Source organism: Leuresthes tenuis, unplaced genomic scaffold (assembly GCF_036924035.1).
Source record: "Leuresthes tenuis unplaced genomic scaffold, fLeuTen1.0.hap1 SCAF_17, whole genome shotgun sequence".
NCBI classification, from domain to species: Eukaryota; Metazoa; Chordata; class Actinopteri; order Atheriniformes; family Atherinopsidae; genus Leuresthes; species Leuresthes tenuis.
In genome coordinates this window covers 9254438-9398616 of record NW_027325371.1, presented here as the reverse complement: position 1 = coordinate 9398616, position 144179 = coordinate 9254438, and the positions used below count along the sequence as shown (strand labels likewise).

The following is a 144179-nucleotide window of genomic DNA, read 5'->3' as shown; positions in this document are numbered from 1 at the left end:
GAAATTCCCCAGTTTCAGTGTTCTGATAAAACAAGAAACAAAATTATTTGATTAAGAGTCGTGAAAAAATACTGGATAAGAAAAAATATTCACTTTTGATGTATCGACATCTTCACAGCAGTAGAGCGATGGTGGGAGACATGATACGAAGTCACTGCATTGTCTTTTGACACGCCCATTAATCATTAAGAAATCACCTGAATACTAAATCCTATCAAATGGTGTCATGGTGCCATTTGTCCACAGTGTGCAGCAAAGTGTTCTGACTGATACATAAGACACGATGAATAGCTTTTCATTTCCATATTATCTCCAGAGATTACGCTATGCCTCATTTGTGTCATCGTATCAAATTTCAGGTAGTTCACTCTCTGATTATGCAGCATTGAAGTTTGTTTTACGTGACTCTTATCAACCGAAGCAGCCATCCCCTCTGTGTGATGTTTCCCAATTATCTCTTTCTGTTTACCCAATTATATTAATTAGAATGCATAGTATTTACATAACCCAGCACAAATCAGCTATTGAGCTAAACCTATTAAGCTCATGTGAAAATAATTAACCCACAAACTAGTGCCATTGTTGCCTTCCTGTAGCGAGTGTGACAGGCTTATTAACATAAAGAACTTTTTTTTTTCAGCGTTATAAATGTGTTCACTGAGGTAAAAGGACCAATACAGTGATGCGACGGCACATAAAGGCATAAGTTGCAAAATGCTTCATCTTTCTGGTCAAGATGGTAAAAGCTGTAACTGTTTTCCAAGCTTCTTCTTCATCTATCTCTCTTTTTCATATTTTCTTATTAATGGAGGAAGGTGTGACCTACTCATTAATATATGAACTGCGACAAAGAATCCTAACCCAATGGTGCTGCTGTAAGGTGCCACAAAGCTCCTCCAGCCCACTTCCACTCACTAGACCCACTTTCAGAATCTCCTCTGCTGTACATCACATTCAGTTTTAATTCGTTATGGGAAGGCAAAGCCAAACCTGCCTTCCTCTACCCCTGACAAGCAAGTTGTAGCTGATTACATTGAATGGCTGGTTATGTTGATTTTATTCTGATCAGTACACCCTAATGTGAAACAGCTGAAGATATGCAACAATTTGAAAGTGCTACTGGCATGTTTTGGGGTTTTTGAGGGCTCTTACACATTCCCTTTTCTAACTAGTGTGTTTATCCAGTGATTGGCAGAGTGGTTAAACAGAAATAATGAAATAAATTAGAGTAGAACTTAGGAGTACACCCACTTTTCTGGGCAGGTCTGCACCACTGCCAATAACAATGTAAACAAAGAAAGCAAAGGCTCCACAGTGGGCTTCACTGTATATTTTCATATATACCCTTTAACAAGGTATCACATTCAACACTAACCTGCCTGAATAACAGTGATTAAACTGGGCAAATGGCTTGCTAATCATTACGGCACATAGAAAGGGCAGTAAGACAGTACTTGAAGGTGCTTAACAGTCCCAGTATGCAATATTTTTTCTCTGCTCATTAGCTTACACAGTGCAGAAGAGAACAGGCAACATTTTCTTTTAGACGACGGACGCAACATTTTGAAATGGGACAGAGCTGTGCTGACTCTACAAATGTTGAGGTTAGCATTGTAACTCAATGTTTTTAGGACCATTTCCCCTGTTGCCTATTCCACCTGAAAGGAAAACATGTTATCCTTGAGGATTATGCAGAATAAAGGACCTTGGCAAATACACCAAGGCAATTCTCAGAATGCTAAGTTGCAAAAATAAAAAAGTTTCACCAGCACGTTTGTGCTTCAGAGGATCATTCTTTTCACATCTCAGTGTCATGTCTGTGTGATTCACCTGGTAGTCCACCTTAAATGGAAATGACAGGCCTGCAAACAGTATGTCCTGAATGTATAATAGATTCATCTGGAGAGTGTGTAGCTTCATGAAATGTTGCTGTTTAGCTGGAAAAAGTGTCAATTATAATATTAAAGCTGTCTCTACCTCTGACCTTTTTACACTTTCTCTGTATTATTGCGCTCAATCAGGAAAGGTCAGTGGCGGATGTGGGTTCCATGCAAAACTGTTTGTTTTTTTCAAATTGTGTGAGATGTTTGCAGTTTGATTTCATCACTGCAGCACAGCAATGCAGTAATGTTTTGATCTGAATTTGCATTATACTTGGATTTTGCATGTATAAGATATGTATTACAAAGTGTTCACACTAGAGTACAGTGTCAGAAATAGATGGTTGGCAGATAACAGTGTTCTTTTTCATGTTACTTGTATTTATTCAAACGGAACATACATTTTTGGCAACAGAAGTTTTATAATAAATGCACATTGTCTGTTTGATTGGGTCAGAAATTTTTAAATATGCCTTTTATGTACTCCTAGTTGTGATATCATTTTAGAAATCAAAATATAAATGACTTATTTCTATTAATTTATCTCTATTCTATTTAATGCTCATTTTATAGACCAAGCACTGCTTTGACATGACTTCCAATCATTTAGCTAATTTCTTCTAGGATTAAGATACAACACACTGTTGCATAAGAAACCCAGAGTCACTGAACCTTCTCTACAAATGCATTTCATTGTGTGATGAGGGAGCCACTTGGTGGTGAAACTATGAATTTCTGAAGTCTTCCTTTCATGTAAAAAAAACATCAACATCAATGTTTTGTTCTTTTCCATATTAAAAAGCTCTTAATGATGAAAATATTTTATTCAGCAGCATCAATTATTTTGACATTTGCTCAACAGATAAAGCAATTGTTTCTATTTTCAAACTGCCCCAATCAAATATTCTTGAGACCATCCAGGGTTCATTTCCTGTCAATTTAAAAGTGTCAAAAAGGTAATTTTTTCACATATTTTTATTATAAAAACACTGCAACCCTATAAACATTGCACTGAATGATAGATTAGAATGCTCTCACATTATTTGTGTAACCTGTGCATTCATAGGCACAAAAAACACCTGAAATTTGTAGCTAATTTTTAAATTGGTCGACATACAATATAAACATTTTTGTTTGGCCCAAATATGCTGATACATTTGTATCATATAGAGTCAAATAACTATCTATATTTATATTTCACATAAATATGCACTGATACCTTAAAATGATTTAAAATAGCTACAGCATGCTAAAGAGACAGATCTAAAATGATCTGTTTCACTGTCTGCATGAACATACTGATTATGATGTCTTAATATCCTCCAAGACATATTATTAGTATACATGGAAATGCGAGTCATATTTCATTCAGTAATATAAAAATGTAAAAATGTACATCAATTTTGAATGTTTTACCATGTTCTCTTATCTAAATAACCATTTTTATCATTCTTGTCACTGGTTGAAGATCATTATGATGCTGTTACTATATGATTAATATGTTCTCCTCTTGAGTTTAAATCTGACTTCTGACCATGGCAGCATACTTACTTTGCATTCAGTTCAATGATATCAGAAAGTTGGCAGTCTGCGCTGCAAGTGCAGAGTAAATGAATCTTTCACCACTACTGAGAAACTTTCATCTGTGAGCATTTGGGCCTGGCTGATCACTTCTCTTTGGAGAATAAATGTTGTTAGTGAGTGGAACTCTCAGCGAGTGGAGAACTCTGCGTAGAAGGAGACTGTTAGATTTTGATTCAGCTTTCCTGTGGGTGGAGAACTGTCTACTGCCAAACACAAAGCCTCATTTTAAGAAAATGGGTGAATCTATTGGTCTCTGTGGGAAGGAGCCATCTGCAGTAAAGTGCTTTTGCAGAACTGAAGGCAAAATCACAAGTACACATGAGCAAAATTTCACGATGCCTTTTTAACATAGTTATGTTGGATTATAAAACGGGAACACCACTGAATGAATATTTTTCATGTAGCATACAATGTCATTAAATGGATAAAAAAGCTTATTTCCTCAGGACTCAAGGCATGGTTTATTTCATTAAATCAATTCCTTTTTTATTAAATGTTTGATTATTTTTTTTAAAATTTTGGTTAATATTTTTCTGACTCAAGATTTAAAAACACTGTCACACTCAACTGAGATTTCACATTTGTTATGTGAAGAAGTTTTTTTCACTCACAATAAGTTTCAAATGGGCTTTGCAGAGTAAAAAGTTTTCCTTGATTAGCTGAATGACACATAAAATGTGTCCTTAAAGTGACTTTGGGATACTGAATGCTGATCAGTGTTTCTGCAATTTAGAGTTCATGAATGTTCAAGTCAAATATGTACAAGCAAAAATTGAGAGCTTAGTGTAGAGCAAATTAAGATAACTCAAACAAACAGACGTAACATCGGCAAATAAGAAGACATCAAACTGAACTGTGGTAAGACAAACACAGAGATAAGATGCAAAAATAGTTTTTTTTTGTGGGAAGAGCAATATACTTAGTGATAAATTGATAAATCTCTGGATGACTATCAGGGAATGTTTTACTATAAAGTAATTACGAATGCCGTATACGAACACATTAATAAGTCATCATCATATGAGATTTTACTTCCTTAAATCTACTTACAGTCATGCTGTTGTGTTGTAATGGTGTACTGTGAGAAGCAGTGGTGACAGTAATGGCTTTTAAGTAAAAGCCCAGCTGTCTGTGTTGTCCTTCTGTTGTATTCAATGACCTCAGAGGGGATTCATTCACAACTAATTGATTTACCGATCAGAGCAAGTTGAGCTCAAAATAACCCCTGTAACCACATCCTAGGCCCATACATCCCCTTATGCAGATGCCGATGGAAATAAATGCTCACAGAATCCTCTCCACACATCAGTGTATTAAACTGTTGCTTTCTTATTGACCTCGGGTATTTCCTGCCACAGTAATGCGAAGCAGGTAACATGACAAGAAGATATAGTTAATAAAAGCTTGAACATATTGGGAATGAATGTGTGATTAGATATAGGAACATGCTCACAGCACTGTTAAAATTGTTAATTTTAAGACAAACTGTGATTAAAGACTCTATCAGTCTGTCTTTTGACCCTGAGCTAAATTTCCACTCGTAATTCCATTGCAACACAGCATGTGAAGCTCTTCTCCTGGCAAATTCTTAATTGCTTAGCCATGACTATAAATATGGGGCAATTAGGTTACAATAACAAGGCAGTTTTCCTTTTTTATCAGCCTGTTTCTCTCCAGGGAAAGGTAGAATACAAGCAAAAGCTGGTCTACATTCAGGGTCTTGTTAAAAAGTACAGCGTGGGGGACATGTCATCGCTGCCTAAAAGACTTAAATCCTTATGGAAAAAATACAGTAGACAAGCTATTAACCATGCTCTGAGCCATTAGACATGTTAAATGATTAGATGCAAAGTGGCTTAATGGAGTGCTTGATTGATTTTTTATGAGCTACTACACAATGTTGCACACTTATTGTCAAACAAATAAATATGATCGTCATAGTTTGAAGCTATTCCTCTCCTTTTGATGTTGATGCAGTGCCACCCATTGACAGGTCAATATATTACATCTTCACATTACTCAAATACCAGGCTGAGGAACTGACAGCACCATGACATTTGTAAGCTTTTTCCACAGTGAATGTAATGTAAGAGTCAGCATCCTATTACTTTGCAGTGGACTTGCATCAGAATTACATATGCAAAGCCTTGCACTGATGTCTTTTTTTTGTTATTATCATAGAAGCCTATATCAGGGCCTTTGTGTGTGGTTGATTAATTAAGATGATTAATTGATTCAGAATTATAACCAGTCATATGTTTGTAAAAAGAAAAACAGGTGGTAAATATGTTGATTTGAAAATCAGAATGTGTTCAAAGAAAAAAAGGCAGTATCTAAATTTTTTATTTTAAAAAGTAAGTTACTTAATTTACTTTGGGAAATTGCTGAGTATTTGATCTCCCCTGCAAGATGGCGGGAGAAGAAAAAGAATAGGAGAGAATATGGAGTGATGCATTGTATCTATAAAAAAAACAACTCTTTTTTAGTAAAACATATCAGTTGTCATCCCTCTTAAGTAAGTTGCTAGCACCACATAGTGCCCATTATTTTTAGTTCTGGTATTGAGTTACTCCAATTTCTCCTGCAAAATATGAGAAGCTGCAAGCTCTGCTATTTTGTGTTAAAAATATTTATTTTAAATGTTTTTGTGTTCCTCTTGCAGCCTTGAAGAAAATAAAGTCTATTTAGAAAGTAATTGAAAGAATAGATGGATGGATGAATGGGTGGGTGGATGGATGGATGGATGGATGGATTGACAGACAGACAGGGCTGCTTGGAGGTGTGATGGTTAGCACCACTGCCTCACAGCAAGAGAGTTCCTTGTTTGAATTCATGTGGAGTTTGCATGTTTTCCCCGTATAGCCGAAGTGGACCCTTACGCCATAGCCTGATGTGCACCTCCAAAAAATCCTAACTACGCGTCAAGTTGACGTGGACCGCAAGGGTTGGAATTGGTCCGCTCAGAACATAATTTCCGGCAGTTACTTTTTCCGGTTTTAAGGGTTGTACACGGCAAAGTAGCTCGTCATATCGGCCCGTTGACATTTGAAAGTATCGAAAGTGTATTTGTTCATCCAGGTCCCTCAGTGGGTGAACCAGTGTCTACAGACCACCTCCGCAAACATCTTCTCTGTCGCCTGCACTTCAACATTTGCAATATAAGCATTTGTTCTTCAATACTGATGAGCTCCAACTGCAAATACAGCTGCTCCTCCTCGGCTGCGATTGTTTACTGTTGTTAACTGTGATCGGAAAAAAAGCAAGAATTCGGCTATAACCCCTGAAACCACACAAACACACAGCCACACACCCCTGGCATGTTGAATTGCAGAGCAACGCGTTCCCTTGATGCAGAACTTCAAATGCTCAATGGCGGTGTCACGTCCTACGCCGTCAACGTGACGCAGAAGCATAAACTAGGCTGAATGGGTTGATTGGTGTTTCAATGGTAGGCCTAATAATATTTTATCTTATGCCTTGGAATTAACTTTAACTGTACATCAAATATTAGGTTTTTACTTTCATAGACAAACTCACTGATTAGTTGAGTCATTATTTAATCAAAGGGAGCTCAATATCCTATCTCATTATTTAGAAGATTGTGATTACCTAAATTTCTTCATTTACCTGTACACCACTTCCCTACCAATTTCTTTTTTCTTGTTTTTTTTGTTTTAATATAATCTTTCTTTTACTGTAACAGACAAAGAATTACAGAACAGCATTAAAAATATACCATTCAGTAGCATAGTTCTAAAATTCTAAAAATATATTGTTGCTCTTCTGAATAAAATAAAGAAACTGATTTAGTCATTTATGACAAATGGCAGACAAGCAAAGCTCCTTTAATTATACTATCTTGAACATATTTCAGCTCAGGATTGAGCTGTAACAGTATGCGTTCCTGCCTACCTGTGGTTTGGTAGAAAATGGTTCCAGATTGCTTCCCTCAATTTCTTCTACATGTGCTATTTAGTAGGACAAAACAGTTTGAAGACTATATGTTGTATTGGAGAAAATACCTCAACAAATGTCCACCGTACAGCAAAGATTCTTAAAAACGTTTACTTATTGTTAACTGTCTGCACCCCTCCGTTATGGGTGTGGATTGATCCGCTCCTGCAGTAATGGGGGAGCATTCACTGTCAGCTTCCAGACTGTATGTGGGTTCCACTGCATTGGTTTTGCTTGATGGCTGGTGTCAGCTAGAGCATAGAACAAAATGGTTTTTGAATGAATACTGGCAAATTGAATTCCTTCGCCATTTGTTGGATGCCACTGTAAATGGATGCTTATTGACATCCATACTTTGCAGGCCAAGAGGCCAAGAGGACTGACATCGTAGATCAATACCATTAACCGATATAGCAAGTCTATACAAATAAACAAGGGAAAACAGCAAATACAGAGAGAAAATTTAGAGGAATATTAGATTTGAGTTCAGATGGCTAACCTCTTACATGGACTTGAAGTATGATTCAGTCTCCCTGTTGATGAAGTTCTCTTATATCGCTTATCCATCTATCTATATCATTAACAACGCCCATCAATCAATAATCATGAAACAAGTAGTGAACATGAATAATTAATAATTAATAATCTAATCTTATTAATGATAAATTTGCTCCATGCCTTTGAACTCTCTCACATCACTTAACATGCTTAAAAGTCCTTTTGTTGTAACAGAGAAACCAAAATCACTGGTCAACCTCCACAGAGCTCCATATATTTGTGAGTGTTGAACATCGTGTGCAAATCCTCACAGTCAGTGGGTTTACATGATGAGATTAACTCGATTATGGCTATAGTTGGGTTATGCTCCTTATCTGAGTATGGGTAATTATCCTTTGTTACATGGTGGTGAATGAATCGAATCACTGGCACAAAGCATGCAATACCACAGTAGATAAGTGGCGCTGTACCCATTTCAACTATCGCTAATAGAGCCACTTCCGGTTGACGTCTTCACCACCAACAACAACAAAACTAAGGCATTCGAGAAAGATGGCCAACGAAGAGCAAGATGAAGCTGCGTCCCTCTACATTTGTGATGAGCTGGTTATGGCACAAACGCCATGCACAACGGCGCATTCTCCATCGCGTTGTTTTTTTCTTTCTGACGGCAGCGACAACAACAGTAATATCGACTTCCGGTTGACGGTCGCGGAAACAAATCTCGAGCATGCGCAGAACGCTCGATCCGATCCGGTCGTCTCCGGCACGTTCAGTGGGCAATTGGATCGAGTTATCTCAGGGTCTTAATTCGATCGCAAGTAACCCGATCTGGTTCGATTTCTTGTCAAATTAAGCTGTCTGCATGAGCTGAATAACTCAATCTCATTGTAATTTAGCCATTAATCCGATCCGATTGCCTGCATGTAACCGCACTGAGAGAGGCATCCTTAAGCATTGCCCTTTAAAAACTGGGAAGGAGAGTAAAACATACAAAGCCTCTGTGATAATCTTCACCCTTTACCCTGCTGGTGAATGTGATACAGCATGCCAAAGAGACAGGCACGATGAGCCCAGAATATTATGGAGGAAACTGGCTTTGCAGCAATCAAGGCATGAAGCTCTGGTGAAATGTAGCCAGAAACATGCAGTCAGAAATTATGTCTCTGTCTCCCAGAGTAAACAAGCCAACACACATTCATTAAACAGCTCTTGACTGAACCTCAAATGTGTATTGAGCAGCTGGGGACAAATGTGAACCATTTCCCTGTATGAATTGAAGCCATTTGTTACAGTTTAGGATTGATTCATTGTCATGGCAACCACCAGTGTGTGGTCATGAAATAAGAAATTGCATTATCTCAGCAGAAATTGATTTAAGAGTGAATGTTCCTATCAAGATGTGACTGAGTACTCGTGGACTCTTGAGTTCTTTGTCAGTTGTTTTACTTCTTTTACCACATATTGTACTTATATCACTACTATAGATTTCATTATGGCTGTGAATTGCAAGTTTGTATAGCATATCTTCATCAGTTATAGGTTAATTGGGTGGTTCTCTTCACTATTCCGTTTTTTCTTTTCAATTCTTTTTTGCGTTTTGAAAACAATTCTATCAGTGATTCTATTGCTGTTGCCTAGTGACAGGAATATAATATTGTATGTCAGTGCAAACCCTCCATTCATTCACTGGTCACACTCCCTTATACTTGAGGATTGTAAGGCACTGGAGCCTCTCCCACTTGACAAGGGCTAAGGCTTAGGTTTAAGCTTAGGCTTAGGCTTAGGTTAAGGCAAACTACACCCTCAACAGGTCACCGGTAAGTCAAAGGCTGACATAAAAATAGTAATTCATTCACACCTATACGCAACTTAAAGTCACCGGTTAATTTAAACTTAATTGTGCTGTGGGAAGAGAACTAGGAATCAGGGGAGAACCAAGACAACATGCTAATCTACACGCAAGTGACAAACTGTGGGCTTTTATTGGTGATTCGCCAAAGATATGTTGAAAGAACAAAAAGTGAGATGATAACATAGTGTGACTGATATGCACACTATGTTATCCTTTTTTCAAAAAATCCTTGAAAAAAAAAAAGATGTTCCCAATTTAACAGCCACCTTAATGGAGAAAGGCAAAGAAGAATACATTCAAAGCTTCTGATACCTGGGAAATGCTGATTTAAGTCTGACAAGCAGCATTAAATCACTTTCACACTTCACACTTGAATTTATATTTGATCATAAGTTTTAACACCTCTAATTTGTAAATAATTACAAATATTATGTGAGCAGCAGGATCCATCCAAAGGGCACAGTTAATGTGTTTGTCTTTGAGCCTATGCTCTGAAGCTTATGCAGATTGTAATTTTTTATTTTTTTCTTACTTACTTTAAAGTTTCCCCATGTTTGAAACTAAGGGAGGATTTTTGGGGCCCCTTTGGACCCAAAATTGAGTCGATCTCAGCCAGAACTCTAAATGTAATGAGCACAGTTCTCTCTTCCTTCAACACACCAGGAAAAGTTATCCAACAAAGCAACACTGACACAGAATCAGTATTTTATTTAACACTGGTTTGAGAAGGCATTACCTTGGCACAGACTAGACAGCGTTATTTAATCTACAAGCTGCCTGCTCTGTCCCCTTCCCAGACTGGCACAGCAGGTGCTTGCTCATTCAATCTACAGGGGTTGGCACAAGTTAAAGAATTTGATTATATCTGGAAGCCTGAAACCGGTAAGGAGCAAAGTTTAAACTGTATGGTATGATCAGGTTTACTGTTGTACAACATAAGCAGCATACAATTTGGACAGAAAAAGACATGATTCTTTGTTTAATTTATGTTTTTCTTTTTCTCCCTATCTTCCTCTGCACCTTCTCTCTCTATCAAGTCGTGCAGATCCTAGAAATACGATGGTTGCTTCGGTGTTGACAGGCCTCTGCACCCAATGAATAACATAGATGTTATCTTCACAATCCACCAGTCACATCTAACCGCTCACCTCTAGGATTCAAGTGGCATTTTTCTTTTCGGATTTTAACAGCTGTAAAATGTGAAGATGTCAGAAAACAGATGTTGAGTGTGTATGGCAGGTCAGAGGTCAATGCGCAGTTTGCGACTCAGGGGATGAGGGAACACATCCAGGCTACTGGGTTTAAATCCCAACAAAAAGAGGTGCCAGAAATGTGGCATCTCTACAGCAGATTGCTCCACAGATTTATCAGACTTAGATGGGATTTTTGCTGTGTTGACTTACTCTTTTAACCCAAACGTATACACATGCAGAGATTAAACCCTCACAGGATTATATACTACTCTGTAGTTGGAGTTATTTCACTGATGTCAAGAGTTGCTCATGAATACATCGCTATTAAACCTTTTAATGATGCTTAATCCTCCTAAACAACTGCTGTTATCTTTTTTTTTCATTACATAATACATATTCTAAGAGCATCAAGGTTAAGGATTTTACTATGTATCAACAATATCAAGCAGCTTTATGAAGGTTATTAAGGAGTTAGTATAAGTGGGACATTTGGCAAGAAGCAGTGGATTTGTGCTGAAGGTAGAGAGAGACAGACAAATGCAATGAATATTTTCATGCAGACAGATATTCTGATTCATGTGTCTTCACAGCATTGCCTCCGTGGTCCTATTTATATGATAGACAGAATATAAATTGAAAATTTATATTGTCTTCTCCTTTAGATTTTGATTGGTGAAAGGAGACATTCATTTTGACTCTGGGTGGGGTGGGAGGGGTGAGGGGTTCATTTGTTGTATGAGTTTTTGAATTACCCCCCCTTAATAAACACCCCAGTCCCCACTGCTTAACATTTTTTCCAGGATTTTAGCAAACGGCAAGACTGATGTTCAGTGCATTGCCCTTCTTATACCATAACAGGTCATGTCTCTTCTTATCCTGTTCATGCTAACAAATTACACTAGGCTGGCGCAATAAACTGAAAAATGTTTCAGTGTCCTCTTCTAGACAAAGTTAAGTCTAAATGTTTGTTGAAGCTTTAAGGTATTTCTCTGCAAACTATGCCTGAGGTCTGCTGGCTTTGTGCTGCAATTATTTTGTTCCGTATTTCATGCTTGTTGGTTCTGCATACAATACACAGTGATCACAGAGCCACAACACATTTCACGAAGCTGTAATTGAATAGAGAAAGGAACAGGCACACAGGCAGCTGTGACTGCAGTGTGCTGCAGATGGCAGTAGTTAAACAGGCACAAGCAGGTGAGTGCGACTCTGTTTTTTTTCTTCTTTTTTTGTCTCTAATGTTAACTCTTCCAGCAGTGACAGATGAGAGCACAGAGCTTCCCCAACAGTGTAGTAGTACTTTTAATCTAGTTCAGATTTATGATGTCAACAGAGGAAAATTCTCCCTTGCTTCTTGTCAGGGATGAAATGGAGAGCGTGCAAAGACATTAAATAGAGAAGAGAGCATTTTGGGTTTGCCCAGTATTCACTAAAGTCAGTGTCCCATGTGATTCATCCCAAAACCTTTTAGAGACCTGACTGAGAGAAGGCACGAGGTGAACTGATAACCAAGCTCCACATCAGACAGGAATGAATTGAAAGACAAAGTGTAAATTGCTGCGACTCCAGGAGAGATGAAAGGGAGACCTGAAGAAAGTTCAAATTGGAACCTAAAACAGGGCAGAAAAAAAAGATGATGAACAGCCAATAAACATTGACTCTATCTAGTGCCTCATTCAACATGTACACCCTGTGGCTGAGTTCCTCATTTCCATAAAAGTCTAGGCCTTCATCTGACAAGAGAGAGGGAGAAAAAAAAAGGCTGTTGCCGCTGCTTGAAGATACACAAAGCATGACGGATATTGCATCATGGTTGTATTCTTGAGAAACTCCAATGTGGTTATACTTGACATTTCCATTCACACATTAATGTTCTGTATATGGGCGGTCACGTTAAAAACTGAACCACATGCAAACACCCCGTCTACTATTGCAGTGCATAGCAAACCCATTTAAGTGCATGGTTCCAACCAAAAACAAAAAGCCAATTAACATTGGACAAAATCAGTGTTGGCCAGAGTTGGGAGATTAGACTAAATAAATAATATGTTCTCGAAAAGTGTCAGTGAAGCCAGCACATGAAAGATTTACATAGTGGACAGCACCAAAGATTTACATTCCTGTCAAGGCTCAAAGTTTGTCTGTCCTGTCAAATTCTGAACTACTAAATCTGTCACAATAAGTGACGGCTGCATCACACTGCCAAGACCAATAGATTGTTGCATCTCAAGATCTGAGCATGACCTCAGTGATCTCTACAACACTGGGTGTTGGATTACTAAGCTACTTGAGCCAGCCACTGAAAGGCATGCTGCATGTTATATTTTGATTGTGTGGGCAGGAGCCGATACCCCCTCTGCCCTCCTCATATGGAATCTGACGCCTGCAGCAGGACACTCCAGGGAGGCTTCAGCAGGACAGGGCATTCAGCCAAATGGAAGCACCACACAGCTCTGCAATTTGTCTTCTTCTTCCTCTGGACACACCTCATGAAAACAAATGAACTCTCACCTTTACTGCCACAGCCAGGAGGCGTGCAACATCGTTAGAGGCAACAGTTTATTATGTGATACCAGAGTTGTTATGGGTTCTTGAGCACCACTCCCCTCGGGTTGGATCCAAACATCTCTACACTTGTGATTGGATTCCACAAAAACTGTTCAAGATGAAATAAATAAATAAATAAATACAAGTGAATGATACTTCCTGACCCCCAATATCAAGTGATCTTAGCCATCAGGGCTTTTGGACAAGATAAAAGGCAGCAAGAGAAAGCAAGTGTTAGAAATTCACTTCAGGGTTAGAGGCCAGCTGCTGCATAAGCACTCATGCTGCAGAGAGATCATAAAGCAACGGGTTGCCTATTGATTTCAGGGTCTTTATCAGTGTTTCTATGTCACCAGTAGTTGAAACACTGTGGGGAGGACATGTCTGTCAACTTTTTTTGAGCATTTGCAGTGTATAAGAAAAATAAAATGTCAGAGCCACATCTATGGCTCTCTATCAACTGATATCCATGTGCCTGTATTTTCCTCATCAAGCGTGATTCAAAGGAGCTTTTCTTTTGTGTCCACTTAATTGTAATGGATTGTTATAAATGCACTGTAATAAATAAAGTGCTTGGATTTTGGCATTTTATTTTCCAGCATATTGAATTTGAAAACAAAGTCACAGAAGCTTTGTTGCTTTTGAAATAATTTCAGTTTTACAGCAGTATTTTGAAAAATGATAACATGTCTGCAACAAAGTATGACAAGGAAAGTAACATGAGCAGTCAAACAAGCCCAGTGATTATCCAAAACATGATAAAAGTCAGTCAATAAAAGTAAAACTGAAAGTGAGAGCAGTTGTGATAATTTTTTATAGCATGGCAAAGCTCCAAATGTTGCAATGAAAGTTTAGACTATAATTTTGATTTAAATTTCAAAGAATTTTGTCTAACCTTTGAGTCTTTTGAAAACTGACTGTCTGAGCACAAGTGATTTTTATCATGGTAGAAAATTTCAGTCTCACTCAAGTATAAAGGAATTAACTTACCCATCGCTTTCAAACAAAGTCTTTCTTAATTCCATCGCCAAATCAGTTCTAGCAGGAACAACCAACAATGATGAGAGAAAAAAAGTGTTCACAAGTGGCCATTCCAGGATAATGGGATAATGGTAAGTGCTGAAACATTAGTCTGACAGCAGAACAAGTACTGTAGTGATGAGTCTAAAATTGACTGAGTAATGTTCATGATACTAAAAGAAAAATATCTCTCAAAAAATTAGTTAATATTAGATGGTATGGCTAAATACCAAGTGTATTCAAATGAGTATGAATGTGTTTTGTTTATTAATTTCTCTTCCCAAAAGATACACAGTCCCAGTATAATAACTATAACTATAATATAACTATAATAACTAACATGACTACTGGATAACTGTAACAAAGAAAAAAACAGAAGCTTAACCACAATTTTATGAGTAAATTGTAATAAACTAGAATAGTTAAAAAAGAAGCAGGGCGCAGCCAGCAACCACATTTGTTTATCTAACATGCCAAGTCTGATTCAGTAGTTTATCATAAAGTTAATAGTAAAATGTAATGACTTTGGTGGTAATATTTCTGTGTTTTTAGATCAAATTTTAGTGATAAAGTGGAAGGCAAAGGGGCTAAACAGCCTCAGTTCATATTCAGGTTAATTATGTCTTCGTCAGTAAATAAATGCAGTTTGTCGCCTCTGTGACCTGCAGAGGCTTCTCCCATACTCATTGTGATTGACTTTCTCTGAGGTGTTGGGGATTAGTTTGACCCAGCAGATGAGAAGATCAGCTCTCTCTGTGTACTTCAGTTGTGTAATTATGGAGGAACATCAGAGATCAATCTATTGAATACCTCTGTGTCGTTATTATTTTAAGCAGTGATTGGACTTATTTTCTCTACAAGAGCCCTAACAATCAAGTGTTGCGTTGAACTCCCTTATTATAGTGGAATTTTCCACCCAACAAGCCAAAGCTTCATCATATAATTTGTGTTCATTATAGGCATTCAAAGGATGTGTCAACACAGCATTATAAACATGTCATTATGGAGATAACGTTTAGGGGACCTCATTAAATAATGTCACTCTAAACAGTCTGTGATGAAACAAGCTCCCTCAACCTTATCTATTAAGGTTTTTAAACAAAGAATACAGATATTTGTCGGTACATCTGATATAATGCCGGAATACATGTATAAAGCCTAAGTAGACTACATTGTATACCAGATACAGTCTTTCCTGACCCATTATTTGATTTTATAATGCTCCAGATGTTTTTAATGGGTGACAGTTCTGGGCTGCAAACAGCATAATATGTGGTTTGGGTGGTTTTCTTGCTGGGATCATCTTGCTGATAAGAGCAAAGTCTTCCCAAAAAAGACATTGAAGAGATGGCAGCATACATCCAAAACCTGTATTTTTTTTTTAATGAAAATTTATGTACACACACACATACATGTATTTATTAAATACATACATACATACAACTGTCCCAACTTTTTTGAAAGACATTTTTTACTACAAATCTAAAATGAGTAGATATTCTTTAAAAAAGGGTAAATGCTTCAGATTTTGTCATTGCAGTATCTGCAACCAGATGTAAAGTTGAAATTATTTGTAAGCTATTTCTTTTTTCTTTTTTCCCCCTCCCAACTTTTCCTGGAACAGGTTTCCTTTGATTCATAGTGCACAGTAAATCTTAATGATAGCTGTCTCCTTGACTCTTTAGCACTTTTATATGAGTAATGGATATGCTTGTCATCCCATTAAGATGCTAGATAAGGTACTTAAAGGCCACTGAGTGTAGACTGCTATCAGATTATAATCCTCTCCACTTATTGTAAGGTAGCTGGCTTTCTAGCAGAAGAGAAAAGATTAAATGACTCAGACAGACAGTAATTACTACAAATATCTATTTTTGTTTTTAAATAAATATGAACATTTTAGCTCAAGCACTAACATTTCATACAAGGTCTTTGAATGCCAACAAGGAAGATCCTTTTCATAGAAATAAGAAAATACACTAATGACCAACATCTTCAACATTACTATATACTTTTTAAAATTCTTTTAGCATGTAATTTCTGAATGTTTAATGGATATTGTTTAATTTCCTTTTGTTACAATCTGTATCCACGAGACTCAGTACTCCTTTGTCTAAGTTTGGTATTGTATTTGCTGATGAGGATGTTGATGCTACAATGATTTCAAGTTTTCTTCACACCAAAAGTTTCAAGAACAGAAAACAAGATGGAAGAAAAACAATGTCTGACCCCCTGAGTGTATAGTATATCCTTGATTGTTGAAAAAGATGTCGTGCAGTGTTCAGATAATTCAAAGCTTTACCCCTGCAGTTTAATTGGTGTGTTGACTGAAATAATGTGTTGACTTCAACTTTCTATAATTTACACAGTCATCGCTTTGCAGAGAAAGTGTACTCTAAACAGCTTTGAGAAAAACAACTGTATCATTTTGCTTGAGGGAAAAATCTGCACTTGTGACTCACATCAGTGTCAAAGGAGGACGGTTGGTAAATACATTCAAATATTTGTCTTCACTCAGTCTCTTTCACTTGCCTTGGGAGTCAGAATGAATGGGATTGAATACAGAGGAGTGGAAGGTCAGTGGTACTGAGTGTGCAGGTGTGCATGTGTCAGAACTTAATAGAGGCAACGGTGGCTGTGTAACAGATTACAGCAACTCTGTCAAAGGAAGAAGGGAGGCAAGGCCTGCAGCCCATTCATCACCAGCCCTGTCTTCGTCTCAGCCTCAGTCTCCTTAAACCAAGTGATAAAGGTGCGTGTCAGCTCCTCTCTGCTGCTCAACTGCATCTACTCCCTGCTGAATCCATACACAGAGGTTTGGATGTCTTCGCAGCTTGACTCTGCAGCCAGAACAAAACCAACACGACTCCCTGTCTGCCACCTGTACATGCCAACTGTGACTGTTTAGTATAAGTGTTTTTTTTTTTTATCTCTTTGAACAACCTACTAAAATATTTTTCAGTTCAAGGCAAATTTGTGCAGACTTATTCACATAGTGCCTACTGTGTAACTGAGCAGTCTTTATTTGCACTATAAGACACCATGTGTCCCTTAGCTTAAAGTCTAGAAAATCCTCAACCAGCTTGACTGCTGAGGGACTTTGGTGTTAATCTTGACTGAAATAGACCCATACTGTCCTAATGCATGCCGTTCTTCTAGCATTAAAATCAGAATGATAACTTCATTCAGCTTATGAGGCACTTGGAAGTAATTTCTGCTTGACCTAGATTACAACATCAGGGGATATTTTACCCCATTAGTGACACAGGCTTATGTTTGCTCTCAACTGCATGTGTAGGTGGCAGTTGGTTGAGTCATTTTATGAGGGATAAGCCATTAAATCACACCATGTTCCAGTTTAAGAGTTGCAATTTCACAAATTAAGGGAACCAACGGTTATGTTTTCAGTTACATTTTAGAAAATTCTTTGTAGAGGCATGGCAAAATTTTAAAAGACTGACTCAACAGTTCTATAACCTTAATTCTGTTTGTCCTACTGCAGATCTTTTCTTATCTTACAAAGAGAAATATGATTTCACCACATCAAACATGCGCAATACAAACTCTCTTTTGTGATCTACACTAAAGAAAAGCAAATTTGCTTTTTGCATTTCAAGCTGCCTTGTTCTATTTAATAGTAAAGTTTCAAGAAACAACAAAAAACTGTTAAATTTCTCACCTTATAATCATATAAAATGCTGAATAATAGTGAGGAGGCAGATGGCTAGTTAGTTGGTCACGCAAAGTTCACGATATTCACTGATACGTGTTTAAGGCTTTGTGCATTTAATATGCTACGAACTCTTCCATTTCATTACATTCTCATTTGTAAAAATTGACTCGAACAAAAGTATTGAGTGTTTCTATTGCCTTGAGGCTTTATTACTAAAGCCAAGTACACAAGAACATAGATGTTTTTAAAAATTGTGTTTTCCCCTCATCTGTTACCAAAAAAATTGAATAAATAAATGAAAAATATCTTGTCCTCAAGGCACCATTTGCAAAAAGTCTCAATCCACATGAAGACACACGGACACAACTGAAGCTTGAAACTTTTTTGACAGCAGTGACATATGTTCTCATAACAGTTTCCTGCCTTTCAGTTTCAGTCAAATGCAACAAAAAACTACCTCATTCTCAAAGTTGGCCCACTGAGTCCGACTGGGTTTGATGCCAAACTGGCAATGTTAGCGTTCTATTTCGTGAGAATTTTGTTTTCTGTTGCAGTACACTCCACAACACATTCTGATGCCTCAAAATGCCTCATCAAAGGAGTTGATGAAATACTGAAGATTTCTGTGTCAACAAGTCAAAAGTTTGTCATGTAAACAAAGGGGAGATCAGTACATATTCTGATGTTAAACCAAAGAGATTCTGATGTCACAAGATAAAAAATGTGGTATTTGAAGTTGAATTTTATTTTCTAAACTTAAGCAAGTAGTTTTAGTTCAAATGCAAAATCACAAAATGATTCAGAAAAGGAGGCGGAAATGTAGTAACATGATATGAGACTGAAACAATGGTGTGGAGGGTAAGAGAAAAGGAGATAAAAACATGATAGCCTTTATAAATTCAGTATCTTCACTTCCACGCTGTTTTGTTAACCATCGATTATAAAACTGATTGGTATTCAGATTAGATTCAGATATTTTACAACAAAGGTTGAAAATAAAACAATTAATGTCAGACATTTTTATTAGACATCAGGTATTTGAATGGTGGATCTGTAACAGTTTTTTTTCCACACTTTTTTTACAGCAGTGATAAAAGATTTGTAGAAGTGAAAGGGACCTGTACGGATGATGATAAACAATCTGATTAAATTTTTTAAGCTTGCCTAAACCCATAAAAGTAAAGATATATTGGAACATAAAACATACAGTCACAAGAATATTAAAAGCCATTGATTAGCGCTTACAGTTGCTGGTTCTCCCTAAACACTCACACATTGGACCACTATTACACACACTGGCAGATAATTTAAATTCCTCTGTGCTTTGATTAAATGCATGCAACAGCAATCAATACTGTCACGCTTTGCTGTTTAAAAATTGAGATCACCCAGTCTGACACGTAATTTCCTCTGTTGTTTATGGAGCTGGGTCTGAAATTATTGCCAGGTGACCAATGTGCTGCAGACTGTATTTGGACTGCGTTACAAATACATCTATTTGTTTTAATCCTCCGCTGCCACCTTTGTGTTATGTCTTTCCATTAAGAGAGAAAGGCATGCATTAAGATTTCTGCATTTCAATAACAAGAGCTGACATGTGTCATAACTTCAGTGCATAGGGGTCATAAATAAAAAGCTCTGAAATAATACATATACATATAACAGTGAAGCTTTCTAAGAGGATGAAGACTGATTCCTTCACTATTACGCTGAGACAGGAACAGAACTGTAATCTATCATTTGGATGGAATAACAGTTTTTGGCATAAAGATGGGCAGCAGTGTGATGCTCACCTCATAATGAAACTTTACCTTTCATTCTACTGTCCATTTCGTTTATACCTCTCCACCATGTCCTGGGTCCTTGTTGTAGACAATAAGAAATGCTGCCACAAAGTGAATAAATGTCGTGCAGAAACCTGGTTAGGCTTGCGTTCATTTTGCAGTCAGCTCCCCTCTACGCCTCTGACACAAGAAGGGTACTTCTGTTAACAACTCTGCCAGTTGAAATCTAATCCAGCTACTTGAAGTCTGCTCTGAAATGATATTCCCTCCTCCACCTGACTTAGACTTAGACTTAGACTTAGACTTAGACTTCCTTTATTGTCATTGCACAAAAAACACAAGGTGAATCTTGACAACGAAATGTCGTTACTTGGCTACCAGTGTAACAGAGCTAGACCTTATTCCTATACAATAAATATGTTTTCTATAACTAAGAGCTAAGAGCTAACTATATGCAGGGTAAATAAGTATATATATATTCATGTATATTGCACTAAGTTATTGATATATTGCACTAATTGTCAAAAGAAACATTAAATATTGCACTGAGTTATTGCAAAGAGAAACATTAAATATTGCACTATAACAATTGCACTTAAGAGAACTAGAAAAGAATTTCACAGTCAGAGTAAAGTAAGTGCCAAGGAGTCCCCAGGTTCATGTTGAAGACAAAACTAGACTAACTAAGGTGCGTGTATTGTCCATGTCCATGGGGGGTGGTTTTTGTAGTGTCTGTGTGTGTGTTTAGGGGTGGAGGAGTGTTATGTGGCGTTAAGCAGTCTGATGGCCAGGGGGAAGAAACTGTTCAGTAGTCTGGTCGTTCTGCAGGAGATGCTGCGGAACCTTCTGCCGGACGCCAGGGGGGAAAACAGTCCATGGTTGGGGTGGGTGGGGTCGGAGAGGATCTGGTGAGCCCGGGATAGGCAGCGTCTGTCCGCGATGTTCTTGATGCAGGGGAGCGGAGCCCCCGTGATCTTCTCCCCTGTCCTCACCACCCTCTGTAGAGACTTCCAGTCAGAGGCCCTGCAGCTCCCAGACCAGATGGAGATGTAGCTGGTCAGCAGGCTCTCGATGGTCCCTCTGTAGAAGGTCTGAAGGATGGGGGGCGGGAGGGATGCTCTCTTCATCCGACGCAGGAAGTGCAGGCGCTGCTGGCCCTTCTTCACCAGTGAGGAGATGTGGGGTGACCAGCTGAGGTTGTCAGTGATGTGCACCCCCAGGAACTTGGTGCTGCTGACGACCTCCACAGCTGAGTCGTTGATAAGGAGGGGTGTGTGGGTGGGTCTAGATTTCCTGAAGTCAACGATAATTTCCTTGGTCTTGTTGACATTCAGGATCAGGTTGTTCCCTCTGCACCAGTCCACCAGATGCCGCACCTCCTCCCTGTATGCCGCCTCGTTGTTGTCCCGGATGAGGCCCACTACTGTGGTGTCGTCCGCGTACTTCAGGATGTGGTTGGACCTGAGGCGTGGACGGCAGTCGTGGGTCATCAGGGTGAACAGCAGGGGGCTCAGGACACAGCCCTGGGGGGTGCCGGTGTTCAGGGTGATGACGTCGGAGGTGTTGTTCCCCACTCTGACAGCCTGGGTTCTGTCAGTGAGGAAGTCCAGCAGCCAGTTGCAGAGGGGGGTGTTTATTCCTAAGGGGCCCAGTTTGCCTACCAGGTCCTGGGGGATGATCGTGTTGAAAGCTGAGCTGAAGTCCAGGAACAGCATCCGCACGTGGGTGTTCTTCTCTTCCAGGTGCTCCAGGCTCAGGTGAAGAGCAGTGGAGACTGCATCCTCAGCACTGCGCTTGGACTGGTATGCAAACTGGAACGGGTCGTGTGATGGGGGCAGCGTGGAGATAATGTGGTCCTTAACAAGTCTTTCGAAGCACTTCATGATGGAGGATGTGAGTGCGACGGGGCGGAAGTCGTTAAGGCATGTGATGGTGGTTGTCTTCGGGACCGGAACGACAGTGGCAGACTTGAAGCACCGTGGGACGACGGCCTGGTCCAGGGACGTGTTGAAGATGTCCGTGAGCACGTGGGTCAGCTGGTCCGAGCATTCTTTGATCAACCGACCTGGAATGCTGTCGGGACCTGCCGCTTTCCGCGCGTTGACCTTCCTCAGAACTTTCCGCACTGCTGATGCTTCTAGTCTGAGCGCCTGTTCGTCGGGGTGTGGTGTCGCTTTCCTCGCAGGGTTGGAGTTCAGCTCCTCAAATCTTCCGAAGAAGTTGTTGAGCTCATTGAGGAAGCTGGTGTCGTTCTGGCAGGATGAGGATGTGGGTTTGTAGTCTGTGACAGACTGGATGCCCTGCCACAGTTTCCTCGTGTCTTTGGAGTCTTGGAAGAGACCTTGGATTTTCCGGCTGTGGGCTCGCTTGGCGTCTCTGATGGCCCGGTTCAGGTTAGCCCTAGCAGACCTGAGAGCCGCAGAATCACCAGATTTGAACGCAGCATTTCGTTCTCTCAGCTTCGCTCGCACCTCCTTGGTCATCCAGGGTTTCTGGTTTGCCCGAGTGACTATTGTTTTTGTTACTGTCTCTTTTTCCATGCACCAACTGATGTAGTCGGACACCGATGCAGCATACTCCTCCACGTTGGTGCGCTGGTTGTCTGTTGCAGCCTCCTTGAAGATGCTCCATTCAGTGCACTCAAAACAGTCCTGCAGTGCAGACACATGACAACATGACAACACATGGTCTGAGAGATGCAGCGAGAGATGCAGCGAGAGATGCAGCGCATATCAAAGCAGTGAGAAGAGCAGTGAGAAGAACAGAGACATTAGAGGAGAAGCGAGGTGTTCTGTCCTCCAGAGACAGCAATTTTTGGACCGATTGGGATTAAACTGGAGAAAAATATTTTTGTGATGACGGGGATCAAACAGATCACATGGATGTTTAATCATGGGCATTTTGTCCCTGATACCCTGAGGAAAAAGCAGCTCCTTCTAACACAATCCACATCTCATTTGCTTTTAGGAAAGTTATTAAAATATATACTTGAAATTAAACTGTAAGTGGAAGGAGGAAAAAATGAAAATAATGAATATTTGACACATTAGTTCAGAGAATCCAGCCTGAAATAAGAAAACACAGATTTACTGATGAACTAGAGCCAAATTAGCTATTTTCTATGCTGGCTCATCCCAAATTCTAACACTTAATTAAATCCAATCCAATTCTCTCTAAAACAGGCTAATCTAATTATCAGCCAGAAATATTAGTGGAAGTATTGGGACAGATGTATGCTAAACCCTGTTTAGATGCTGATAAATTACTATTTAGATTAACTGTAGGTCCAGTGATTTGGAAAATTGAGGCCTGAAAGCAGTGGACATAAATAATTTTACACATGAACCCGTTGCATATGTTTTTGTGGGAGCTGCCCTTTTACAGAGCACAAGTTGGAGAGCAGAGTATCTAATTCCATAATAAAGATGTGTTATACAAAGGTTTACAGTAGGCAATTCCCTGCTGATTGCACCAATATTTACAGTTGTCTTCTCAGGTTTTATATAGAAATCAAACATGTGATATGAAAACTTTGTCTTACAGCGCTGGTTGCACCAATAAGTCTTCATAGTTGATCTGGATCATTTAATGTACAGGGTACAGCTTTTTTTCTGACTCATGCCATTTTGACTTGGGGGACTTTAGAGAATGACTCCAAATTCAAAAATTTTAAAAAAGCACAGATTTTCAGAAGAAAACAAGTCCTATGACTGGATAGGATCGGACTTGGGGCCTGTGGCTGAGGTAGAGCAAATAGTCCACTAATCACACAGTTTGTGGTTTGTTCCCATGCCTTTACATGTTGGCGAGTCCTTGGGTACGATGTTTTGTTTCCTCCTGTTTGTATCTTGTTAATGTGCAATGACTGCATGAGCAACAACTTGTCAGAGCCAGCTTTTGTTAATATAGGCCACATTAGTGTGAAGTATTTACCTAAATGTTTGTTGTTGTTGTAAACTATACTTTTATCAAGCCTTTATGAAGTAAAGGAATCTTGGCTATGCACATACATATGTAATGGGTTGGAAGAAATTGTTAGAGGGGCAATGTTTGTGCTAATTCATTAAGATACTTCACTTGGTTACTGTAAAACATGTATATAATTTCATAATGTTCATATACATTAAATTGTTCAAATAAAAACAAATTTTGTGGGACATGTAGTGCTGCCTGAGTATAATTTTGACCAGTACAATGAGGTTCTTAAAGTTGCAAACTGATGATGCCGAACGTGTCAGTAAATGGTTGGCCATATAAAACTTTAAAACATAACATTTTCAAAAGACATATTTAACAATGTAAGTTTGTAATTCAAAATCATAAAGCACAGGGTGATTTTATACATGTAATTCTTGATGCTTTCACTTCTAATCATACTCTGGAAAGGTCAGCAATGTCAACAGCATTTCCTCTGAGGAACATAAACATCTATAATGAGTCCACATGGACTGAGTGAGCAAATTAAATTAAACTTTAGGAAAAATATCACATAACCTCATAGTCTCTCACTAAAAAGAGCATTTTGATGATACAAGTACTCAGAAAGTCCCTCTCAAAAACTGAAGCTACATTCAGTATTTGCACTTCTTGCACTTTATCTAGATACACATTTATTTTTGCCTCTTCAAAAAATAACTCAAGGCATGTGTGTAAGGCTTCCTTGCATTGTGGAGTGCTGCAGCACATCTCTGAAAACCATTAAATCAAATGGTTGCTGTCTTGCTGAATTATCGTCAGTCCATGTTATCTGTGTACAACTACATATAGTCTGTTTTGCTTCTATATTCATTAATATAACAGCCTTGAGAAAAATATTAATGTGAAGCAAATTACCAATCATAACAGCCGGGCTTGCTTCTTTTGATAAAAGCCTGTGCTACATTGCAGTGTGATGTAAACTGGCTGCAATCTATTTTTTTTTTTTTTTTTACTTCAGCGCTGTTGGCACTTGTACCTAAATTTTTCCAGTGAAACATTACAACGATTCAAAGCTTTGCACTCTAGAGTGTAAGCAGTTTTAGTAGCCAGAGAGTTTGATGCTGCCTTCCGGTGAAGATATGCCCTCAGCACTTGTCTGTGACGGAGAGAGCTGATGAAGAAATACAGTGCCATGGCCAGTGGTCAGCAGTCTTTATGAGGAGTGTCATCACTGCTGACAGTCTTTCTGCTCTGTGATTTATGCACTTCCAATCACAGCCACCTGCAGAGAAGTAACAACTTGCCTGCAGACGAGCGTAGAATTGTTTTAAGTGAATGGTGTCCTTGATGCCAGCAGATGAAATGACACTGCTTGATATTCAACAGCTGGAATACACTCCTAAAACTTTCAGTGACACGTGACATATCAGCAGCATATAAACACACACACACATCTTTATCTCTGAAAGTCTGAAATGTTCTTTTTACATCTAAGGCTAAAATAACCTAATTATTTGTAAAATGTCACAGCAGGGGTATTTTTCCCTTTTATTTTCAATATTTCATATGTTCATTTTTTACTATTTTTGATCAAATACATAATCTCAATCATTATATTCGTTTTTTACTTACATTTTACACCACTTTCCAAAAAAATATTCCCTTTTACATCATTTTGCTGCCCACGAGGAGGTTGATTCATACTTTCTCCTGCAGTTTGATGCACCATTAAGGATCAAATGACACACCCACTGACTGTTTAGCATTCTGTCTATGAGAGAGACTTACTTAATTTTAATCCTTGAAAGCCATCTTTAATTGAAATCTCATTAATTATTTTGGTAACAATCACTCACGGCACCCTATCAAACAATGTGCCGTGAGTATTCATTAGATAGTTGATATATTCTGTTCTTGATTCTTTGCACAGAGACAGTTGCATATTTCTGTCACATTTTTCCATGAAGTGATAACTTTTTGTTCTTGCAAAGCACAGATAACACTAATTGAACAGTTTAGTCTGATGAATTGATAGTATAGTATGGCTTGCTTTTGATCAAGGTCCAGCTATGGCTTCTCTATTCACTGTGACCCTCATCAGGCTTCAGCATGTTTTCATTTTATTTCTTATAGCATAGCGTTCCATTAGTGAACTGGTTCTAAATTGAGCATTTTGTGTACAATTGAATAAGCAGTGATTTTTACACACACACACACACACACACACACACTGGTATCAGCATGGGTATCAGTAAGAAGATTGAAAACAACAACCTGGCGATGAACAAACTGAAGACTGGAGCTTAAATACAGCAATGCCCAGGATCCAGTGCAGGTGACTGGAGTCACAATTAGAGCCACAGCAGCCAGCCATCCACCATGCCGAGGAGAGCAGGGGCCCACATGAAAAAGAAAAAAACAAAATTACCAGAAAAGTACAGATCCTAACAGCTGTGATAAGGACTTGTATCCTAGAAGAAATGGGAAAAACCAAACCCGAATCTTTATCTCTGACATAGTGGATAAACTTAACCTCTACCTGGGTGTTATCAAACACCTGTGAGCAAGACCGTAATACTTGTCCATGTGAACATTTACCCTCTGGTGTTCCCTGAATGGAAAGGTACTGTGTACCCTGAATCGACTATCTGGACAGATGTTTCCTTACACCCAGAATACCTCGCCAATGATACATTTTTTAAATTTCTCTGTGCATGCTCAAAAGAAGAGGCATGAGATTATTACGCCCACTTCTCTCAACGTGTAGTAGAGGAATATAATTTATGTGGAATGAATTGTGGCGCAAGCATACAGCCGACCAGTTTGTTTAAGAATGCAAAACACATTCACAGAACATTTTCATCAAAGTAGTATAATTAAGATACTCTAATGAGACATTCAGTTTCTAAAAATGTCTGCTTTAAAATCACCACATTGAAGAATGGACACAGGAATTTAAATGCCAACAGCATGATTAAGACACAGGAGTTCAAACTTGTGTGTCTAAAGGCTTAGATGAGGTACATCAGGGAAAAAAGATAATGTAAGACACAGTGAAAACCCAATGAATTGGAGAAGGGTTTAGGAACAGTTTAACTACAAGCTGATCTGATTCTTTGGGGACAGCTTTTCAATTAAACAATTTCAGGGCTGCCAGAGTTGAAGGTTCATCAACCATCAGTCTTTGAGTGTGCTCAAAGAAAGCAGAGCAGGGTTTGGACTTCCAGCCCTAAGACGGTGTGATTTGATGTTCCAGACATGCCTATGTATAGAGGAAGCATGTCTTTAATTTGTATTCGCATTTTATGTTCAGCAACATTGCATTACATGGAAGAACAGCTGTGGGAAAGAGGATGAGGACTTGTTAAGCAAGACAGCATTTATATTTGTAATGAAGCCACCAAAATTGAAACCTGAACAGTTTCTATTTTTTTTTCTTCTACAGCTTGCAATAAACACAAACCCTCACGTTTTTTTGACATGCAATGCTGTGTGTGAAACTAAATCCCAGGCCAGCAGAGCACAGCAACTGTGAAAACCTGCTCTGCGTGTCAGTTATTGGTAAATCATGTAGAGAATCAAAGACAGCTGCCTCCACTATTCTTTCTGTGTATGAAAATATGCAGCACTCTTCACAGCTGATCTGGATCTCTGTCTTTTAGAAAGCACTGTTGTGTTCATTGTAACAGATCACATATATGTATTTTCTGTTTCAGCTGCGTCTAGATTTTTTCTTTAAATTACGTAAATTTAAGTGGATTTCGTTGTATTAGATGCATTTCAGTATGTCTATAATACTGTTTGACACCCTGCCAGCAAAACGTAAAGCACTCCTTACAAAGAAGACCAATTTCCATGATCCAATCGTCATAAAGTGCTTGGTTCTGGGAAAGAAAGTGAGTCAGTTTGTCAGATATCATTTCGGATAATGATGTTTGTATGCAGGTGGCTCTGGGTCATCAAGCAATTGACGAGAAAGAGAAATTCAAACCCGTTCCAAAAATATTAATGATAGGTGAAAGTTCCACTGGAAACACACAGCGCACTTAATGTGCAAACACTTTTAGGGGCTTTTTCTTAACAGGACATTCACATCCCATTTAACAGTTATTTATTAAATTCACATTTCACCTTGATGGTCCTTTACTTTGCCAGAAAATGTGTTTCAAGTTTTCCCTTTTGCAAATAGATTTAGCTTAGATTTTCAAGTACAAAGTACAGAAATATTCCTTGTCTAAGTTCTTCCTCTGCTACCTTTCCTTGATCTGGATTGTCAAGCTCTTTCTCAAGAGTATATGTTGAAAGCCTCCTATTATTGTACATTTGTCAGAGAACAATTTACAAGCTGTACAAATGTTGTTAGATTCCTTGCTGCTTCATCAGGTCTGCTTGTTTGCAACCACATGTTCTTTTAAGCTGCTCTTCGGTTAGGCTGTGACCTAAGTATTGCAGATTTTGTCGCTCTTATTGGCTGGTGGTCTATCCAACTGTGTCCTTACTATTATTTACCCTTGAAAATAGAAGATGAAATAAGATGTAGCTCATCAAATCTGCACCATTGTTTGACAATCCCTCGCTAAAGTTTTGGTGGTCAATGTCGAAATTAGCTGCATATTTTCCTTGTTTATACATCACAGCAGAGTTGTCCACTCCCGTCAAAACATTTTGGTTTTATTGTTGTCTCATGGTAATTTGTCCTGCATATTAAATTTAGTCTTATGACTGTGCTGCTCTGTCTCTGGCTCACAGCACTGATACCATCCATTCCAAACCTCTAAAATTATATCACTGTTTAAAATAAAATTACATAACTGAATCTCTCAAAAAATCTTATTTGCACATTAATAATGGTAAGGGTTATTGACCAAGTTGTTGGGTCCTTCCTAAAAGTCATTACCATGTCAAGGGAGAAAAGTAGATTTACATATGCATGACCAGCAGAATGCAGATGTGTTTCTCTGCCAGCACTATTAAGGGTGTTCTCCATTCACTGCACATGGTTTGGGAGCAGTATGGCATTCTAATTTTTTCATTTCAGAGGTATGGTGCTTTGTCTGTGCAGCTCAAGCCCCGGAGCCACAGTCTACATGTCTCATCTACTACAGGAGTCAAGGCCATGAGAATAATTTGTTTGCAAAACCCATCATAAAATCAACTGGAAGCAGCATCTCACGCTGATTTATGTCTTGGACGCTCAATTTATGTTTCGACTCTAAAGAATGACAGAAAATAGGGTTCCATTCTGTTCTGTCTTTCTCAGAGATAAATTATGGTGATATTCATACATTGTTACTCTACAGCCTAAATGAATCCATGATCATAGTTTACAGATGGTATGAATGAAGAGAGTCAGCCAGCAGGTGGATCAGTGGCACAGTCATGCTGTTGTGTGATGTGAATGGAACATTTTTCACTGATTTGTGCAGCTTTTTAGTAATTCGCCTTTAATAATTTAACAGTAATCTATTTGGTTTTAATGACAAGTTTAACCCTGTTATGTGGCTTTACATAGTTTTATTTTACACAAATTGCAAACAAGAAGAAGCTTTCGTTTCAGCCTACCTACCAATGTGGATAGATTCCACATTTTACTCACCAATGCACCCACACAACCACAAAAAAACAACCCCACATACGAACATGCAAAGTCAATATTTTCTTAACAGTGCTGCCAACTCTGATTCAAGGCTTCTGTGTAATATAGTGCACATCTTTGTAATTATATATAAATATGTATATTTGTCACAAACTCTGCAAATTTTTCATATTGGAAGCTTTCTTAATACTGGAGGAGGGAATTCTGACACAAAGCCAGCTGTATAAAACTGTGGTCTCTTGTTGCTTTTTTTAAAGTCTCTAGTCATTTTTACGGATCATTCAGATATTTTCGAAGTACAAGCTGCAAAATGCCACGTTTTGCAACTATTCATGCTGTGCCAAGTTTTTGATGTGCTCTACTGTGTATTTGTTTATGTCTTGGAGACAGAATATGTGATTTATAGTTAGACTGGTGGGGGTGGCAACAAGGGAAGCTGTTATGTTCTTCCTTTGCTGCTTGTCGTGCACCACTGCTGTTATATCCAGCTTGCTGTATGTTCACCCCGATATTCACCCTCAGGCGGTACGCCTTTCATTATTTCTTTTGAAACTTTCATCTGAAGTCTATGAGGGATTAGCCCTCTTGATTCCTGACACAGTCAATGAAAAACAAGCCTCATATACTGGGAGGCTTACAGCCAGAGAAGCCGCACTCAGCTCTCCTTTCATATCTCTAAGTGAAGCTGTATAATGGTTCACACATGAAGGGGATTCTCTTTTATTTTTAGCCCTATTTGTCACATTCAAATGTGTGTTGAATATTGTCTTTAATGTTCTGACTGTAGAATATGTCATGTTTTGACATTGTTTCATTGTTCTCGAGATGTTAAATGAAATGACGTTCAACATAGAGATGGTGTTACTGATCAAGAAGATGAATACAGTTTGCTGCTGTAAAATGGTTTTGGGTTCCCTGTAAACAGCAAGGTTTTTAATAGCTTTAAATATTATGAAGTGAAAAAGCTGTCTTATAGGAAAATACAATCAACTAAAAATACAAGGATAGTTTAGATATTTTTTCTAACATACAACTTTTAACAATCTCTGGCTGACTGGCTCCAGAGCAGCAAAATCTCAATACAAACAAATTTAAACCAAACTGAAAGTGAAGCCTAACTTGGAGTTCTGACAGATTATAGAGTTTACTATCACAGGGAAACTACCTTCTGTACATTTTTTTCTAAACTACACAACTACTGATACACATGTACATACAGTCTTACACTGCACTGCCACCTGTACATAACTTCTTTATTATATCCCTATCTTTAGATACAGTTTCATATTTCAGTTTTCAGCATATTTTATCTGTCTATGTAGAATCTAGTCTAATCCTCCCCATCCTTTGTGGGAGGCTTTTTGTGTCTCTGAAACACATAGTTTATTCAGTGGAGAAAATCTGGAAGTTCCCTTGTTCACACCAGGGTCTCAAATACACAAACATGCTTGCACAGACAAATCAGCTAACACAACTGACATGAGCAAGAATTATGAAACCCACAGTGGGAGAAAGACTGAAATTTTAAGTAATATTTCTGTGGTTGTTATCATTGCGGCTGAAGGGTCATACAGTGACCTACATAAAATCATTTCTTGGTTTCATGGAACTTTATAGCAAAAATGTTCTAAATGTCCACAGTACGCCATGTGCTCAGTACCAACTGTGAGAGCAGTAAACTGATGGACACACCATAAACAGGTACCAAAAAAAATTGTACAATAATGTTTCTGTAAAATTTGAATTATTGCTAATAATGCTCTATCACAGCAAGATAAATAAATATATCTAAAAGGTTTACTGCCATTACTGATATCAACCTAAAAAAGTGATGACATGTCTCTTGTTTATTATTTTATTTTAATAGCTCTCAAACAATTATTATCATTATTATGACTGATTTTGATTTAGAAAGGTCAGTTTTAGAAATGGAAGTGAAAAAACATATATTTTTGCATAGGGATTTATATGCAAAAGCCTTGCAAAAGCCTTTAATTCTGACATAAAGTATTGTTCTTTTCCATGTTTTTTATGACTATGGAAAGAGAATATCATCATTGTCTATGTTTGTGGAAGCTTTTTTTTTTCAAATTTTTGAAACAACAGTAATAGTGTTTTTACCTCCAGTGACTTTATTTTTAAAATTTGATTAGTATATCCAAAGACTGCTCCTCTCTGATGAAGGGTAATGCTAATTTCAAACTAGGTATCTAGTAGTTGCGGGGGTTGTAATAGTAGTGACACATAATTATCAGCAGCATCAATGTAACCTGCTGAAATGTTGCAATCTTAACTCTGAATGTCGTAAAAATGATGAGTTATTAAAGATAATTCCCCAAGGATTAACATTGTGTGTAACAATGCTCTCCCTTGTTCGAGCATACTTTTGTCAGCAGTTTCATTACTTTGCTCTTTGCTCCTAAACAGGTGGAGCTAATCTATTTAGTTTGCCCTTCAGTTATGGTTTACTGTCCAGGGGACTGGACACAAGTGTCTCCAATAATCCCTTAATTAGGCAATGATGGACTATTCATTTAGTATGCAAAGCTGCAAATCTCCACATCTACTAAGCGGAGTCCTCTGCAGTCATACGGAGGCCAACGCTAATGATCTCAGCAAGTGGCAGCAATCCATTGGAGCACTGCAGCAAGTACACATTAATCTTGAGGGCGATCCAGTTGATGAATGACCCTGGCCCAGAAGCCCCGGCAGATCCCACCTTAATTATGCTGAGGGAGCCACACCTGGCAGGAAGCTGGGGACATTGCTAACTCAGGAGCATCTCGGTAGAAAGCCTATGCTCCACAGGCAGCTTGTTCCTTGCAGATCCAGCCACTGGGGAATAAAAAGAGCCTTTCCAGCATGTCCACTGAGTGCAGTATTGCTGGGACTGGGACAAGTGATGGAAAGTGCAAATGGAAGTTATTAGTTGAGCACTGGATAGTGTAGTGATAAGATTACTGCCTTTCATGTGGGTGATTGGGGTTTGAATCCTGACCCACCTGCATCAAAGGTACTACCTCCACTGGGGGTCCTTAGGCAAGACCCCCTTGCGCTACTTGCCTTCCTGGGATATGAGTTGCTTTGGATAAAAGCGTCTGCCAAATGCAAAAACACAACATTGATTTATGATACACTACTGATAGATCATTTATAGAAAGTAACTTTTTAGATAGATCCAAGAGAAAGTCATTCATAATGTTATTTTTTTTGTTGTTCTTCCCACAGAACATTTTCACCAATGCCCTAATTGTACTCCATCATCTAGCTGTGCTCTGACGTGCTTAAAAAAAAAGTACAACAGGCCAAGTGTTGCATCAGTCTAACGTCAACATCCTGAAGATAGCACACAGCTACAATGGGAGGACGAGTGAAAGAGAACCTGCGATCAAAAAGCATGAGGAAATAATTTGAGGAAAAGGGAAGATAATATTAAATCCTCTTCAAGCTGTGTGATTGTTAATTATAAATAAAAACACTGACGAAATCTTCTAAATTCTACTCTTATGGAATTCCCTGTCTTTTAGGAAATCTTCTTTGTGTGTGTCTTTAAAATTAAGTTGCAGAATTACAGAGTTATTGGGTTGTTTTGGGTTTACCCTCTTCTGCTTTTTCTAAGTATTGAAAGTGTTCACAGAAAGGAGATGAGACCACGAAATTGGACGAGTCTCAAAATGAGTTTTGTTTCAGAACTGTGCACAGTCATTTTGTCTTGTTTGAGAAAGGAAATCTTGCTTTTCTCCATGTTAGAAGAAAAATTATTCTGCTATCCTCTATTCACCCTGCACTGAATATACTTCAGAATTTTCAAATGATCTTGATTCTGTAGAAAGCAGTGATTCAAGAATTTAAGGGGCATTCCCAGCTCCTTTTACTCATCCTCTTCATTTTCCAGGTAGTAATGGACAACTGGTCCTCATGTTCTCATAGGATGCAATTGAGCTGACGACACATTCACAGTTATTGGATTTTCTGATAATACACTCCTGTGGGGAAAATCTGTTTCTTTTTCTGAAGGAAAGCCACTGTAATTTTTCTAAAAGCAAATTTTGGAGAATCTCATTATTTTTGCTGAAAATTAGGATATTTTGCATAGTATATGTATATGAAAGTATCATATTCTATCACACAGGTTAACTGCTGTATCACACACATTGAACAGACTAATATAATTGCATCCATGTACAATAAAGTTGAGATCCAAAAGGTCAGCTGGAAATGGAACAAAACCCACAGGAGTTCTCTTAATGGCCAGTAGAATTTAATACACATCCATCACTTTTTATCATCTAATTAGTCTATGGTGTGGCAGACTGGTCAACATTAGAAGGAGGCACAAATATTGATCAAGTAAAGGGTAGTATCTATCATTTCACCTCAGCATTGACCCTCCAGCCACTTGGACACAGGGAAGACAATGTCATTGTTGCAACAAGGGATGTAAATCATGGACGCTTTACATAGCATTTTGTTTGTACTCTTGGGTTGGGATTATAAACACCATCACTACATTGTATGGTGTAGTCTATGATTTTTTTTTTCATTTATTTATTAAAAGAATAAAAATGTAGGTATGTCCAGACAAATACTATGTCCCCTATTACAGAATGATGAAGGATTTTAGTCCAAAAACTCTAACTCTTTATCACAGGTTGCAACTATTACCTTTAAGAAATCTTTTCAGTATTGCAATAGATAAATTCATATACTGGGAGGCTTACAGCCAGAGAATGCTACAACTATAGATGTACAATATTTTTAAATGGAAGAATTCTTGAATTTAAATTAAAGCTAAACCCATATACGTAATGTAATGCATGTTATTGCTTTGTTGCACACTGATAGGATATATATACATTTATATAAGTATCTTTCTTTTTAAATTCCTTGTGTACTGTGTGATGTGTGATGTGCTGGTGTAGACACTGAGATTAAGTCATGATTTTGTGTTCTGTGTTCCAACAGAGTTGTGACACTGCCAAAGCACAGTTGGTACCAGGTGTTTAAGGTATCAGACCACTGAAAGGAATTCTGGTCTACCTTCATTTTCCCCTCAGTGTATATTGCTATAACGAATCACTCACTACTTTTGTTTTCAGCAATCATATGTTCTCAATTCTTTTATCTCTGTACGTGCAAGTGTAGTGGCCATTAAAACCAACATTTTGTGAAGCAAATACAGGTAACGCAAATCTTTAAAAGTATGCATAAAAATCTCCTGTAAATTTTAGGCATATTTGTGCTGTACATCAAATTTAATGCAACTGCAGAGTGGTTTTGCTTTTATTGGGTATACCCTGTCATCAATGTAATTTAACACACCCGAATACCCATCATAATGTAGAGTACATGGTGTAGAGCTTCAGAGTGTGACTATTTGCACAGTGTGTTTGTGTTTATATATCCCAGACTCTGATTATGTGCAAGCCCCCAGGCTGTAGGTCTCTTGATGGATACAATTCATGTCTTTGCTTGGCCTATTTTGTTGCTTAGCTTGCATTCACATAAGCATTAACCAGATATCTGATTGGTTGGTTTGTATAGGAAAGCCAAATGGTTTTCACGGAGGTTTGCACAACACTGAAGCTTTTGCACAGCATAGGAGGCATCCTGTCTGCGGCACAACGTGAAGGTAATTTGTTGACATAATGTGTCTTTAGTATTTCAATGGAAGTTCCCTCTTTTCTCTCATGTTTGGCATTTTGTGTCACCATGTTGTTCTGCAATAACATTACCTTTAAATTTAAACATTCATTAAACATCTCATCTAGATTTTTTTTTTCCCCAGGCCCAATATAAGAAAAATGTGCTTGTCCAATCTTCCTTCAGACAGATTCTACAAAGAAATTAATGAGGAAAATGCCTTCAAGTATGACTAAGAGGCATTTTCCTCATGAATTTTGTTTTCATCATTAAATGGAGACAACAAGAGAGTCGACACGACCAAAGCTGAAAGAGTACCAAAAAGTTTAGAGTTCTGCAATGGATCCAGATTAGTTTTTTTTTCCTGATACATTTTTCTACAATAATTAAACATTTGCAGGCACCTTTTATTGTGACTGTCAAGTCTTTGTGTAACTGAGAGGTTAAGAGAAAAATACATAAATATATAACAAATTCATATTAACACACTATTTATTTATGTGTATATAGGTTTGTATTGTAGCTAAGAGAGAATTGTTAATCTAATAGTATTTCCTACATTCACATTTGTGATTGTGTGGATTCCATTTACAATTAGAATGAACTAATATACTAGTCACTAGTATATCCTTTTTTTGTCCTCAGGCACCAGCTCTAAGGTTGGTTCCAGTGATGGTGTGGTCACAGTTGTCTTGACTTAAATTATGCTGTCTAAGGTAACAGTCAGCCTGTCTGTACTGGCCAAAATATTCCAACAGTAGTCATTTGTGTCAGCTTCACCAGAAAAGCTTAGACTGTGGTAGAGTTCAGAATCAGGTCATTTCATATTAGAAGACCCAAATCTCAAAGGTGGTGCTGCAGCTCCTGAGCTGTAACTATATTGAGTAAGTGCCACAGGCCTAATGTATTTTACAATGACAGCACAGGAACACCGTGTTTGTTGTACATTACAAATTTAAACAGGAACTGAACTGCAGTATTTGGGGTTTAAGCGCTTTTTTAAAACTATTTGTATTGTACATTCTAATGTTCAGTCACACGTGACAGGGACTTTCCGAGGCCGTATCAATTCACCATTAATTCAATAAGAAATTAGGTACTTGAGAAGCTAACTGCCCTCAGGGTAACCAGGTTTCATCTCCACACCAAAACTACTCACCAATACGTGGTGTATATCTAAAAAATTCTAATGTATGGTCAGCTGTTGTTTCACTAAAATTAAGTAATGTATGTAATAAAAATGTTGATGTAGATGTGTCATGTATTGCACAACTACTCTTCTATTGTCTGGTGTCTAAGCTTCCTCTTCTATTGAAAATTACAACAAATTAGACAGATAATTATGCATTAAGGTGGATATTGTCAGAATTAAAAATCATAATTGCAGTGGAATTGCAGACATGCTGGAGAGCTGAGGCATTTTTTTAAATCCATGTAAAAAGATGTTAACATCATCAACATGATGAGCACTTTCTGTTTGCTGCTACATTGTGAGAGAGGCTAAATTCTGCTAGCATGGATTATTGCTGTAAATCCCAATTTGCTCAGTCTATACATGAAGAGAATTGGAAATTCTTACATGTATAAGTTTTAATTTAGTCTTATGCAGACATATATAAGTTTTGAGTAGACCTCACACAAGTTATTTGTCACTTGATGCTCATCTTTACATTGAAATAGTGTTTTTGTTGTATAAAAGATTGCTTTCACAATGTTTGTTGAATTGAATAGAAGAAAAAATATGTTAGTTAAAATACTTAACATGATTAATTTTGAATGAGCAAGTGTGCCAAAATTTGATACTGACCTTTCAACACATGTAACAAGGTCTCTTTGCAACAAGACAGTTGTCTGGCCTTAAACTTAATTTCTACAAAAAAATTTTCTCCTGAGTGACTGCTTATTTGTAAATGCATATTGACACAATCTCTGTACTGAGCATCTTTGGGACAAACAATGTCTGAGCAATTCATGAGTGACTGAGATAACAGATACAACAAATGGAAGATGAAATAGCTCAATATGTTTTCTCTTGCGCACATATCACAATTTATCATCAGTGCTGAGTAGTAGCAGACATCTTAACACTACTTTACTTACATTGTTAATAGTGAGAGATTGTGCTGTCACTGTTTCACAGCCAGGGCATCTGGGCATGCTCAGAAATCTCTGGGTGACTCCTAGACATGTAGTCTGATAACAGTGGGACTTTACAAACAGGGCAGTTGGTGTTTGAGAGGTCTTTGCCTCTCCAAGTGGCAATTTACGAATACAACTATTTCAACAGACCCATTGAGTTCTCCTACGCTCTCTTGACTGCCAAACACTCAGTAACCATTGTGCTACAAACACTTGCCCATGCTCTCCTCCCACTCACCCAATCACCTGCATCCCGACATATAACTCCCGTTTATTTCAATTTAGCTGAGACAAGAAGCTGGAACAAAAATCGGAACTTAAAAGTTCTGTATCGTTTAGAAGACAGTGTTGCAAACAGTTTTGGATCAAATTTCCACAAATTTTCCAAAATGAACTCACATTTTCCATATAAGTGTAAGTTGTTAATATATGTAGCTTTAGTGGATACTTTAGATAATATCTGCTTAATAACGTATCTGGGCTTTTTTTCCTTAAAGCGATGAAAAAAAGTTCAGTTCAAACACCACCTGCACAGTCTTAGTTACTGAGTTAAAATTTGTTTCCTCGATGTTAGGAAAGTAAGCATTGGTAATGTGTTTTCTCGCCATACTAGAAGCTTGCACAATGACAGATTTTCAGATTCAGTGGGAGTGCACTTGCTGAATGCTAAAGAGCTACTTTGGTATACTGTTGTCCTTTACTAACACTCAATAATAGAATGACTTTATTGTCCCCCTGGTTTGCATGCCCAGCCACCTACAGGCACTTAGAAATGACAAATTTGGTCAAGCAACAGATCCATAGAAATATTTCCCATATTGCAGCACACAGAAAAACAGCAGTGGCTCTCTGTTCTGAGAGCTAGACATTGCAAATTAGTTGTGACCCACGACTTATTGTGACCATGGCTTTCCTGTTGCGTTGGAGGTATGAGATGCATGACACGTTCTTATACAGGGAGATGGTCATATTGTTAGTTACCTACAAGTTAAGATCAACCGAATTTTCTGATGAGCAATTCGTGCCTAAATCCATGTGCATAATGTTCAGTAGATTCGTACTGTATTATATGTAAATAGCAGTATGGTGAAGAACGCATTACTGTTTCTACATCTTATTAATTTGATTTAGAAATATGTCGAGGTAAACTGACATTACAACGTGAGTCGCTTAGAGCTACAACACAGTGCGATCATTATCTACTTCGACTCATATTCGGGGGGGGGGGGGGGGGGGGGGGGGGGACGACGACGAGGGATTGTTTCTGTCTTTTTTGTAAGTTAACCAATGCAATGATCCACAAAAAACCAGCAGGGTGCAGGCATGAGCTTTCTCTGAAAACAATCTCCAGCCAAATCATCTTTCTTTGATTGTTTTTAGTAGTGAACTTGATACCCTACGAGTTAATTCATGTTTTAATAAGCTCTCATATATCCCAGCAGCGTGAGTAGAATCTCTGCAAGCAGTCACAAGGATGATGAGAAGCTTCTGTTCACACGGCTATCTTAGATGAGAAAATCTGTCGTTTATAGTCCTATTTGTGCAGGGACATGAGGAAAAGTGGGTGTACACACTAGTTGTGCTGTGTGGCTCCACAGTGCTTCAGCTCAGATAAGCTCGCGCTGCCGATGCGCACATTGTAGGATCCTACCAATGTGAGAAGGCGCAAGGACATCGAGCGGCAGCCTGATAGTCAGAGGGAAGTGTGGACGTTTTTGTGGAAGGGCGGCCGACTTTGTACAACACAAAGTAAAAAGAAGCACAGTGGGTTGTGTTTTCCATTTGTCTCACGTTGGAAAGATATAGTGGAACTGCAGATTTGCTGGATGCATGGAAATCCACTCTTTTTACCGTGCACGGGACTGGACTTTGGGTTGAGTGTGCATAGAAAGAAGCCTACTTTGAACACTCTGCTGTTCATTTTATATTCTTATTTTTTTGGTTTCCCCCTCTTCATAAAATGACAGGATTTCGTCTATCATACACTGTCCACTTCAAGCCAGGCTGCTCATTTGGAAGGACGCCAGACCTCCAGCCTCTCAAATCTGCAAGTTCAGTCCAATAAATTGTGACATTGTCTGTCAGGCTTGGAATAAGAAATCGATACACATGAAAAGGGACGTGATATTTTTCCGGAATTCTAACGATCTATTTCCCCGCTATCCTTATAAATATGCGATTTGGTTGGATTAGGATGGTTTGGTCCAGCTTGACGCTTTTTTAGCTGGAGCAGCGCTGATGGTGACTGATTATTGCTGTTGATTTTGTCCATGCAAGACTCGGGGTGGAAACATGTCTGGCCACTTCTTTGAGAGGATCACTGCTATCAGAGATGGCATTTTGGTCCAGCACATCGGTTTTCACCTCTAAAGTGCCCCGAAAAATCTTATTCATGTTCACCCTCTCCCTCTCTGTTACCTACTTATTCTATAGCTTAATGAGCTGCTACAACTCGCTGCAGTTCCCCCTGCAAGAAAACTATGTGTATCAAGGGAGACTAGTGACAGAGGAGACAACTTTTGTGACATTGAGGGAGAAACTTTATTCTGCTTCCGAGGGCTTTACCGAGTTCACCGACGCTGAGAGAACAACCTCGATTCCCACCGTAAAAGAGCATGCTGAGGCCGAGCAAAGGACAGTGGAGTGGATTAGGACTCAGGCGTCTCCAACTAAATCGGCGGCGGCATATCACACCACCGCGCTGGAGAGGGAGCACCAGGAATTCAGCACCACGGACAGCGAACTCAGGGTGAACTGCACCCCGGATTATGGAGAGAAGAAACTTCCGCAAGCCATAATCATCGGAGTGAAGAAAGGGGGGACCCGAGCCCTGCTGGAGGCTCTGAGAGTGCACCCGGACGTCAGAGCCGTTGGAAACGAGCCACATTTCTTTGATAGGAACTACGAGAAGGGGTTGGACTGGTACAGGTGAGTTTCAGTCCTGCCATTTGTATAAGCACCGCATTATTTTAGTCAAAGTGACCATACGTCCCGTGTACTTTGTTTTAGTTCAACATGTACTAAAGCACAGTTGCAGCACGTGATTTTAGAGTTTCTTGGGAAAATTCCGTATGACGAGCCTTCAAAAGACACAGCTGACTTGCAGTCAATCGGAATTAACGTTCTGGCGTCATGCAAAGTTTTCATCTTTAGTGTTCACTTTCAGCCATATCCTACACCAGAATTACAAAGCTGACACCCAAAAAAGTATTCAAATGTGACGAATTTCCCTATTTTCACTCTTTATACATCAAAGGCAGTCAGAAAATGTGTAACAAGCATAACTGTAATGCAGACACTATATTTTAAAAAACATGATAAAACCACCTCTGTTCTGTATGTATGTATTCATTATCTATTCTAACTGTGTGGCAAAATAGCAGTTATTACATTGTTTATTTTAAAACCTTCTTTTAATCAAAAATCGGTATATATTTCTTTCTAATGTATAGGAAATTATGCTCCAGTGCACAACAGTTGGATCTTAGAGCTTCAATATTTTTTTCAAAAAATAACTTAAATGTCTGTGGTAGCTGCTCAAACACTGGAGTAGCAACTGTACAATTTAGGGTTGTACAGCTTTTTTACGTCTGCTTCTATGGTCTTTGTCCATTCTTCCAGAATCACATTTTATTCTACAGATTTAATTAGAGTGTTTAGGCAGGCCTCCAGTCTGGTTTTTGTATCCAGCTGGTAAACATAAATGTATTTTACTTGAGGAAATATTAATCACAGGCTATTAATATCAAATGATTAATACATTGTATGTTTTTATCTTAAGATATTTTATTTTTAATTCTGACACCAAAAATAGGATGGGTTTAATTCTTAGCTCAGAATTTCACAGTTCCAGCTTTCCTTCCACTTTTACACATCATAGAACACACACCCACTCATACACACACACACAAATGCATAGTCATAGTTACGCATTTTGAGATGGACAGATCCTTTGATATATGGAAACTTTATCATGTGATGTGTATTTTTGATATATTCAGTTTATTCCTTTCGGTTCAGTTTATTTATACATCACCAAATCACAACAAATGTCATCTCAAAGCACTTCAAAGATACAGTCCAATTTAGCACTTACCAAAATATATGTTCAACTTTTTCTGATATACAGATTAGAGCAGAACACCATGCTGTAAGTCAGAATAGGTTGGCGAGAGTATCCGTGGTTTACTTTGTTGTGATTTGAAAAGTCAATCTTTTCCTCCAGTTGAGAAATCAACTTGTGAAATACAAAAGTCCCTCTTTTTACTGAAACAACATACAGTCCAAAGTGTTCCAAAGTATGTTCTTTATTTCCCATAATACCCTTTGCCTCTGCTTTACAGCACATTCTCAAACCTGAATTGTTTATACCAGCTTCTATGTGTGTTATTGTTGACATTCACTTTGTCTCAAGGTTTATTAGCCAGAGAAGAAACTGTTCATTCCTAATGTGTTTATGGGAGAAAAAAATCAATTTGAGGGCTCATTCATGGTCAGTTGGTCATGGTTTAGTTAGGTGTTGTTCTCACATAATAATGTTTGACCAGGGGAGTTTTCTAATCGAGTCAATGAGCAGATGAAAATGACTCAAAGTCCCTTCTGTTCCTTTGTAGAACTGAGTATCTTATGCTGGTGTTTGGGTTGTGGAACATCTGCTTTCATCTTGCTGCATAGACATGGGAGCTCTCGGCTGCTCATTTAGCCTGTGCTAATGCAAGCTGTTTCATTATCCTTACGGTTAAAGGCTCATTAGACAGGAGGATGACATGCTTACATAAATAATAATAAATGTGCTTGTGTGTTGTAGGGCCCCTGAGCTAAACAGTTTCTGAAGGAATATTCATTTCACATCTGCATTCACCCCAGAATGTCACTTTCTGGGGGACCCAAGCAACACTTTACACCAACAGGAGGACACATTGTAGAAATAAAGTTTTTTTTTTTCCTTTTGTTCATTTTTTTTTGTTCATTTGATGTTTCAAATGACTGGAGACATTTTGTTCTTATAAATATCATAGAGATTAATTCAGTTGAGGGATTCGTTACAGGACATCTTTCTCTTCAGTTGGTAATGCTTTGGCTAATGTGTGCTTAATCTAAGTGAAAATATGATCACTTACAGATGTTTGAAACCACAAGCGTAGTTAAATGAGACCAGTGATCCCACAAAATGCGATTCATAAATTTGTGCCTGTCTTAGTACCACCTGCTCCACATCTTGATGGATATGATAGAAAATCTACAGGGAATACAACCAAAAGCAATTGGCAAAGCAAACCGCAGCTCACCGCATTCTCACTGCATGTTTTTGAACCAGCGGTTGATATTAACGAATGATGGTTGATCAGTACAGTTTCTTAAACACACTTAATCGTCATATTCAGTTTTACTATAGGTTTTTATTTAAAAGATGAATGAATTAACTTTAACAAGTTTCAAGGTCATTGATATGACAATGAGAAACAAGTCAAAATATGGAATAATAAATGTGCAAATGAGAGATAACGGTAATAAACATTTCTTCTTATGTATCCTGACTTTTCAGAACTTCTGTACATTTCTGTAGAACTTCAACAGCTAGTTGAAACAGTGCAAGTATAAAATTTGGACTAAAGCATTTCTAAAAGAGATTACATTTACATGGGGGCTGGAGAATGTCTTTACTTCCTGAACAGGCATGCAGTGTCATGTCCATAAAAATTAACCATGAAAAATTAAAATTTTGCACAAATCTGCCAAATGAAAACAATGGTATTCACATGTTTGGTCCAGAATGAGTTGCCATAGATGAGCCCAGATGGGTGATTGTTCCTGTCTTCTTTTTTAGGTTTCTTGGATTGTTTTTTTCCAGTATGTTTTCTTACTTGAACAAAGAATTTACTTGTCATCCTATTTGACTTTTAGTATCCAACCATTTCTTCTAATGTTGCCCTTTCAGAGTGACGAGTCAACTCCACAAGAATTTAACTGATATCTCCTCTTGAGTTTTCCCCAACCTGGTGCATACGCTCCTCCTGGAATTCAAAATATGTGGTGTGTATGATAAGATAGAGCGTATTATTGCAGACCCATTACCAAGGTTCAATGTTTGGTATTTATGTCACTTTTGCAAAATGTCAAACAATGTTGTTTACATATATGTTAGCTAATAATGTTTTAAGAATTGTCTGGTGGTGCAGGAATCTGTAAATTGATGCAAAAGACTTTACCATTTCTGGATAAACGATACAGAAAATATAAAGTTGCATTGTTTTGTTTCTTATTAAAAAAAAGTGAAGTATTAAACTGCTAAACAAAAAAAATCTATTTTCCCAGGCATATCTAAGTCATCTGATAAATTATCTGCGGTCCTTCCACATTGTTAGATTCTGCACTATAAGAAGTGTTAGATTGTCCATTTTAGATTAGCTTCAGATGAAAAGCACATGCAGCCATAATCAAATAATACAGCAGTCGACATGAAGTTTCTCATCTATTCAGACTCAGTTCTGCTCTGCATTGATGTCTGCACTGGACAGTCGGCAAAGTGGGGGCAGTTTTATTAGTCTTTTCTCAGTGTAAAAATGGCTTCCTGCATACTAAAAGCATATGGTGTGAAGCGACTGTCTTGAGAAATATGATATTTAACTAGTAGTAGTAATGGCATACATTAAAGCCTGAGTCCAATTTGTGAGAAAATCCAAGAATCTGATTAAAATATATGTATTGGTATTCTAACTTTGCACCTCGGAATCTTCTCTATCTTTAATGGGTTGCAAGTTGAATTGATACATACTGAAAACTCAGAGCTAGAGATCTAACTACATTGACATAGAGCCAGCAATCCAAACCAAATTCTGTGTGGAATTCATCAAAAATCAATATGGCTGTGAGATGCATTTGTTGTGCAAGTTTCAAGTAGCTCCTTGTGCCTCTGCTCTGAGTCTGCCACACATTTCTCTCAGGCTGGGATACCCTGTAACATAAAAAAAACATACTGTAAGACATCCCATATGAAATATTACATTCAACAGTGAGACTATGTGAAGGTACAGAAGAGAGGAGCATAAACCTGAGGTGACTGAACCTTTGCTGATCCAGATTTGCATTAATTTAGTTTTGATTTGCAGTGAAATTAGTATTGCTAATACACTCAAAGATCTAAGAGGTACAGAGAGAGACTCCTAAAATCAATTTCACATAAATTACACAAAAACACATTTTGTGCTTTGAATACTCTCCTTACCTTTTAGTGCAAGTCCCTCCATTTCATTCCATTTCTGCGGATATGAGCAACCGAGTTCATAGTTCTGCACTCATACAAGCTCCCACAGTAACTAGCCAAAAGCTGTACATTATTCTTCACTCATAACTTTATGCAATATAAGATTTACCAGAACATAAAAATCGATTTATGTACTGAACTTCATCAAATAAGTGGTACTATGATGGGCTCAGTACTCAAAGGTAACAGCAGTCAAAAGGAAATACAACACTTTTAGTAAAGGTCGTACAATTGAAACTACAGCATAACATAAAAATCAGAACTGCACGCATGGAATTTGGCAGAACAGTTTAAAGTTTAAAGAACAGTGCAAGTGCAAAAATACAATAAAATCAGGTGCAGTTGGCTTTTTTTCCATCTGACTGCATTGAACTTCAGTTTACAAACAGCGGATGGCAAAAAGAGATTTGTAAATTGCAGCAAAATCGATTATTCTTGGATGAATATATTGTATTTATAGTGAATATATGAGCAGATAATCAGTTTATATCAGGGATATATGTGCTCACTTTTTATGTATCAGTTTGATCCTCGGTGAAAATATTTGAACATAAGATAAATTCCCAACCTGGGAAGCAGAGTCAGTTTTACTAAGGTTTGCAACCTCTAATATTTCTCTGTTATTAAAATGACACTTTAACCCCTTTGCAATAAAAGCCAAGAGGATGTGCCCATAAATCTTTGGAGGAGATGTTCTTTCCCTTTCAGTGCTGCATCTATGTGCTGAAGGAACAAGTCAGCAACAGCATTCAGCCCCATGATTACAAGTTACAGCAAACTTTGTTTTTTATTCTCAAACTACTATTCTTTAGTTGTATTTCTTGCTACCTTTTTTCAATCATCTTTTCTTCATGGGCATTCATGGCCTTCATATAAGGATGTCTGACAATGAGCCTAGCCATTTCCAAAGACTTTTAGCTTTGTGTGAGTTATGATGTTCGACAATCAATAGATGCTTCACACCTACAAACTTTTACCTCAACCAAGGTCATACAACAGGGTGCATTCATTCTTTCACTTACTTTATCAAAGAAACATTTCCTTTCTCTCCACAGTACTGAGAAAAAGGAAACATATTCCTTTTTGAAATATTAAAGTGTGTTCATAAAGGTGATGTCAGTGTATCATAACAAATTTAGCTGATATGGGACTTTGAAGGATCAGTGTGTATTGCAGAACAGGTTTAGTGTTCCTGTGACCTTCAGTCATAAGACAGGACTTGGTGACAGTAGAAGTTTAATGGAGACGTGGATCTGGCGTCAAACCCAGCAGCAGAAAGCCAAAATCCAGCATTTATCCGTTGTTTAGCCCTTCTTTCTCTCTCTTAGCTGTTCCATGGGGCAGCTTAGCCCCTGACTCCTACCACTGAATGGGAGCCCATGACTCCACTCAGTGGGGAGATGGGAAAGAGCAAGGTGGGCCAGATCCCTGAGCAGGCAGCATGCCATTCCTTCCAGCTGGGCCTGTGTGCTGCTGCAGCACCTCCCTGTCCCGTGCCTTCCCAACATAGCAGAATCTGCCTACGCCTGATAAGACAGCGCCAAGACTCACAAGGACGCACCTCTGAGTACTCTGATGCCAGTGCTGCAGTTGTGGAATTAAACTTTTTAATTAGCAGCAAAGCCCTGCACTGTCAGGAGAATGGACCACATCACTCAGGTCTTTCTTGTTGCCTACCCTCCTTCCAATTGATTTTACTACCAAACATCGCAGAGCCGTGAGATTTTTGTTACCAAAGGAGCAATCGTACTTTTTTCTTGTTTAAAAATCTCCTCAAATTCTGCATAGCTCAGAAACCCAGAAAAAATATTTACTTTTACTGAAAGACAGGGTAACCAGTTTCTCCTGCTTTAGTGCACTTCTGCACTAATGTATTGAACAATGGACCTATACATTAGTACTTTGTTACCTTTATATTATTCCTTTTGGGTCAACAATATGATGCGATCATATAATTTGAAAAATAAATTACTTTAAAAGGGCGCTCCATTGTGTCATTTCTGTTGATGTCAATGAAAATCACCATATAATAATTGGAAAGAAAATTATACTACTACCACTACTACTTCTATTACTACCACTATTGATAATAATAATAATAATAATAATAATAATACTACTACTACTACTACTACTACTACTACTAATGATAATAATAATAATAATGATAATAATAATAATAGGCAGTAACAAGAGAGAATAACCAGAAAGGGTAGCATGCATCTCACCTGTCAAGAGTAAAGCCTATAGCACGTACAAAACATACAGACCTGTATTATTCAATTCACTGCTGGACATAATTCTAATATGCTGCCAGTTTAATTGTTTGGCAATTATTTTGGCCCATGATGTAAGAGGTCAGTGAGAAAAAGCTCGTTACTAACAAGCAGAGGGTGGGCATCTTGCCATAAACTGTAGTCAGGCATATTTCCAGAGTATGAACATCAGTCATTGAATTGATTCTCATCCTGTGCTTTTATACTTGGGACAAGGAGAACAGTCCAGTTAAATGGCCTGGGTGAGCTACAACTGCAGATTGGCTTAACTGTGCATGAAAACGTTCCGTGAATTTCCTTTGTCAACTGAGGTCTGTATAAATACAAAAATGTATAAAGATTGAAATACTTGTCACCTTGGTTACCAAGCAACATCTGACTAATATGTGAAATGAGTATGACTTCTCAACTCTGCATCATTAATAAAACAGAAGCGTGTCTTTTTGGGGTGGCTGTAGCTCAGGGGGAGGAGGCACAGCTGTCGTCCCACAATCAAAAAGTCAGTGGTTCATTCTCTAGCCTCCCCACTTTACATGTTGAAGTGTCCTTGGGCAAGACATTGAATTCCACTGAACCTCTGATGTATTCATCAGTGTGTGAATGACAGAAAAAAAAACAAAAAACACTGTAGCCTATGAGACCAGCACACCTTAGTTACTCATAAACTGGGATGTTTACATTCTTCAAATTCTAAAACCATAAAAAAAAACAATGTAAAATGATTAACTGGAATAATATGAATGTTTTCCCACTTGTTCATATCTTCATCAAAAACACATTCTCGGTGTGAAACTAAATAAATTATTTGTGAAGTAATATCATTCCTTGCAAAACTTATTTTCAGTTAAATTGAAAATGTACCCAGTTCTTCAAACCTCAGGTGAAAAGAAAGCTCTAACTGTCAACAATAACGCCACATAACTGAAACTGTTTCGCTGATCCTAATTAGTGCAGCTATTTCAAAAACAGTTTTCTGGGAATCATGTTTTTTGCAGGGAATATGGTCAGTCGTGTCATGCTGTACAGATGTACAGTGCTGAATCTTCTTTCAGGAGGTTTTCCCTTCCATTTGTTTTGGCCGGATAGAGGTACCTTTTAATTCCAGGGTAACAGATAGGTTTGATCTTATTTTGATCTATGGAAGAAGTAATATTGTTCCATTGCTTTTTGCATAAGGTGAAAAAAAATCTTCCTGAGCAGTTAATGGTTATAGCCAATTTCATCCTGCCTTTGGAATCCATGAACATTCTCCTCCTCCTCTCTCACACACATTTGTCCTTTTCTCTTGCCCTGCTGTAGCTACACTCCAGTGCTTTCAAGTGGAAGTCTATTTTACTTATGGTTAGAATTTAATTCCCCATTTCCCCCCCTTCCATTGCTGTGAAGTAGCTATGGGTTATGGTTCACCATCAAGTCTCATATCCACTTTTTTTTTTGTTTCAATCAAAAGAGCTAGATAGAATTCCGAACAGCCGTCTCCTCCATTGTTGCTGGGATGGAGGGAAGGACATAGGCTTGTGTTTTTGTTCTGCAACATGGACAGATTGTCTGAAAATGAAAGACTTAGCTTCATCTGTTAAATTATTTATTTTGGACCCAAAATAAAGTATAAGCTGAAGTCATTTTATGCTCAAAGGGATTCATTTCTCCCAAAAGATTATTTGCATGCAACAGAAAATGAAGCGATGTGCTTCTAGTCTGGAGGAACAATGATTCTGTTTGGCAGAAGGCTGGTTTACAGACGTCTTTAAATCTCTGCAAATAAGACTACCTTGGGACAAATACGCATGTCAATCATACTTGTCAGGATTCCAATTTCCCTTCCACATCTCCTGGAGCAGTAGTGCTGCTTGTGCTCCTTATTGGCTGGGGGGAATGTGGTCTCATGACACAAGCTGATGCATTTGTTCAGTCAAAGGGAAAACCCTGACAGGAATGGTCATAGAGCCAAGATGCAGGGACCTCTGGGAGTATGTTTCAAATGTGTTTCCAGGAGCTGATAGGTGCTTCTGTAGTATGTTATGCTGAAGGATGGGGGAATGAAAATGTTGGCATCTTTCTCTAGTGCAAGCAGCATTATCATAGGAGTATGACCATTATGCAGTAGATATATGCAACAATATGTTGTGTAGAGCTTTTTGCTTGTCATTCCATGGAAGAAAAATTTCGTCTTAGGCTTAAAAAATAGTTGCCATTTCAGCAATTCTTTTAGGACTTTAATTTGTCTACAGTTATTTTTTGTCTACAATTTGATGAAAATGAAAAGTCAGGATCATCAATAGAGGTGATCTTTGGAAATGAATGCATCTCATAACAGCTACAGTTCAGCAGAAATCTGACAGTCCTAATTCAATTATGGATGCGTTATGTGTTGAGACTCCGGAGGTATGAGTTAATTCCTCTGTTTACACCCCTGAGTCACTGTCACAAACAAAGACAAACACATTCATTGGCTTCCAGGATCTTGTGGGCCGTGATTGTCCCATCGTCTTTGAAGTTCCTCATCGCTTTATGTTGTTTACTCATTCACTCTCTTTCTCCCAAATCACCATGGGGTATTTTGTATAATTTTAGCACAGTGTGAAACATTCTATGAGCTGAGTACTAGATGTGTTAACTGCACTCAACACACTTATTACATGCAACAGAGATGGTGCAGCTCTGGGTTGGCTTTGAAGAGGAAATGTGAGTACAATCCTGATTCCAAAACACTGTGGTAAAACATATTGCTGATGTCTCTGCCACCAACACTTTTAGTGCATTGGTAAATTGGAAGTCATTAACACATGCCATGGAATTTGCCAAACTCCCTTGAGACTCGGATTAAGCCAATGAAATGCAAAAGGTTGCTTTTAGGGATTATGCTAATTGCTAATTGCTGTATCAGAAGGTGATTGTTTTTCCTAGCTAATTTGGATTATTGGCATTAGAGGTTCAGAAGAAAGTTGACGTGTTATGCGTCCCTAATAAGGTTGTTACCTGCTCTCAACCATGAAGAAAAGGATTTCCTTGTGAGGCCTTTGATGTGCTGTGTGTTTGCTGTACATGTATAGTGGAAAACAAAATCTCACACAAAAAAAATCTACGGTGAATAACACTTCAGACTAAGAAAAAAAGTGGAAACACCTCATTTGAAATAGTGTTCATTCTGCAGCATTACTGCTGCCCAAGTGTGAATATGAAGTATTAATTTATGGCCCTCACTGCCTCTTGTCATTCTGCTGTTGTACAGTCATCATTCAACATTATGTTTGCAACAGATTCACATTGTTAGAATGAAAACATCACATTTCTAATCGATTTCAAATTACACTGAGAGATCTGTGTGTGTGACCAACAGAGGGCCTTCTTCAACCTTATCACCCAGTAGATGCATTTTTTAGAAATCAGATCTCCTCCTGTGAATGAAATATAGTCCATCAGAGAAATGTTTATTTGTGATGTGATGAAGCTTGTGAGTTAGCAACTTTAGCTCTTAATTTCTAGCATTGTGTTCACAGTACAGTGAATTCCTCAATCACATATTAGTGTAACAAAACAGGTTGCTCATTTACTGCTAGTCAAAAATCAAATCCCTTTCAGTGAGTGCTAACAAAGACCAGCAGTATTTTATTTTTTAGGTCAGTTAAAGATAAATATCTTGAATCTGCCAAGAAACTGAATCACAGTCAAATTATTTCATTTTCATCTTTCAACAGTAATTGTCCATTACTGGCACAGTAGATTCTAAGAAATGCCAGCAGCAGATTCATTGTTACATAAAGCTAACCACAGACAGATATTTGACTGTGTCCCAGGTTTCTAGTGTGATACGTCTGTATGCCTGTTAACCACATTCTATTATGACATGGATGCCAGAAAAATGTGCCATTTTATTCATTCAAAAGACAAATTGTGGCCTGTGAACATAATCCATTCAGTAATTGCAATACCAACTGGGAAATAGATAAGTTATCGCTTGTAGGTTGTAGGAACACAAATTCTAAAAGACTGTCACTTTGAACCACACTGATGACCTTGTTATGTCTCGTCAAGTTTGTTAAATTTAGTTATGTTCATGTTCAGTGTTTTTATGTTCAAGCACTTCCTGTTTTATTTTGTATTCACCTTGTCCCTCTCGTTTCAGGTCACTTGCCCTTCCCTCATGTGTCACCAGTCTGAATGTCTTCCCCTGATTCCTGATTGTTTCCACCTGTTCGCCATTACTCCTGTGTTTAAATAGTCTGCGTCTCCCTCTGTCTTTGTCTCTTTGTCTTGTTCTGTCCCAGTAAAGTATATGTCAAGTGTGACCGTGTTCAGGTCAAGTTGGCAGTATTGTCGTCATCCTCCTTAAGAGCGGCTTATGTTAGTTTCTTCGTATCCTCCTCAAGAGTTTCTTTTGTTGTTCTATTTTTTGAAAATAAATACTTTTTGTTGGATTATCTCGTCTCCTGAGTTGTGCTATTGAATCCAACTGGACTGTGTCTCAGGTTGTGACAGACTTCTGTCCAAAGTAACTAGTTGTATTAGTTGTTTTTGAAGTTGTCCCTATAGTTCTCCAGTTTTTACCCCCTTTTTGTTATGGACAGCATGATGGAGATTAAAGTGATAAATCCTGTGACATTAGAGAAATCAATATATGTTTACCTATGAATAATGTGGTTGATAGACAAGAAAAGGACAGGGATTTGGGAAAAGTCCATTTGAACTAACTGATGGTGAGGTAGTGACTTTAACTAATGATTGCTTGGATTGACACTACTGTAAAGTTTGTAAAGTATAAAGTGAGTATAACATGACAACACTTTACATTTGATCATAGATAGATCATATAAAAGAGAGATGAAATACAAACTATTAAAATACCGAAGACAGGAAAAGCAAACTTACAGTGCCGGTTTGCTGTTAGGATTTGTCCTGCGACTTTATTCATTGCTGTGTTAGCAGGTTGCTGCCAGTGCAAGCATAGAAATGGATACATGGAATAAACTGCTATCAGCTATCAATCCTACAGAGTTCTGGCTTCTACATCCCAGTACTCTGTGAAATCTCTGGGTTCATAATCCGCCCACCTAAACCGAATCCCATACACACTCATGTTTTTTTCTTACAGCTGCGTCTGGAAAGACCTGTCTTCACTAGCATAAAAGGCACCCAAGCAGGAAACTAGCTTGTTAGGTCAGAAAAACTGGATTGGACGTTTTGAAAGGCTACAAGATTTTTGCAGCCTGCATAAAGACAATATTCACAGCGATGACAATCACACAGAGCCCTGAAGCAAAGTTATTCCCCTATATTTGACAGAATGTGATGCGTTGATATTAAGAAGTTGTTTTCTACTGAATATTTAGCAATTTTAGAATGTATCAAGATCATTCCTTGATATCATGACCTCTGTAACATAACACCTTCTCTGTAAAGTTATGAAATTGTTGGCCAGAGGTCATTATATTTGAGACATCTATCAGGACTGTAGAAAAACGACATATATTTCAGTTTGCATTAAGGCTTCTAGGATTATTTGAGTTAGGATCCTTGACAACTTCTTAAGTATTTTTTTTTTCATGTGGGATGTGAAGTGCACTTGGTTATTCATTCCATGCATCTCAAGCATGCCCGGGGTGAATCTCCCAATAGTCGCTTTCTAGTCTAATCGACCTCTAGTTTGTTTCATGTCTACAAGACAGGAGGAGGCAGAATTCTAACTATGGATTGATTTTTGAATGAGCATACATTTACTTTTAAACACCTACAGAATACACTGAGGCTGTGCAGTGCAGCAAACATGCTGTCTTAATTGATTTGAGTAATGAACAAGCTTTCTGTCTTTTGACTCAAGGTCATTTTGTCATCACATACTTAAGCAGTGTCCTCTGGTCTTGATAAAGGACCAACTTACCATGAAAGTGTATCTTGGCAGAGGTGAGAAGGTAGCTGCTGTAACTAATGGGTTTATTTAATTCAATTTATTGCCTCGGCTGCAGCATCATGAGACATGCTGGTCACTGTAAGATTGAGGTTTCATGAAAGAAAGAGAGATTAACCCCCTTTTCAAAAGGGCAGAATACACTCTCATGTCATGCTGGATTTTTGTGCCTAGATAGCTGGATGTATAAATCTGCAGAACTAAATGAATATAGGTTTGTGGTGAAATTGGGCTCTCCAGCTTATTTTGCACAAGCCTTCTAATCAGCGTCACACTGTTGCTATGCTCACGGGGCTGGGAATCTCTAATAAATGAGGGCTTTGTCAACATGTCCACTGTTGGAAGCCAGGAGGCAGTGTCTTTTGATTTCAGTGCGTCAGCTGAAAGACGCTCTGGCATATTTTCCCAAGCAAATGTTTAGCTTTCATTGCTATTTTTCATCTATTATTCATTTCTATGGATTGAGTATGACACTGTTTTTGCCCTCAGCATATTGGAATAATTGATTAATTCTTAACACTATTATGTTGGCTACATGTCAGACCATATCTGCCTCTTAACACATTGTCTCCAATTAACATTTCCAAAATTTCTGATATAATTTGTTGAATGCAAATGAAGCAGTCTGAGCAGCTGCTAACTCTGTGTTGTCTCAGCTGAGAGCAAACGGCTTCCTTTCAAACCTGTTTTGTAATACACCTCAGTTTTATAGGAATAAACATTAGTCTTGTGCACTTTGGTAAACTGAACAAAGCCTTGAGGCTTTTATTTAATGTGCCATGATAATTATTCAAGCAATGAAGTAATGCCATAAGAGTGAATTTCACACTTGGAGTTTAATGATATATGGGGCTTTACTTGGTTGTAATATGCATGTTTCTGTGTTATTTCATGGCCTCCTTTCATGTTCAATAAACATTGCTTACTAGTATGTTGGTAGCTACCTAATTCAAATCATCTTTGTGAGGAAGTTTTAATCTAAAGGCAAAAACCTTTATAGACATTTGGAGTTTCAATAACATTTTGTGAAATAATCAATATATTTTCAATGGTGGTTAAAATCCTTGGCTTATACATCTTTTTCTTAGAATAACTTAAAAAGAATATGTGTGTTTTTGTGAAGCCTACTAACATGAATTGCCTTGTTTCTGCATTGTCCATGGAAAGCTATGCTCATAATAGAACCATTTTTCTGTGACTTGGACAGCACTGAATCTCTTAGGACTCAGAGAACTGCTTCCTTTGCCTGCCAGCTTGTTCTTTGCTGATAATTTGCTTCACCTGGTATCCCAGGTGTGAACTGCCTCTTGATTATGTTTGCAGAATGCTTCTCTTGCTCTCAATAAATGTTGTTTTTCAAAGAAACATAATTTAGTTTTACATTTGTACATTGAAGAATAGCCTGAGCAGTGTCAGAATTTTTTTTTTATGTTTGCCTATTTTACCTAACAGAGAGATGTCTGCAGAGATGCACTAGCAAATTATTCTGATGTATAATGAGACAGTGGGTAGCCCAGACACTTTGCTATACGAGAGGCTGAGCCTCCTGCCCTGCATAAGTACTAACCCGCAGAGTCAGATATGGCTATTTTCTCCACAAATCCACTGCCTCTAATTTTCTGAGACTTTTTCTCATTTCTTTGGCTTTTAAAAACTCAAGATCTAAAAGGCTCAACAACGTCCACCAAACATTATGTCAAATTTTGAAAGTCTTCAAAGAAATCAAGCAGTGAAAATGAGAGCAATCGCCCACCCTCCTGTTATTTTAAGCAATTACAAAAGAGGAAATGTGTGCCTCACTTTGGGACTATTGTTTAACTATAACAGATATTGAAAGGATTACTCTCAAAGATTACTTAATAGATTTTTCAGTTTCAGAAATGACAATGACACATTTTTATATATAATGACCTATTCGGAAAAAGGCATAAAGAAATCAGGGACTCATTTCTCCATATCTTTGTGTTTTATCTGAGTGTTTTAATTTGTACATTTTAAAAATGACAAAAGAAGTATTATGGCTAAAAGCAAACATGATAAGTAACAGAAAGTATCACAGCCTATAAAGAGTTTGTAGACAACACCTTTTCTCAAAAGTGTTTAGTTCTGTGAGATTCTTGGGGCATCTCGCACATTCTGCTCTTTTAGGTTTTTGATAATGTTTACATCAGGGAACTGCAAGGTTCTTGGTAATAACCCCCCCTTCCAATCTTGCATATCTTGATGTATTTCATTGCGTATTTAGAATTTAGGATTGGGTTTTATTTTTAGGGAGGTGTTTTTTTTTTCCCGAATTTTCTGATATCAAAACTGGGTTTACTGTGGTTGGAAATTTCTATTTCAGCTTAATCCCTCTGCTGGACTTCTCTATAAGTTAACCCTAACCCTGCATAGAATGTTAACATTTTACTTGATCATGTACATGATCATGTATAAATTTAAGATGTCACAATGCTAATATGCTTTTTTTACTTTTCTTGAAACTGCTTCTTCAACATGCACCAATGTTTGCTTCATCAAGTGTCAAACATTTTCATTTGGAAGAAGTTGGGCTGTGCCATGAGGATTCAGTATGCAATACCTTAAACATGAAATACTATAACAAATATTTTCTATCTGCATGTGTAGGGGCATGATGATGTTCTCACCTGAAGCACGTTTTCCCTCATTTCATGAACTGAGTCCTCCTCAGGATCATGTCAGCTGGCTGGACGTGGTGGACGTTAACTTTCAGAACCTTTCTTCACTAAATGAACCTTATTCTTTGATTAATAAAACTCCTACACAGAGAGAGATAAGACGAGAGATCACATTGCTTTGGTCAGGTTCATGATCTGGCTGTGTCTTTGATGGAAACCGTAGTGTTGAAAATCTGATACTAGAACTAATACTGGAACTAATAAGCCTTTCCTTTTATAACATCAAAATAGAACAGAAATAAAGCCAACATACTCATCTAACTATTTGAAAACTTAAACTTTATACCTTACCGATGTCATTTAATCTTCTACTCACATATTCAGAGGCTCCAGCCTCACCATGACCCTAAGTAGAATGAAGTGAGTCTGAAAAATGAATGGTTGTTGTTTTGTTATTATTATACATTGTCAAAACTAAGGACACGTATATAAGTCGCTTTGGATAAAAGCGCCTGCCAAATGCATAAACATAAACATGTAAACACTGTATATCCCCAAATAAGATGTAAGGAACACATTTTCAAGGCCTCAATATTGACATAACTCAACATTTACATGGGATCACTGGGATCCGTGGCAGTGAGGTGCTTATTTAGAGTGTCTTAATTAATGTTCTGTCACAATGCTATTTTGCATTTCTTGAAATCTCTTGAATTTATTTTCTTGAAAGCTGGGTTTTATTTACATGGACGTGAAACAATAATTTCCCCACTCACCTTCTACATAGTTTGAAGTTTCAAAGTCACTGCAAATGATGGGCAAATGGGTGAACAGAATAAATCTGTCATTCAGCCAAGAAAGTGGCTGTTTCTTAAAGGAAGACAACTAAATATACTAAATCTAATGCAAAACTGAATTCGACCGCTGCAGTCTGGAGACAAATACATTGTCTGGATACTTTGGAGTAAAGATTATATAATTTGCCTTACCCTACAACATTTGAGAGTGAGAAGACAGCTGCTAAATGATGGTTTCCATGTTGGCTTTTGTGTTGGATCAGGCTCAAGGTGTACTGTCAGCTTTCTCTAAACAAGTGTTGTGGAATGTTTCTTTTAGAGTTGGTTCAGCGCCTCATCTGGCCTCTTTATTAGGGCTTCTCTAATGCCTTCTCAGAGATCAGATATTGTTCTGGCAGCCACAGACCTCTTCCTTTAACACTGGTCCATTAATACCAGGAAATAAATCAAGGCACAATGTAAATTTCCCTACCCACTTACTGGACCTGTTTAGAAGTGGTTTGGAGGTGTAATTCTTACATTATAGTGTCACAAAGCCACATGTTTAATCCCCAATCCCAAGTCCAAACATGTGGTCGCTGTCAAGACTAATTACACATAAGATTCCCTGTGGGTATACGTATGTTCCCATTTAATTAGAAATCAGACCCAGACCTCAGACTGATCTGTGGCAGGTGTGTCTATCAGCAATTTAAAAAAACAACACACGTTTCTTTTAAAAATGCATTTTTCAATTTTCAGTCTTATGAAATAATGCAGATCAAGGTACACATAGACATATATTGTTTGAAGCAAAAAATTACAAATTTTTTTGTAAAATTGATGACATGATGCTTTACATAGTTTCTAAATAAGATGTTTAAAATGTAGAAGCCTACATTCTCTGCATGTATCAGATGTAGTTTATTACCCAGTGATACAGATGTGATCAGCCAGATGAATTATTATCTTTGTAAGCGTGTGTTTATTTTGATTTGGCCTCTTATAGTCAAGTTTACCCAGCGGGGACCTTCTGTTTCATTCACTTGTGTCATCAAAGCCTGTGTGTGTCTTCAGGCCGAACTTTAAATATTTGCCAAAACTTAGATGTGAGTGACTCATGTGTGTTCAGGAGCCCTGTGTTTGGACAAGTTAGCTATGATTACAAAAGCCAGATTGCCTCCCTTGAAGAGATCTTTAAATTGAAACTTAAAAGATATTGTGAATTAGTAAAATGAGGGTCTGCATGCGTGTGAGCTCTACACATTGGAGATGTAAACCTCTTGGCAAGGTATCTGACCGGGCTTATGCTTTGCAGAATTGGCTGACACTGAATGTATCAATGTGCAATCGTATGAAAGATTATAAAGAAGAAAAAAAGCAGGACTACAGAGTCATCTATATTGTTTATGTATCATTAATCTCTCACAGCATTCTCCCCCTTCTTTTCACATGAAAGCATAAATTGCTTCAGGCTACTCTCATGTAACTGCAGCTCACACAGTCCAAGTTGTAACAAAAGTGAGCAAATACACATTTGCACAATCCTCCCTGAGAGTAAAAAAGATTCAGTTAGATAAATAAATAACATAGGACACCATGGTTGAAGACATTTTTCATACATAATTATGATGTTGTGAGAACGTATTTTGCCAAGACAGAATATTAATTTCAGCCTCTTCGAGAAGTGAAGCTGCGGTAATCAAAGACTCTGCATTAATTACATAAATGAACAAAGGAATCTTGTTGCTGGTGATAAACACCATCAAAGTTACAGGCGGAAGTTAATGCAAATGGGATCCTCGGAGATTAACTCTGTGTGTAAATTTGTGTTGACGAGAGGACCTCCATGATTTAGGGACCACACATGATGATGTTGATGGTGATGATAGGCCCATTCATTTCTCAAGGAAATCAGATATATTAGGTATTTAAGTAATCAGCTATTCTTTTTTTCTTTTCTTTTCTTTTTCTTTTTTTTCCAACTTGGTATAAAAAATTTACAATCCTGCTATAGCTGCAAAACATGGCAGCAGGGACTTTGTCCTGATTTGTAGGGCAGCCAATGAAATATTTTGGAGTGGGTGGGCATTCTCTCAAATGTTATTACGTATAAATTATGCAGAAAAGGGCCATTCCAGTATTCGTCGCTATATGTGATATTCCTTATTGCATTTGGGAAAGCATCCATGACGTCATATATTTAGGTTTCACAATCCCTCACAGGTGAGGATGCAAGGATTTTAATGGCAGAAACAAAGTCCAATTATATATTTTTTTAGGCGCACAATCACAACTATCTCATTACAACACTGCAACTTAAGTGGGTGTTAAGAATACAACTGGGAATATAAGAGTGAACAGATTTCATGTTTCACTTCCATGCTCAACTAAATTATGCACTGGAGCATTGTTTATCCATCAAACTAGGCCCTTTTCCAGCAATCCTCTCAGAAAGAAATTCTGAATTAATTGGCAACACCAAAGAAGAGTTACAGCTAACAGACAACTTTCTTCCTCTCACCATGATGCGAATAATATCCAGAGCAGGAAAAAGCAGAGCTCGATATGTTTTATGCTTCATCCCTTCGGTACTAATGCCAAAACACAATTTCTCTGTGGAGTGGTTTACCTCTCCACCCACACCTCCCCAGGGGTCCAGCTGGGATTTTCTGACTATTATTAATGCAGTATATTGAGCAGTGATTGAGGAGGCAAATGAAGGACTCTGAGTGACGGTCTGATAATTGGGGTCTGCTGCTGCTCTCCATCCCTTCTCTGATCTGGGGATAGCAAAGGAATGGGAGTCAGGGAGAAGGAAAAAAAAAAAGCTTAGTCAGCAAAATAACCCATTTTATGCAGGGACACACACACACCCCTCTGCTCTCACAACAGCCCTTTAGCACACTCTTAAATTACTTGTTTAGATATATTGCATGTGTCTTACCTGTTTTGAAAGGTACTTTTCAACTGTACTGTCAGTGGTCCTTGTGGAGAGAGTTGCTCATGCTTATAGGGCAGCAGAGGAGGGAGCTGCTAAGTGGTGCACCTTGACATGAGCTGTGTTTACCACTAAGCTCCTCAACATGGTGACACGTGTTTACGTTGACTAATAAATCATTGAAGGTCTGATGTGCATCGATGGAAATGTTGTGTCAGTTTTGATACTTGATTAGCATTTCTGTCACTTCGCCTTACGTTTAACATAACTCCAGCTGTGCAACTCAATTCAGAGCCTATGGGCATGACTGTGAAGAGCCATTCCTCAAACTGACAGCTGGTCGTAGCTTCACTTCGACAAATGTGTAATTTCACTGAATATATGAAACAAATAAAAAGCAGTGTAAGGGGAAAATTGCATGTTGTAAAAATTGAAAGAAGGATCTGTAATTGTAGTGTTTCTTTTTCTTTAGAAACAAAAATGTAAAATGAGAGGTTCTGCAAAGAAGAATGGGGGGAAACTGCCCCAAAATAGGTGTACCAAGCATGTAGCATCATACTCAAAAAGACTTGAGGCTGTAATTGTTGCCAAAGGTGCTTCAATAAAGTATTGAGCAAACACTGTGAATACATATGTAAATGTTTTATTTTTGTTTTTTTATTTTTAATGAATTTGCAAAAGTTTAAACAAACTTGTTTCTCTTTGTCATTATGGGGTATTATGTGTAGAGTTTTGAGGTAAAAGATTAATTTAATCTATTTGGGAATAAGGTTGTAACATAGGATATTGTGGAAAAAGTGGAACGCTATGAATACTTTCTGGATGCACTGTATGTGTGCAGCTGGAGTCATATAAGACTATATATTTGTCAAGAGAGCATGATGATATCCATCTTAACATATCCAATACACTTTGTTGTGATTTGCATAATGTCGGTCATAGTGAACACACAACCTGCTTTGCTGTGGTGACCACATGAATTTCCTCACTCAGCTGACTTATGGTCCTATTTTGGGTGAGGGGGGGAGGATGGTGATGCATGAGATATCTAATCAAGAGATTGTTATTTCCAATCCCTGAGCAGAAGCACTGTTCATTTGCAGTCCCTTTGTGTTTTCTAGGCTATCACAATTGATGTTTTGGGCTTTATTTGTTGTTGTTTTTGTCAGGTTTAAACAAAGCAATACACTATTTGTGTTTGTTTTTTTGCCATTGACTAGAAGGTAGAACTAGAACTAGAAATAAAGTCTTGTTACTGTTGAACTTGTTGCCTACTCCCGTTTCATTTTACAATTTTACGTACCTTCTCCTCTTAACACAGTGTTAAGGCATCATGCTCATGTCACATGTTTCTGTGATGCCATGCCAGATCCACCACGCTTCTTGAATGCACGTTTATTTAATTTTATCATCATTCTTGGCCAAATTTAGACACTACAGTAGAATGTGCCAAAATTGTCTCTGAGAGACACTGATGCACTCACGGCATGTTCACATTTCCAATCACACATCCTGCCTGTCATACCATGTAAATGAACAGTAACTGCACCTTTTAACCTTGCATGAATGTTACACTCATTTTTTTTTTATAGCACGAGTCACTGATTAATGTGTGCTGTTCGCATACCCAGAAATCTGGAAATTTTTAAATCTATAATAAGTAGAATGCAGTATATGGTTCACAACTCTGTTCAGAATATTATGTAAACAGTTTGCCTCTTAACAAAAATGGGACTTAGCATCATGCCACGGAGTCTGTTAACCGACACTAGGCTTATTTCTCCCCATCTGTGAAAGCACAAGTTAGAACAGTGAATGTCATGTCTGTGACTGCATGGCAAAAATTTTGAACATCATTATTGTCTTAGATCCTGAGAGTGAGCGTGCGTTGTTTCCACAACCCTGAATTGGATTAAGCAGGTATAGAAATTGGACGGATGGATGGATTATCGTCTTAATTTAGTCCTCAATAAAATGACATCCTTCCTTTATTGACAAAAGGTAGTATTTAATTACATTGTCATGATTTTGAACATAACGTTAAGTTGGGAACATAAAAGTTCCCAGCAAGAAAGGCAAGAAATAAAAGAAAATAACCATCACTCAATGAATAAAAAAGAAAACTCACAAAAAAGGGGAAAAAACCCTCTTTTCTATGCCTGATAAAAAACCAACATCACATTGGGATATATATCAGAAAATGTACCCTAAAAAACTGAAATATTTGGACGTTTTGAAGGATCAAAGCTGATCTAGATGTGACCTTGGACTATAATTTAATTGAGGTAAGTTCTCGGGTCGCATTTTTATGCACACTGTTATCGTATGGTAATGAGAGACTATGTTAATATCCACCTTCATTCTTGTCCTCATTCATCCTGGCTGTAGTGATATCTGTCTAGGATAATGCTTGCTGCATCCCTTCTGGTCGAGGCTGTCCTGCTTGGTCACTGTTTACAGACACATTGTCAGGTCAGAGCCAGATGCATCAATGCTCCAGATGCTTCTTTTCCTGTTCAACTTAAATCAGATCAGTGCTAAAATAATTTGACTGCGGTATCTAAGTAACATACAAATCTTAACCACATACATTTGTAATATCAGTAAATTTGCACCATTTTTGTTGATCCACTATTTGTACAAGCACGGTAACTGGTGTGAAGCCCCATTTTACACTACATATTATATGTCAGGCCAGTCTCACGGGTGAAAAAAAACAAGGAATAGTCAGAAAACAAAAAATTTTGCTGATGAAATTGAACGCGGTAGCTTTTTGGTGCCAGTTACGACAGCGATGTGTTTCAGTCAAAAGACTGGTTTATGTCTCCAAGACATTCTTTATGTCCTAAAGGGGCATCCTCCTGAGCCAGGATTTTCTCTGAACCTTAGCAATGTAATTTTAATGTCTAACCTTAAGGAAGTAATTTGTAACGCGCAAAACATCTACAAAACTGTGATTAAATTCAATCTAAATAAAAATGTTTAGCATGAAAATAAGTGTGAAAACCGTGTCTGTTGACAAAAATCAATTGATTTGATCGAAGCTTTTAGGACTGTTTCTGCTGTGAGAGTGAGTTTTATGATTGTGTAACTTTGCAGTGAGACAGTTTTTCTGGTAGTCAGTTTACCTCCAAAAAATATAAGTCAAAGTAGGAACACAGTCTTCAGCATTACAAGATTTCATCATAAATCATAATCAAATGAGCAAATAAGGGTAGTTTTACAGACCATATTTCAATCAAAGAAAAGCAAAAAACAGTTAACACTCCCCACCCCATACACAGAACACAGTTACTGATATCATCTTTAACTTAAGAACAGACCACAAAAAAACTATGCACTTAAACATTTCCATTTGGAGTAGTTTCCACTCAACTTAAATTGCTAAAGTGTATCCTGATTTTAAATCTGTTCTGATCAGAGATTTCTTTAGTTCACCATGCAGCATTTTCAAATTACAGTACATGAGATTGGAATTCATAGCAATTTCTCTGCTGTTTATTTATATATTGTTTTTCATGAACAGCTGTATGCATTAGGAAAAAAGAAAACAGACGGTCTGAAAGAAAACAGAATCACAGCTTTTGTGATTTTTGCTTAGAGGACTGCATAATTTTGGTTTTATCAAAACTTCCTGACACTGTTATGTTTATCAAGTTATAGTATGGCTTTAATGGACTATTAATGGAAATTTTTTAGTTTACAAAACATAGTTAGACGTATTGTGCTTTTTAAGACCATGTGAGTAATAACCCCAGGCTTCCCAAAAAGAGGCCTTGCAGTGTACAGTAGTTTGACTATTTAACTGTTTTTGACACTTTTATATCTTGTCACCAAGCCAGCTTACTTAGATCTTAAAGTTAACAGAAGGAACATTCTTTCACATGAAGTTATACATTGGCTGCTTTCATCTTACATCTTACAGTGATTCAGAACTGTTAAGGATTATTTAAGCAAAATCCACATTTCAAATATAAGATAATTAGGGTGTGAAACAGAGTTTTTCATTAACATAGCATCCGAAAATTACCATACTTTTCCACTCAGCTACCCAGCTGATCAGAATCAGTTCTTGACACTACACAACAAATTAGCAAAAGAACCGTAAATCTAGTAAAATTATGAGTCACACCGCCTGCAACATTGTCATTCATGTAATTTACTCTGTGATGATAGGTAAGTGATACTGCATATATGCTAAATGCTAAATGTGCTGACAATATGTAAATTGCTTTGCACTTCAGTGAAATGTTTGCATAATATTGTGAAAATGAGCCTCAGAATCAGCACAGAATCAGCATAGATTTACATGTGTGTTTCATATTCAAAATGACACACTTATAAGTTGAGGTAAAACACATAAACATTATCTTAGTTTAGATGGCAGAAAAATGGAGTGTTGTAGCATTGATGAACAATTAAGAGGAAAAAAATAATGTTGTCTTATTGTAATAGCTATATATCAGTCAAAATTTCCCTGAGTTACATTGCTGCTTAAGAGGGAGTGATATTGCTTGATCGGGTGTTTAAAATCAGCCTCATCTGGCAACCCAGGAAATGGGAGAATGTAGCTTTTAAAAAAGCTCACAGTTACCAAACCAAAATGAAGACTAACAAACTGAGACACAAATACCAAACTAAGTGAAAAAATGCCAAAAAAAAAGATTCCCCAATGAAAATCCTGTAGTTGCGGTACTGTATAAATCCAGTGGTTCTACAGCATAATTACAATCTGAAGATGCACAAAAATAGAGGTGCTTTTTTAATTTCTCATTGCATACACTTAACCATTAAAGGTTACACCAGCAAAGAGCAAACAGCACTGCAATAACTTATAATATTCATATTACAGTTAGAAAACAATTAGATCACAAACCACAAATCCTAAAGGAGAGAGGAATAAAAAGAGGAATCATGTCTTACATAACAAAACCGTGTAATTATGTGTGTTTACTCATGGATTTGTTTACTTTACCACTGAATGTAATAACAGCAGATTGTGAAAACCTCACCAGACAAGTCTGGGTTTAGTGGTTTTCTCTGATTTTTTTTCCAGAGATGGTCTGAGAATACTCTCTGGGGCTTGACCCTTGCTTTAAGGCTTATAGCCCACATTGTACTGAACAAAGTAAATCTTCTTTGTTTTCTCCTCAGAGGATTTCTGAATCAGAACATAATAGAAACCAAAAGAAATTGTACTTGTCTATGTTCTTTCAGCGTTGCCTCCATCTGCATATATTTGTGTGAATGTGTCTGTTCTTGTTTTGGACATGGTAAAAGGATCTATACAGTAAAAAAAAACACTTAACTTTGAGCTGTATTCATGGAGTGCACCCTACGAAGTCAGCCTGAGATGGAAGCTTGACAGAGCTTTCATTTCTTCTCGTCTTTACAATAGACACGTCACACTGCGACACAGAATTCAGGAGTAAATCTGACAGAGTTTATATGTAACTGCTGCCGAAACTTTGAACACACAGTTATTACATCTCACTCTCAGATACTTAACTTTTTTAAACGTTGCAGATCAGTGCAGTAGCTAAACACTGAAGAATCCAGAATGGTCTCTTATTAAGTCACAATAAAAAACACTTCTTCTACATTCTTATACTTTTTGTTAAAAAATTAATAGAAAGCTGGAGTGCAGCACTTGCACTCACGAATAAATGCCAGTTACGTTTAGCTTAGAAAATGCATTAAGCTTAAAGCACTGGGTAAATCTCTGTATTTCTTAATTCTGTGGAAACATTCCTGCACTGACGATGTGTTTTACATTACCCAGTAATGGTTTGTCAGAGACACAGAGTGGCTCAACTGTAACTTTGCATTTAGTGGAGAGAAAAAAAAAAGAAAAAGCTTCGTGACCATGCAGCAACAGTGTTGAGTCCACAAAGGTGAGCAAAAAGTTCCACGGTAAAGGTTTAAAGTACTAATTTTACCTTAGAATGACTTTTTTAAAAATCACTCTGATGATCTCTCTGACTTGTAATAAGGTGAATGGGAATAACCACACAAGTATTGCTAGCAACAAAACGAAGTAGCCGTTTATTTTATGGCATGGCAGGTTAAAGACCAAGGAAAGTGTTCACAGAGGATACCAAGAAGAGAAAAGGAGAGAGTGACTGAGCAAGGGGTTGAACAAGAGTAAAGCTCGAATCAGCTTTGACTCATTAGTGAGAGCTTTGGGGAATAAAAGGTTGTAAGACATATACTAAGCTGACCTTTCTGCTCTTGAACCAGACAGTTATAAGAATGTAAGTTTATCGTCTTGCTATATCTAAAATACTTACTATGTTCGCAAAGTTTTCAACCCAGTAGTTTATAATTAGAAGTACACTTGGCCCTTTTCTGCAGACATTTAGCTGGAACTTAGACATACTCAATGATAGTCATATATGTTCTTCCTTAACGTTATGTTCAGCTATGTTTTCTTTCAAGAGAAATAATATTTTAAGCTAAAATAGTAGTTGGTATTTCTTTTTTTTTAGTGTGTTTAAAAAACTGATTGTTTCCCAAAGATTTCTATCAAATAACAAATTTTATCATATCAAAGACATTTTTTTTTATACTTAGACCTACTTAGCATCTATCCTATGGGATATATGTATTACAAATGTTACAAAAACATTGTGATATCAATCAATATTGTCAACATATTCCTGTGTCTTCGCGCCATCTTTGCAGGTTTAACAGCTGTTACAGATCTGTTCAAAAGGCTGTTACATCATTGTAAGTACTGCAGCAGAACTGTTTATTCCTAATCTGTAGGGGGGGCTATAAAGTCAACAGATCCTATATAGCACTGCTGAAAGAAGCCACTTTTCCATCATCACTTTTATGGATCAGTCTTCATTTGTAACCATCTTTGTATGTCTGTTGACAGTACCATCACTAAAAGCATATAGAATCTACCGGCTGTACATCTGCCCTGCTGTTACAGACTCTGACAGGTTTAGTGACACAACTGCATTAACTCATTACTGTGGAAAATAGCTGAGTCTGCCTGTCCCCAGACCCATTTTCACAAGCTGAGCTCACTCTGGACAAAGCTTCGCACTTTGATCTGTTGAGTGAGCTCTGCCAGAACATCTTAACTGCTTGACTTTCCTCCCGAGTCGACTCTTCAGCTCAGATGTGTTCTTGTTTTATAAAGAACCAAAGAGCTGAAAAGTTGGACTGCTGCTGTAGGCAAAATGCTAATTTCCAGGTTGACCGCTTTATCCTTGCTCTGGTGTCACTGTCAGATTTCAGATTTGGACACTTTTTAATACAGTTGTTAATTGAAATTAACTTATGTTTCAAAAGTGGTACATAATGATTAATTTCCTGTGATATTAGTTGGTTATTCATCTCCACTTCACTGAGGCCATTCTGTTCTGTACGAAAGCGCAACACTTAATGTTGCCATCTCTCTTTTTATTTATTAGACTAATAACATCAACAACAACAAAAAAGAAATATTGGTATTTGTCGGAAACAGTCTAATGACTTAAGGCTGTTTGTTTTTGACAAGCAAAGTGAAGCAAAGTCAAATTAATGCTAAACATAGGTCACCTTTTCCCCATCATTTTCAGTTAAGTGTAATTTCATTATTGAATAATAAGGACACTACATCTACAGAGTTATAATGCCAATTTGGTTACTGTTAACAGCACTGAGGGTAATATACTTGGAGTAATTGTTACTCAGAGTCAGTGTAATTATATCTTTGAATAGTCAATTAAAATCCTTGTTAGAGGTTGTGATATTCTTTTATTTACCCTCTCTCTCTGGGCGTCCTTGCACTTGTCATTCCTTACACCCTTGCATGGGTACAATGCTTTGCAGACACATACGCACAGACGCACACACACACACATGCACACACACACACACACACACACTGCTGCTTCCATGTCTGCTCTTGTCATGGTGGTTGAATAAGAGATAGTACAGAATTAGAGAAAAGACAATACTGGGTGTTTCACTCCCCCATTATGGGGTTATGGTCTGGGGAAGCTGATAAAATACCATGGGAGCTTCTGTCCAACCAGTTTAATCAGAAAATATAGTAAGTGGGTGCAGAATGTCCCATAGTGTTCACACCCGCCTATGCTAAAGAATTAAATTAGCCACACATCCCATGGACTCAAGTATTTTCAGTCTCAGCATTTTCTTCCCATACTTTCAGTCACAAACAGCAATTCTGTCAGTTGCAGAAAATCTTATCAATTAATGCATCTTTATGTTATTTAGAGAAGCACATTCAGCAGACATCTAAAACTAAAAAAGACTTATGCGCGTGTGGCTGCGCCCACTGTAGTATCGGCACTGAAAATATAGTTTCCAGGTGGACCCAGAAGAAGGTGGGAGGAGGTGTGGATCTTAAAATACATCTCTCAAAGAGTGAAGAAGAAAAACACTTGTTAAAATACTAATTTGAATGAATCACTCAGTATGTGTGAAATGTGTGCAAACGTAGAAGTCACACACACACACATATGTATATTTATACTGTATAATACATTGATATATTGCTTGTTCAATAATCTATATTATTCTTATGTATATATTATTTCTAAAAAGTTGCAATCCATCATTTCCCTGTGCACATTTTGTGGCAGATTTCATCCTCACCAGTGTGCAAGGGTCTACTAGGCCCAAATATTTCTATCTGCCTGGATTCATCTCCATTATAAAAAAAATAACATAATTTCTGAGGACACAGAACCATGTACCCAGCTTTAGTGATTTGTCTGTTCAGGGAGACTGCAGCACCATGATTGGGCAACATGATGTGGGTACATTGTACAAGGTGAGTGACCTTTTGGAGCCTTTGAATAGAAATGATTCATTTTGAAATATTGAAAGCAGAGGTTTTAATTTCCATTTTATTCCAGTTACTTTACATTACATTTCTACATTACTTTACATTACATATTGCCCATGGAAACTTACATAAAGCTTGATTCAGCAACCATTCTACCAGCTGAACTATAGCTGCCAAGAATATTACACAGCCTTTTATGGAACAATTTATATGTTACAGCTTTTTAGATTTATCATTCGGATGTCAAAATAAATATAAGAATAACTTTGGATAGAAATAGCCTTACTTCCATAATCATAATCTGTAACCTAAGGGGCTGTAATTGCAAAACTCTGTATTATTTTTTTTTATTAACCTTTATTTAACCATTAACTAAAACTCTTTTCCAAAAGTGTTCTTGCCAACACAGTCAGTATTTCTGTTCAGCAGCAAAAAACAATAAACTAAAACAAAATAAAGTTAAAACAACAGCAAAACATGTAACACCAGTCATAAAAAGATAAATGGAGATACAAGTTATCTGATCAGTTTAAAATCATACTTTGTACAAATGGGTACAAACTTTTGACTAGTAGTGTGCATCAGCCTTAGTCTTGTTGAGGAATAGCAAATCAACTCATGAAAGATGAAATCATGATAAATTAAGTTCCTGGAAGCAAATCTTAACCTTGCTTCTTGTGTCTGATTCACAGGCCAATAAGATCACACTGTCTATGTTATTGTCAATAAGAATCCCCCAGCCACTGTGCAAGTGGAACATTTTAGACCAGCTATCTTTGATTATAATCACAACACAGACAGATGTTCCTTTTGTCACACATCTGCTTCCAAACAACCAGCCTACTTTGTCCACTCCCCTGGTCTGAAGGCCATGCTGAGATTGAGCAGCATAACCAGCAAATCAATATGAAGCACAGTTGTTGGATATGATATGGCATAATTTTATATATAGATTTTATTGCTCTTTGAGTCAGTATAAAAACACAAATATGTCTATTTCAGTATGAAATGTGGCTTCATTCTCACAAGCTTATTTGTTGCAACAAAATTTAGAAAATACACCTTTAAGCATAAAAAATAAACCTTAAACATCATACTACGTAAACATAAGGATATAACATATAACAATATTCTTGATTCGAAAAAGTATTAGTTTTGCTGTGTTCACCCCTATATAAATAGGTATACTGTGGTGTTTGCCAGGATTTAGCCAATAACAGATGTACTGCCACAGGAGCCCTAGGGGGTTTTCCAAAGATGGCACACTGTGCACACCCAATGATATTATAAAAAGAGTCAGAAAGCCACAGCTGATCCTCTCTTATTTCAGTGCACTCGGCACGTTGGGCCCATAATGCCTTGAGTGCTTGCCTGAGCCACATGACATCACTCAGCGCAGCCACTCTCCTATTCTAGTTTCTCCTCCGATATCCAGGGTAACAAGAATAGAATAACTCGAAGAGAAAAAGGTGGAATCGGGGTTTTGGCAGGGAGGAGGTAAAGAAAGTAAAAGCTTGCCTGGGGCAGAGCACGGCAGAGAGCTCACTCTGGTACACGCTAATCTGGCCACCCACTAGTTGTGAACAGTGTATTCCCTGTGTGAGCAGCGTACTCCAGAACAAGCCCACCCTTCCATCACTGTCACATGCTGGACTAATGAGTGCCAGAGGGTATGAGGTCAATGACTAAGCTGATTTGCCTGCTGATAAGTCATCACCAGGAGGTACTGCAGTAAAGAAGCTGAAAAGAAGTCTTCGGTGCTTTGGCCAAGAACTCCTTATGTTTCCTTTCCACTTAGAAATAAGTTAAAAACGATTGCCCACCTGTAATCTTACTCCATATTTTCAACACTAAAATGTTCAAGGAATTTTAATGGAGCAAATAAGGAGAGTGCTGTTAATGTTACATTTGAATTATTTAGATAACAGGATAGTATCATTGGTGTAATCACACCCTAGACAATTTTTGTGCAACCTCATGAAGTGTTTGGGGTTGTGAACCCAATTCTTTATCATTCTGTGTACGTGAGTCTTTGTATTTTCCCAATGGCAGAATAAATAGTTTGAGAGTTAAATTGCTCCTCAGTGATTTCAGCATAACATTGCACATAGATAAGTGATAACAGCTCACAAAACTAATTTACATATGATTATGCAGCTGTTACTGTAGAAAAGAGAGTATAACTTTAATAGTCTAACTTTTAGCAGGTAATTATAGCAATTTGCTTTTTGTCATTTGAGATATTAAAGTGAGAGGTGTATACATGAATTGATTAACAAAATAGATGTGTTGTCTTGATAAACATATGATCTTTGTTCACAACTCCTCACATTTGTCAATTTAGGAACTGTGTTTTTCACCTTTGTGGAACATTCGAAGACTTCTTTGTTGTATTGGTCTCCATATTCTAACAGAGGCACCCGTCAACACTGTGGTGTCATTACTCTATACCTTGTTGAGCTAAAAAGCTTTCTTCCTAATGCATGCTATGGATAGCTCCCTATCATTACATTTCCATCTATCTTGTACTCTTTTAACTCCACCTGAAGCAGCTTCAAACTGCAGATGATTTTAATCTTGCGAAAAAGAGGCCCAAATTCAAGATAATGATGGAGCCTGGTGTTTATGAAATTTCAGGCACCAGGTGGGGTATACTCTGCAGGCAACTTGCAGGGGATCTTAACTTTGTAAATGTAGAGACGTACTTGATGCCTTTATTTTGGCAAGACATTGAATATTGGCAGTTCTCAGGGAGACTGGCAGTGGCTGTAATCAATCAGGTCATCCGGTGTCAGGGGAAGACAGCCGGGACCAGAGGCAGCCTGTCCATCAGGGAGCATGGCAGCCATCCCAGGCCACAGCACTACCTACCTGCACCACTAACAATACATGTGCATAAATGAAAAGGTTGTTTAAATTAGTTGGTGTACCCTTGATGTTTATTCAATTTGCAGACACTTAGAACCATTGAAGGTAGTTAAATAATGTACTGGGTACACAGAGGGAGATAGTTGTTTCTGGCTCCCACTAAGAAGATTTACTGATATCCCGAAGAGAATTAACAGTTTGGTGCAGTTTTTTTTAATAAAATATGGGTTCAGGCAATGTCAAAGAGAACTAATGTAGACATTTTATTCACTAAAGCAATTTTTTTAATCAATATTTGCTGTGTTTTATTATGAGATAAAAAAAATGGTTGGACAATGTAGTGTCCATAGAGTACAGTGACAATAAAATCTGTGTTTTGTTTTGTTACCTAAAGGTTTTGCTTGTTTTTGCAATTATTAAAATTTACAAAACCTCTCAGGAAAATGGCTCAATTAAAAGCATGCAAGAGCTGTGCCTGCCTTTGCATAGCCAAGCATCATGTAATTCTTTTACGTTCTGACCCAGTGAGTATTAAACTGTGTAGTCAATGATTATGTATAGTTTTTTTTAACCCCAACCATGGATTTATTTAAGCATTTAAACCGATTCATGGACATTAATTCTTAGCCTGACCTTAGCCTAAACACAACCATTAGCGATGAAGTAGATAAACAAGTAACTGCAGAAGGACAGGAAAGGTAGAAAATTTTAAGTACCTCGGAAAAGTGTACAACATTTTAACCATCGATCTCTCACCTAAAGGTATGGGGCTTGCCATCACCCACCAACCACGAATATAACATTTAGGCCCTGGTCAATAAGGGCAACTGTCAACATAGTTAGATTGCATGCATCAGTGTCATAATATCAAGACAGGAGTAGCAGCAGTGTGATGGAAGCACAGCCGAGATCTGAGGACGGAAAATGCAGCTTTTGTAAACATTTTGAGCTGTTCTATTACATCTTTCTGGTGTATCTTTTGTCACTGACCAACATACATATTTTACAATCAGTCACAATTTCACATTGCACAGTTTCTCTCTACTCTACTTCCTCTGTGAACATGCTCTCTTTTTCTCATTAATTTCCAAAGTGTTCACACAGCCTCTGCATAATTATTCAGCAGATTTATACAGACATATTTTCTCGTAAAGGTTGCAAGTTCTGTTCTCATTTGGATCTATTTTGAGGCCATTGCATTTGACTTATTCTAGCAGAAAGAAGATGCAGACAACATATGCCATTGCAGGTGGTGTTTTCTATGTACCTACCCAAAAGCAAGTCTGAAAAACTAAATCCATCAAAATTTACTCTCAATTAACACTGCAAAAGCTAAAACTGCAGCTGCATTTTAAAATCAACATACGGTAAATTAATCAACTGCCTAAAGCCTCAAACTGAACATGAACTGTATGTACAGCAATTAATAAACCAGAAAGAAAGTCACAGATACAGAAATGTGTTGTGTATTTGTCCTTATCACACGTGTCTAGAAAAAAAATTATTTGTGTGAATGGTAGCGCATTTTTCTTCTGAAATCTGTCACTTTACTCTCAAAAATTTTGAAAGCTGAGATTTTATATGTATAGAACTGTGCCAACACCGAAGGTCTCCAACAGACTGGGACAGACTCAAAGATTTACAAAAGGCATAGTGCAGTGCTTTTAATTCCTTCAATAGAAAACTAGTCTTTTGCTTTCAAACATTTGCTAAATGTTCCCGTTTTGAGGGTTCATTATTCTTTTGTGTGCTTGTTGTCACCAGCCCATGAATGATGCATACACTTGTAAAGCTGCAGGGGCTCTCTAACAGTGACCCTATATTGCCTCGTTCCCAGGACTGAAAGGGGGAAAAGAGAAAGAAAAGTGGCCGTCTGGATGCGTGTTGACATTTTGGAGTGAGTGATCCACAGCAAATGTCCATTAATGGTGTGCTGCATTTCACCAAAGTCTGCTGTGTTCTTCCAGCGCAAAACAGGTCATCCTCGCAATGTAAGCTGAGGTGATGCTTCACCAACCTGCACAAATCAGCTTTTCATTTTACTCTGCATGAGGGATGCTGTTAAAAATTGGATTTTGGTTCACAAATGGCTGCTTCTCTGAAGGGAATACGAGTAACACTTTCACTAGCATTGAACAACAAATACATAGTCATAGCCTCATACTGACTTGATGGTGTGTCTATGCATCCCACCTGCAGAGTGTTTGGTAATCAGCTCCAAAAAGTTGAAGAGAGGGAGTCATTAAAGTTAATAGATATGAAACAAGATATTATCATTGTTCCTCTGTTCCATAAATAAATGTACGTTATTGCAAATATCATATCCACAATGTGTTTTTAGTATTGGCTATAAAGGAAATCCCTGTGCCAGCATAATATGCCTCAAAAGCTAATAGTAACAATAATTCTTAAAGCATCATTGGCCCCCCCTTAAGGTGTGGGATGTAATATCATTGTGGTAAAAAAAAACAACCTCTGTGTGAAACCTGTGCATGCTCAGCCTAATATGTAAATTTGTTGTCATGCTTTAGATGTTGACAATGAAACAGCTGCTGATGCCGCAAAATATAAAATATGTGATGAACAAACAAGTTAAAGAAAATGTCTACAATACAGTTGGCCTTATATCTTATAGTGCCATGAAAGATATTTGAAGATAGCAAAAAACAAAACAAGGAAACAAACAAGATTTTGGTGTGAAAGTTGCAAAAACTCACCAAACATTTTTACCTGAATAATGCACTAAATTTATAAGAACTTATCCATCCATCCATTTTCTATACCTGCTAAATCTGTCGGTCGGATCGCGGGGGGGCTGGAGCCTATCCCAGTGGTCATCAGGCGAGAGGCGGGGTACACCCTGGACAGGTCGCCAATCCATCACAGGGCCACACAGAGACAAACGAGACAAACAACCACACAAGCTCACACTCACTCCTTAGGACAATTTTAGAGACACCAATTAACCTGACATGCGTGTGTTTAGACGGTGGGAGGAAGCAGGAGTACCCGGAGAGAACCCACGCTTACATGGGGAGAACATGCAAACTCCACACAGAAAGGCTAGGAACTAATCCTTTACAAAAACACTCTGAACATATCAGACAAAATCTGAAGAACAGTCATATCTTGTCTGATTATTGAAAATTAAAGAGCATTTTTTTCTCATTACCAGTCATTCAAATGTCAGTAAAACTCCAATGATTACAGCAGAAGTTATATATTGTCATGTATTCAGATATGATCCTGAAAGAAAGCATTATGATAGAGACAATGGATCTTTTTTTTTTTTTGGTCACCTGCACATCCTTTTACCTGCATCACTTCTACCATGAACCAGCGTTGGATCCTGGAGCTATGAGAAAGTGCATGAATATGAGAGCCCACTTGCAAGATTACATTTAATTTGTACCATTTATCCTCTGGGAAAGAAGGACTCACACAATGTATTTCTTGAAAAGCTTTAGATGAATCATGATAATGAGAATAATGGCGGCTTTTTGGAATAAGATGAAATAGTATTCCTCCTCTTATTCAGGCACACGAAGAAAAAAAGAAAGGCTTCTATCTCGCACTGTGGTTATTCTCATGGAAGATTGTTTATCTCCTTACTTTTTTAAATTGAAAACATTACTAATGTCTAGTTATAAATTCTAATTGTTAACACATTAAAGAGTAGAGAAAAAAATGAAGCTTCAGGTAACGTCTCTTTGTGGCTACTCCTCGTTATCTTGGTTTGTAAAAAGAATTCTTAAATTCTCTGCCTCCATGCATGCAAATAGAAGCAACACAGGACATTATCCTGCCAAAGGTCCAGAAATACTAATTACCTGCTGTTTACTGGGCTTTATACACCCCACCTTCTTGGGGAAATCAATGATTACATACAAAGGCCGAGGGAATGAATTCACCCTGATAACCATTAGCATGAAAGAGGATGGAGTTCATTAGTAATTCTGTGTGCATGGCGAGTAATATCCAATATCGAAGACAACTAGCTCTGTTATGCCTTTGTTTTTTGTTCTCATCCGGTAAAGAAGGCACACAAGACGGTTTTCTGTGACAATTAATTACAGCCCTCCACAAGATGAGCTGTTTATGATACATCTTTATGCTGTTTACACGTGCTCTGTCTCACATTTCCTGGTATGAAGAGCCAAACTGACTGACAATCATTGTGGCCTGAAATGACAAGATATATTTCACATGTCAAATTCTGTCAACTTAGATGGCAGCGCAAATGTTGAGGAGATTAATGAAATAGAAAACAATGATAATGAAGTCAGGACTACGGTCTAAAGAAAACTAGTTGTTTCCATATCTTATCATTATCCCAGCAGTCTGCATGAGTCTCTCTTGTCTTACCATTACGTGACAAGCGCCAAGATCACAATTACCAGCACTTTATATTGTCAGTGTGCCTTCAAATGCATTAAGTCTCATTGACTAGCAAGCAATTATCAGAATTGCAAATTAAAGAAGGAAATCGGTGAAGCAGCAGCTTTTAACCAAACTTAACTAAATGTGTCGCAGTTGTCAGAGCACTTGTTGTGAAATCATTTAAATCAGTTAAACCGTGAGTCATTTGTCCCATCCTGTACAATGTGTAGATTTTATGTATGGACACCTTATTTTGTGTCACACAAGCTTACTCTTACACTCTGACATTATGTTACATGACTGGTTTCAAAAAGCTGTGTCCAAGACCGATCCTTTCATCCTGGGATGGACGTCACAAAAACACTGCACATGCAGAAAATAAATAAATGAAGAGATGCATTAAAAATTAACCTGTTTAAGTGCCTTAAACCGCCTCTAAAGCATTCAGTCAGTGAACTAGGTCTGCTTTCTGGAGCATTGCTTACTTGAATGTCGCTTGAATAGTGAATATCAACAGTGTATGTTACACATGCAAATTCTTTCTTTCTTTTTGTTATGGTCAAAGGAACTATATTTATATTACTTGTTTCCATTCTGCACATATGTACGACTTTTTTATTGTTTGGTCAGCAGTCCCCACTTTTTGCCCTGTACAGCCAGTTGCAAACCTTTTAATTTGCCTAAGGCTACACCTCTACTTTAACTGAATAATAATACTGAATTGCATCCTTTTATATCTTGTCAACATAGCTTGTGAATTAGAACATCTGCACACACTACCTACTAATTCAAGTAGACTCTAAGGCATAATTAAAACACTGCAAACACTTTCATAACATGAGGAAATAATATATAGCAGCATGACTGGCTGCCATGTTGCTTTGTCCATACGTTCGTCCACTGCTTTGGTCCAGGCAAGATGGAATAGTACAATAGAGACATTCATTGCGCTTGGATGATTAATCCCGATGACTCTGGGGATGTTCTGACTTTTCATGCAATGTGTCAGTGAGATTCGCTTTGGCTTTGAGTGGTAATGAATGAAACATGGTGATAAATGTGTTTGAGTTGCAGTCATATACAGTAGTAGACCTCTGTGATCACATATTATCACAATTATCTGCACTGTTGTTGTTTATTACTTAGAGTTATACAGTGACATGATAGAGTAGATACCCAGAGAAGTTTGTGGTACAACAAAATATGTTTTCAATGTTGCCATACTCTGTTATTCACTGTAATTATCTGGCAGATTGTGTTCTGCATATATAAATTCATATAATATCCATTAAGATAATGTAATTTGTACCACATGTATATGTAAAACTGAAGATTGAACTGAATTAGACTAACCATATATGACAGATCTGTAGCTGCACTCCTCTTTTCAATTACATTACACACTCATCAAACACGCAAGCATGCACACGCACACACATACATCTGTGAAATGTCCATTCTTCCTGAAATATTACTTCACTGATAGAAACACTGAAGCATTATTTATAGAATTTTGGTTTGTTGTTGTTATTTTATTATGTATGTTTTTTATAATCTCAGAAACATTCAATACCTGGTTAAGTTGGTGACACCATTCTTAGCTGCATCCATAAAATCAGCCTGCACTGATGAAAAAAAAAAGCGCCTCTCTGAGTACAGATACACTACCTTCTGTCATTGAGAATAACACCATTTATAATAACCTTTCCTTTCCTCAGTAATTTATATACGTTGATTTATTAGATACTTCTACTACACTCAGAAGCAGTGAGAAAAACGTACATTATCACGGCCTCTAATCTTTTCATCAACCACAGAACTGGTCATTTAAAGCGGTGACATAAAGCGGGAAATATTAGAAAGAATATAAATCTTTTTGTGGTAAATGTTACTCAAATGTTAAAGTGTTTCTTGGTAAAGCAAATGTCTGTGGCATTAGTGTGGCTCTACTCTAATTACTTGAGGCAGTTTAAATAGCTGCTAAAATGAGGACAGAAAGTGAACAATTCAGTGCACACATCCAAAGATAGTGTTAAACTCACTAAATGTTAAAGCAACAGTCCTTATGAAATGTAGCAAAAATACTGAGAGGATTATCTTACAGATAGTGGACCAATATTGATATAGATCAAATGCAACTGGATACAAAATAGGTCTACGATAGCAAAGTGTTTGCTTGAAACATTGACCGGCTGAAAATGTTTTGACATATTCCACTGAAGAAGTCAGGGATTCGTACAGTACTCTGAAAAATAGTCCACATGTAAACTTTTTCTGCATTTAATGTATCGCTCAGTAGCAGAGGTCCACACCCCTCCCCCAAAAGCTGTTTTCCTATTCTATCTGTGCTCCTAAGTCTCAAAGTGAAAAAGATAATTTACTGTGTGCTGGGAGAAGCCTTGCTTCACTCTGGTAAATGTGTGTCTTTCAAGTTTCGCTGAAGCTTGTCTCTGCAGTAAATCAAATGAGTGTACTTCTCTTTTTCTTCTCTCTTGAGAGATATTTTATCTCAGTTTTCAGAAAATTGGATAGTTTAGTCAGAGTTTCAGGCTGTTGTTTACTGCAGTAGAAATACTGCTCGGGAGGAAATCTGTCATGAGAAAAGTATACATGTTTTTAATGAATATGCAAACTAGATGTTTTCATATTTTGTTTCTAAAATGCCACCTAATGATGCAACCACTGATGTCTGCATTGTACTCAAGGTGATTTTTCTGGTTATACGTGAAGACCAGAGATAACTTGAGATAACATGACTATAATTGTCTGTGTCTGTTGGATCCTTGATGAGAGAGAAAGAGTATCTCAAGAAGAGAGTGGTGTTAAAGTGCTCAGAATAACCTTCCACTTACACTATCTTCAGCATGTCTGATGGTAAGTGGACAAGAACAGAGAGCAAAAAATATCACAAGAAGAAGGTAAGATCCCACTGATCAGAAAGAAAAATAGGATCCTCTTTCAGTCATTCATCATCACCGCAGTGCTTTGCTTAAAGTCCAGACTGCTCTGAGGGTTTGGTAATACTGATTACTATTTCAAATACCAATATTTAAAGCCTACTCTCTGTCTGAAATCAGAATAATTAAATGATTGTATCTGTGTATTGCATATTCTTTCAAATGTCATTGTGAAAGCGAGAGGAAGTAAAAACAAAACAACAAATCTTTCTCAGTCAAATCATGGGTCATCTTGTTATTCTTATGGTTAAGAGGCATACAAAAATTTGAAAACAACAACATTCCCTCTTAGAATGCTTAATGATTTAGGTAATACATATAAATCTGCCCCACCCTTTGTGAAGAAGCTGCAACTTGATAAATATTAACCCCTAATCTAATATTTAGGATTTTTCCCCCTCACATAGATTCATCACACACCAGAAAATGAACAAAATAAAAAATCAGGGTTACCCCTGATGAGTTTTCATAGCATAACCTGCTACCTTGAGTTAGGCTTTGCATAGTTCCTGGTCTAATTCCTGTCATAAAGACCAGGAATTAGAAATAAAGCTGTTGCTGACCTGTGAATTGAATCTTATTCCCTAAAAGGTTCAAAATGTATCATTTTTATTTTTATGAGAAAAAAAGTTGGTTCATTACATTTGTTTCATTGACAAGACTACAAATTTTATATTTAAGATGCTTCAATCTTGCATAAATTGTGTCTAAACTGGTTATTATAGAACAATTATAAGAGCAGGGAATTGATTAGCCTTGAGACTCGATAGGGATAGCTTAGTGTTCTGGCAGTGGCGAGGCCACTAAAGCTGATTGCGGCCACTCTAAACAATTCTTGCGATTCAACCAGTTTCACCACTGAGCATTTTTGTAAGTGCCCCAGAGGAAGCTCTCTACTCCATCTAACTAAAAGTACGTGCCTAGTCTACTTTGGAGAGAAGTCACAACATCCCCCTACAGAGAAAATGAGCCTGGCAAGAAAGAACACACAAGGTTGGCTTAGAGCATCTGGTCAATTTTCCAAATCTGTGTAGAATTCTGATCTTATGTCATCATATAACAAGAGTAAAATAGGTTGTGTCAGGCCACACGTTCACCTGTCGATGATTCTTTACCATGGATGACAAGATGTTCATCCTACAATTTGACAAAGATATAGTGATGTGACACCACAAATCCTTCTTATAAGGACAACAAGAGAATAGATGACATGAGGGATTTATTTGCAGTAGTTTTGGGAATGGAAGCTGACTAACCTATTAATTAGCTGCCAGAGAAATATGTGATTTTGCATGGCTAAATTAATGTGGATTGTACAGTCAAGCCAGGCAGATGAAATGCTAAGCTTCTGAAATGCTTCAAGTGTGGTATGAGGTCATGTGCTGTGGCAAGAAAAACATAATAAATCTGTGCCTCATATATCTGTAGGATTTTCTGTGCACTGAAAAATATGACCATAATCCATTTTGTTATTGGAATTTGGAGGCAAACCTATAAGAAGGCATTTAAATTGTACTAAAATTATTTAAGAGTTATTTTTGTGCAATCATGTCCTCATTTATGTTATGTGCAACATATGAGAGACACCCTTCCTGTAGTAGCTTTTGTTTAAGCAGCACATCCGTCAGTTATTTGGAAAGTTGGTGGATCAGTCTTTGCTTCCATTATCCATATATCAAAGTGTCCTTGGGCGAGACCCTGAACCCCACTTTACCTCCTCCATGTTCATCTGTATGTGTGATTGATAGAGAGGAAAACCACTGTATTGGGCAAAAGCTATATAGACTAAGAAATCCTGTATGACTATAAATAGGGGAATGTGGCTTGTGGTCTACATTAGCTTAGAGTTGTCAATAAGAGCAAAAAAGCCTAATTTAAACACAATCCATTTATGAAAGGAATCAGGGAACCCTTGAACCCATAAAAACACATTAAAAGAAATGGAATTTGAAATAAAACTAATACTTTCTGTTATTTTGAGACCTCTGGAACTTTGATCCTATGACCTCATTAATTACTCAGAGCCATATCAGCTGAGATGCTTGACCATTATCTACAAAAATATATGACCTTAAGTGTTTCCATGCCATTAAGCATATTATACATTGGGCGAGACCTTTGAGCAGACCTTAGCTTTTAGCGCCTTTCTACCCCAGGCGTATTGCTTACAACAGCAGAACAGAGTAGTTCTATTTAAAAATAAAAAAAGACTATCTTATCAAAGTGGCACCTCAGCCATACTGGGTCAGATATTTACTGTCAGATAAAAACAGTCCAATAAATAAATAAAACCTCATACTGGTTTGCAGTTTGCCCTCCCAGTCTAAAGTGAAACCACTTATAGGTGCACTTTGCGTTATGCTGTGAGACAATTTAGGAACAGCTTTCATGTTTTGACAGAGCTGTTTACTTTAAGACATGATTTGAGAAGGATCTAAAATTGTTTGCTTGCTCAGTTCACTTCTGTGTTTATCCATTGAGTCTCCCTGTCCCAACTGGATTAGCTGTAAATCTACATCCTAGATGAGAGAGGGGTAAGCTCAATTTGACAGTTTTTCTTATTTCTCCACAATGACAAATGCCATCAAAGAATCTGGAGGGCATGCTAATAATGTCTGGCTTGCAGTTTTCTAGGTAATTAAAACAGGAGGGTAACTAACTTGTTAATGTCTGAGGGATTTCGTTATCACTTTTGCAAGGTGCTGTGAAAGGAATCTCTGTGAGCAGTAGTCTTAACTGCTTATATCTCCTTTCGTATTGCAGCTTGAGTTGCAGTTTTAGACAAGGTTGCCATCCTGGGCTCACGACTCGATCATTAGAAGGTCAGAGGCACACAACAAGAGACAGATCGCACAGCCACCTCTCAACAGGAATCATTGCATCTCGTTTACAGCACAGTGGGTTGCTTTCACAGTGCTATGCTCAGAAATGTGACATGGCCAACATGACAACTTGAAATGTACATTTCCACCCTGCGCATTGGAAAAAGGATTTGTTTTGAGGTACAAATTTTTCATTAAGTGCCGTCACACCTCACATTTCTGACAGTGCTGTCACATGGCCGAGTTTTGCTCCAAAAGCTTCTGCCTAATGATGCTCTTGTTAATGAGGCAGTGTTTGATTACACACTCTTTAACGTTCAAAGAATATGAACGCAGAGCATACAATACATGCAATTCACACAGTAGAAGGGGGGGGGGGTGTTTCTTTTATATACTTTACAATCACCCCCAGCATGTTTTTTATAGCTAAAGCTTGAGCATCAGTTTGAGATATCACTTTAATTATTTTCAAGATTTGCTCAGAAGGAACGAAGAAATGTAATTAAATGTGCTGTTATTTAAAGCTCAGGCAAGGGCTACCACAATAAAAATAAATTTCAAATGAAATAAAGAAATATATTTTCTCTTCTAACTTTCAAGATATTGAGACAGATGTAGAGTTAAGGATAGCAACCAAAAACAAAAAGACAAGGACTGAATGTGGTTTAATTCATGGTGGACAGACCCCGCGTTTTGAAAACTGCAGAAGTCTCGGGGGGATCATAATAGTCTACATGACTGGGATGTAGAACATTTTTTCATTACTTTTATTTAATTATTGTTGTTTGATAATCTAACAGGTTTTTGAAGAATTTCACCTTAACGTTTGTGATGCTCTGTTCATTGGCAAAATGTATAGACTGTCACATGCAAGACGAAGGTACATCCGCTCAAAATCCACAAAGCTGTGATTCAGACTCTGTCAGTGAAAACATACAGCAGGCTTCAACCCTCTCTCCACACGTCTCCAACTTGCTTTTCCAAATCACGAGCACGTATTCACACACATGCTGCTCGCTCCAAGAATACCCTCACACTTAGTAATGACGCGTATCATCTCTAGCCCTTTCCTCCGAGCCAACTTCTGGATGATGGCTGTGGTAGTTGTAATTTACACTGCGGGTTTCTGGATCTCAGTTATGCTGAAAGTGACTCCTGTAAGAAGCACACACACAAAGCACTCCTATGTTACAACATAGTGACTTGGCATGGCATCCTAAAAAATATCACATCAACAACAAAAAAAATGTTTTTCTTTATGTACAGCTTTGGGGGGGCAATTTAAGCTGCTGCTTATGTTACAATTTAGTATTCAATTATACCAGTTGTACACTTACTGACACAGCTCATATAGACTACAATGATGTTTGAATGAAATTAGCCCTAATTGTCCAGTGTTTAGCAGACACTTTGTGTGACTTTAATCTGTGTATCCAGGTTTAAGATCCAGGAGATTTAATCAGCATTCAGGAAGCAATGTCTTTTGTTTGCCACCAATTTTTCATACTCGTGAATGGGTCAGCTGTTAAGTAAGGGTTGGAATTAGCTTTTTTTGAGTGACAAACTGTCCAGATTGAATCTCTCACTTTGGGTCTTTGAAATAAGAGGTTTAAAACAAAAGTGGTTGGAAATTGGACAAAAATTACCCCCTTTTGTCAATCCAGTTTCGGTTCTCTACGCGCAATTTTTTTCTCCCCCTGATCCTCACAGTAGTGGTATTTTTCTCTTGCTTTTAGTTTGATACGACAACCCCCCTCTTTGCATCGAAGTCTCTCCACGCTTATAAAGCTTTTAAACATTGATAGTGCCTGCAGAGGGCACAAGTTTCCACGTGGGAGGACAGTTGGTGACCTCAGGTGATTTTGAGCACCTGGCTCTCAGAGGAGATGCGTAAGAAGCGGCTCTGCAGTTTCTACTTTGCTTTTAGACAGACAGACATGTGCTGCAGACCCACTTTTACCAACTGCTGATGAATTCTTTTTCTTCTTACCAGTCCCAGATGTGCCTTTGATCACTGTGACTATTTTTACAGGCTTTCATTGTCACCAAGAAGTGAAACTAATAGAACACATATAAAGAGACCACTATTTTCCAGTTTGGAAATCTGAAGGAAGTCTTTTTGTCACTGGAAAGGCTTATCTCAGATGTCTGACATGGGCTTTGTAAATTAACATTTTCATCTATGTTTCCTGTGTCCGACTGCAGTCACTGCTTGTTTGAAACATCATAGACAAGACATCACAGTTTAATGAAAAAGGACAGGCAAGTGTAGAAATCATGGGGGTAGTCTTTCGTGATCTGAATTCTGCTGATTGTTGTTATTTTTTCTATTATATGGCTTGAAACCGTGTGCCTCTTCAGCTGAATTTGGTAAAAGAAAAATGCAAAGACTGTTTGTTTTCCTAAGGTCAATGCTTTATAATTGCAAAGATACATTTAGTCATACGTCATTTGGTTTGATGATACTCTCTCTTGGTTTTGTCTTTTTCACCATTAATTTTGATAATGATTTTTGCCTGCTTCACTCTCAGATGCAACAATTACAGCTTAACGGCACAATCATTAAGCCAACCAAATGATTGCATGCAATCCTTACCAGAGGACATTTTCCAACAGCTTGCTAAAGCTACAATTCCAATTGACTGTCTCCCAACACATGTGGCAAACAGCGATTTAGATCAAGACCAGCTCTACACTGTTATAAGCAGCACAAGCATAAGAAAGTGGTCAAGCATGGCATTAGTTTCCCCAATTCCCTGAATTTGTTGGGTTTTAAAGGATTACCAGGAAGTACACAGCTCTAAGCTGTTCTAAAATTTCCAGATTTTGTATTTGTAGCGACTGATATTTTCAGCTTCTTTAAATTTGTGGCTCAATTTAAATGTCAGTTAATCTTCAGAATTCAGATTATGTATCATTATTAAACCCCATTCCTAATAAAGCAGTGCCCAAAAAATAAAGCATTATTATTTCAAATTAATCATGTTGTAAAGGGCAAAGTACAGTTACTTTTTTTCTTTTAACATTTCTAAAACTCTGACAAGATGTTATTTTGTTATTCTGAAAACAATAACCCATAATTTTATGACTCATGAAGCAATCGTTTTATGGATGAGGAATGATGATATCCACAATAATGCAGATTTTAGGGAAACTAAAAGTAATGCACTGTAATGCCCTATAGTTTTCTCTTTAGGGCATTACAGTGAAGTAAATTTTTCATGAAATGTTACATTTTATACACAACATAATGCATAATATTATCCTTCACAGTCATTTTCATGACAGTTTAGTATTTAATAACACTCCATTAGATGCCTTCTCTAAGCTCTTGCTCATTAATATTTCTTGAAAAATTCATGGTGTTAGCATTTAAGCATCAGTTAGCAATTAAGGGTAGTGCAGGGACAGGCACAACATGTCTGGCTCAGGTTATAAATGCTGCAATATTAGTAGAGTTAGAGCTTCAAGTCAGTGGATATTCTGCAGTGACCTAGTGTTTAGGTCTTTGTAAAAAGGAAATTAATGCTCATACTGAAAAAGTAAACAAATAGATCAAGAAACAGATAAATAAATACATGCCTATTTGGAGAAACAGTTTTATTTGAGTCTCAGTTTCATTGTTTTAGAATTATGATTTTCTGCTGTCTCTCAGGTTGAATGGGTAAATACTGCATCTGTTTCTGATGTGAGAGAGGATTTATTTTCCCAGATCCCAATATTTACTCCTTTCAGTGAGCTAATTTGTTTTGTATTCTGATTTTATCGTTCTTTGGTTTCTAATTCATATTTGTGTTTTTTTTGTATAAGCCCTAAAGATACACATGTACGCTCGAGTGAAACCTCTCGAAAGAGGTTGTTTCCATAAAACTCAGCAGGAAGCACTTATTATATTTGAAAAGTGAAAACAAAGTCTTGACGATTTTTTTTTTTTTTAAACGATTATCTTGAATGAGTGTGTTTTGGTGTCATATGTTATGTAATTCTACATTTAAACTTATGTCAGCACTATTGAAGAAATACTAGATATTACAAACATACATTTTCAGGTGTGATTAAGATCTAATTTTTTCTCTGAACACACCCTGCCAGTTTTCTGTAAGTAATTTTAGACAAGCCGCGAACTTTATATTAGCTGAATTGGAATTGTTCAGCCCATGACAACACATATATTTTAATCAGTTTTATTTCTCTCTTGTCATGTCACTGTTGCTCTAATAGACACATCATCTTTGTATAATCTTTACTTATGGTTGTCATGGTAATAACACACTGAATGGGCAAACTTATCCTTCATCTATGTCTTAAGGTTTTAGGGGGTTTGAACATAAAGGATATCTACATAAATAGCTTTTTTTTTTAAAAAAAACATCAGCCATTCCCTTCTTCTTTTTATAGAAACACCTATACGTGCAAAAAGACATGTCAGTGCTTTTTATTTACACACCTTTTATCGTGGCTGCCAAGGCTGTCTTTATCAGGCACATTTTTCATTTTTCCCTGCATTTCTTCTTTTCTCGATGAAGTGTTCTTAAGTATTTTTGACATGCAGGTGATAGACGAGTTGAGAAGCCCTACAACAAACATAGTCTCAGTAAAACAGAGCGGGGGTCATGTTATCTAATGAAGTTAAGAAATAATTGACCTAAATAATACAACATGTTAACTGCAGTCTGACACTGATGCAGAAAATGTTATTTCTAGTTTTCAGAGGCACATATTCAGAATGTTTTGCTCAATTTTACAATCAACCTCTTTTCCATTTAGCAGCTGTCCATATTCGCACCATTGACTTTGATCAGAGTAATTGAGAAATCAAAAAGTGCCATTGATTCAGTGGATAATTCTTTGTTCATTGTTCATAATTCATTGCCAAGTGAGGGAGATCCTGTTTGAAAGATGCACACTCAGCAGGGCTGAAAAATATCATAATGTTGTATGCACATTCTTAATATCAAGTATATCACTTCTTGGCAACAATGTGAATTACTGTTAAGAGTTAAACATACAGTATATGACATAAATTTGGCATTTTGAGTTTTTTACGTTAGATATAAGTCTGTCTGCTGTTGCCAGCAAACAGGACAGATATTCATGTCTCATGCTAGCTACAGTGGTGAAGCTAACACAGGATATACAGTTTTTATAGTATGAATGACTATTTGCCTGAGACAGAGCAGCTTCTTTAGCTCGAGTCATATTAGTTTAAAAAAGTGTTTCAGGGAAATATTAACCATCACACTTACATTTTATAATGCTATAATATAAAATCCTATTGAATCACTGTACTAAACCATAGACTCTATTGATGTCAGGATTTATTTTGGAAAAGCTGACCTCATTGTGTACAGACAATAATGCTATCTATAACTATCAGTAAATTATTTCTTACATTGCCTGATCCATACACACTTCATTAACCAGCTTTAAGCATATAATAACTGAGTTTGTATCCTCGCCATCAACAAATGTCTTTTACTGCAGTTTTTAATGCTAAATAACATAAAGCTTTTATCCGAGATGGCTTGAGCCAACAGCTAATTGTGCACTCTGAATTAACTAAGACATTTTCTTCAAATGATACACATTTTCACCCACAACAATGTGTGCCATTGAAGACACAAAAGCAACTCTACGTGTTAATCTTCTCATGAGCTGTCATCCATTTCTCTTTGTTTCCTACCCCCTGCTTGCCCATTCATCTCACAGATGACATAGCTCAGAAACTTAAAGTGGACTGAGAGGAAAATGGAGGAGGTGCTTTAGACAAAAGCACACAATTGTGAAAGATGATTTTAAGAAGCAGAATTGATGATCATGGGGTATCGGAAAACCACATCAAAGAAACCAGAGAAAGGCTGTAGACAACAGTCAGAACTGTGTGTATGTGTGTGTGTCTTTTTACCAAGCAGTCGCACTATCATCCTGTTGCTGTGCCAGTAATGCAGAAGATATACACAGTTTTTTTGCTGTGATCATATACTCTCAAAGGACTGCGTTGTTTGCTTGACTAACCTTCATCTTTGTGTGTCAATTGCTACGTGAACAATCCATTACTTGGTCAAATACACTTTTTAGAGGAGAAGACAAACATTCATATTTAATGATATTGTTTGTTTCTGACTCTGTTCCTCTCTCTCTCTCGAGTGCTATCTTGGCCTTTGTGTTGTAAATATATGTGTATCTTATCTTTCAACTTGTGAAAATCTGTGTTTTAATGTGGCCAGCTGATTAACCAGTTAAACTCTAGGGAGACCAGAAGGTTGCCTTATGAAGTTGACATAAAGCCTCAATAATTCAGTGTCTGGTGTGCCTTAAGTTACAGGCTGCAGATTACTGTTGCGTTCATTGTTTAGTTGTAGTTTCTACAGTACATAAACTCTGATATTGTGCACGGAACATCAGGTTTTATGACAAAACAGCTTCCAGAGCCTCAAGGTGAATAACATAGCACAGTCGTCATGTATAAAAAGAAAATTTATTAAAAAATGTATTTCTTCCACACTGTAAGTAATTTAACCCACAGATATCATAAGCTATAGGAGCATAAAGCAAATCTCTATAAAAACCATGAAAAGTCCAAATAAATAAAATATTTCAGGATAATTGCAAACTGAAGCCTCACACTGACACTTAAATGTTCTTCACTTCACTTTTCTTCCTTCAGGGTATCTTTGTAAGCATTAGTTATCTAGCCATCCGTTTTCTACTTATAATCAGTTTAGATATTGTTTTTAAAAAGCCAGTACAGATTTTGACCTCTCTGGTCATTGCTTGTACATATTTTCTCCTAAAGCAAATGCTTTAGGTATAGTTTCTGTCAGATACTGAAATTGTTTGATTAATAAAAAGGTTTTTTCAATTTTTAAAATCAGAAGTGTAAATATGTGATCACATCTATGACATTCATTATCTGAGAGCTGTGAACAGGGAGAACACAGAGTACATGTTGCCCTGGCCTTACTACTTTGTACAAATTGAACAATTTTTATTCATTGTTGCTATCTTTGTAATATCAATGTTACCAATATATTTCAAACTTGCCCAAAGGTTAATCTGGTGCAGACAATGGAACAAAGGACCAAATGTGCTGTCTGGCTTGCATTTTGATCTCTCATAATAAGGTTGATCAGGTCATGTTTCTACTAAAGTCAATAAAACAGTTTTTTTTTCTTTAATAAAAGAGAAGCCTAATCTTTTTTTATCTGTAAGTGATGGTACCACTAATGTTGATATTGAAGCTGTGCATTACTCATCATTAAGGCCCTCCAGTTTTATGTCTTATTTCCTTTTCTGCAAATGTTTCCTCCAAAATTGTAACAGGTCAATTTTAGTAGTAACAGAGGAATACCCAAAGGTCATGCAACACATTTCTTCTTTTTATCTTTAAAGGCCATGTCTGATGCAGCATGAAGTGCATCAACAAAAAGTAGCCTGCCCATCAGTATGTAGGGGTTTTGACTGATCAGCTCTCACTGTGATATGTACAACCCATAACTCTAGAAAGCACTGTACAGCAAACATGACACTGGCTGCAAAGGTCAAAGACTTTGATTTGAACTAACTGATGTCATGCGCTAAGTCCTCTGAGCTCCTCATGTTGTGCTCAGCAGCTCAGCCTTCACAAGAACTTTGACTCTAAAGCAGACTAATTGCTAAGAAATAGAACTGACCTGATAACCTAACTTCTCTCAAATCAGTCTGTGGCATATTTATCTCTAATTGGCTACGATCAAGTTTTAGGCCCTGGATCCGTGCTGTATGTTAGATGGAATTTTATTGCTCCGACTGACATTTGCCTCATATTTTCATTCACAAGATTTCACCAGGCCACACTATCAAGACAGCTATCAAAACACTTCTGTCTATGAGGGTAATAGCCTCAACATCTTCTTTGTGCAACGTTCGAAAATCTCCTCTGAGGGAATGACAGCCGTTTAGACAAGATTTATTTCAGTGTTAAAGTACAACAAGCAGTTCATGCAAGTGCATGGAAGAAAAGAGCAGCAGGTTCTGGTAGAAGTCAGGCTATTTTCTTCTGTGGGCCTCAAATTTAACAGAGATGCAGAATGACAATATTCCAAAGACATTGGTACAAGACAAAAGCATATTTCTTGTTTTGATCCCTTTGCCACCTCTTCATAGATTTAAAATACTTTGATTTTGTAATTCTTATGCAGAACACCAAAGGTATTTCAGACACTTTTCCCCATAGAAATCCTGAGCTTGTTAATCAGTCTCAGCTGATTGTTGTTCTAATGACAATGAATCTTCATAGCATGCAAGTTCAGCTGCTAAAATAACTAGGTGTTGGAAGACAAGTAATGTGAAAAACAGCTTTGAGACAGCAAGACTCTCTTTCAGAACAACCCTTAACAAGGAAAGATGCCAGTCTTAAACTCATATGACAAAGGATGAAGGCCACAGTCAGCAGCTCTGGCACTAAAAAATGTGTCACCAGTGGAGCTGTTCTACTCACATCTATGGAGCCAGGATGATGATTTTAGATATTTGCAGTGAAATGCGTCACTGTAAATACAGCCTGATCTGTATAGGGAAGCACAAGCACTGAAGCAATGTAAATAAAACAGTACAAAAACTGAAAATAAAAAAAGGCTTTCAAACATCCAACTTAGAATGATTGTTTCATAAATATACAATGTACCACATTTATTTGTACATAATGGAGACTTTAGCTTTTGCCTTCAACAGGAAATGGCACGAGTGGTATTCAATTATGGGTCAAATGATTTGGAAGTACTTACCGGGCTCAGCTCACATCGGCATTAATAGCATGACGTCCCAGCGCTCTCTAAGTTTTGCCGAGTGCTGCAGAAATGAATGCAGCCCTAAAATAATTTTTAAAGCTATAGTTTTACCCATCAGTGTCTCACACAGAACTCTTAAAATTTAGAGGAGCACCAACTCATCATATAAAAAGAGATGCCACAGATCAATTTCACTGGAAGATGTCAAACAAGCTCACACCATTTCCTGCTGAACAGACCAAAAGTAATTAACTATTCTTCTGAGCAACAGAATGCTTGCCAGAAACTATGGTTGACAGCAGCCTTTAAAAAATTTGATTCCCTTTGTAATTGTCAGCGGGGGTTGTTTGCTGAATTGTTGGGTTCTGCTTTAGGCACTTTGAAAAAACACAATCATTTTGTGGGTTAGCTTTAAGTCAAGTTCCCAATTTTCAGTATTGGATCATTATATTGTTTAGAGTACACAACAAGCTTTACCCTATGATCAGGAGTAATGAAGTTCAAGTGGGTTCACTCCATGTGACCAATCGGGAGTGTCTCAACTGATTTAATCAGACTGATCTCTCTCAAAAAGTTGCAGCTCAAAATTAGTCTTCATGAAAAATGAAAATCTTGTAGTATTAATCTGTTTTTAGGGGTGCTGTTTGTTGACTGTGGACTTAGCCTAGCTAACTGTTTTCCTCATAGTCATTTAGCTAGGCTGTAAACTCAGTGACTTCTGGTTACAGACTTATAATGGACAGTCATATAGATAATGGATTTAATCCTTTAATCCAAACTTTTTCTTTTGTCCAAGTTGTTGAAATGACTCACTCATTATGGTGATGTCACTGTTCAGCCCATCAATAAACAATTATGAATGATGAAATTAGTAACGTCAAGCAATTTATTTATGTTCTTGGTTAAATGATTTTGACTTGAATAATGAAAACAGAAAATGCCATAGTGTCAGCACAGCTGTTATTCATTTAGCTTGAAAAGACATTGGCCCATTGTAGCAGTGAAGAAGAGCAGACCAGCATTAGTATAGCAGCGTTAATTGACAAAAAAGACAATAAAAGTATGCTTGCTTACAGCTGTATGTCTTGGCAAATTATGCTTTAAATTTAGATTACATTTAGGGGTCACTTGAACATGATAGTAACTCCGAGTTTGGTTTGGATGCAGTGAAGCAAAATGTGATGAAGTCAATATCATACTGCTTAATTAGAAAATATAGATTTGGAGAGTAGTTTTCTAAAATAGTCAGGAATCAGGATTTGGGCAGGCATGAGTAAGACTGCTGTTTCTTTATAAAAATGTACACAAGCATACCAGCTGATGAGGCTGTCAGCTGTGGGGCACGGGGTTTAGCTTGGCTGGATCAGCTTCCATTGTGCTGCCGCTTCAGTTAAAATGGCCAAGAAGAACAACAATGATGTGTCTTGACAGGTATTCAGAGCCACTTCAAAACTACTTCTGTAACAGACAGTGTTGTTAGCTTTCAGGGGTCTGCACACAGCTCATTCCCGCTGAGATAAAATGTCACTGCTGAACGCAGATTCACACAGTGGGATGTGTATGCAGCTCACAGCCATGTGCTTCTCTGTTATGGTCAGGGCAAATGACAGCCAGACGGGACTCTCTGTCACATCAGCTTGCAGCAGGGGTGGAGGATTGTCTGGGGCCAAGAAACACGCACTTAAAAACACGGCAAGAGACTGTCATCTTAGACATCTCAGACTATCATCAAAACATCAGAAAACACAATCTGGAAGGGAAAGCAATGTTTTTAAAGCAGTGGAGAACACATTCAGACGAAAATATATTCGAACATTATATCAGTTACTCATGCCACTGAAGTAGTAGCATGTGTCCGGAGATTACATTTTACAAACATTACAGTGAAAAGCTAACCTATATGCTGCTTGTCAAAACATGCCTTAGTAAATTAGCATCCAAAAATGCAAACAAAATGTTGTGCTAAAACAAAACAAAAAAGTGATAACTTTAATAGTAACTTTATATAGTAAAGATAGTATTAAAAGCTACCTCTAATATTTGATAAATTAGTGCAGTGTCATATTTTCCTTTTTTTGCCAGGTAGATAGATACTAATAGTGGTATGTAAGCTGCCTAATTGAAAAATGTTAACAATGTAACTTGGTCAACAGCTTAAAGGTGACATCATGTCTAGCATGGTTAAAACAAACTCTGCTCTGTCTGTGGTTCATTTAGGCTGGTTTGAGATCTGTCAGCCACCATCCTTAGTGGAAACACTCCCGGCATCTCAGAGTAGAGAACACTGCTCATTTTCATATTATTATTGAAACCTAATTTTATTTATTCATTCAGTTTCCATACGTTCTTCGTCTTTTGTCGGGTTGTGGGCTAGCGGGTGAACCCTGGACATGTGTGATAAGGTGTGAGGTGGAGTGATGAAACACCATCATCATTTGGCTCAAATCTGATTCACCTGTCAATTATAAGGAAAACCATGGAGGAGGTTTGGAGAGTGCTGTTATTTATCAAATGAATTATGGGATTTGTCGGATTTAGTTGAATACCAAATCATATGTCATTCTAAGATCCACCACTTCCTGTGATTGTAAGTTCATGCAGTTCAGACCTGTGTTGTGTTGAACGTGGTACATTCATTTCTGAGCTTGTCATACTGTCTGTGAAATGTTTTACTAAAAAGACCTGTGTTCGCTCTGTCGTGATGTCAACATGTTCAGTTGCTGCCAGGTCAAAAGAAAGTACATGTCTGAAAGGCTCTTAATGGGCACAGAAAATAGCAGTACATGTTGTTCATAAAGAAGACCTCAGAAAAAGGACAGCCTTTAATTATTCAGGTTTTCTCAACATTTTTCCTTGATTTCTATTGCTTTTTGCCTCGTAGTGTATGGAAATGTGCGGCAAATAGTTCCTTAAAACGTGTTTAAACAACTTCTTCCCATTCTTGTTGTGCTTCATCAGATTGCGCTGAACATCTGTTCTGAGAATAACAGGAAAATATCAAGGGGACACCGTGTTGCTGTACAGTAATCAAATCACCATAATAGATGTCCGATTTGATCACTCGCATGTCAGAGACATGAAAAAACACAGTCTATGCTAACAAAATTAACCTTTAAAGTACACAAACATACCAGTTAGACATTATAAATACCTAAAAGTATTTAGAGAAAACGCTTTGCCCTGTAATTGTCAACACCTGACCACCTGGATTTGCCAACACCTTGGCTTTGTGTCAAGAGGCTCTTTTGGCATTTATAAAGAATATAACAATGTGGAAAAGGAAGCAAGCCTAATTTATTTCAAGCAAACCCTTATAAAGTCATTCAAGCTAAACATTAATTTCCTTTTAACCATTTAAGCAACATGAACAATTAAAAGTTTCACTGGTAATGTCCAACAACGTGGTCATGAAATTGATGTTTCTCACAAGCTGTGCATTAAATCATCATTCACATGGAACTGGCCAGATGGGTATCATACGATATTATATATCATTATAAGTGTTTCTCTCAGACCTAATATCTCTGTCCCACAAATGCCTCAAACAGCTCAAAAGAAAGTTTTGCTTCCCGGACAGAGCTGCGAGGTTTGATAAAGAGCTGTTTAAGAAATGCTGTCTGTAAAAGAAGTATGCTTGTTAGTAAAAAAGGCATTATCATGATGGCACATCATCTGTTTTGGCTACTTAAACAAAATGAACACAGTGAAAGTACATGCATTTGGAGCCTATATGAATTCCCTCTTCACCACAGATTATTATTTTTTTTTTTGGTTGTTTTTGTTGGGGGTGTGGTGCTGTGACAAATAATGAACATGCAGAAGGAGAATAAAGCATATTTTAATAGATGTCTCTGGCTTAGGTAAAAGTCAATGTGGAGTTCATTTATAATGAGGCAATCATCAGGTGGAGACAGCAATAATATTGTTTCTTATATTATATCTTGAAATTCTCAAGACTCACAAACCTTCCCCAAGACATGCAGCTGCTCTTTTGAGCTTGTTACAACTGGAGAAAGTGTCAACACATTATATGACAGTGCAGCGTATTGCTGAGGTTTTTAACACATTTAGCTGCAGAGGATTAATTGAGAAAACTCTGCCTGACCGGGTTTTATCTGCTATTCTCAGATACGTAAACTGTCCTTGTTGAAACCACTCTTAGTTTTATAATTTCTTCAAGATCCCAATGGCCGGAGTGGCCAAGCTGATATTTCTACTTAAAACCAATAAGCATTAATGGGAAATATGATTGTGATGTATATTACTGATTAAACCAGCATCTGCTTGCAGAAATGACAGGCCTGATGAAAAATGTATGCAATTATACCTTCATGGCACAAAAACAAGAAGTTTGGCAGTCTAACTCAAATGTACTTCAACAATCATTTGTATAATTTTTTTTTTTTTAAGTAGATTATTCTTGTTGTTTTCGATCTTAATGTCAGCGGTCGTCATGCTCACTCTCTGGCATGTGGGTGCTGTGGTGTTGTATCAGGCAGTCGTGCATTTGCTAAGTTTTGGAACTTGCCATGTGAGCGCTGCGTTTGAAAGTCGGAAAGAGTGCATGAGTAGGTTTGGTCCGTCTCTACAGGAGTACAAACCCATCAAAACCAGAGAATGTAAAAATATAGCAAATAACTTTTTTTTTTAAATCCAAAATGTCTAAAAGAGTTAAAGAGATCAGTTAAAACTGTGATTTTTGTACATTAATGAGTTCCTGTATGACTCTTAGTTTTTTTCTCTGCAGCAGTACCTACTGTTTAGCATGACGACTGCAGGGAATCCAGTGTGGCAGTTTTCTTGATGTGATGACATCACAATTTGCTCACATCATAACCAATGTGTCAAGTATCATCAGCCCCTTTCGGAGAAAACCCTGTTTCTCAGGAAACACTATCATAAAGTTGTAATTCCTTCTTTCCTTTATTTATGATGTGAATTGCCTGGGACTTCATGCTTTGTGTTGACAAGAAAAGCATTTTCAAGTAATGATAGTTGTAAATGCATTTGCGTATTTACGAGCATTACCTCTTCATGTTTACACCCAGACTATTGATGTAAAGCTGGAAGAACATGTTTTAGAAAATATATAAACTGCAGGTATGACTGCAACTATAAGAAGTATTTCATATGAAGATATGAATTGTTGTTGTAATCTGTTTTTGTGGAAATATTTTAATTAATTAACATTTAAATACTAACATCATGAACATTATGGTAATAACACAATCAACTCTATCCCTGGCTATAGTAGAGAGGGCATTGGTTAATTACTAAAAACATAAAGTATCATTTGGATTTAGCCACTTTTTTTGTCATCTACACTAAATTTCTGACTGCTGAAGATAATACAACCTCACTTCACTATTCTTGTAACACTTTTCTGGCATCTGAATGAGATGACAAAGTCACTAGAGAGGGCCTCTGGCAAAGATGTTTTGAGCTTTCCTCCCGGATTTTTTGCTAAAACAGACAGTTATTGAAGAATATATGAAGTCATGTTGCGTTGTGAGTGATAACTGAACTGCCATTACAAGATTACAAGGCATGTCTGCGAACAGGAAGCTACAAAGAGCTTTTGTTCACTGCATCTGTAAGCCCTCGAATAAAGCATAAGGCTTTGAGAAGCCCTCTGTTCCTTCAATGCTTTCATGAGAATATATTGCTTGTATGTACAAGAGTCGTTACGAAATTAATTTATTGTGTAACTTTATACACCCTGGTGTCCAATTCAATTTATGAGTGCAGACTGATTATGGAATTAGATTCTTGAAATGGACTGAGTTTTTATGTCATGTAAGGGGAGGGTTGTATTCACTGCAGCGTAACATAGAGTTCAAGGATTGGTCAGTGTGATGTTTACACCAAAGTCTGTTTTATATGGATGATAAATCGGTAAAGAGCTTACAGTGTTTAATGATGCATAGAGGCACAGAACTCACTGCAATGAAAGAAACCTAACTGTTAATGGATGGAACAAGAGTGGAAGCTCCTTTTTTTCTATTTTAGAGACTGAAAGCGATTCAACCGGTCATGATGTTTTAAGTATTACTGAAAGCAGGATGTGTAAAATACAGCATGTGGGTTTTTTTTTGTTTGTTTTGTGTGCCTACATACAATAGGAAATTTTAAAAAAAGAAAAAAATACTTTTACTATACCTTTGGTGAAAAAAACACATGCATTAGAGTGGGATATGCACCAAAAAGCTGCAATGCAGTTTGCTCTGCCAAATGATCTGATCACAAGACTTAATTGAATAGTGATGTGAAATGCAGAAGGCTAGAGATAGCAGAGCAGGTTTCACAAGTAATTAAAACATTCTACTCAGCCCATATGGATAATTTGCTTTAACTCATTTATGCTCCGTGTTGGATATGTACCTGCTTTAAGAGCCAGTTATTGATAAAGGATTTTCATGTCAGCAGTGCATTTGCTTCACAGAAAATTGATATGCAGAGAACTGTGCAGTAAGGCAATCATTGTTCTGCTTTATAATTAAACAGGTTTCAACAAAGGTGACGATTGAAATATTGTCCATCAGATAACGAAATCAGTGCAATTACCTCAGCCTATAGGAACAATTCTGCCACAATTAGAGTACAGGAATTAGCTTGGTAGCATAAGCTAAAACATATTCAGTTAATTTACATTTTAACACTGTAAATATTGACAAACATGTGCAAGGACAACAGTGGCTTCAGTTCCTCACACCACATAGTTTTGTAAATATACATTTATCAGCTACTATGTATGTGTATAATGATGCTGTGGTGCACAGTGTGCCTCTCAGTGCATTATCCAGTCAGCAAGTTTTCTTTGGCAGAGATATGGTCCAAATAAACAGCCAAGCCTTGGCATGGGATTGGCGATGAATAATGACCCAAATGTGGTTCGTATCTGTTAAGCCAAATCTGAACCATGACACTGTCATACCATGACCAAAAGTAAATGTGGGACAGGGCTTTCTGCAGAAGTCAATTTCATCTCTTGGCTTGTGGAAGCTAGTTGAGGATAAACAGAGACAACCAAAGACAGTGCTGGGCCAGTGGAGGTGCAGCTACAGGAAGGCTTTGTCATTTCCCTCACATCAAACATATGTTACCTGAAGGCAAATAGCTCCCAAAGGTGCCAAAGCCCCACCACCACATACTGTATGGCCCTTAGTTGGTTATTCACACAGAAAGTGTTTATTTAAGGTGGCATATGCCTCTGACTGCAAGGATATGGTTAGAAAAGTATGTCCTACGGGAACACCACTTCTGGCCTAACAGCACATATAAATTAGTGCTAAATGTGCTAAAATTTAGACTACACTAGACTTTAATCTTTTATTATGTTTTTGACTCAGTGTGAGAGAAAATCAGAGCTCATCTAGCTCAAAGTGGTTTACAAATGAGTCACAATCATTATGTGTTTTAGCTTAGGCTTCCTGAAAATTTAAAATCTGATGCCTGCAAACTTTTTAACCACAAATACTCGTCCAGGTCACTTAGCAATGAAGTGGCTCCCAACAGTATATTGTCTGTGTTGGGAAGCAGACATATATAATTTCTCACTGCTGTGTGTTGACTTGGGAACTCAAGATAAGTCTTGGAAAAACCATTTGAATGACAATAACATGACTTTATTGGCTGAAGTTTCTCTTATTATCTATATATTTTCTTAAAGCTGCATTATATCAGATAAGTATTTTATAAATAAGCACCGCCTTTTGTTCCATCTTTGTTTTTTGTTGGAACTAAGATATTCAGTTTATTTGTGAGACAACCAGATTAAGAAACTTAATGAAAATCTACAGCACATTGAAATTAATTTAAAGGTAAAAATCTGTTAAAATGATTTTTTTCCATAATTCTGTAAAACCTTTTTTCACTCACATCAGAATTGTTTGAACGCAATGTAGATGATGCTCTCTATACTCCTATGATAAAGTAGAACATGTGATGAAGACTACAGAACAGAGCCTTTTACAGATTAAGGTTTAATATTTGGCTTTATTCTATCTATAAACATTTGACACATTTTTCTTTCAGCTATCCCTTTGGCAGCCTGGATTACATGAGCTAATCTGTATATCTCTAAAACATTACCCTGCATTTGTGATGTGTGTTTATGGCAAATTTACTTGCCGTGTTGAACTGTCTCTGCTGGGGAGATTAAGGGTGTGTACAGGGGTTTACTGGAAGTGCTCAAAAAAAGCTGCTCAAAGGGCTGAGGGCTATACTGAGATCCATTCAAGGATTACATCCTCATATCACCGCCCATCTTGAGTATTGAAAACCAGAGAGATGTTCAATGACTTGCAACAGCCATTTCACAGCTGAGGTGTTGTCTATCCATTTCCTCAGTGATAAAGAAGATCTTTTCTTTGGGCTGGAGCTGTAACCATCTCAAATAATGCAGAACTGTCATGATAAACAGGTTAGAGGTCCTGCAGTTATTTTTGTGCGGTGAGATCTTTGGATGGTGTTCAACTAATATTACCGTTGGAAGTCTTGAGTCCATGAGAGTGGGAAGGAACTTGTCATGCTTTGATCTTGAAAATTATTAAATATACATGACAGAAACCAGAAAGCTCAGAAGCCATGATATGAAGCCATTCCGCTATAAAGAGAGACATTTAGTGGAGTGGTTATTTAGGAGCTATTTTCATGTTTTCTTTCTGACAGCACAGTAAACCCACTCATATTGAAAAGTTAGGTTCTGTTCATAGTAGACTCCCTGTCTAATCCTGTCTTTTATCCCCTCAGTCTTTACAGCTATGCACCTCCGCATAGAGAAGCAACCCACTGAGATTATGGTGTTAGATTAAATCTAACAGTGATTGAATAACCGACCATTATATGACTGTAGCAAATTAATTTCCCCAGTGCCGTGTCAGCTTGGGTAACATTCTATGTATGGAGCAAACTGTGAGCTGCTAATATTAGATATAGTCATGCTATGCAGACTTGTGAAAAAGCTAACGTGGTGGCTGGCCTCTGTTCAAAAGTCCCAAGTAAAACAAAAACACTCATATTTCAAAGCAGCTACAGTTTATTTGCATCTGCTGAAATAACAGCAGAACCTTAAAAAATTCCTTAAGCCAAACGTAAGAAGTAGCATTCATCTGCCTCTACAAGAAAGCACAGTAACTCCTAAGTTAAAGAACCTTTTCTGTGTTTGCCCCTGTCTTCAGTTCTAAATAAAACTGTCACTCAGCTGATTTGAGCATGATGTAAGAATGACAGCTTGTGCTATTAAGCTTGTGTCATGTGAATGCACGCTTAAGGCACTTTGAACTGGTCATAGATGGTATTTATATGGTGAGCAAGTGTAACATCCATCATGAAAATGAGCTTTTCTAAGTGGAAAAAATACCCCAGCTCTTGTGCATGCATAATACTGTGAGATAAATATCTCATACATGATAGAAGCTCACATGGCAGGTGAACTGTTTCATCTTTCCACCCCTCCCAACAGTCTGTCTGAATTGAGCAATCTCTGGCAGCTAAAGCACAATTTGGATTAGCAAAAGCCCCACTGATAGGTCAGCTTAGCCCGTAATGGAGCAGCTTAGGCCTTGTCTGCGTGATTATAACATTCTTAGCAGCCTTTTTTTCTGCCATCCAGATGTTACGGCACAAACATCTCTGCCTGCCTTTAAGCAAAACACATATTTAGATCACAGGGGCATAAAATTATGTACCTTTTTAACATATCTTTGAATGTTTTTTTGGCAAGAGAGCTGTGCAGTTTCTAACAAATGTCCATAATAGCTTTTAAGATGGAGACATTTTCAAGTATCTGATTCATTTCCTATAACTGAACAAATGTAAAAGAAATGTGGTTGTTTTATCTGTTTGCAGACTAAGTGTCACAGTCAACTTTAACAGCATCTTTACCTCAGACATTGAATACATTTCAGCTGCAACACTTTTCACAGATTTCAGCATTTAGGCAGTTGGATAGCTTTAATTGCTAATTATTTTGCACCCCTTTTTCTCTTAAACAGCCATACATTCAATTTCAAATGTTCAGTTTGCGATAGCTTTTTTTAATGACACAGTGAACTTACAATGATAGACAGTACCTTTGTGTGTGGATGTGTGTGTGCATTGGAAAAGTTCAAACAAAATTACCTACATTTAGAATTTAGGAGTGGGTTGTTTATAATAATCCATGGTGAGTCTCAGTTCAGCACGGTGTGCACATCCTCAGCATGATCGATAAACTGACACAACAGGCCAAGAGAGGGTTAGAGGTTGTAAAGGTTCATAAATGGTGTTGTCAATGATGGGAATAAGTTGAAAGAGAGATTACTTGAAAAATCAATAGATTATTCTTGCATATGCCATTCGTAATGTTTATGCAAACTGCTGTATGCTTTGGTCATTTTCAAAGTGCTGCATTCTCTTTTGAATACATAATTTACACAGAGGTCTTTTAATTATATTGCCCACCTTACCTCAGCTAACCATGCCAAGACATCTACTATTAATGGACAAGTTCTCAGCAAAATTAAACATGCACAGTTACATTAAGATCCTCTTATCGCTGACACACAACAAACGTTTTGTTTGTGTGTTCATGGCCTTCTAAAAAGTACTTTTTCTGGTAATATAATACTGCGTCTTCCAACATTAGAATGGAAGCTCACACACAGTCAGCAACAGCTCTCAGATTGCTGCAGGGTGATGCAGAGATTTGGGAATGCAGGAGGCAGCGAGACATATATTGTGCTTTTGAATGCACATGTAAGGCACAGAAAACAGGAATTATCCTGCACTATTCCATCTGCATAATCTTGGGCCACTTCTTACAGTTTATAAAACAATAAACTGCGGTTTTCAGCTGTTGTAGGGACTGTGGCGGTCTCAGCTAACTACTCACTATCTGGATATATAGAGTTAAACTAATTAACAATCACATGATATAGTGGTATAATATTTAGAAATATATTCTCAGCTAGATATGATTAGCATTTTTACTCAGTGGTGTTTTAGTGAAATTTATTTTTACATGTTGAGCTCCAGGCATGATAAAATGCTATCATTTTTGGAATGGATTCCTTATCCTCCCTGCCGCCCCTTCTCTTCCTTCATCTTAAATGCTCGAAACGTTGATTTCATCTCTGATATTTTAAGCTCATTTGCATGGGTGAACAAATCAAGACACAAAGTACTAAGTGATTAGTTGACAGTGATTTAACTTGCTGCTTAGGAATAATGACCCAAATTTAAGAAGCTCCCGGGGATTCTGAAATGATCACTGATAGTGATCAGTTTCTTCCCACTATCAACTATACTACATCTTAGCCTTACCTTTTTAGCCCTACATCTCTCCCAGCAGAGCCTTACCTGAATATCACTGGAAATATTGTCCCTTTTCTAACTTAACTTGCCTTGGCCAACATCAATATTTTACAATGAGTGGTGAGATTGACTAAATGACCTGCCATACCAGATGAAAATAAACTTACTTGTGCCGCTGTGTTTGACTCATAGTAGAGGTGCCTTTGTGACACACAAGATACTGTTGCAAATACAGACAGGAAGAGAGTTTATTCTTCCTACAAAGCTTAAAAAAATACAGTTTATTCCACGCCTGTTATTCCTTTCTTTATGTCCTCTACTTTTGTCAGTTGAGGGCAAAATCTTTCGAAATGTAAAGACTGAAGTGCAATATATTTCCCCAGCACACATGGGAGACATACATTTTCCGATATATTGAGTACGTTAAGTACCAATGGCGTGGATAACATTCAGAGGATAAACACCTGCAGCGCAAAGAGAGCATGTTAGTACAGCACGTTACACCATACCTTATCATACATGAGTCACACCATATTAAAAATGAAAAACAGTGTTTACAAATGGCTATCAGCACAGTCTCATAAATATGACGGACATCTGAAATCACAGCAAGCTGCCACACTCACCAGATAGAGCAGGCTCACAACCCGCCTGTGGAGAAAAAATCATTTCTGTTTGTCACATTTAGTTGCTGACCAGTCGCAGCCATAAATTGCTGAGCAAACATCTCACAAGCTGTACATTTTGCTTTTGAAAATTTATTTTAAAGCCCTAGAATTTGCACCACAGCTTCAATAGCTGAATCAATACACATTCCAGTGCTCCTCCAGGTTGGTGCCGCTTCTCCTAACAACATTATCACAAGGGTCAAACACAAGTCACCAGGCGTCGGGAGCACTTCCAGTGACGGTGACACCACTGCAGCGGAAATACAGAAGAATTATGATTCAATTATTTCTTTATTCTGTTATTAGTCCACAACTGTTCTTCATAAATCACCTCAATGATTCAATTTAGAGTGAAAGAAATTAAATAGAAAATAGCAGGAAGGGACACTGTAGAGTTGATTTTTATGAATGCATTTTGTAGAATTTAGAAGGGCTCCCCGTTTTCCTGTTAAACAGCCAGATATACTAAAGCTGCAACATCATGATTAACATACAGTATGTTTGTTCTTTAACTGATATAGAGTGTAGAGGAATGCACCAGATGCTATCACAACAACAAAATTATCTGGCAACCAACTTGAATGATGATCACCTGGATGAATTAGGAGATCTTGGCTTCCTGTGGGGACCAACCTCCAGTTCTCAGTGCGGAATGTCGTCAGCAGTGTGCAGGGAAGCTTAAGTGCAGCAACAGAGCTTCCCTAAAGGCTAAAAACATCTGGCCATGCTGATATCCAGTCATCACTTTGGGAGTTTCACCTATAGATGTGTTTACTGTTTAATTCACTGGTTCAATGACTTATCTAAATGATGATGGACAAGGAGTTGAAATTACTGTTCATATATACTGTTCCTGTATATATATATTAACATTTCACAGAAGTGCAGATATTAAATTACTGACCACATCTGTAACTATTCAGGGATAAATTGGAAGTACTTCACAAAAACAGTCTCAACTGCTGATGTATTCCTTATTGGATACATTTCTGATTTATAGAATATTGACAACAATGACAACATATGTTGCCTAAAATTGTTTGCAAGTATCAGATTGATATAGAACAAGCAATTGTTCTATGATTTCTATGGTTTTTTCTTATTGCTTTGGATGCTCACTTATGTAAGTTTATGCTCATAACTATGAAAAGATTATCAATGTGGCTATTTGAGCTACATATTATTCGTATCAAGGACAGAAATAAATGCTTAAGAGAACTAAGATGGAAGTCTTTCCCAATACGTTCACATTAATCTAAGTCAGTTCAGAACCAATTAAATCAGGAAACAAAATCTTGTTTCCGTGGCGACATTGCCGCAGTAGTGCTGTATTTTTTCTGTAAGATAACCATGAACAGAGTTAAAGAGAAACTAGAAATTTAGATGGAAGAGGTTACAGCAACTCAGAGCAACATAAATATAAAAATGAAGCTTCTAAAAAGGCTTCTGTTGTTCCAGATAAAAAAAGAAGCTCAGTTTACAGAGAAAGAATTACAGCCTTAGAATTAGATGGGATCAGTCAGGATGCAAGTAGTCAACACAAAGGCAAGCCTCCCTTCATGAACCATACCTTAAAATGTTTACAGTCAGCAGAAATCAACACCCTCATTTCTCAAATGTTTAATGGCAAAACTTACCAACTTCTTGCAAAGTTACACGTGTACTGACTGAATTTTCACGAATTTTCATCTAAACATCATTGTATAAGTTACTATAAACGTAAAAACTGACAAAATGCAGTGAGCACCCCGGACATATTCACTAGATGCACAGAGACTTCTCTTTTGCTTTGTCCTTTAGGTGTCACACTGACCTAAGGCTTCGTAACAAAAGGGGGAAAATGGAGTAAAAGTACAGTCTATGATAGGTAATATTCTGGCATTGTTCATGTGTGTAACTGAGAGTGGTGGCAAAAATGTATTTCTCAGGAAATCTTTCTATTAAGCTTGCACATTAAACTAACTTTGGGCAGCACATGATAAGTCAGATACAGCAGAAACCTTTTTTGTGTACATATCATAGTCAAAATTAAATAAAAATCCTCTCCTGTTACAGACAATGGTATTAAAAACAGATGTGGTTTAATGTGGTGACTTTAATGATCTATTTTATCTAATTTGTTTTTGTTAATGATTTTAGCCATATGGCATGGCTCTGGTGAAAAGCAGCCCTGCGTCATTTCTTTGCCTACTTGTTTATTCACTCATAATTGATACCCCTTATTCTTGTCATCTTGTGAGATGCTGTAACTGTGCAGTAAATTATTAAAATGCTGTAAATATATAAATGTAAATATAACAATTTTAAAAGTTACATCTGGAAAGGTCATCTTACAAAGTCATGTAATACAAGTATACCGATAAGAAAATGTATGTTAGGCACCAAATGAGGTAAGAATTCATGTAAACTGTTGTTCCATATGCTCCAGCATAATAGGTTCAGAGTTTTGTCCGTGGTCATCCAAAAATGATTGGATCCTGAGGTATCGGCCATTTTTCACAGCCAAGGAAATCTATCATGTTCAAACTGTCATATTAATTGGTTCTGCTCAACTGAGCTGTATCTGCAACATTTCCAGGATGTAAATTTTAGCCTCTGACTCTGACGTATTCAGGTGTGACTTTCAATTAGTGTTGACTGTTTTGTGCTTCTTTTTAGCTAATATGTATTTTGAAAAACTGTTGGAAGATGCAGGGATTAATTCAAAACTATTTGTGATTTCATGTAGAAAAAAGTACAATGCTTTGGAGTTTTTGCACAGACATATTCAGTGCACATGCATATGAAAGTTTAAAAAAAACAAACTTAAATGACAGTAGAAGGGGTGGGCAGCCATATTTCTGTGGGTGGGTGAGTTTGTTGCTGCTGCAGTGCTGGGACAAGCATGTCAGGACAGCTTGTTTTTGTTGTGGCAACATCAATAACAGAATATTGAGGCCAATACTGATCAAACTGAGTGAGTGTAGCCTGAAGTGTTCTCTTCAGCTCATTGAAAGACAAATAATCAAACACACACAGAACCATAAAAGCAGACAATCATCTTTAAGGGGTGGGGCAAACTGACAATATTTTACTAGAACACAGATGAGCCATTATGTAAGGATATAATTTTAGGTTTGAGGTCTGGATTGTATATCTATTTCTAGATTTAAGAGGAAAAAGCAGTTCTCTTTTATAACCAGTGATGATAAGATTAGACGTTGAAGTTTAAAAAAAAGTATTCTTGGAGTCTCTGATTTGAGATAAGATTGCTTCCATTCTTTGCCTAGACTTTAATATCATTAAAAATAGACTGATTCTCCAGCTCATATGCACAGTTATGGAATAATTATGTGAGATGGCACATCTCTTAAGACATTCTCATAGCTTCCCTTATTGTCACACATTATTTCACAATGTTTAATGTCCAAAGGGCATCTAAACACAGCTTCAGATGCCAGCACCACAGTTTGGTGATGCAAGTACCTGGCTTATCCGCTGTTGGAAGAGCGATGGTCTTTTGGGGATCTCAGGAAGTGAGTGGGGAATAAGGTTTTGATCAGGACCAGCTGTCACTTCTGTCCTCAACTATTCTGCAGAAGTCTACAGGCCTGCACAAGCACACGTATAACAGGCTTATTTAGAGAAGGGAGGTTGTTCTGGGTTTTAATTAGTCTCATTGTCTTAGTTCCTTTTGCAGTGCAACGAACACACTTGTCACTGAAGCAAACTTTATTCAGAGAAGATTGACAGTGATGTCAAAGAACTTGTGGCAGTACAATTAAACATACATTCTGTCATCAGACAAAATATTAGATTTAATTAAAAATAAAAACAAAGTTGTGAAGCCATGATGACTAAACATGACTAAACTTAACCAGTTATCCAAAATCATGCAGTTGTGGCAAAGCACTCCAAGGTGGAAAGACAACAAGATAAGCATACAATTTGGTTTAAAATTAATTATTTTTTAACGATTTAACACAAAAACTAATGTGTGCCTGTGTGCGTGGGATTTTTTTAGAATTGAATCTAATGAACATTATTAACACAAAATGAATGACTAACTAACTGATTGTCTTTAAATTCAAATTCATACTCCAATTGCAGTTTTTATTTTCTTTTTTTTCTCTTCTTTTTGGTATTTTGAAATTGTATCTAGATTGATTTCAGGAAGTCTGAGGAAAAAAATAAAGGTCTCAAAACAGATTTCAAATAGTCTTTTGCGTCACTCACAATGCAACCAATATCGATCACATGGAATCCAGGTCAACCCCAGTGCTGAGCAGATTCCTTCTGGTGTTACTAGCAGGAAAACAGCCGTTTGTGTAAGTGCCTAAATGAACTGCATGCTGACAGTTTGATAAAAGTTTCCAGTGCAGGCAAAGCTCGAAAGAACCTCCATTCTACCACTATAGCACCATTGAAGCTATGTTGTTTCTATCGCCTTTATTGTTACCACAGCTTGGAGATCACTTGTAAAGAAAAAAGAAAAAAAGAACAAAAGATCAGATCTGAGAAAAAAAATCTTGTTTCCCTGCAGTCTGAAAATAACCGAAACCCTGCAAAGAAAAGTGTGACGTCACCCTTGTCCAGCTGAGCTTACCCCACTTTATACATGAGAAAAGCATAGAGAGAACAGAAATCTGGAATGAAAAGCATACAAAACTGTAACTAGCAGAAAAATCATGTGTTCATGTACAGAAGGACCATATTCATGATAATGAAAAGCTCAGTGAGGTTGTCTTAAATACTGCGATGCACTTTTATTTTGTCAATCTATCAAATTGCAGAAATAATTTGTACTGTAGTGTTACAGCACAGTTCAACAGCAACATAGCATCTTGCGTGATTTGAAACCATTTGCTGTGTTACAAAGATAATATCATTGTGTCCTGCTCTTTCATAGTTCAAATGTATAATGTCCTGTTTTCAGAATTTTACCAGTCTGTGTATAGGCCAAATCATCTCCTTTTTCTATGTTTGGGGGATTTGATTAAAAACAACGGGTGTTAACATTTATTGGCTCCAACACTGACATGATTGTCTGAGTTGGAGAGTAGAAAAAAACAACTCAACAGTGTGGCATAAAAGGCTCACAGGGAAGCTGGCATTCAATGCACACACATGCAATAGTATAAATTTAAATGCTCACAACTATAGAACCCACTTGCATTGTCTGTAGCATTTAGTCTGTGTGGAGATTCAACACATCTGAATGAATTAAATCTAAATTTGAATAAGAAAGTCCTGAAAACAGAAACTCTCATGGTTGTATTTGTTATGACACTGGTGTGGGCGGCATTCATTTCAGGTCAGTGATTTGGGTTATCTTGTTGTGACACACACATAACAACTGAGAAAGTGTTAAACAATAGGTAAACCTGGAGAGATTGGCTCAATTAAATAAGCAATTAAGCCCCTTTCAATTTCCTTATCATTTTTGGGCTGGGGTTGAAGATGCCATCATCTACCCGCTTCAACAAGCCCATTGTCATCTGGAGAAAGGCGGCACTATGAGGATCATGTTCTTTGGTTTCTCTAACTCTTTTAACATTATTCAGCTTGCATTGTCTTATGAGAATTTGAAGAAAATAGAGGTGACTGCCTCCAAAATTGCCTGGACTATTGACCACCTCACAAACAGACCGTAGTTTGTGAGGCTGAAGGGTTGTGTGCCTGTAAGGGTGGTCAGCAGCACAGGAGCACCACAGGGGACTATGCTTTCATTGTCTCCTTTCACTCTGTACACCATAGACTTCCTGTACAACTCACAGTCATGTCATCTCCAGAGACACTCAAATGACTCTGCAGTTGCTTGGTGTATCATTGATGGTCAAGAGGCTGAGTACAGGGAACTGGTTGAACGTATTGCAGTGTAGAAACGATCACCTCATTTTTAATGTGATCTTTGTCTTAGGGGAAGAGGTGGAGGATTACAGATAACTCTGTGTTCACCTGGAAAACAGACTGGACAGGAAATACAACATTGAGGCTGTCTACAAGAAGCCTCAGCTTCTTGAGGAAGCTTAGGTCTGTCAGTGTTTGCACCAAGGTGTTGCATATCTTCTATATGTCTGTCTTTCCAGCCATCTGTTAGGGCTGCCGCATCAGAGCCATTGACTCAAAGAATCTGAACAAAGTGATAAAGAAGGCTGGCTCTGTCCTGAGAACTACTCTGAAGCAACCGCAACACTAAAATTTCCCATTAAGGATTATTAAAGAAAATGTTTTTTTGTTTTTTTTCTTTCTTTCTGAAATGCATATACATGACAAAGTGGTCCCGGTCAGATGTGATAATCATAATAGCAGCAAAATTTTTCTGCATCTGTCTCACAACTGCTCAAATGTTGTAATGTGCTGATATCTTGACATGTCTTTAAATAAATAAAGACTTTTATTCATATTTTGTCACTGTACAAAGAATGTTTTAGACCTAACCATAATTGTTTCCCAAACCCAGCCGGGAAGAGAAAGAAAATGCTCCAGTAAAGAAATGTTGTGTTATTGATGCAACATCTGTTGGTCTCAATCTCACATCACACAAAGGCCTGTAGTTGAAAGCTTAGCACTTAGCTGCAGCTTTCCCCTTCCCCCACTCTCCTTGTGAGGATTTGGTGATTTCTATATCAAAAACCTAAGATGTCAGCTCTGTTGTGGAAAGACTCATATGAGTCTTATTTCCCTTCTGCCACTTGTGAGGATGGCACTTTACATGACAGCATTAGGAGTTGTATTGTATGAACAAATTACGTGATGATTAATGATTAATGATTGTTTCAGATTGAGGACTTTTTTTTTACTGGTATTTAGTTTGAAATGTCTCATGGATTTCAGCAAAATGTAGCTAAACAAAGAGATAGTGGACAAATTATAACTGAGGAACCATAGCAAAAAAATAGAAACAAAATTGACAGTGGGAGTAATATTATGGACAGGATAAAAGGACAAGAACTGAATATGATGGCTTTTGTAATTTTATTAAAGAAGTAAATTCGTCAGATGGATTAAAAAATGTTTCAGCTTAATTCCCCTCGTGACTGGCTCTTTAAATGTCACCTTTTCGCATTTTTCTCTAGATGACATGCAACAGAATGCTTGTAATGCTCCCAGTTTTTCCTACATACAACATATTACATAAGGATTTCCAGTGCACAGCTTCAAGGCATTACCACCAATAGGACGCTTTCACTACGCTGAGTTGGTGGGGTCAGTTTTAAGTTGAGAAAAACAAAAACAAACCAACTCTCTGCTGTAACTTTATCTTTCTCTGATTGGTCAGGACGGCTGTATACTGTGTATTTGTTTTCCTCCTGAAAGTTGCACCTTCACCGTGACAAAACAATGCCTCCCACTCTAAAACAGACCTGCTAGGACCCCTTGCTTTGGCCTGTGGGCTTGTTGTTTTGCCTGCCAAACACATACACATCCACTTGTTGAGAGCTGAGCACAGAATGACTCATTTCCTTCCTTTGTTTTTTTTTCTCCACTTTGCAGGAAACTTGCATCTTTCTCTTTTGTGCATCTGTAATCACAAATATGTCACTCAGGGTGAAATAATTGGGTTATTCATTGCAAACTGACCACATTATCTTTCACTTCACATTTCCAGAATGACTGGTGTTGATAAATAGGCGTTTCCCGTCTAGATTGATATATACAATCTTGCACAGAGTATTACAATAAAAGAATTGTCATTCGTTAAACCTCCATTGTTTGCCTGTAGTCAAAGCGAAAGCATGGATTTACTGACAAGAGGGCTTTATGAAAAATATATTTTTTTTCCTGAACATGATAAAACTCTGACACCTACATGACAAAAGGATTATTCTCTTTTACAGAGTCAATACTGATATATATGTATATCAGCATTGTATGTTGTAGGCATAATTCAAAGGATCCCTAACCGCATTAGAGGAGCTGTCTCCAAGTTATGCTCTTGAAGGACTTAGAAGCGCGTTATGAGTGTTCGCTTTAAGGATAATTGATTGTATTTGACATGACATGGAGGAAGTTTAGGGACTGATACTCTGCAGCTGAGATGTGATCAATTCAAATGAGAGACTGTGGCAGCTTTCATTCCTCTGCCAGAGTTTATTTGCAACAAATAAGCTTTTCTGAAGAAACTCAACTTCTCCAGAAAGAGCTCAGACCTGTTAGTATCTGAGAATGTAAATTAGTGTGATCCCTCACCTCATCGTGCCTCAAAATAATCCCCAAGCACCCATTTGACAGAAAGTAATGAAACATTGAGCTAAATGCTTGGGCATATTCCAAAGCACTTTTGCGTGGGTTTTTTTAAGCATGAAGAGTGGTGATTATCTATGAAGATAGCTTTCCGTCTTAATAACCACCTAACTGTAATGTGTTGGTGTATACTACACATTCTGAATGATGAATCAGGCCTTAGAGATGACTGGGCATCCTCCAGATCTGAATTTCACATGACGTGAATGTGAAATGGATTTCCTGCCTAAGTTACTGTACACAACATGCAGACTTGGATGATTGCTTTATTACATTTAAAGTTTAAATAGGTTTTGTTCATCATTGGAGACGCTCACATTTTGCACGAGCTATTATTAGTCATTCCATACTTTTTCAACTTCCATACTTGCGATATTTAAAAATTTAAACTAGGCAGCCATACTGAATGATATATGCTTCCCCTGGTACAGATCCTTTATGATTATATCATGTATAAAGCAACTTTACTGGGTCTTCACACTTAATAAAGCTTTGGACGTGCGTTAAAATGCAAGAAAATTAATGTCATGTGTTATGTTCTCAATGTGAGTCGGTAAACAACAGATGGTCAGGAAGGCCTCTTTAGCACTATGGATTTTATCTAACTACCCACCTGAATGACCTGTGTAGAGCTGCAGCAGCTGATGGGAGAGGGGAGCAGAGGGGAGAAAAAGCGAGAGTTAACTGTTTACTTCAGTTCCACTAGACTGCAAGGCCAGAGGAGACATTTACCATGCATGGAGAAATTAGCTTGTTTATCAGCATTTTGATTTGGTTCCCGCCTTGTCTTCCCACTGACATTTTAGACGTACATGATCCATGACTGATTCCCCAATCAAAAGCACAATAACAAAGTACTTGCTTGTGCCATTTTCATTGTTGTATAATTACATTTTTGATGATTAGCACAAAGCATGATTAGGACAATGACTTGTTATGTGCATGCCTTCAAAAAAGTAACCTTGAACATTGTATATCTGTCCTGTCAATTGGATATGCTCCAAAGATTACCAGTGAGATACTGCATTGTCCATACAGTAGAATATTGGTTGCTTCAAGGTGATTTGCAGCAGTTTATTGGAGGGTTTTTTTTCTTCTTTTTTTTTTCAGTTGATGTTGCACCCTCAGACCTTCCACTGTACTTTGGACTTAAGTGGTAGGCAGAGCCGAAGTCCTTGAAAGGTTACAAAAATCTTTAGCTATTCATTAGTGTAAAGGTGAAGTGCGGAAAGTGAGGGAATATAATGAAAACTAATACTCTTCCTCGTCACCAAGCTATCTGTAGATATGTTTGATATCCCATTACAGGCCCAGAAGTAACCACAGTTCTATACTGCCAAGAGACAAACATAATCCAGAGGGAAATTACCCATCAGGAAGGCAATACTGTTACTGAGATGCAATTACCAGGCCACTTGTGAGACTTTCAGCCCAGTGTCCATGGATGCATGTGTGTTAGGGTGGTCGATATGTGCATAACAGCTTTTATGTTTAGCAGAGTAAATTGGATTCTTTGTTGGAGAACAGTTCATTTAGAATATGTCCAAGATGCAAATGATTGATGTGGCTATATTGTTACAACTGTAGGCTTGTGGTGCAGGACAGCCTAATGGAGTAACATACTACAGGGACAGGGAGAAAGTGTTTATTTGAGTATAACAGGGAAGTTCTTTCCCTACCTTTGTGAATCTCTTACCAAGTCTTGAATTATTGGGATTTTAGCTGGCTGTTTATACATAAATTTTCAAGCAAACATTACCTAATTGGGTGGGAAAAAACAGTGTATGTGGTAGGGTTCTGCATCGTTTTGCATTATATTCCAGAGCCCCTGTGTTCTTTTTTGTTAGTAGTTAAATAATCCGCATGTCTCACAGTGGATTTAATGTACCAATTTAGCAGTGAATCACATAGCCTACAAACAAAGAAAACAGTACGGATCGGAATGAACACGAGTGTAAACATTTGATAAGGATTTGCTAGAGGCAATTGCTATGGTTTATTATTGATACAAAAATATAAACCGCAGAAACAAGTCTTGCCTTGGTGCATGTGAAGCACTTGCCTCGGCACTACTGTATGACTTATTCTCACACAGGCTAATCAGGTTTAAAGTAACAGTCATGGCAATGGTTTCCCATTACCCCCTCAGAAAAGTATCTCAAATCGAGGACATTTCTTCCATACTACAAATCATCTTCTTGAATCTAATAATTAATCATAGCTGCCTTCAATGAGCAGCCTGCAACCTTAAATGTAGCACAAATTGGAAAAGAAAAAGAGCCACATGCACCCATTGCAGGGGAAGTGCATGTGGATAAGAAATAAAACTGCCTGTACAGAGTTTGAGCCTTGCATGCATAATAAATGTATGACAAAACAATACCCCAGGCACCCCAGTATTAATGATATGCAGTGAACTCATTATTAAAGTTCCAAAACAGCTCCTGGAGTAACACAGATGGAGTCAATTAAGCAATGAGCATACTTGCTTGCCTGCCGTTTCATCTTCTTTCTTTTATCTCTTGCATATTACTCCATGGATGTAATTAGCTGTATGTTTCTCCTCACAACATAATGTCCAGTGATAATAACAGTTATTTTCACTTGTAATTTCAAATAATACTCTGCTTAATAAATGTACCAACTTTGCTTGTACTGTGTCCTTGAGTATTTCAATTGCACTACAGAGGTGTAATACCGTCCTAAGATGCTTTTTTCTCTGTATTGTTTCTGTTCCCAGAGACCTGATGCCTTCAACACTGGAGGGGCAGATCACCATGGAGAAGACACCCAGCTACTTTGTGACTAACCATGCCCCGAAGCGCATCCACTCCATGGCCAGGGACATCAAGCTTATTATTGTGGTGCGTAATCCTGTCACAAGAGCCATTTCAGACTATACACAGACTTTGTCCAAGAAACCAGAAATCCCCACTTTTGAGGTTCTGGCTTTTAAGAACAGGACGCTGGGTCTAATAGATGCCTCCTGGAGTGCATTGCGTATAGGAATATATGCACTTCATCTGGAGAGCTGGATGCAGTATTTCCCTCTCTCCCAAATGCACTTTGTCAGCGGGGAGAGGCTCATTGTGGATCCTGCGGGAGAGATGGCCAAAGTGCAGGACTTTCTGGGACTGAAGCGGATCGTCACAGACAAACACTTTTACTTTAATAAAACTAAAGGATTTCCATGTCTGAAGAAGCCAGAGGACAGCAGTACTCCAAGATGCCTCGGCAAGTCTAAAGGGAGAACTCACCCTAAAATTGACCCAGACGTGATTCGCAGGCTGCACAAGTTCTACAAACCCTTTAACATGATGTTCTACCAAATGACAGGCCAGAACTTTGAATGGGAGCTCGAGGAGGACAGTGAATCTCGCAGCTCTCAGGACTAGCATGGCACCGCTCAGCCACACCACCAGCCTTCTCACTAAAACGTCTATTGTCCCCCTTCATCTTAAGAGAGTGCTTGAGCACGCCAATCAATCATGGCTGTCCTTGCAGTGTCTGTATCCCTTAGCAAGAGTTTACTGACATGCTTTTTCTTGGCAATGGCAAATCATTATTGTGTATACTAAACATAAAATATATTTATATTTGTGTAAATGAGCTGATTTATTCTTTTTGTGTTTTAAGCAAAGAACTGATGAAAATCATGTCGACTTTGGCGATGCATGTGATGAGTTAAGTGTCCTTACCTCATGAGCCCTAAGGGTAAACTCTGCTTGTTTCTTCTTCCTTTACTTTTCCGCAGTTTGTTGCCCTCACACCCACTCACCAGCATTCAGAACAAAAAGATATTCTATTTCAAAGGCTGAGGCCATGAAGTGCTCTGTATGATTTCTTTCAACACAGTCCTGCAGCTATAGAAGACAGAGAAAGGAGAACATATATAGTATTATAATCATTTGACATGTGCTCATCTTTTTAGTTGTCCATGTTCTGAGTGGAGACAATCCTTTTAAGTTTACCAAAGTGTTAATTTACTCTGTGTCACTGTTCTGGTTGCTCTGCACTCATTAATTGCACACATATCCAATAAGGGAGCTGATGTACATTGGCCATCATTCAATAATTGGATTGTTTCACAGCACAGTTGAACATTAACATACTGATGACCATGCACTCTGATGTGGTGCAGAATCAGTGGCTTTAGTATAATTTTGCAAATGAGTCCATCTACTCCATGTGCATCAACCAATTCTGCATATGGACAAAGATGATTTCCGGAACACGCCCCAAATATATGTTAACTATGACAGTGCTGTTTGCCTCACGATCCTCCCTTTCACAGCAACACATGTCAATGAGGGTAAAAAAAACACTGCAAGACCAAGCAGAAGTTTGCTCCCAAACATCTGCTGCAACCCTGTTTTCTGTCATTAGAGATTAATGGTGTGTTAAATAAACTGCTGCCGCGAGAACAAAGTCAATGTCAGAGACAATTTTCTGTCAAGGTAAAGCCACATACATGCCCAGGTAAATTACTAAGATGTTACTGTATGAGCTTAACTTAAGCAAGAGTGCAGAAGTTTATCAGCAAACGTGACAAACAAATGTGAAACTGACCCATGACGATCATATTTTCTTTCTTATTCTTTTCTTTATTTTTCATAACCCTCTGTGTCTGTTGTCTCTGGACTTTTCATCAATTGAGACAATCAATACAGTCAATGAGTCAATAAATACAGTCTGCAACACATCGCTGGTTGCCACAGCTATGATGCATTGCTCTGTTAATCCTTCCTGTTCTCTTGCCATGGATGGCTGGATTGGTGCACTCTCTGCAGACCTCACTGTCACCCCGGGGAGGCCGACACCAGCAGCTACTTACACAGAGCAATTGATTCAATCAAAGTAAGCACTACGCTGCCCTTTGTAGCGCCAAGCCTTAACACTTACCTCGGAGTCGTACCATCCTAGAGTCACAACTTCCACTTTAAGGCTTTTCTGTGCAGCGATCCCATGGCATTTTCTTGACAATCTATCTGCAATTTCACTTCCCTCCCCCATGCTTCTTATTCTCACTGACCAGTCAAACATACCAGCCTCTGAGCCTCTGTTGGGCAATGGTTTTACAAAGAAGCTGCTCACTAATTCAGTTGCAAGTAAGACATGTTAATCAAACATGTATGAAAGTTTTTTTTTCATATTTGATTTAATGTAAATTTTCTCTAAGCTTTAGAACATGCAAAGTCCAACCTCTAAAACAGACAGTCCCTCCCACGCTGTATAAAGATGCTCAAAGAAATCTACAAAAGGCTCCTGTAGTGTTATCAGGGCAAGTGAGGACTCCGTTTTCCACTTATGAATATGCACTTCTGCAATCATTTGCATTTTCAGGATCACTTGCTTAAGGGAATTTTTATCTAAAGTGAAAACTCAAATTCAACCTCTAATTAACCAAAAAACATTCACACTCAAAGCTTTTTCTGCTGTACCTTTTGCTTTTTTAGTTACAGGCGTAGTGCCGTCATACATTCTTTGAGGCCTACGATGCATGAAAGACAAGTTAAGCTGCCCTTCATGTGTTCCTCCCAGTGGGGGAACATGCTGTGATATGTGGCTAAAAAATTTTTCCAGAGTCACATAAGAAAGTGTGTTGACAAATCACCTACTCACTTAACTATCACCGCTTCAGTGGCATCCTTTCACAAATTTAGAACTAGTTCATATTTTTCAGTCTCTACTGGAAATTTGAGCTTGGTGTTGAGAAAAGTTCTGTGGACATATCTATTAATTGTACCAGTATGTGTTGAAGAGTGTTAGGCTTTTCTAGAACATGAGCCAGAATAATATCCCACACAATAAAAGGCCACAAAAAATTAGCTCAGGCTGAACAAAACCAATGTGAATAGCTTGGTAGGAGAAACATAAATGGAGATGTAAAGTCCCCATTAATACCAGCTAATTAGTTTTTCACTTAATTTAAGTGAATGATTACCAGATGTGTAAAGAGGCACAGTGACGTCAAATTTTTCCATTTTCCACTCCCCTCTGAAGTTTTCCTTTTTCATCTGTTACATTGTTCTATTTAATGTCCACTGGCACACCAACACATTAAAAAAAGTCTAAATTGAGTATTTTGTTTTGGGGTAAACGCTTTGAATTCTAATATGAATGTGCACATTTGTTAATTTCAGGTTTTTCACCTGTTGAATAATTCCAAAACCCTAACAAAATTAAATAAGCAGAAACTGAAATACAACTGTACACGCTACCACAGTCATCTCTCACATTTGAAATTAAATCATTTATCCACACAACAATTGCCTATGCATGGAAATTTTCCAAGGGTTGGCCGTGTGGGCATTCATTGAATTAAGTTGCTACCCATGCACCAGAGATCAATCCCTCCCTCTTTATTTTACTTTTTCAATATCTAAATCTTCAGGTGAATGTAGGAGAGTTGCCAAGGACAATCTTTGCTTTAACTGAGCACGCTAACATTCAAATATGTCATGTCTCTTCAACAAGAATCTATATTTCCATCTTAAATGTTTTCAAGGAGTGACCTGCTCCACGGATTAGGACTGATTTACCATGTTGTTGAAACCAATGCTGACAAGAGGACTGAAGTTGCTGTAACAGTCATTAGAAAGTCCTTTAAATCAAAGCTAAAATAATTTTATAAACAACCTTCTATCTCACACGGTGCCAATATCCAGGAGTTCCTGCTATTTCAACACACCACAGTGAGTACCAGAAGTAATCATTTTCAACTAAGGCTTCTGACAGAGTCAGGAACTTCCACTTCTGCCACCTCAGGAGAGGTAAGGTGTCCTCCCATTAATCTTGACTCAGTTCTCTCTTTTGTGCTGTGATGGGTGATTTTCTACTTTTGCTGTCTGACTAGATTCTTTTAGATTACTTTTCCTCACTGTTTTTCAGAGATTTAAAAGATTTAAATCAACTTGTGTTTCTACAAAAGTGTAGATGTGGTTTTAGAAATCTAAAAAAACTTTTAGTAATATAGATGATATGTTTGAAAATAACTAAAACTATTTATTTCTTTCATTTTGCAAAAATACAAATTGACTGGCATTTCAGTTTGAAAGACAGGAAAATCCAGCATACTACAGCAAATATTTTCTATTATTTTTAACCTTGTGTTGGTAATTACTGATTCAGCTTTCTGTGTGTTGTTAATTAATGACATTATGTGTGTTCAGTGGCGGAATTGTGGGGTGTTTAAAGGTTTGCTTTAGCAAAGATGACTTCAAAGCAAAAATGCCATTCAGCATCAATGCCCACAGTTATCATCTAATAACCAATTAAACAGTAATCAGTGAGAGATAAACATGTTGATAATGTAAACCAATAAATTAGGCATACATAATTAATGTATGTTTAATGAAATTGGCAGAAAATCACATCGGCTCCCCAAACTGTTCTATGATAATATGCAGTAATCCAATTGCAACTGAATGACATTAACCCAGTGGTTTCCCCGGATATGTTGTCCTTTCAGTAATTCCCAAGATAACAGCAACAGCTCACACTCCCTTGCTCATTATAACACACACATATAAAAAAAAAACACAAAAAAAAACATGTATATAGTTACTCTTTATTTCCCTTTGTAGTTTACACTTTGCTGCATATTCTCAGACGCATTGTTTTGGGGTTTTTTGCTATGACAACTTATCAGAGAGAATTGCTGTACCTTGACAAACTTTCTTTCCTTTTTTTCCCCTTAGTCTTGTATAAAAGTTAGTCTATTGTGTACTTTGATCTTTCTAAGAGTTGAACTGCAAACAAAATGCAACTAGACTGAACAAATGCAAGGACAGTGTCAATCTTGTGAGATAAATGAGCCCCTTCTATTGCTAATGGTATATAATGATAATTCTGGTCCCTCAGGGCCAATGTCCCGCTGGTGTTTGATCCTCCCTGACAGTAAACAAACCACGCCTGGTCTGTTTCTACTTATCACCAAGTGTGACACATTAACTATCGAGAAGGATCAGTAACCTGAAGACATAAGCCCTCTGGCGGAAGATCTCATGCTGTGTTTGGATTGGCTAACTATTCACCTATTCACTCACCAACTATAAAGTGATCTTTATGCAGTGGCCTCCCTGGGAGATAAGGGTAGTCAGCTGCTTTCGCATTTCTGAAAATTTAAAGAACCAATACTTAGTGCACCTAGAATTGTACATTATCCACTATCACCATTGATCTTAGAGCTATAATGGCTCCATTGTAGCTAATGCAAATATATAAAAATGAGCTAAATTCCAAGGTATCCTAAAATGATGATTGCATAGACTGAATCACTTAAGATTCCCATACGGTTTATGTACATTGCATACATAATATCTTAAATCTTGAGTTGTGAACATTAGCTTGAGCCCGCACTAGCATGCTCCTTCAGCTCCATAGCTGCTGATCCAAGATGTTGTCTTGGATATGCACGATGGACCGTGTTGACCAAAAGTAGTACACAGTTTGTACACTATTTTTTTATGTACCTGGTGATTAATTTGTAGAACACTATATAATGAATGAAAATTGTTCGTTCAAGATTTTGAACAGCACTACAAAATGGCTGACATACTGCATTATAGAATAAATAGTGAACTTGTACATTTAAAACACCTGGGTGTAGGCTTCAGGTCGTTGGCACAATAGTTCTTTTGAGATGGTCCTCTATCACCCTGAACGTAGGTCCTGATCAATTCAACAGAAGTGGAATTACGAGCAACAATGTCTGCTTAAGAAACTACCGTGTGTCACTTTTGAGTAGCAAAAACCGAAAGTAAAGCTTAACCATTTAATGTCCACACTAAGAAAAAAAGCAAAGGAGAAAAAGTTTCTTTACATCGTTTTTGTGTTCTTGGGGCAATATTTATCAGTTCATTTCCTTCTTTTCACAAATGCTTTTAGCATTGAGCATCAACCATTCAAAAAGTAATGGCATGAAATACATTTTTATTTTCATTACATACCTAACCTGAGTACGAGAGATGGTTTAGAGATGGTTTACTTGCACCAATTTTTGATAAGATACATCATCACTAAAGAATCTTCTATACTAAATGGTCAAGCAGAACATTAAATAACTAAGGTTTAGCCTTCCATAAATCTCTGTTTCTAATGAAACAGACCAATTTGGACCTCGGTGGTATCCCTTTCAAAGATGGCACATCATTTAGTGGAGGAAAAGCTACTCTTCTTGCTCTGAGAGATGTGTTTATATATGCACAACATCTCAAGCTCATGGACAGAATATATATATATATATATATATACACATATATATATATATATATATATACACATATGCGCACACAAAGCAGATAATCTGCACATTCTGGTAAGAACAACAACACACTGTAATAGCCTCTTATAGCTAATGGCTGTTTTCAACTGTACTGAGGTTTGAAATATCATGAACTGGAATGTTAAACAAGGAAAGGTCGATATATTTTTCAAACCTGGCTCCTTTTCTTCTTGTAAAAATTTGTTGCTTAAGGAGAAGCCATGTCCTGAAATCTGTACATGATAGTGTAAATGTGAGTGATAATAAAAGAGAGCCCTGCAGGGAAAAGTGAGTTGGGAATGTCATACAAAAAGCTTTGGTACTTTTTTTAAAGATGATAAAAGAACAAAACAACAACAACACATAAACAACAAACATCCATCCATCCATCCATCCATCATCTGCCGCTTATCCGGGAGTCGGGTCGCGGGGGCAGCAGCTTGAGCAGAGAAACCCAGACGTCTCTGTCCCCGGCCACTTCCTCCAGCTCTTCCGGGGGGACCCCGAGGCGTTCCCAGGCCAGCCGAGAGACATAGTCTCTCCAGCGTGTCCTGGGTCTTCCCCGGGGTCTCCTCCCAGTGGGACGTGCCCGGAACACCTCCCCGGGGAGGCGCCCAGGGGGCATCCTAACCAGATGCCCGAGCCACCTCATCTGACTCCTCTCAATGCGGAGGAGCAGCGGTTCTACTCCGAGCCCCTCCCGGATGACTGAGCTTCTCACCCTATCTCTAAGGGAGAGCCCAGACACCCTGCGGAGGAAACCCATTTCGGCCGCTTGTATTCGCGATCTTGTTCTTTCGGTCACTACCCACAACTCGTGACCATAGGTGAGGATGGGAACGTAGATTGACCAGTAAGTAGAGAGCTTCGCCTTCTGGCTCAGCTCCCTCTTCACAACGACGGGTCGGTGCAGAGCCCGCAACACTGCAGACGCCGCACCGATCCGCCCGTCAATCTCCCGCTCCATTCGTCCCTCACTCGTGAACAAGACCCCGAGATACTTGAACTCCTCCACTTGGGGAAGGATCTCATTCCCGACCCGGAGAGAGCATTCCACCCTTTTCCGGCTGAGAACCATAGTCTCGGATTTGGAGGTGCTGATTCTCATCCCAGCCGCTTCACACTCGGCTGCGAATCGCTCCAGTGAGAGCTGAAGGTCACGGCCTGACGACGCTAACAGAACCACATCATCTGCAAAAAGCAGAGACCCGATTCTGAGGTCGCCAAATCGGACACCCTCAACGCCCTGGCTGCGCCTAGAAATTCTGTCCATAAAAGTTAGGAACAGAATCGGTGACAAAGGGCAGCCCTGACGGAGTCCAACTCTCACCGGAAACGTATCCGACTTACTGCCGGCAATGCGGACCAAACTCTGGCACCGGTCATACAGAGACCGAACGGACCCTATCAAGGGGTCCGGCACTCCATATTCCCGGAGCACCCCCCACAGGACTCCACGAGGGACACGGTCGAAAGCTTTCTCCAAGTCCACAAAACACATGTAGACTGGTTGGGCGAACTCCCATGCACCCTCCAGGATCCTGCCGAGGGTATAGAGCTGGTCCACTGTTCCACGGCCAGGACGAAAGCCACACTGCATCTCCTGAATCCGAGGCTCGATTATCCGACGGATCCTCCTCTCCAATACCCCCGAATAGACCTTACCAGGGAGGCTGAGGAGTGTGATACCCCTATAGTTGGAACACACCCTCCGGTCCCCCTTTTTAAAGAGGGGGACCACCACCCCAATCTGCCAGTCCAGAGGCACTGTCCCCGATGTCCACGCGATGCTGCAGAGGCGTGTCAGCCAAGACAGCCCTACAACATCCAGAGCCTTGAGAAACTCAGGACGGACCTCATCCACCCCCGGGGCCTTGCCACCGAGGAGCTTTTTGACCACCTCGGCAACCTCAGCCCCAGAAATGGGAGGCCCCGTCTCCGAGCTCTCCGACTCTGCCTCTTCCGAGCACGTGTTGGTAGGATTGAGGAGTTCCTCGAAGTACTCCCCCCACCGACTCACAACATCTCTAGTTGAGGTCAGCAAAGCCCCGTCCCCACTGTAAACAGTGTTGACTGTGAGCCGCTTCCCCCCCCTGAGTCGCCGGATGGTGGACCAGAATCTCTTCGAGGCCGTCCGGAAATCGTTCTCCATGGTCTCACCGAACTCCTCCCAGGCCCGAGTTTTTGCCTCAGCAACCGCCGAAGCCGCAGCCCGTCTGGCCCGTCGGTACCTATCAGCTGCTTCCAGGGTCCCACTGGCCAAAAAGGCCCGATAGGACTCCTTCTTCAGCTTGACGGCTTCCCTCACCACTGGTGTCCACCAGCAGGTTCGAGGGTTGCCGCCACGACAGGCACCGACCACCTTACGGCCACAACTCCGATCAGCTGCCTCGGCAATGGAGTCACGGAACATGGCCCATTCGGACTCAATGTCCCCCACCTCCCCCGGGATATGGTTGAAGCTCTGCCGGAGGTGGGAGTTAAAGCTCCTTCTGACGGGGGATTCTGACAAACGCTCCCAGCAGACCCTCACAATACGTTTGGGCCTGCCAGGTCTGATCGGCATCCTCCCCCACCAGCGGAGCCAACTCACCACCAGGTGGTGATCAGTTGACAGCTCCGCCCCTCTCTTCACCCGAGTGTCCAGGACATACGGCCGCAAGTCCGATGATACAACCACAAAGTCGATCATCGAACTGCGGCCAAGGGTGTCCTGGTGCCAAGTGCACATATGGACACCCTTATGTCTGAACATGGTGTTCGTTATGGACAGTCCATGACCAGCACAGAAGTCCAACAACATAACACCACTCTGGTTCAGATCGGGGGGGCCGTTCCTCCCAATCACACCCCTCCAGGTCTCACTGTCATTGCCCACGTGAGCATTGAAGTCCCCCAGCAGAACGAGGGAGTCTCCGGTAGGAGCATTCTCCAGTGCCTCCCCCAGAGACTCCAAAAAGGGTGGGTACTCTGAACTGCTGTTTGGCGCATAGGCACAAACAACAGTCAGGACTCGTCCCCCCACCCGAAGGCGGAGGGAGGCTACCCTCTCGTTCACTGGGGTAAACCCCAATGTACTGGCACACAGCCGGGGGGCAATAAGTATGCCCACACCTGCTCTGCGCCTCTCACCACGGGCAACTCCAGAGTGGAAGAGAGTCCAACCCCTCTCAAGAGGACTGGTTCCAGAGCCCAAGCCGTGCGTCGAGGTGAGTCCGACTATATCTAGCCGGAACCGCTCAGCCTCGCGCACCAGCTCCGGCTCCTTCCCCAACAGAGAGGTGACATTCCACGTCCCAAGAGCTAGCTTCAGTAGCCGAGGATCAGACCGCCAAGGCCTCTGCCTTCGGCTGCTACCCAGCTCACATCGCACCCGACCCCCTTGGCCCCTCCCACGGGTGGTGAGCCCGTCGGAAGGGGGACCCACGTCATCATTTCGGGCTATGCCCGACCGAGCCCCATGGGCACAGACCCGGCCACCAGGCGCCCGCTGCCGGGCCCCACCCCCGGGCCTGGCTCCGGGGGGAGGCCCCGGTGTCCCATATCCGGGCAAGGGATCACGAGGTCCAAATTTTTTATTCATCATAAGGAGTCTTTTGAGCTGTTCTTTGTCTGGTCCCTCATCTAGGATCTGTTTGCCTTGGGTGACCCTACAAGGGGCTTAAAGCCCCGGGCAACATAGCTCCCAGACTCATTGGGGCACGCAAACTCCCCCACCACGATAAGGTGACAGCTCAGGGGGGAGCAACAACAAAACAAGCAATCATTATTATTGTGACAGCAAAATCCTGTTCACCTTGACTTGGACGAGCACTGATATAAGTATTTATGTACACTTTCAACACCGTGTGACCGTGAGACTATTTAACCAGGATGACCACTGTCAACCAAATACGAAGAGAAATCCAGCAATAAAGCTTTTCCTGAGGAAAGCAAACTCTTTTCAGAGCAGAAACATCAGCTGATAATAGAGTGGAGGTAAATGTGATTTTAATTCAGCTAACTGTAGTAGTTGGTTGTGTTTTGTCAGTCAGTGCTGGATACCGAACATTTTTGTCTGCATTAATAATTTACACCTTATGTATGGAAAAATAGGATTTAGGTTTAGGAAAAAAAACAAAAAAACTAAAAACTATTCTAAACTAAAACTATAAAACTGAAAAAAAAATTGCCTTTGAATGCCCATTTTAATCCGTAAAAAACGTTTTTCATGTAGTCATTCATGTCTTGATTTTCATCCTGATTTTGATAAGCTCTCGACAGTCACTATGAGAAACCAACTTGTTGTGTTAAATGGAGCCCAAATGCAGCTTTCAGGGGGTTCACATTAAGGGACATATGATCAGTGACAGGAATGCTGATTCCTACCTGAACTCGTCAACTGTTAACCTCATGATAAACAGTGTCCCGCTGGCAGCTCGGTCATCACAAATGTCTCTAAAATAAATTCCTTTGATCAGCATAAAGATTTGATGAAGAGTGGGGAAAAAAGCTGATGTGGAATGAAATTCAGGCAATTCTAAAACTACTTACGGTAAAGGTTTTCTAATCATACAGCAGTTTATTGCACGATCATCCAAAGAATATATAGAGCATTATTGAATACAGAAGCTAAAAAGTAAAGCAAGGCAAACAGTTTACAAGAACAAATTGGAACATCCTAAAATAGATAACTTGCCTCACTGAACATTTATTCAACTTTTAACATATTTAATATTTCAAGAAAACTGAGAGAAGCAAAAAAACGTTCATAAATAAATACAAAACCGTTAGTTTCAGGGTGTAACAACAGAACCGTCTTTGAGCACATTTGTATGTGCTTCTTTTTTAGGTGTTTATTATTGTTTGATCACTCACTCCTTCTCTTTGTCTGTTCTCCAAGTCACAGCATCACCAGTTCAACTGTTCAACTGCTGATGTGTCTGATACTTGATAAACAGAAAAAACAGCAGAAAAAGTTGAAAAGCTGAAAAGGCTGAAGGAAGTAGCAGCTTTAGACTTGTTCTGTGGCAGATTTAACCTGACTGTTTAGTGTAAGATGTAATTTAACTGAAGATTTAAGGTAATTTAGGGCATTATTTCATGCACACGAATGACTTCTGATGATGGTGTTATCTGCTAACAGTGAAGCTCTTCAATACTCCAAAAACAAGATAATAAAATCATGAGTCACTTCACTAAGAAGGAACAAAAAGTTATTGAAAAATTTACTTAAGCAACAGTTTTCTAGAGTTGTCAGTTGAATATATTTAAATGTGAAGCACAACACAGATGATCATATAAAGGATATTTCATTCTGGGCCAAACAGTTCTTTTATTGGCTCAGACCTCCAACATCAAGAATGGCTCAGTGCAGGCCATCTGGTCAAGGGCTTCGCCAACAGATGCACTATTTTTCAAATCAATATCTCCACATTCCAGACAGTCCTGCTTTGAAACAAGACTAATTTTGTTATCAATCCATGCAGGTAATGATCTCATTAATTCACTGTTGATTCATTTTCAGCTGAGTGGATATTAACCTTTTGCCAGTAATCATTAATTCTCTGTGGGGGTGGTGTGGTATGTTGTGATTGGACCTGCATAAACAAAACAATTAATAGGCTCCTGACAGCAGAGGTCCTTCTTGATGTCCAGCTGACTTGTTACACTCAAATGATCGATTTATTGATCCCACTACACTTCAATCACCAGAGCTGCTAATCGCTCACCTCACACAGAGTAAGTTCTGGCCCAGAAGTGACAAGGAGAATTATTTGTGCCGCTTTGTTCAGCCATGCATATATTTCGAGGACAATTATCATGCTCTGAATACTCATAACTATGTAGTTTGGGATTTACCTTCCAACACCTGGTTACCACATTCCAGTAAACTTCAAAGTGCAACCTCATTTCCACAAAGGTGGAGGTAGTGCAGAGAGTGTAAATCCAAATGCTGTTGAAAGAAGAGGTAACGAGCGTAAAACTGTCACACTGCTGACAAAGATTAAAAATGAACATAAATTATTCAAAATCTATCAAATGCTCAAATTTCAGCATCCGATGTGTTGTGACACTTTATATGGAACACAATTATTTCTCATAGGTAAAAAGTTGTAATCATTTAAGTACTCTGCTATTAGTTTTCATACGAAAATCAATAGCTTTTAAAATCCAAACGTAGAAAAGACTTGATCTCTAGAGTAATGCAACCACATTGTTGGTCGTTATGGATTTCATATTCACAGTTTCTCAGTGTTAGAATTAGATATTTTTCAGATATCAGTTTTCTTACAAATACTCTTTTGGTGCATCAAACAAATAGGCATCAAAAGCTGCTTGAAACATTTTTTTCTTCAATTAAACAAAGACAGAAGGAGGAAGAACAGTTAAAACTCAACTTCAGTCTGTAATGTTAAAAACCATAAACCAATCAGAAATCTGGGTGTTATTATTGATTCAGACCTGAACTTCAAAAGCCATATCACGTGAAGAATATTTAAAGCATTACATGACTACAGTGTCACGGTGATTTAGAAAGGCTGGTGCGTGCATTTATCTTCAGTGGACTTCATTATTGTATCAGTATATTTACTGCTCTTCCCAAAACATCAATCAGTCAGCTGCAGCTGATACAGAGCACTGCAGCTCAAGTCTTCACCTCAACCAGAAACGTGGTTAATGTCACTCCAGTCCTAAAGTTTCTACACTGGTTGATCAGTTTTTTTTCTTCTTCTGCTGTTGCTTTATAAAGCTTCAAATGGTTTAGGACCAAAGAACATTGCATTGATGGTACTTTATGAAATCTACAAACATCTCGTTCACGAGGAACAGTTTAATTTTCTGTCCACAGGGTCATAACTTTCCCGTAGAGAAGATTTGCTTTTTAACTAAATATGTGAAACAAACTCCAAATAACTGCAGGTCTGCATCAACTTTAGCTTATTTTCAAACCTTAAGAAATACTTGTTCACCACTGTATTTAATTAATTGATTTAGTTGAATTGTAGAATTTTGATTAATAACTTTCACTGCACTTTACATCTCACTCAGTTTTAATATTTTATGTACACGTTGTTTAAGTGCTATTACCCTCTTTGTAATGATCTTTCAGTCACCTCATTGCTCAATTGTGCTATATAAATAAATTTGCCTTGCTTTGCCTTGCCTTATGGCAGCTGAAAATGTGCCTTGCAAGTGACCAGTGATGAGGAATTGATAGTAATGACAGAGAGCTTTTCCTAAAAATCTCCTCTGCGATTAGCCATATCTCTGACAACTCAGTTCACTCTATAAAGAACTAAAACATTTATTGCCAAGTGAGTTTGAACTTGGAATGGTAATCCTTGCTTTTTGACCCTACCTGCATATCATGAATAGCAAATATTACATTACAAAATGATGTGAATTAAATTCACTGCTCTGCATGTCATATGGGCTTCTATGTAAGAATGTCCCAGTCATTCATTTTTTTAAAAGTTTTATCTGCACATACAGAGTGATGTTACAAAAACAAAGGGAAGAAAAAAAAACCAGGAGACAGAATTAAGAATACACTTGAGTATATTGCAGCAAATGCAAAATACAGATTAGATATAGATTAGATTTAATTTCATTAAATATGTTTATTTTTTATATTTGTTTCAATGGGTTGACTGTTTAACCTGATTAACCTTGGAACTGGTGGAAGTTGTTGTGGCTGCATAACCTCCAACGTTTCTTCATGTACAGAGTTTTGGTAAGAGAATTCATACATGAAATCACTGACATTCAGTCTAAAGTGTTTACCACATTTGCGTGCTTTGCAACCAATTTATAAATGCCACAGACAGCAGCTGCACTTAAAGACATTTTTACACGGGTCAAAAAAACTTCCATTACCTTCAAGCACTTGAGTGGAATGGTAAAGTGTTTAATCAGGATTTAATATCATATCAAATGGCTCTGCATCAGTCTTGGGTATCTACAAGTTCTGGCCTCAAATTGCAATAATAGGAACAAAACACCTTGGTGCACACAATATTTTTCAATAGAGATACTGCATTCAGGGCTGCAAGAGTGGGCACAGCATCTCACATGGAGGCCCTGAAACTGACAGCAAAACCAGAGGGCTAAAACAGACAAGACTGATTGATTTTCACCAGTCAAAGAGACAGCTGGATGTTCATTTTCAGGCCCAGTATGTTGGGCTCTCCATGGTCCATTCACCTAATTATCTCAAAATCTAGTGGTTGTGGCAGTAATTGAACATTACTTCAAAGTGTTAGTTGCAGCTCTTGGAGCATGCAGACAAACACGCTACTGGCAATGCAAAATGGTTTGATTTGCTTCCTTTAGTGGGTGTATCAGCATTTTAAAGAACAGTTTAAACTTGCTACTTTTAGTGTAGTGTACAGTAGTTACACAACAGTAGTCATAACGAAGACCAAGCACACGATCAATTAATATATCAATAGTGATGCAGATTAATGATGGTATTTTGCATTGTCCTGCAGGCTGTTTGCACCAACATAAAATGTTCTCTTCAATATATGACTAAACAGACTCTAGGTCTGAAACAAAGCCTGGTAAATATATGTGCATTTAGCAACAGTGAAAGAGTGTTATCCTCTTTATGTCAGCTTGTTTCATTTCAGCTGCACCTGTGCACCACTGACAACTCAGTATTTTCATGGATTTCCTATAGCATGTAAATCTGCTTTTTAGTCCAAAGTAGGTATGTTGGTTCATTGCTAAAACACAAACAAAAAAAAAACAACACACTGTGAAGGGAAAAGTGTTAAAAGTATATGCATACATTTTCCCAGTGTTTTTCTAATTACACAGAAAAATTTAAGGAAAAACACTAACATCAGACAAATGTTACACAGGGGATGGACATGGAAAGCAGCAATGTTTGGAGTTAAATAATGAAGGGGGAGGGCAGTTGCAGTAGGGTGGCTTATAAAATATAAATGAAAGACGTGTCAATATTGCTTCTCTTGTCTTGAATCCAACCCCTGTCAAATCTGGATGTAAGAGCTAACAGCTGCATCTTTTAATCCTTTCTGATCACTCACTCATACATCTGGTCATGACAATAGTTTATATTCTCTATCATCATATATGTACCAGCTAATTGTAACTCGATGATAAACTATCCACCTCTGCTCAAAGACTACCTTTGAACACAGAGGTAAAGCTTGAGGGAGTGTACTTGACCCCGGGAGTGGCATGTATAAATCCTATGTTGGAGGGAAGTATTTCAGTTCAGAATGCAAATCAGACCTGAATGATGTCTTGAGGTACTGAGTGGTGCAGAAATGCACCATTTATCAGAGCAGATGGTTGCAGTTTTGATCTACGATTCAATTTATTTCTCCACTTTAGGACTGGCCACATTTCTATGATTTAAGTAACTGATTTCATTCAATCCATTCAGTTTATTCTGGTCGCACATCTTTAAAATTAGGTTTACCAGGAGTCAGCAAAAATAGTTTAAAATTTTATCGTTATAGACTATTTTTACAACTTTTAATCACCATGATAATGCTGAAATTCTGTAACTTGTACAACTTTTCATCGTATCAAGTATAGTCTGTGAAAGAATAATGCAAACAATGGTTCTGATTTAATCTCGAGTGAGTGGCAGCATGTCGATATGTTTGCTCAATGGACTGAGTCTTCTGCAACCACTGCATGCTGATGCTGACAATGCATAAATGATGCTGGAGTCAAAATCATGTCAGGTTGTAGCCTCAAGCAATTCCAAAGTAAAACACTGTAGACCAATGCTGAGGGAAAAAATGGTGTGAGAAATCATAAAACTTGCATTACCATTAGCTGCCCTTAAGTATGTTAAGTATGTAAGTATTGTTAACATATATATTTGTATATATATATGTATATATATATATATATATGTATATTTATTTATAAATACACATGCGAGAAGGAGAGAGAGAGAAGAATAATGTATTGTAGATGTGATGTAGCAGTTGGAGTAAGGGAGGCTTGATAATGTGTGTGGTGTGTGTGACAAGTCAATGACAACCATGTATGTTAATATATTCAACAGACTATTTTCTCTCAGCTTCTAGAGCCAATTTGTGTATTTTACATCAGACAAAGGCTCACAAAGGCTGTGGTTATAATCAAGGAAGAAGAAGTGGATTCTGCAAATGTATTGATCAGATTCATCCTGAGAGAACCGAAATACCACAAATCCTTGCAAAGGTAACAACAACAAAGTAGTTTCAAGGTTCAAAGGGAAATATTTGTTAGCAGAAGGTGTTGAATTAAAATAGAATAACCTCTATACCTGAACACTATTGGGATAGTACCTTCATTTGAGAAGTAAAATAAGTCTTATCATTTAATTGAACTGGAAAGTGGCAGGAGCAGAAATCACAAGGAGATAGTATGATGGGGAACACTGTGCTGAAGATACAAAATAACTGCATCCCACGCCAGGTAATAGAGTTGAGGAGATCCATGGCTGGCAGTGTCTCAAATAAAGCAAATTTATTTGTTGCTGAAATATGTGGACAACTGGTGCATTCTCTGTAGTAAAACGCTATGAGCTACTTCCAATTATCATTTAGAGCCACAGCTTTTAGTATGGGCATCATTGATCTGTTTCAGTGGATCCGATATAGCTGCAAGGCTAAAAGGAAAAAAAAAAAAAACTGAAAAAACAAGTGAACCTAATTATGGGTATAAACACTCTTTGTTGTTTTCATCGTATGCAAACAGGATGTACAGCAATAATAACCTGTCCTAAAATGAGACAAAACTCATTTGGAGAAGTCAGTTTGTAGTGAACTGAATATCGCTCACTATGTCCACAAGCATTTATGATGTAAAATATTTTGAAAATCATTACAGCTACTAAAAGATTAAAAAAAAAAAGCCTTAAACATCCCAATCTCAGATGTGCCTTATTTTCTGACCTATATTTTAAATGTGGCAAAACAAAACCATTTGATGGTCGTGGCTACATGGGCTCAAGGAAAATATTGTAAGTATGTGTATCACATCATGTGTGCATGGAGTATTAAAGCATGCGTTCTCTCTTTGTGAAAAGGTTTATGATTGCACTTTAATAAAAGTTCTCCAAGTCACAATCTATGGTGTACTAAGTAGTAACTAGGAGGTACCTCAGGGTAGAAAAATATTCATCCCAAAACACAACACTAAGCCAACAAACAGATTTCACCTTTTTATTTCAACACTTACTCACATGTTTGAGCTTCTAATTTTAAGAGTGTTTAATTTGGCTCAGTGCCCCATGTATCCTGCACACATCCGTATCCCACAGAACAGTCTTTTGCTATCACAGTTTATATTAAGCGTCAACAACTGTTCAAGCCCTGTCAATAATCTCATGTTAGCTTTCAAGCGTGTGTTCACTGCAAATACCATTTCAAGCTCCCGATAAGAAGAACTGGAAAGTTAACCTCATCACGTCAGCACACATTTGGCTTTTTATAGCTTGAATTAAGACAAAAAATTAGGGCAAACTATGGTCACTTAGGCTATTGAAACTAAGGTTAAAAAGGTCAAAGCATAGAGGCAGAATTTCACAACAGAAAGACGATTTATGGAAAAATACCCAGTGTCTGATCCAGTTAGGCGAAAAAGACAAAATTCTAAATGATTTGCTGCACCACATATAATTTTAGATACATCGAACAAAAAGACACGTTGCCCATTAGCCATTACCCAAATTTATTGTATTTCTCTGATGAACACACAGGGATGCCTTGATATGCTTTTTTTGTCCCAGAGCTTACCTCACATGTTCGGAAATAAGCCCACACTGTCCTCATGTTGTTTATGAGGCTTAGCGAGACAACCTCAAAGCTTTTGAAGACTCAGAAAAAGACGAATAAACACCTCATGCATACAAGACTTTGTTTATACAGATGCTGTTACAAAGCAGCACAGGTCTTATCGATAACAAACCAAGGTTACACTGTGCCAGGAGAGCACATCATTTAATTTCTGCGGGAGAGGTGCTCGCTTTTACAATGACGAAAAGAATCAGCTCTCACTGGCTGCTGCGTGCTATAGATGACAAGGGCAAAAGGAGATGACAGAGGAGTCTTAATTAAAAGTCACTGGTGATACAACCCAAATTCAGCTTGTCCAGTCATTTTCTTACTGACAAAGAATCATTACATTAGATGTCAGAGTGGATCAATATTCTGACAGGGTGAGGTACCCTCATTCCCTCCTTGTGCTCCAAACCTGTGCATTGACTGCAAACCTAAAGCAACAAGAAGGATGAGGTCAAAGATTTGTTCAAATCAGCACCTCCATCCCCGCAGCTAAGACAGGGGGAATCATTCTTCATTTGTTGAGGCAGACTGTACCAGCGAGGCATCATTAAATTCCTTCTCACTGCTTATTGTGCATAATTCATATTCAGCCGTTGAAATATAAATGTTGCTGTGTTGCAGAACCTCTGCAAGACCGAGGCACAAGATGACGGCCATATTTGAACCTCAAGTGGGAATTCAGGTTCAAGGAAAAACGTACGGGTGAGCACTCCTTTGGACAATTCCGGATCGCCTGCAGCAAAATCAATTTTGAATGGTATCAAGAGACACATAGAGAACTGACAAACTACGTAGGCCATTTAATTGGATGCTATATGAAATTCTTACTCTTTCCGATTATGATTTGCAAAAGATTTCCGCCATGCACAACTTAGATATTAGATTCACAGCAGTACTTCATAAAAATGCATAGAAAAAATAAATGTATTGTACTCATTTTCTCATTGATTAGACTGGCAGCTGAAGCATCTGAATGGATGCCTGGACAAACACGCTTTAGATTTGTTCCACACTTTCACACCAAATCCTTTATTTCAAAATAAATAGTAAATATTAAATAGTATTGCATAAAGATGAATGAACTAATTACCAGCTACTTACCAATGAAAACTGAACAGCTAAAACATCTGCACACAAAAAAATATAATCGTTGTCAAGTTCTTAGAAGTACAATTAAATGGACGCTGATCACCCCTCCGTGAGGACAGAATATGCTTAGCTGGACTCCTGATTGGTTAAAAGTTAGATGAACAGTACAGGGGCCAACCAAAGTTAAAGTTTCACACAGTTCCCCAGTTCACTAGTAAGGTGAAGTATGAAAAATAGAGCAAAGTATAATCGATAAGAAGCAAAAACTATGGCTACAATGAACAAAGAGTCAACACTACAAAGCAGTTTTTTATCTTTGCAACTTATGCAGTGCAAAGCAGCAGCATAAGTTATAACTAAATAAACATAGCCTAAATTTCTCAAAAGTTGCGATGGTTTAGCAAATACAAATAGAAATTGAATAAATAGATAAATAAATGTGCAGCGTTTACTTCGACTTTTATCCCACAACCGTGTGAACCAAAGATATTTCAAGGTTTTGGCATTAATTTGATTTAACTCAGTTTTTGCATTATAGACTTGCGACGCATAAAATCAGCTGGGAAAACCTTTACTAGTTGTACCATCACAGCACTTTAAAAAATGCATTGGGTATATCAGTTGAAATGTGTAAAATGTAATTTTGTCCTATGGTTCCAGCAAACACAACTGAAGGTGTGCAACAGAATTGGGTTTTGGAAAGTGTGCCCGTCACTTAAAAACTTTCCACACATTCTCTATTATGGACTGACCAGGACTGCAGCAGGCCAGCAAAACTTGTATCCATACCTTCTTCTTCTGCAGCCCTGCTTTTGTAATCTGCGCTAAATGTGGTTTCGTATCTTGATAAAAAAGTTATGGACATGAACAGAAAATATTTCGTCCTGAAGGGAGAAAAAAACATCTGCATGCCATCACAGATCCTGGTCTTTGGATTTAATGACTGGACTGTTAATGATGATAGTATGCATTGTCATTTTTGTGTTTGGTCCATTGCATATTATCGATTTCTTCCAAAGGAGATCTGGATGTATTAATTTGTCTGACCACAACACATGCTTTCACCATGCAACAATTTATTCAAGAGGCTTCCAAGCCCAGATGACCTTATGCCACCTCTGGACAACGCTCTGTGTTATAGTGCTTGACAAAGTTTTAAAGTAATCCCTTGCCCATTTGGTTATATCAGCTACTGATGAATGAAAATTATTGATTCATGTCTGAGAGATCAAAGGTCTGACATGTCCACCTTAGGTTTGTGCATTTCCCTTTCATGTACTGAAATTCCTGCAAATTTCTATGCTGGGATCATTAGCAAGCACCTATGGAATGTAACAGAGTAATTAGCAGTCAACATTTCAGATGTGTTTTCACTGAAAACCAAAATCACAAAAAGGAGGGTAAAGCTATCTGATTCTAAATAAATTTTATTTCTGTTTCTACTGAATGTTTAGATTGTCAAATTATTTCAGTGTGTCATGCAAGTCTTGTTGCAATATAGTTCTGAGTTCTTAAGTTGAATATTTGACTTTTTTTATTATTTATATTGCTTACAGGAAATATTGCATAATCAATATGTTTCCTGTATTCAATATATTTCCCACTGAAGTGTGCAGTATTACCATGACTAATGTCCTGGTGCTGAGTACTTTGTTCACTGCAGGAGTCAGCACAGATCAGCCAGCGCTGAAGTCCCAGCTTTGCCTGCCTTTAGGTGTGCAACTCTTCTTGTGCACTGATCCCTACAGAGTGATTCACTGTGCTGTCACTTCTCTTCTTCCAACCAAATCCCTCTGAGTTGGCCTGTTTTCAACCCCCTGTAACATTATCAGTCAACAAGCATCGTGTTCACCATCAAGCGAGAGGCATAATTTACGGAAACATTACATTTTCCAGCTGTTTGTACTTTCCTGTACCAAAATGAAAAACTTCCAAGAATGAAGCGCCACCTGGGCTCACAGTAATAGACTGGAGTCTTGTCTTTTCAAATGAATTTTTATCAGAGACCAGCACTGGCCAGGCATTCACGTGCTTTAAGTTTTAGATTGTCAAGGTTTATGTGAAAGTGTGAGAGCGGTCACTTAGCAGTGGCCTTGAGAGCAGGTTACTTTCTGGCTATAGTACAGTATTAATGATGGGAGAGGAGGTTGGTGGTGTTGATCCTATCTATGGCACTCATTCATTTTACCTTTCCTGTCACAACACTGTGTGGAGAAACGCATGTAATGAATAATATTCTAGAAGATTAACAGCGGGATAATTACTGGATAATGAATGCACCTGCATTTTGCATTCAATGTCAGAAAATAAATACAACAACAACAGTAAGCAATAGGCTTAAAGTCACTTCTTCCCATCAAAGTGTATTAAGTCCCACCATAGAAAAAAACATAGACAAAGCCTTGTTATTTCTAGGATACTCATCAGTTTGACTCTTTTATAGATTCACCTGGCCAGTTGTCTGTAAAGCAGCATTTTCACATAGTTGTTTAACCCTTTTTCTGCAATGCTGCATTTAAACATTGATTAACAGATCAACAACCTTTTACGACAAGGATTCACAAGTATACATTGCGTAAGGATATTATAGAAAAATTATGTCTACAAATTGTAGGTTTTTTTCTATGTACAAAACATTATTAAGCCTCCATTCATAAGAAAGGCTTTTCATATTCCTTGTATAGTTTGTCATCAGGCATGTTTCCAAGTGTTCTCCAATATAAAATCAAACAGCTGTGTCTAATATCGCAGGGCTGTCATCCTTATCTCAAGATTGAGGCTCAGTGCCAGTTTCCAGAGAATTGTAGAAGCTATGTGTGGTTTTATGAGTCTCAGTGAGTCTGTCTGTCTATATGGTTACTTTTATTTTAGTGGGGAATTTCATGGGATTTTTTTATGTTATGCTACAACACCGTTTTATTTGAATTATTATCGTGGAAGTTCTTAGTGTGAAAGTTGTCCACGATTCAGCCAATAGCATAAAAACAACAGAAATACCTTTTTTTTTAATTAAAATCAGTGTAAATTCATTTTAAAGCTGGGACTGCAGCTACTTTGGCCATCACCTTTTGAGCTCGGCAGAGCACATTTTGCAGGATAGTTTGCAGAGAAAATAGAGATTATGTGGAATAAAATCACTACATTCAACAACTGCTCAATGGATTTGTCTAATAGAGTAAAAGGCCCCAACATTATCCAGCAGTACAGCTACTGCTACACACCACCCACATCAAGCTACTGCTGAGAACTTGAGTGTTTCTCTTTGTACTGGAGGCATAGTGTGCTATTCATTTTGAAATCCCATTGATTTAATTCCTGTCAATGAAAAATGTTCTTTTCAATCTAAGCAGTGCTAGTTTTGTTCTTACTTATTTTCCGAAATACTGTAGTCCGTATTTGTTCAAATCAAGATGGACTGACAGGCCTGTTTTGTGTTTCCCTGTATGAGTGTTCAAGAAACCCCACTGGTAATGGATTCATAATTGCTCATATTCTTGCTATTCTTTCATGCTGCACCCTTGTATGTCTTTTCTACCACGTCAGAATGATCTTTTAACATGTAAATTATAAAAAAAAGGCAAAGGCTGCCATAAAACAATTAACTCTGCCAAATGCACTGAGGATGTTTGTAAGTCAGCAGTGAAAATAGTTTTTATTTGAGTGAAAGTCAAATGTTAGCATATGTATAATTTCCATAGGGATATTCATATTCACAGGGATCTGTTGCCACCAATTGTATGTATATATATATATATATATATATATATATGTATGTACCAATGTATTATAATATTTAGAACCGTGATGTTAAACCCTTAATGTTAAATCAAATTGAAGTGTTGTGTTTTGTTTTGTTATGTTTTGCATCAAAGTTCAGTAACGTCTGAAATAGATGTCATGAGACTTTTGAGGACATGTTACCATGATAGCTCAGAAAACAAAAAGGATTCTTATTGGTGAAAGGAGAGCTGTGCCTGTGATAAAAGTTGTCGATGAAGGTATTCTTACCCAGTGCTAACTTAACCATATCTAACCATAGTTTCTAAAACCTGATTGAAAAGTAACTGAAGAACAAAAAAAGACAAACAAAACCTAGATGAAAGCTTAACAATAATTATACTTTATTTCAAGTCCTGTCATTGGATTCCAACTCTGGTCTTAAGAATGATTCTTTAACCATTTTATAAACTTCCAGAACTGTTTTTTTTCAGAAGTTTCATTTATCCAAATGCTGCACGTTCAAGAATGATGCCAGAGGGGTACATGGAGTGTTGAATGTTTCACTAAGGAGCCCTGACCAAGCATTACTATGTTGAAAAAAATAGGTGCTGAGAATGTATTGGGTGTGATGACATGTTGGGTTTTTTTCGGGGGCGTTTTTGTCAATAAATAGTAAGAGCTTACCTAATAGCTTTTTCTTTTTTTATTTGTTGCTGTTCTTATAATTGCTTCTATGAATTTATACTCACTTGTTATCTGAGAGGGGTATGATACCACCGACTGACTTTGTCCCACATTCTATTTCATACTAGCAGTGATTCATGTTATTTATAAGTATACTAAGAAATATTCAACATTTTTCTTTGTGGTGATCATTTTTGCATTACCAATTATTTGATAAGCACTTCTCGATAACATCTGATGAATCATTTTGCACCATCCTATAATGCTATGTCAAAAAAGCTCATTTTCAGCTAAAGTACTATAATCAGTTGTTGCATTTCCACTGGTATAACCTATGTTGTGTTATGCAGTGTTGCTGTTGTTGCAATATGAGTAAATAATCACCTGTAAAAGGTTACAAATGGTATGTACTAGATAGATGAGTGGTTGTATGGAGTGAATTATCACAATGTTAGTGATGTTGTGTTCAAAATAATTGAGATTGTCATCCTTGATAGCAAGCTGATGACTCAATGCAACACTGATAATGAATTTAGTTCCACCAATGAATCACAATAAGTGAGAAACCCTCCCATTGGTGGGTTTTGTGTCCTGTCTGACTAGATTATCTTGACATGGCATGTGTACATGCTCTTATGGTGCCCATAACAGCTAAAGTTGAGATTTGCAAGGTTTTCAGTAATTACTCTTGTGCAGTGTTGCACTGCTCTGTAAGCTACACTCTAACCTATTATGCTACAAATTTGCAGTTTCAGTAAATGACCAAGCTGAAGTTATTTCATGTTTGCTGTAGTCACTGAGATTTTCCTTAGTTAGAGACATCTGACAATTTGACAGGATCTTCTTTTTCATTTCCAGCAAAAGGAGACAAAGCAGAAGGTTTATGAAAACAGACTGCCGTAAGAGCAGCAAATAAATGACCCAGCTTTTTGTTAGTCGGTGCAGAAAACCTCCGGCATTTCCTGCATCTAACGCAGCATGAATCATTCTTCTCAATTGGAATTTATCAGGACATTTATTCAGGACTAAACCCAATTGTAGGAGCTTTGCTAATAGTTTTCTGTCAGGTCATGCAAACAGAGCTTTCAGAGGATACAGTGTTATTCAAGAGAGCAGAAGGGAAAAGTATCTGGACATCATTATTATTTTCAGAAATGTCCTCAAAGACCATGAGTGTACTTAGTGTTGACAGCACACATTAGCTAATGTGGGCTGCTGTTGCCAACACTTTTAAATCTGCCTAACAGCCATAACTATTTTCACATGCTTATTTACGTGAAGTACATTTTACTCTTCTTCTTCCAATTTGTTCTTGTGTTCCTATCATCATTTTCACTATATGCTGCAGAAAAACTGTTCTATTTGTACAAGTCCAGTTTGGTGTATTGTAAATATTGTGGATGTTTTGGATTATTACAGCTTCTTAGTTCCTTTCAGCTCCTTGTGACTTCAGTATCAGCTGGAAACTACTGGGACACAGTGACTGAAGACCGACCTTGTCCACTGCAATCTCTCAAAGTTATTGAGCTGGGATGGCAATGACAATTGAGAAATGCTCGGTTACACCAGTGAAAATACATCATTGGCTAAAATTGTCTGGATATTGACCTCCTTGAAACGAATCGACTCATTTTAGCAGAGATCCAGGGAAGGACCACACAGAAACGGCTGGTGTGTCCGTGTTATACACTGTTCCCTGTATCATTAGGGTGTTTTTTTTTAATTGCACTATTCACATTTTGACGTAACAACACCTTGGTACTATATACATATTCGTTCCACATTTTTTTCAAACCATTCATCTAGTTTGGTCTTGAATTTAAACTATAAAACATTGTAACCAAATGTTTTTTTAAAGTGATTATTATAAAAGTGTCACAAAAGTTTATAGTAGTTACAGATTGTTTGTGCTCTCAAATGAGGTGTAGACCCAAAATATTCTTCCTGTCCCTATTAGTGATATTTTTAAGTGTAACTCATTAGCTAGTGGTTTGTTGGTTCTAGAAGATCATTGTTTTTAATGAGATGATTTCACTTTTTGAAACCTGTGGAGTCAACAGCATGTGGGAGGAAAGACGAAGAAGACTGTAGTTATTTCTCAGGTACATTATGAGCTTTAAACCACTAAACAAAAAAATAAATAATGGTAGTGGTATACAACATCGTATTGTGTGCAATTACCCATTTGCTCTGTCTTCACCATACTGTGAGAAGATCTATGTGAACCTGGCTAAGTGCAGTGCAAACACAAAAGTTTCATAACTCATTTGTGTTTACAGAAATGATCTGTCTGCAAGTATTAGTGAAGGAACTGCAAGTATTCATGTATTCAAACATTTACCCATTGAAGTAAAAAGTCATGTTTCTATTCATATCAATAAAAAGTCATTAAAGTGGAGATGCAGATGAGGCTGTTTGACTTCTGGACACATGGATTCCTTATGTCTTGTCTTAGATTGTAAAATCCTGTTAGATCCTATTCCTATTCGACGTCAACCAGCCACAACCAGTAGAGGAGACATGTTTTGATGCTAAGTAAGGTGTTAAAGAAAATAAAGTATGTTGGCAGCACAGACAACAGTTTAGTTTATGAAAACAACAATGGTGTGAATTTATGTAAACATACAGTGGATTTACAACAATGTATTACTGTATTTCATAGTAATTGTAAACTACAGTAAACATTCATCCTTTGCATTAAAATGAACAGTTTATGCATCAGTTAAACAATGAGAGTAGATAACTGTAACTTATCTACATGAAACAGTATTTACAGTCCAGCAGTTCCCACACAAACAGGCACACACCTCAACTCAGACAAAGGGGGGGGGGGGTGTAAACTGACAACAAAGCCTGTTTGTATACCATCAACTGCAGTTAAAGGTGTTAGAGGCTCTGCTTTGTAATAATAAGCCTATGGGCAATGACTGAAATGTTCTGCATGTTTTGTCAGGCTCAACATTTTTTTTTATTTAGCTTCATGTTAGCTTTGAAAGATTAGCAAAGTGTGTTGTTGGCTTGATGATGGCCCCAGTGTTAGCGCAAATGGCAAGTGGAAGCTGGCATGCCAAATGAGTATTCTTTACAGGTGACTTACCTCCTTCCATGCTGACTTAATGCAGTGCAGAGGTGATCAGTAATGATCAAGCTGCAATTTAACTAACTGAATGTTTAGTTGAATTTAGTCAGAAAACCCATTGCTGCATTACTTTTGTCATACTTAGAAATAGATGTCTGCAAATTCAAAAATACACAAATAAATCAGTAAAATGAATTTTATTCATGCACAAGCAACACAAATGTCCATACTTATGTGTATATGGGGGGCTTGGAAGCACCATTGCAAATGCCATATGACCTGGCAAAGATTAAAATGACTTGATTTGTTCTTTTGAGTGTATTGAAGCTAAATAAAATGTTGTTTAAGAGTTCTGAATATCAAGCAACCTTTGAATGAACAGAGAAGCCAGATCCATACCTAAAAAAAGAAGAAAATAAGGTGTTTTTTTCTGAATGGCTGATTTGTGATGATAGTGTTATTTTTGTGTTTATGACTAAAACCTATGGTATGCTCCACAACTATGTAGGTAAGCAAGATTATTTAAAAGAAGCACTTCAAAGGTGAAACAAATGAGGATGTAAATTTGTTCCTCTCATCCTCAATGTCCTTTTCTGGCAAATATAGGTTACCCTATTAATTACAGGAGATTTATTCATTGTGCTCAGCTTAGGTTATTTTTATGAACAATGTCAGGCCTGCTCACTGCCAATGAAGCATAATGGATATTTCACACTCAGACCGCGCTTACTATAGGTACTGACCCCATCTCTTTATGTGTATACTGGCATGATTTTTTTATCTAAATTCAAATCTTAGAATACTTTTTGCTCCTTGTATTCATACTGTGCTTAAAGTCTGTTCTGCTCAGGCTGTAATATTGAATCCACTATAAATCCATGACAGCAATTTAACGGCACCAAAGAGACCGCTTGCCAGGATTTGTTTGTAATAAGACAAACATTTAAAAAGAGAACCCAGCACAAAAATCTACTGAATACTAATCTAAAGATAAAGCCTTAATTATTGTTAGAGAGCACATTTTTAGACATCTGTGCAAAATAAACGTAGAGCCTGTGAATTCATTTAACTTATTTGAGAAACATGAAAGCAAAGTTTCTGTTCAAAAATGGAAGCTGCAGTGTATATGAAAAAGTCTCACGATGAATAAATGAATGAATACATAAATAAATGAATGAATTAATAAGAACAATCCCGATCATAACAGAAATCTGGATTCTAACAGTGAGGATTGCGGCAGTGTGGCCCAAACCCCCCAAAGTTGTAGCCCTGGTAAGACATGATGGTACAAAATAGCATAAAGGTTAAAGCTCCCCGCCTATGGAGCAGTGTAACCCTGCTGCTCAACATCCCACATGGTTACAAAGGTCACATCTGTAAACTGACAGTTGCAAGAGGCTCTAAGCTGTATGTAAAGTCCAACTTAACAACATAACCCTTTTTAAATATCACCTTCTGCCATAGAATTGGGGTTAGAACAAACTTTACGAACAAGAGTCCTTTACTTAACCATGGTAGCATTTCTTTTCCTTAATCTGATATCTACATTTGTCTCATTTGTTAGTTGGGAACACACCCCAGGAGCAACAGGCAATTCAAGTAAGTAAAAGTAAGCACACACTGAGCGGTGGATTGCTACGGATGCAGCACTCAGTGAGCATTTAACATTGAGCTGAACTGGACTGTTATTTATGTATTGATTTAATGATTTCTTCATTTTAACAGGGGCATGCAAACATGTAGGCTGAAGATTCAATTTATATAGAATTATTTGACAGTTCTGCTCTTTGAAAGATAAACACATGAAAAAGTTTCTCAGTAGAGTTCACTGAAAAAAGCCAAAAGCAGGCCGTGGAAATTGTGCTTTGCTCACATCATGGAGAGTATGGCAGCTGATGCTCCTTATCCATCAGTAATGATTACTGTTATTTGTGTTGATATATATACCACATATATTCCAGTGTATCAGTATTGATAGCAAGTTGAAAGCAACATACAGGTTAACAGAAAATTGTATGAAGCAGCAATTCTTATCAGCAACCACACTTATTTATAGCAATTTTTCCAGATGATTTGATCTAGTATTATAGATTTTAAATGAGAATTATAAATCTACTTATTAAGATTATATGACAATATATTCAGCTTGTTCTCAGCAGTAATATTCCCTTAACTGACACGTGTTGTCCTTCTTTATATATGAATATGACACGTTTAATTTTGTGCTTGTCTATCCATAGCCACAAAAAAGGCTGGCCGTGGTCCCTAATAGCAAGACTGATTCCCTTGCAATTAATCGCTTTGACTGACTTGATGATTAGAGTATTGTCTGGCAAATCACTACTGGCAAATCAGTGCTAGCCATCAGGCAAATCAAATGCCGCTGAATGTTTTGGCTGTGACAGAAAATCTGTCAGCTTTTCAAGGCACACTGGCAAGAAACCAATCATCACTTCCACATTATTTTCACCTTTTGACTTACATTTGGAAGATGGAATATTATATTCCCTGGCAAAGACAGAATAAATACAGTATCTCAGTGTAACTAACAGTAGAATGGGGTAATTTAGCTTTCCTCATTTTAGCAAAAATAAGGCCTGCGATTGTGTCTATGAAAATGAACCATTTCGGATGAAGACATTGCACAAATAATTTGGGCAGTGAAGCCGATTTCACTTTTGGAATTAAGTGACTTTAAGAAATGTTATTCAGCCATTTAATTTATAATTCAGTCAGCAACATTTTTCATACGAATTCCACTTCAGCCACCTTCTCGTTATTTACACATAGTTGAATGAACCCAACATGTTCATGTTGGTATCCATTCACAATTCTGTTCCATACTGCATGAACAGGATGTTGGCTGGATGACTGACCACCAAGAACTGATTTCCTAATGTTCCTGTATTCATGGAGAAGTATATGAGACTGAGTTTATATGGATTGCATAAGGGAAAGATGCTACAGCTATATTTTAGTTGTGTACTTATGCCCCATGTGTGTCGTAATATCTTCCATTTAGTGCCACAAAACTCCTTCCAAGAGAAGGCCATTCACAAATCCTTTCACTTTTAGATTTTTCGTTTACTTCAAATTAAAATAGCTGTCCTGACCTAGAATATTTTGTTGACATTACTTGGTTTTTAACATTCTTTTCATTCTTTTCATTTTTTCACATTCAGGTAACAGCTGGATATATTTTCTGTTTTGGATCTATTGAAGCCACTCTGTGACGTTATCTGTAAGCTGGTAAGCTAAACATCTTCAGTTGTATTTCTTCTGTTGTTTTTTGTTTGTACTTTGTTGTTCATCTTTGCAGTCCTGAAAACAGTAAGCGGGTAAGTAAAAGACAAAAATAAAAATCATTTTACAAAATGTATAAATAAACATTTCTGAACTTTATTTAATTACAAGCTACTTAAAGGGTCGGAATGAAAATGTTAGTGCTTGTTTAATCTGAATATTATCAAGAGAGTGGCTGTTTTGAAGGTTTAGAGCACAGATGGCAAACATACAGTCCCCTTTGAATTATAACCTTGTCCTCGGGACAACCAGACCCGGGAGAGGAGATGAAAGGGGTGCAGAAGTGCATGTAGAAGCTTTGCTTTTTAGATCCTTGCATTTAACTGCGTAATACATGTTTTCACAGTATTTGCTCTTATGTGTAAAAAGGGACAATTTATTTTAGCTGTTTTTTTTTGGTGAAACGGGCTTGAACAAATTACATTCTACATGGAAAAATTCTGACACGAAAACAGTAACAGCTTTCAATCCGGATTTTTGCAGAATGCGAAAAATATTTCTTGGCTATATTATTTATTCACACAAGCCAAATGTTCAGCAAATAGTAAAGACGTTATTTTGCCCAAACCTAACCAAGAAGCAAGAAAGACGAGGGAAAGAAAAAAAAGATTAGCGCTCAAAAGAAAGGGGCAATCCACTTACATTTAAAGGTCAATCAAAAGCCTTTTTGAGATGTAGGATACCCATTATTAGGATTATGTAGGATACCTAATATTAATGGTTTCAACTGCTTCAGTGAAGTCATTCTCAAAATCTAGCATAGGATATTTATAGATTATTAATTCTCATTCAGGCACCCATGGTAGGAATACAAGAGGTCATATACACTAGACTGTACAATATATTGAGTGAGGTATAAAACCTTTTTTTCATCAGGTTGACAGGGCCATTCAAAAAGCGTAAAAGATGAAATATGGTATTGTGTAAATCATGGATGCAAGCAGTAACAAGTGTAGTTTTTGTTAACTCTAGAAAGACATTTTTCATTTCAAGTTGCTTTCCTGTCACCCCAGCCACTACTTTGATGTTCTCTATGTGTGTGTCAGACAGAGGGGAGAAGCTAAAATGAAAACAGTTTCTGCTCATCTATTTGCTTTTTGACTATTCATTTTGTGCAGGCGCTGTGAAACAAATGCGTGGGTGCACTGCACCTAATAATGTAGGAAAAGCCATGGAGTAGGAAAGTTTGGGCAGTACTGTTATGTCTTCGTTTAATGACAAAACCCATTTGATTCCCCTCAAAAGCGGATTATCCACCCCTACTTCTGCATGTATTTCTGTTAATGTGACCGCATGCAGTTCAGTCTTGGTTAGACAATCTGACAATGTAGCATTTTTTTCTTTTCCACAGCCTATTCAA

At 37.9% G+C, this 144179-nt stretch overlaps 1 protein-coding gene across 1 annotated transcript; it reads left to right on the top strand.

The window, feature by feature from the left end:
* Positions 1-38947: 38947 nt before the first annotated feature.
* hs3st4 (heparan sulfate (glucosamine) 3-O-sulfotransferase 4) lies at positions 38948-114554 on the top strand. The gene is made up of 2 exons (XM_072368686.1): positions 38948-40212; positions 112619-114554. Exons 1-2 carry the CDS (start codon positions 39617-39619, stop codon positions 113271-113273), a joined length of 1251 nt encoding a protein of 416 aa, XP_072224787.1. The 5' UTR covers positions 38948-39616; the 3' UTR covers positions 113274-114554.
* The last annotated feature ends 29625 nt before the right edge of the window (positions 114555-144179 follow it).

Excerpts from the sequence above, each read along its gene's own strand:
- hs3st4 (XM_072368686.1), top strand. The coding sequence starts at position 39,617 with ATGGCATTTTGGTCCAGCACATCGGTTTTCACCTCTAAAGTGCCCCGA. Across the intron at positions 40,213-112,618 it reads AAGGGGTTGGACTGGTACAG|AGACCTGATGCCTTCAACAC; the intron begins GTGAGTTTCAGT and ends TTCTGTTCCCAG.